This window comes from Pagrus major, chromosome 7 (assembly GCF_040436345.1).
Source record: "Pagrus major chromosome 7, Pma_NU_1.0".
In the NCBI taxonomy this organism is placed as follows: domain Eukaryota; kingdom Metazoa; phylum Chordata; class Actinopteri; order Spariformes; family Sparidae; genus Pagrus; species Pagrus major.
The window spans coordinates 29,456,589-29,575,095 of NC_133221.1; the positions used below are offsets into that span (position 1 = coordinate 29,456,589).

Sequence of the window (118,507 nt, forward strand, 5' to 3'; positions counted from 1 at the left end):
ACACTAAAATGTTGTCTTTAAACATGATACTAATTGAAATAAGAAAGGTCTCAATGAGGTCATGTTATGCCTTTTGGATTTTTGCCTTTCCTTTATAGTGTTCTGTAGCATTTCTGTGCACATAAAAGATCTGCAAAGTGATAAGGCCACACCAAAGGGAGTTACACCCTCCCACAGAGCACTGCTCCTGCACTGCCTGAAACGCCTGGTTTGGAGTCGATCACACTACCTTGCTCAGCATGACCTGCCCTACTCTGTCTCTAATTGGCTACATCCTGCCTTTTAAGTAATGCTCATGAGCATCTCTCACCAAAGATTGAACAGAGGCGAGATGTCTCTCTCTGTAGCCAAAACGGAGCGTTTAAGACACAGTGTAAAAAGGAATGCTGCAGCAATGTAGCATATGAGAAAAATAATGTGTTTTTTGAAAATTAATGTAAAACTATTCTTCAGGACCCAAAATAAAATAATGAACCTGAACAAATGATGAACACATTTTTTAAACAGCCTTTTCCAAAACCAAAAAAATTCGAAAGACAGAGAAAGTGTTTTCCACCAACTGACAGAGCTAACATTTGCATTATTTAGCCCTGCTAGCAAGCTACTGTGGATAAAATCTAATAGTTGTCTTTTTAGCTGTCTAAATTGATAATTGCTGGCTAGAAATGATGAAACTGCTTTTGTCCACCTCTGCCTGAATTCAATGTGTTTAGAAAATAACTAAGAATATTGAATGGTAAGTCCGTTATCATTGTAAATTGTATATGGGCTGAAAAGCTTGACAAGTAGCCCACAGCAACACTTCACTGAATTGTTTCACAATTTATTAGGTTAGATATTGATTCTGTAATTATTCATTTGTTTAACTTAGGTATTATCAGTGTAGATAAATCTATAGAAACATATCTATAAACTAGAATGCTTACAGATATGTTATTACATAAATTTAAACTCAGGCAATAGGTTTGGTGTTTTTGTACTGAACTGCAAATCCATTAGAAAAGTATGTGCCAATATTTGGTCATTCTCACAGTTCCTCCACACACACACTTAGTATGTGTCTTGATTTTTTCAAATCAACAGCACAAACCTTTGCTCTGTCTTTTAAGATACAAACACATATCCTACCTGAACCAGCTGCAGCAAATACTTCAATACATCATCATTGGACAGGTTCTCCAATCTCTGGACTGCTATTCTCCTCACCATCACATCAGCAAAGTCCATGCTTAACAGCTCTAGGGCCACTGTTATATCAAGTTCCCCAGGATCCCAGTTTCCCAGTAACCAGTGAACATCCTCAACCACTCTTCGGTTCATCCAATCAATATTGCGTAGGTAATGGGGGAGATTCGTGGCATATTGGATGCTCTCTTCCCGAAACCTTTTGAGGCGATCCCTGTTGGTGCTGGTGACTGGAGATGGGGATCTTAGAATCACACTGTCAGTCGATGGGCTCAAAGAATCTGTGCTGGGTAAGGTGGGAGGATATGAGGAAGGTGAGGAGGAGAGTTCAGCTGGTTTCGTCGGAGTGAGGCTGGAGGTGGAACCGTCGGAACATTGAATGGAGCTAAAGCTATTTGGTAGAACCACCGGGAAACTGTAGCGGTCCAGAAGGAAGCTGATAGCCATGGAGTCAGCTATGTCTGGGTTAGTAGCAGAGGACAACTTGTCCGCCTGGTAGGTTATAGCCTCTTCTTCCAGGTCGGGGTAGGACCACATGTTCAGGCTGTAGGGCCCCTGGCTGAGGATGGACCTGTAGGAAAATCATGTGATGACAATCATCCACAATTCGAAACGACTGGTAATGAATTAGTTATAGACTAATGCTGTTATGGAGTTGTGATATTTTTTAGAATGCTGATTGTAACTGTACGGGTGAAAATTACTTATACGTTTGCAGCATACACACACAAACTACAGTAACACAGGAATACAACACCTCAGAACAAAAACTGGATGTGACGTCACAAAAGGGAGAGCTGCTAATTTAGGGTCAAGTTTAACAATTTAAGATTGCAATGCTAGTTTTAACACTGAGGAGGTTGTAAATGTATACTCATATTAACAGTATATTACCAGTCATAGCATTTTGACCATGTAAGTTGTGTGCCTGGAAACACAGAAGCATTGCAGAACTGCGCAAATGCTTGGTGAGTGACCCGTATTAGTTAGCAATATGTGTCATTTCACTTCAAAATGTTGTAAAGTTTGCAAGCATATATGCTATCTCAGCTGCCTAAGCACTGCTCATGCTGCGTTTTTTGCTTAAAGGTCATATTTGTAAAAAAAAGTTGATATTTTAGTCTCATTCCCAACTTGTCAAATACAGATGCTTTGAGGTGCATCAACTTTTGATGCAAAGCATAAAATAAAGTGCCACTCCTTTTCCTGTTATGAAAACTATGGACTTGAAGTCCAGACAGTCCAGATTTTTCTACTGAATCAATAGATTCAGTAGAAAAATCAAACCTACAAGTTGCTCTTTAATAGGTTATGGCAGATTTCACCTTACATGTTTTCCGTTACTGACATTTTAACATTGAAAAAACTGATATATACATCACAAAGTCGTAACTGACATTAAAAAACGAACCTGTGATCTATGAGGAGAAGATTGACAAAGTAGAGCACCTTCCCCTTCCCTTTCTGCAGTTCTGGTGCTTTATTGACAGAAGACGACTGTGACTTTGAGTCTTTGGTTGAAGAGACCTTTGGATCTTTCGGTACTGGAGAGACATCACCACCACTAGCATTAATAGTGAAACCTAGCTTTGCTCCACGTGGTAGATCCCTGAGCAGAACGTCAAATTCCAGCCATTCATTCCAGAGTACTTCATCTGCGAAGGTCTTGGGAGAGGACGACACTGAAGACAGAACCTTGTTGCCATAAAGTATAGAGGCTTTCACATGAACAGACTGAGGGCATTTGTTCGGAAGTTTTGGGATGTCAAAGCCAAGCAGTTTGACTCTGAGTCTTCTGTTGCAGTCCCACAAGGATATCATGAAAATGTCGTCCAAATCCTTCCCATCAAGGCGGAGATCATCGTGAGAGCTGAACTGGCCACTGGAACCATCAACGAGCGGCCAGTCCACAAACTTGACAGTTTCATCCACAAGCTGCGACACAGGGACCACAGAGAGGTGGAGGTCTTGACTGGTTTTCAAGCACTGTCGAACCCAGAGGAAATTGCTGAGGGGGTGGTCTCCGGATAAGAACTCCTCCCTCCCGCAGACTTTCAAAACCAGATCATCCGAAGCGTCATAATCAACCCCTTGGTCTGTCATGACCTTTCTAAAAACTTTCAGAAGAACATTTGGCATCGTACTGAAATCAACATGTATGCTGAAGCTGATCTTGCTCATGTAATGGAGGGTGACAGGGAGTTTTCTGTTGAGCTGGTCCTGTAGGTCATTTGGAATGGGGGCGCATGTTATCCAAGGCTCTGTGGCATATAGCTTGTCATCCCGATTCCTTAGCTCTTGTCTTCTCGGAGATGCCAGTTTCCTGCGTGTAAATGTGAGCTCACCAAGTCTGTCAGACGCTTCATTCTCCAGGTTGTGTCCAATCAGGCAAGCCAGACACTGCTGTTGCTTCTTCTTCTCCTCTGAATCAACTGCCACCACTGGTTGTACCATTATGTGTGCTGAAAGACGCCCGGTGTCATCACATGACCATGGAATGTCTAATGTCCTGATAATCTGACAGTCATCATAGGCCTCATACCAGTCTTCCCCCCTGGCATATAACAGTGTGTATTTCTCTGGGTCCAGTATTGCAAGTGGATCAGGATGGCAACCCTGTTCCTGGGCCTGGAGGCATAGAAAAGGACAGTGGAAAAAGTGGCTGCACCTTGTTTTTACACAGTCAGAACATTAAACTGACTTACAGATGAGGTGAATAATATTGATCATCTCGTTACAATGCAATTTTCTTCTTGGAAACCTTGGGTTGTGGAATTCACGTTGACGCAACTTGACATGCACCCAAACACTGCTGCAAAACAAGTACACCTTCTTATAGCAACAGCACACCTATGTGACAGTGGCCCCCTTGGCAGAACAATATGCTGTGCCACATTGTAAAAACCACTCTGGAATGACCCGAGGAACGTGACAAAGAGCTTGAAGCGTCTACATTTCTGTGGACTTTGAAGTGCCAGGTTTAATGTTCTGCTGGTGGGGCCACTGGCATTGGCATCTGGACCTAATCTGCTGCTCTGGTGTCACCCCCCTTGACCTAACAGCTGATGAACTCCCCATTACTGACCACTTTCTCCTCTCATTTACAGTAAAACTCACTCTCTCCATTTTTAAAACACCACGCCTCATTTCTTTCCGGAATATAAAGAATATTAACCCCGCCTCTCTCACTTCAAATGTCCAGTCCTTCTGCCACCTTGACATCCATAATCTGTCCACCCCCGATGATCTGGTTTCTCATTACAACACTGGACTTCATAATATTTTAGATTCTCTTGCTCCGCTAAAAAACAGATCGGTCTCTTTCGCCGTCTCCGCCCCATGGTTCACCCCCGATCTTCGTCTCATGAAAAGCAAAGGTCGGCAACTTGAACGTCTCCATAGAAAAACTGGTCTCACTATACACAAAGAAATGTACAATAACCACATCTTACGCTATAAGGACTCCATTGCCAGCACCAAAACCCACTACTACTCCAGTCTAATCACTGCCAATGAAGGAAACTCCAAGTCACTGTTCTCCCTCCTCAACAATACCACCAAACCCCAGGACTCTCTCCCCCCTCACTTATACACAACCTCCTTTTGCAACGCCATTATGTCATTTTTCACTGATAAAATCAAGAACATCCACCTGAACCTTGGATCACTGCCTCACCCCAGCACCTCAGCTGACCTTCCCCCACCCTCACACTCATTTTCCTCCTTCCAGCTCCCCACTCTCTCAGAAATCTCAGAACTCATCCGGAAATCCAAAACATCCACCTGTCAATTGGATCCCCTCCCCACCCAACTTGTTAAAACCTGCCTCCCTTCTCTGGCCCCCCTCATTTCTGCTATCATCCACTCCTCCCTCACCACTGGAACTGTCCCTACACCCTTCAAAACAGCTGCCATTACCCCAATTGTGAAAAAACCTGGCACCGACCCCTCCAACTTCGACAAACTCCGTCCTATCTCCAATCTACCCTTCATCTCAAAAATCCTTGAAAAAACAGTTGCCTCCCAGCTCCATTCTCACCTATCCCACAATAATCTGTATGAACAGTTCCAGTCCGGCTTCCGCCCACTCCACAGCACGGAAACAGCACTCATCAAATCACCAACGACCTACTTATGGCATCTGACTCTGGACTCCTCACCATCCTCATCCTCCTCGACCTGAGTGCAGCTTTTGACACCATCTCTCACACCACCCTCCTCAGCAGGCTATCCTCCATTGGCATCACCCACACTCCCCTGGACTGGTTCACATCCTACTTTTCTGGCCGCACTCAATTCATCCAACTCAAGTCCCTCAAATCCACCCCCTCCTCTGTCACCTCAGGTGTCCCCCAGGGCTCTGTCCTGGGGCCCCTCCTCTTCATCATCTACCTCCTTCCCCTCGGCAACATCTTCCGCAAATTTAACATTCACTTCCACTGCTATGCCGATGACACCCAGCTCTACCTCACCACTAAACCTTCATCCTCTCTCCCGCCCACCTCCCTCACCGACTGCATCTCTGAAATAAAAACCTGGTTCACCCAAAACTTCCTTAAACTAAACAGCAACAAAACAGAGGTTCTCCTCATTGGCACTAAATCCACTCTATCCAAAACCGACAGCTTTTCACTCACTATTGACAGCTCCTCCGTTTCACCCTCCCCCCAGGTTAAGAGTCTGGGTGTCATCCTTGACAGTACACTATCCTTTCAATCCCATATCAATAACATTACCCGGTCTGCCTACTTCCACCTACAAAACATCAACCGCCTCCGCCCCTCCCTCACCCCCCACACTGCTGCCATCCTTGTCCACAGCCTTGTCACCTCCCGCCTGGACTACTGCAACTCTCTCCTCTTTGGCCTCCCTCACAAATCACTCCATAAACTGGTCCAGAATTCAGCTGCCCGCATCATAACAAGAACCCCCTCTATCCACCACATCACCCCTGTCCTTCAGCAGCTCCACTGGCTCCCGGTTCATTTCCGTATCCAATACAAAGTCCTCCTGGTAACATTCAAGGCCATTCACAATCTCGCCCCCCCATATCTGTCAGACCTCCTCCATGTTCCCACTCCCTCCCGCTCCCTCAGATCCTCCTCCTTCATACACCTGTCTGTCCCCTCCGCCCGTCTCACCACCATGGGGAGCAGAGCATTCAGCCGCTCTGCCCCCCGCCTCTGGAACTCACTTCCACCCCAACTCAGAAACATTGATTCACTCCCCCACTTCAAATCACAACTCAAAACACACCTGTTTAAAACTGCCTATTCCCTCTGATGCCACTTGCCCTGTCCCATCCCTTCAATCTATTGTAATTGTTCTTATTTTGTGTGTTTTTTATTTATTTTTTCATTTATTGATATTGATGTTTATTCTTGATGTATTCTTTTATCTCATTTGTGTACGGTGTCCTTGAGTGTCTAGAAAGGCGCCTTCCAAATAAAATGTATTATTATTATTATTAAGTGCCATTGTCGTAGGGGAGTTGGGAGGTTTAGGGCTTGTTCTGCAGTGGACCCAAGGTTTCCAGGCAGAACATTGTATTGTAATGACATGGTCAATATTATTCACTTCACCTGTAAATCATTTACATTTAAAACATTTAATTTTTTTTTTATTTTAATCCTTTCAATGTTCTGTTTGATCAGTGTATAATTAAACAAGGCTAAAACTCTTCAGCCACACAAGCAGATCTGTGAATTTGTTACAAAAACTGTAGTTGCTCTCAGCTAAACGCTATTATCTGTTGGCTAACATGCTGACCGCTGGATTTTTAGCAGGTATAATATATAAACCATCTCAGTTCACTGTGTTTGCATGCTAACATGATTATTATATTATTAAAAGTACAGTGGCTGATGGGAATGTTTTTAGTTTTGCAGGTTTTTAGAGAGAAACCAAAGTATTCACCATATTAAAATTTGACCAAATGACCGTAAATTACGGAACGGTATGGAAACCCATTCATTGGCTGTTGGGACATTTCACAAAAAAACACAAATGGGAACCTCTAAAGGAAAACCCAGGTAATCTAATATATAGTGGGTAGTTAATGATCTCAGACACAGCCTACGATTTTTCCTCTCTATTTCTAGCTCCCAACCACCACTAGCATCACCTGAACAATATGTGTCAATATGTGACTTCAAGTAACAGAGATATATCTACAAAATGACCTAGAATATACTCATTTGCGAAGCCCAGCCAAACCCATCAGAAAGAGTAAAAAGAAACCACATTTTTAACACATTTCTGAACGTTGGGGTTTTCCTACCTGCATGCAGATGCGAAGCCGCAGCTGGTGGACACTGCACTGCGCTGGGAGGATAACTGACACTAATTCACAATCCATATTAACATTGTAATCCTCATCACCAGACACCTGCGATGTCCCAGACCCAGGCTTAAACTCACAGATGAACTTCAGGTTGTTCTCAGAGCAGCTTTGAGTCGCCATCCCAGATAGATGCTGCTGACTCGCAGCCAGATTCAGGAACAATGCAGGATCCATCGATACTTTGGGAGAGCAAAACCTCAACTTAAATACATTTTTCTTTTAAACTGTACATATAAATCTAACTGGATGTCAGATATATCTCTGCTGTATGATTTACAGGGTTTTTAACATGGTATTTCAGATCACTAAGAAAACGTTAAACTAATCTTACCATAACAGGCGCTGCTTTCTTAAGATTCTCAGATGGACTCCGTGGGAGTCTGTACCTGTTGGACTGTGTGAGACTGTCTGTTTCCTTTTTGTGATTGCTTTGAGAACTGTGGTGTCAAAGAATGAGGAAGTGCCAAATACCAGCCCACAGATAAATACTAACAAAGCATTTACTGACACTGTAAAGGAGTTGACTTCCTTGTTTCTTTTTACACATAGATAACAAATTACAGTTTCCCTTTCTGACATATTTACAATTAATGGCTTACAGCAGGCCTGGATAAATAGTACTTACATTGTTGCATAAAGAAGCGTGTTTCCCTTGGTTTACCAGTTAACAAGTGGTGCACTCAAAAAAAGGTGTAATTTGTATGTGTGTAATAAAATGCTACATGTATTTCAATTTATAATCATACAAGACAAATAGGAGTAGTACGAATGTGTTGCAGGAAATCACCAAACCTGTTTGGGTTGTTTGGCTTGCGAAGCCACTGTAGAATGGAATGTGGGTGCACCTTAAAGTCATCTACCTGTAAATGAAAGGTTCAATTAGCAATATTTTAATGGGCAAGATAGCTAAAATGTATATGTGGGTATTTTATTGGGTACCATTATTTTTTTTACCTGCTATTTTTCTACACCCCAAGAGGTTTGCCAAGATGTATTAGGAGTTGTAGGGAAGTTGTTGAGGTGGATGGAGGCATACAAACTTACAGACCATTGAGACCAAGGAACGCATCTTGAGTCCTGAAAATAAATTAATCTTGAATCTCATTTTTGAATCTCATTTTCTGGTTGGGTTTATGCAACAAAAGCACTTTGGTGAACAATCATGGTTTTAGTTAAATGATAAGAAAACACATTGTGTCTTTTAAATAACTCATTGTTGAATTTTAACCAAGGCCACAACCTCTCCCTGACCTAAACCAAGTGCTGCTGGTGCCTAAATATAACCATAAAGAAGTGTAATCACATCTTAGGTGCCATGCAGACATACTGCATTGCAAGAGTGGATACTACAGTTAAGTATAATGTTAGTGGAGGCTTTGCACTGTATAATATCTCAGAGAAGTAGAATCTAAAAGAGGATATACTGTAGTTCTCTTTTGATATTTCTGTTGTAAAAACACACACTATCAGTGAGCACTTCTCCTTTGCTAAAATAATTCATCCCCCTGACAGGTGTGGCGTATCATGATGCTGATTAAACAGCACGATTAGTGAACAGTTATGTGTTGGACTGGTCGCAATAAAAGGCCACCCTAAACTGTGCAGTTTAATCACACAACACGAAGCCACAGATGACACAAGTTTTGAAGGAGTGTGCAGTTGGCGTGCTGCCTGTGAATTGGACGCTCATTTCACTGCCATAAGCTCCAATGAGCTTTCTGCGTCGTGGAGGTGGGCGTGGTTGGCATGCAGCTGCAGGAAGGAGAGGTGTGGGGAGGGTAAGGAGAGCAGCGCCAGGTGAGCTGATTGTCACAGCTTTAGCTTGTAAGTTAAATTGCACTCCCTTTTTAATGCAGCCATGTGCTGGACCTCCGATGACTGCTGCACACCAAGCACGGGCACGTTGACGTGTGGGATTTTGTTTGTGAATTATTATTTGTGGACTGGATTTAATGAAGACCAGAAGTCACACAGGCAGCCAGAGTCACACAGTAGTGAGTCTTATGTTCTTGTTAAAAAGAATCGGCAGCAGTCAATAAAGAACATTTCCTGAGAGAGAATTGTTGTGCCTGTGTATTCTGCAGAGTAAACCCAGAGTGGCAGCAAGTCTTGCTACATGAGAATTTAGATTTTAGAAAGCATGTTCTATTTCCTGCCAATATCCAGCAACAACACTGAAGAAGAGTGGACCAACATTCCTCAGGACACAATCTAAAACCTGATCAACTCTATGCAAAGGATTTGTGTCACACTCCAAGAGGCAAATGGTGGTCACACCAGATACTGATGACCCCACACCCCTCAAAAAACAAATCTCGGAAATGACTTTGGAGACGGCTTATAACGAACTGAATATTCACTTCACGTCCAACAGCTCTGGTGGACATTTCTGCAAACATGTCATCTGCACACCCCCTAAAAATGTATGACATCTGATATTGTGTTGTGTGACAAAACTGCACATTTTAGAGTGTCCTTTCATTGTGACCAGTCCAACGTACGTGCATTAATTATGCTATTTAATCAGCATCCTGATAGGCCATGTATTATTTTGGCATAGAAGTGCTCACTAACAGAGCATATGGGCGGAAGGATTTTGTGTTGAACGAGGAGCGGCTATTTTTTTAAAAAGTGGAGCGGAGCATTATCTCTCCCTCCAATTTCGCACCGGTCACTCATGCCCCACCCAGAATGCATCTTTGCACCTGTGCGCACACCCACACTATTTTCTACTACCGTAATGTTGCCCCTAGCACGCAATTGAAAATGACTTTCACCCGAAAACAAAAGTACGGTAAATCTTAAAAGTGGCTTTTTCGTCGTAATTATTACTTTTACACGAAGGTTTGACTCGGGTTCCTTCACAAAAAAAGCCTAGGTTGCATTTTGGCGAGAGTTTCACTTTAAGGTTGGGCATTTAGGTGTAATGGTTAAGGTAAGGATGAGGACATAATGGTTTTTGTTTCTGAATGTACGTGGGTATATATGGATGTTCTTGTACAATGTAGTGTCAACGAGTTGGGGGGTAGGTATTTAAAATAAATAATGGAAAAGTCACAAGAACAGTAGCAGATGTTTGTGAAGATGGTTCCTAGATGTTAGCAGATGTCAAAGGTAATGGCAGAAGGGTGGGTGTATATATAGATGGTTAAAACAAGATTCAGAAAGGAATACAGTTTGAGACAATTCAGAAATAACATTTATTATTTATTATTTTCTCATCTGACAGATGTAAATCAGTGTTTTCAGATTGCATTAATGCAAAATGTATATATGTTTTAAACTCAACAACATCTTCATTTCTTCACTTGCTAACAATGGGAAAATTCACTGTAACAATTCCATAATAACAAAAACACAACATAAAACATGTGAATAAGTATAGATGCTCTGACCTTTAGAGATGCTAGTAAATACATTTTGTTACCTTTGGTCAGGGCGAGCTAACTTTTTCCCCATCTCCGGTCTTAAGCTAGTTGGCCACTTGCTCTAACTTTATATTCATCAGACAGGTATGAGAGTGTTTCAATCTTCTCATTCAACTCTTGGCAAAAACATGAAGATTTCCCTAAATGTCCAACTATTCTTTTAACATTACATCATTATCACTACATTCCACCATTAGGCTAGAATATACACAATATAAAATACAAAACAACAACAGCAGCATTTATTTGTGTAGTACTGTCACGCTTACAACATCACAAATATATATAAAATATAATATAATGCACAGTAAGCACTTCAAGTTTGCTGTTTTACATAATAAATAGAATGCATAAGAATGTGTAAATATACTTATACTTATGCATAAGCCTGAACAGATGCAACATCAACAGTGCGTGCAGTTCGTGTCACTCAGCCGACCAGGAACTGGTTGATTGGCTCCAATATAAAAAATGATAAGAGGAGGAGGATTGCAACAGAATAGCAGACATAAGTCAGCCATGGCTTGATCAGTACAATTGTTAAGAATTTCAATCACAGTTATCACTTTGGTTGTGGATGGATTAATATTTCCCTGTAAAACTCAACATTAAAACAATATGCAACTATGACAAAACTGTTCGCTAAACAGTTTTTATTAAAACTGTCAAAGTTCACTGGCTTATTTTTAAAGAAACAGGCTCAGCTGACAGCACAAATAAAGTGATACTGCATTGACACTGGACGTGTGCTCAAGTAATCATGTTATCAAAGGGACAGCATCTTATAACCATAATAAAAGACTTTATTGTACACATTTGGGCTGAATCACATTTCCAATTTACCCTACCCGTTGTTTCCGAGTGCCCCCTTGCCCCTCAGAACAGAGCTGCAAGGGGTAGTGGTTGAAATCCCCCGCTCTATATTAAATGGTGTTACCCTTCCAACCCTTGTCTTCACTTGTCCCTGATGGTATTATTGTAATCAGACGCGGCAGGACATAACCAGTCTTAACAACTTCCCTGCTGAACTGTAGGTTAAATTTCAGACATCATATGCCATCAAAGGGGGTAATGCTGCATTAAAATACCTCAAAATGTGGGACAATGTGGGATTTTCTCCGCAAATTCTGTGAAAGAAGGTGATTAAGAATATATTAAATTAGATTTTGATTGAATGTTTTCAGTGGTCATCCCTGAACTTCCATACATCTCATTGACTCTGTTGCTGAATACTGTGGCCCAAAGCACCAAAGACGTTGCAGGGCTGACTTAAAGCTTGCTTGCAGTCTATATTCAATGCTAATTGCCTATTTAATACTTCAATAATCAGGTTAAAATCGTCAGATACAATACACAATACACAAACACTAATATGATGAGTAGTTAAAAATTGGTCCACAACAGCATACAAGCTGCCTAGTTGTTCGCTTTTCAGAGCATTAAAGGGTCACTATGTAGTTTTAGAGAAGAAATTCAAACTCAGAATTTTAATATTTATAAATGTAATGAGGTAATAATACAAAATCATAAATATTTATTTTTCTACGACTGAATAAACAAGCTGTTCTCGGAGGACAATAAGGTCCCCACAACACTGTTTGAAGCTAGAAAGGTGGCAGGGTCAGTCAGTGAAGATATTTCTCTTCTGATTAAAATGTTTTCCCCAAAACTACATAGTGCACCTATAATTAAAAATAATTTAGCAGTAGGCTAAGCGATACATATACATATATATATATATATATATATATATATATATATATATATATATATATATATATATATATATATATAAAAAGTCATTATAAACACATAATAACTGAAACTGGCTTCCTCCATTAAATCTCCCTGATTTTAGCTGCTTTTGCGTCGGTGTATCAAAATAGGAGGAATGACTATAAAAAGTCCCACTTCTATGGTTTGCAGATTTATAAGGTAGAAGTTTTTGTTTTTATTCATAAAATCATAGATTGTTCCAGCCTACATCCCTTTTTATTATGCAGTGTTACCTCTGGGTATGTGTGCTATATAAATTAACCTCCCTGCATTGCATGTCAAACATCTCATCGGGCACTGAGAGTTCACGCTGTCACACATCCGTGCGCCTCCTCTCCATCCACCGCCGGAACGGGCCGAGCAGCGCCCGCCTCATCTCCGCGTTCCTCAGCCCGTACACCAGCGGGTTGATGCACGGTGGCACTAAAACCATCACCGCCAAGGATATGTGGAACACGGTTGTCGTTGTCGCTGTGTGGACGCCCTCATACTCCCACAGCACGTCCGAGGCGACTTTGATGAGCAGCGGGAGCAGCTGCAGGAGCAGCATGCCGCAGTAGAACAGCACAGTCTTGCGCGCTGTGGTGTTGACAGCGTCGAACGGGATCATCGCGTTGCTCGCGTCCTGGTACATCCTGAAGTAGCAGAAAACGTAGACCAGCAGGCACAGCAGTAGAGTAGCGAAGCCAAAGACTTTGCGAAAGACGGCAGGGGCACGGGGGAAACCCATGTGCTGCTCCACCACGTCTGGCTCGCACAGAAGTCCGCTGATGAACGGTTCATTCTTTTGCTCTTCTCCTGTGTGCAGCAACACCGTGGCGACGGTGCCGACGGAGATGGAGCTGACCCAAATGGCGGTCAGGGCCAGCCGCAGGCGCACCCGAGTGAGGATGACCGGGTAATGGATGGCGTGGCACACGTAGAAATAGCGCTCCATCGCCATGCACGTGATGGAGTAGAGGCTGGAGAAGATGCTGGAGGCTCCCACGAAGTACTGGACGCGACACCAGAGGCTAAACTCCATCGTCCGGCGTTGAACTAGTGCGTGGATGACCGACGGGGCGAAGGTGACAGTCTGCACGAGGTCGCTCATAATCAGATTCGTGAAGAAAGTAACGCGCGGCTCCCAAGAGAGGTCGTCCAAACGCCCCAGTCGGAACAATGTAAAGCCGTTAACCAGCAGTGAGAAAAGAGTGAGCAACACAAAAATGCATATCACCGCTGGAACTGCCTGTCCATAGGGCAGGATGGAGAGGAAGAGGCAGCCGGCAGCGTCCAGCCGCTCGGTTACGCGCGGGTCAGTTCGGTTCTCCTCGTTGAGCCAGTCGCACTGCTCGGTGAGGTTGTGCTCCTCCGTGATCGTCATCAAGTTTGTTATTGACATTCTGTTGTGAATACAATGTGATGTTCTAATCATTTACTTTCTTGTGAGCCTGAGAGGACGCCTCTTCCAGCAGTTCCAGCTATAACATGACTTGTCAGCCCCCCTCACACACAGTATATATAGGCATGCACACTTAATTACTCCTTAACGACCTCTGTAGTCACCGGAATCAGGTCCTGACCCCCCATCGAGGTATTTAATTGAGTTCATATATGGAAGTTATTTGTTACAGCCCCAGTGCTGTGGGTGTGTTTTCTTGTGTCCCATTCAGGTGATACCCTCATCCTCCCCCCTCCTCCTCGTCAGTGTATGGAGCGCCACACCTGAGGCTACTTGCCACTTAGGCAAACCAGTATACAGTCATGGAAAAAATTATTAGACCACCCTTGTTTTCTTCAATTTCTTGTTCATTTTAATGCCTGGTTCAACTAAAGGTACATTTGTTTGGACAAATATAATGATAACAACAAAAATAGCTCGTAAGAGTTTAATTTAAGAGCTGATATCTAGCCATTTTCCATGGTTTTCTTGATAGTAACCAAAATCACTTAAGTTCTTACATCAATAGCTATGGCACTGTACTGCCAAAAACACTGCTTTTAAGCATTCCATGTTTTCTTTTCTGTTTGCTTTAAACACATGATACACACAGGAGTTAGTACTTGATTGCGTAACCATTGTTTTTGATGACTGAAGCCATGCGTCTTGGCATGCTCTCCACCAGCTTCTGACATTGTTCTGCTGTCACAGCAGCCCATTCCTGTTGCACAAATTCAAACAAATTTGCTTTGTTTTTGGGCTTGTGGTTCTCCATTTTGAGTTTGATGATTTTCCATAGGTTTTCAACTGGATTCAGATCTGGTGATTGAGCAGGCCAAGGCATGGTGCGAATGTTGTGGTTCTCCATCCAGGCTTTAACTGACCTTGCTGTGTGGCAAGGGGCATTGTCTTGTTGGAAAATCCAGTCATTCGAGGCAGGAAAGAGTTTTCCAGCTGATGGAAGAAGACTGTTTTCAAGAGTAGCCCTGTACATGACCTGGTTCATTCGCCCTTCACACAATTGCATTTGCCCTGTTCCACTCATACTGAAACAACCCCAGATCATCACTGATCCACCCCCATGTTTTACTGTAGGGGCAAGACAGTCTGGTTTGTAGGCTTCTCCAGGCCTCCTCCTAACCAGTAAGTTAGCTGGAGTGGGCATCAACTCAAAATTGGATTCATCACTGAAGAGAACCTTAGCCCAATCATCAACAGTCCAATCCTTGTGATCCCTAGCAAAGAGTAACCGGGCCTTCCTGTGCCTTTTCGTTGATGAAGGGCTTCTTCCGTGCTCTGTGTGACTTCAGACCAGCTTCAACAAGTCGGTTTCGAACTGTCCTTGCCGAACAAGTCACATTTCTCGACAGTGCCCACTCATTTTTAAGGTCCCTGGAGGTCTGACGACGATTCCTGACACAGGAACGGACGAGTGCACGGTCATCTCGTGGGGTAGAGAGACGTTTCCTGCCGCGGCCAGGTAGCAATTTGGTAGTGCCGTGTTCGGCTTGTTTTTTCTTGTTGTAATGAACAGCTGTCTTGGAGATCTTTAGTTTTTTTGCTACCTGTCTCTCACTCATGCCAATTTCCAGCAGTGCCAAGATGGCTGCCTTTGTGGCTTCACATAATTCTTTTGTTTTAGGCATTATGTGAGAGCTGACAACTTCTGAGTTGTGCTATGGCTTGAATGTCAGCAGGAAACCACTCTAAGCCTTTGCATGTGCAGTGCTGCTTATGACATGAAATGGCCTCTTATATACCCTGGGAATACAATTAAGCTTAAGAATGTCAAATAGGACATAAAGTTTTATGTGATCAGCTGCATTTTTTGTCGTGTTCATTGTATTATACCTTTAGTGGTACCAGGTATTAAAATGAACAAGAAATTGAAGAAAACAAGGGTGGTCTAATAATTTTTTCCATGACTGTAGGTTGCCGCGGATGCCAGTGGGCTGGGGCGACCGTGACATGCAGAGAGCCTGAGCGCATGAGCTACGACCGACAGTTTTTTCTTAAAGACAGTAGCATCTTGGTTAATTAGTGTTTTTTGCTGGCTTAAATAAGGCAGTTTTTGAGTTACCGTTACCCAGTGTTTCTTTCCCCTTCTTTACACCCGGTTTATTATTTAACTGTTACTCCCTTCATCCCCTAGCCATACGGGGACGTAACATATTTCATCACTGAAGTCATCTGGAGCGCTCCATTACCGTGAGCATGTTCTTGTTTGGCCACCTTAAAAAACATAATGAAAAATGGAATTGTTTAGACTTTATTCTCAACACAAAAAGATAGACTTGTGTCTAGAAATCTGGTAACTTCCATCATTAAATCATCATGAATCAGAACTTTGGGAAAAAATAAAAAACAAAACTTATTTTTCCTCAATGAAACCCAACAAATGTTTTTTCCCCCTTGAAAGTCACAATTCCTCAGTACCTGGTGTGACATCTGATTGGTTTAATCAGATATTGATCATTCAAATTATTTGAATTCTCTGTCATGGTGGACATCAGGTGTCATTCATTCATTTGTGTGTATTGACACACTGCCTGCTGATACACTGAAGTGACTTTATAATTAATGTTAATAATCATCATAATCATCATCATCTTATGAGTGGCACCTGTGCTTGAAGTCCAGCATAAGAAAAATGTCCTCCTTGTGACAATGCATTGCACAAAAAAAATGAAGGAAGCTGGAGAAAAATAAAACAAATTGTTGATGATGGTAGAACAGTTCCCAGGAACATCTCACATCTTGGCAAGTAGAACAGCACTCAGTAAGCGCAGCAGCCCCATTTCATAATCACTCATAGATACAGCCACCTAAATATACCTGATTTTCTTCATTAACATCCATGCATTATTCCCTGAGTAATTAATTAAATTGTCAGGAAACACCCTATCTCGCAACTTTAAAGAGTGAGAAAAAATTGATCTGCACCAAAAGTTAAGGAGGTCTATTCTGGACTGAGACCCATCCTCAATGAAGTGTCTTTGAAATCTGTTCAGTAGTTTTTGTGTAATCCCGCTGACAAACCAACAAACACAGGTGAAAACATAACCTCCTTGGTGGAGGTAATTAAACTTGTCAGAGCTTTCAGTGTCTATTTGTTATGTTAAGTTTAATGGTAGGTCCCATTCAAATGTCACAGTTTGACATGCATCAGCTGGCTGGAACCATAAATCCAAACATGACTATAAACTAGATTTTTCACCTTCCTACAGAGAACAATGTAGTTTTCATCCTAATTCATGAGAAGCAAATCATCTTTAGAGTAAGTGACCAAAAGGGGCAGACTGACTCCTGGTGGTAACCACTGGTAACTGCAGTGCAGAGGTCAGCCCCTTATACATCTGAGGCCGGATTCATGCTGCATGGTGCAATTACTATATTTTAAACTGGAGACATTGTGATGCAGTTATGTTGTATTGTTGTTAAAGATCCAGGTAGTACAGGTGCAGGTCTTCATGCTGAATGAATGACTTAATGGATGGATGAATCAATCAATTATGCATGGAGTTCATTTGTGCCAGATCCATAAAGCTGATTTTACAAACCTTTTAGAATAGATTTTGTTGAGACGTGTACAATGTAAGGGTAGAGGTGCGTTACATTTGGTCGCCTGTAGCTACAACATCCAGGGAAACATCAGATAATACACCAGAGAGTGAGGGAGCGAATGCGACAAAATGTAATGTGAATAAAACTTTAATACATTAGCTCATCTGTAAAATGAGTCACGTCAGATAGATTTTCATCATGATTGTTTAACAATGAAGACAGCATCTCCCGGGATCCCACTGTATTTCACGACCCAATAAAAAAGTTTTTTTACGCCAAAACGTGATCTTATCCTAACACTCACCAAGTGATTTTTTAACCAGACCATAACAACAGCACTGTCACAATATAAAATAGAAAATTTAACTTAAAGAAACATACAGTTATAAAGAAATCTTAAGTTTCAACTTCAGTGGTTTGCAGAAATGTACATTGACAGCATTTGTTCTGGTAATTGGGCTGCATAAACACAGGAGAGAAATCAGTTTAGATCCGACATAGAAAATGGACAATGACAATTTTTTATCACCTGCCTCTCAAGGCTTCTTTTTGAGAAGAAAACTTGAGAAAAAATACAAATTACAATGTCAGTCTTGCCTTCTTTTTCTGGCTTTTGAGATAAACATAAGATTTTTCTTTCTAAAAACTTAATTTTTTATGTTTTGATGGTCAGAATATTTCAGGGTTGTGCCGAGCCACTTCGTGATAAAATGTACACTTTCAAATCATCATAGTACAATGCAAAAAAAAATGGCACTTTCCCAAGTCACTCCTCCAGAATATGTTTTTTTTTTAGTGAAGCTTTAGATGTTGGTGCAGATCTACTACTTCGGTCATTTAGCTGGATCATTAGGAGAGCAGGAGTTTCACTGGGAGAATAGATCAAATCTGCAGTGAACTGAATTCTCAGAGCAATGAACCATACTGCTGCTGTCATTGGTATTTTCCCATTGATTGTTGAGAGTTATTTTCCTTTAATAAAAATTCTGTATCCTGAGTGTCTTTTTTTCCCCTGTGTGCATAGTTCTAACATGACTGCCAATGTTAGATGTGTCTAACTTTGTAGGTACTGAGGTGTCATGGACTAATTTTTGCTAAGAGTCAAAAACCACTTCCACATTAGAAGTGCAGAGTTGGAATAAATGGGATCTATTTTAATTCATCGAAAAAACATTTTAGAATGTGCAGACATAGGCAGACAGAGAGACATATTAAAAGGTGCAATATGTTAGAGACTTCCGAAACTGCATAGTGCACGTTTAAATGTGGACGAGGCTAGAGTTAACAGCCATGCTAACAGCTCTGCAAGGCTGTACAGGCACAGAGATGCTTTGAGCTAAATGCCAATCATGCTAACATGCTCACGATGTTAAATTGCTGATGTTTAGCAAATATGTTTACCATTCTAGCTATCTTACTTAGCATGCTAAAATTTGCTGATCAACAAATGAGGTCAATGATCGACTTTGTGGTTGTGTCATCTGACCTCCGGCCGTATGTCTTGGACACTCGGGTGAAGAGAGGGGCTGAGCTGTCAACTGATCACCACCTGGTGGTGAGTTGGATCCGCTGGCAGGGGAGGAAGCTGGACAGACTTGGCAGACCCAAATGTATTGTGAGGATCTGCTGGGAACGTCTGGTGGAACCCTCTGTCGGGGAGGTCTTCAACTCCCATCTCCGGGAGAGCTTTGACCAGATCCTGAGGGAGGCTGGGGACATTGAGTCCGAATGGACCTTGTTCTCCGCTTCCATTGTTGACGCGGCTGTTCGAAGCTGTGGCCGTAAGGTCTCCGGTGCCTGTCGTCACGGCAATCCCCGAACCCGGTGGTGGACACCGAAAGTAAGGGATGCTGTCAAGCTGAAGAAGGAGTCCTATCAAGCCTGGTTGGTTGCCCGGGGGACTCCTGAGGCAGCTGATGGGTACCAGCAGGCCAAGCATGCTGCAGCGCTGGCGGTCGCGGAAGCAAAGGCTCGGGTCTGGGAAAAGTTCGGGGAGGCCATGGAGGAGGACAGTCAGCCTCGAGGAAATTCTGGCAAACCATCCGGCGCCTCAGGAAGGGGAAGCAGCCCTCAACCAACACTGTTTACGGTGGAGGTGGGGAGCTGTTGACCTCGACTGGGGATATAGTCGGGCGGTGGAAGGGATACTTCGAGGATCTCCTCAATCCCACTGACACACCTTCCATAGAGGAAGCAGAGGCTGGGGACTCGGAGGTTGATCCATTCATCACCCAAGCCGAAGTCACTGAGGTAGTCTGGAAGCTCCTCAGTGGCAAAGCACCGGGGGTGGATGAGATCTGCCCTGAGTACCTCAAGTCTTTGGATGTTGTGGGGCTGTCTTGGCTGACACGTCTCTGCAACATCACGTGGCAGTCGGGGACAGTTCCTCTGGACTGGCAGACCGGGGTGGTGGTCTCTCTATTCAAAAAGGGGGACCAGAGTGTGTGTTCCAACTATCGGGGGATCACACTCCTCAGCCTCCCTGGTAAAGTCTATTCCAGGGTACTGGAGAGGAAATTTCGGCTGATAGTAGAACCTCGGATTCAGGAGGAACAATGCGGTTTTTGTCCTGGCCGTGGAACACTGGACCAGCTCTATACCCTCCGCAGGGTGCTTGAGGGTTCATGGGAGTTTTCCCAACCAGTCCACATGTGTTTTGTGGACTTGGAGAAGGCATTCGACCGTGTCCCTCGTGGCATTCTGTAGGAGGTGCTTCGGGAGTACGGGGTCGGGGCCCTCTGCTAAGGGCTGTACGGTCCCTGTACGACCAGAGCAGGAGCCTGGTTCACATTGCCGGCAGTAAGTCAGACCTGTTCCCGGTGCATGTTGGACTCCGGCAGGGCTGCCCTTTGTCACCGGTTCTGTTCATTATTTTTATGGACAGAATTTCTAGGCGCAGTCACGGAGGAGATCTGGTTCGGGAGCCACTGAATTTCATCCCTGCTTTTCACAGACGATGTTGTCTTGTTGGCTCCTTCAAGCCAGGACCTCTAGCATGTCCTGGGGCAGTTTGCAGCCGAGTGTGAAGCAGCTGGGATGAGAATCAGCACCTCCAAGTCTGAGGCCATGGTTCTCAACCAGAAAAAGGTGGCTTGCTCCCTCCGGAATGGGGGGGAGTTCCTGCCTCAAGCGGAGGAGTTCAAGTATCTTGGGGTCTTGTTCACGAGTGAGGGAAGGATGGAGCGCGAGATTGACAGGCGGATCGGTGCAGCGGCCGCAGTAATGCGGTCGTTGTATCTGTCTGTCGTGGTGAAGAGAGAGTTGAGCCGAAAGGCGAAGCTCTCGATTTACCGGTCAATCTACGTTCCTACCCTCACCTATGGTCATGAACTTTGGGTCGTGACCGAAAGAATAAGATCCCGGATACAAGCGGCCGAAATTAGTTTCCTTCGCAGGGTGGCGGGGCGCTCCCTTAGAGATAGGGTGAGGAGCTCTTTCACACGGGAGGAGCTCGGAGTAGAGCCGCTGCTCCTCCACATCGAGAGGAGCCAGCTGAGGTGGCTCGGGCGTCTGTATCGGATGCCCCCTGGACGCCTCCCTCGGGAGGTGTTCCAGGCATGCCCCACCGGGAGGAGGAGACCCCGAGGAAGACCCAGGACACGCTGGAGTGACTATGTCACCCGGCTGGCCTGGGAACGCCTTGGGATCCTCCCAGAGGAGCTGGAGGAAGTGTCCGGGAAGAGGGAAGTCTGGGTGTCCCTGCTCAGACAGCTGCCCCCGCGACCCAGCCCCAGATAAGTGGAAGAAAATGGATGGATGGATGGATAAACTAGGTGTAATCTGAGTTTTTTTTTTTCAGACTTTTAAACTGATACCTGACTGTTATCAATAGTCAAAAGTGCAAATTACACATGAAATATAGTCGTAATTAAATGAAATACACTTGAGCAGAAGCTCCTGACAATACTACAAATAATACAATACTCTCAAAAATTACCAGAGAGGGTTTAATCGACATCTCTCTGACATGGGTTTTTTTTTTCACAACACTGTTTGGGGGAAACGGACATTAAAGAGCGACCTGGGTGAAGGGATAGTGAGGGAAGGGACAGAAGAAGGGCAGAGAGAGCTACAAGAGAAGCAAAGGAGGAGTCAGGATGGAGGGTTAGAGGGCTGTAGTGGGAGGAGTGATGGCATACCTCCAGCCTTATATAGGGTGTGTTTGTCTGGAAGGTTCAGCTGCTCCCCCTGGGAATGTCCAGGAATAGAAGGAGGTAGAAAAGAGGAAGGTGGAAAGAGAGGGAGCAAAGGAATGACAGAGACAAAAAGAAAAATTAAAAGAGGACAAACTGTTTCCTCTTGGTCTTTTTATTCTTCCTTTGCAAACCAAAATCATCTCACTTTTCCACACGCTCAACCAGCTGGAGGAGGAGCACTTCTGGAAAATCTTGAGCGGGGCTGAGCATCAGCTGGTGCTGTCAGTCAGACACCAAATGGGCACCCAATGAAGGTGGTGACATAAGTTGGACGGCATGGAAGCTGAACTGTGGCCCACAAGAGAAGGCCGGGATGATGACTGAGACGGGTGAGAGGAGGTTAAGATGGAAAGAGGAGATGGCGCGGATCAAAACACAGTGAATAAGTAAAGGGTGATGAGATGGGACGAGGATCAGGGATAAGAGTGTTTGGAGTGTGATCGATACAATGAGACGATGGAGGAAAGAGGATGGGAGAAGGAGGTGGACAGCAGGGAAGGAAAATGAGGGCTGATAGAAAGAGAAGGAAAATGGATATATATCTGCAATGAAAACTTAATGTTAACAGCAAGTGAACAATTTGCTTTAATTTGTATCATCACATTGAATGATCAGAATTTAACTTTATCTTCCAGTGTGTTTGGGTTTGTCTGTCAGAGCAGATGGGCAAACTGAAATGGTAAGAGAAAGATAGTCCTGCTCAAACAACTGTGCAACAGTAAATTAATTTAATACATTAAAACAATTGCGATAGCCATCATATCTCCATGTAGAGGTCTCGACCATGATTCATACTGGGCCTTAATTCATTTTAATTCTACACACTCACTGACGTCTTCAGTGAGGGCTTATTAAAGCTTTATTGTACTGTAAATCATTTTGGCCTGTTTAAACTTCATAGAATAAGTTCAATGGCTGCCTTAAATATTTGAGTTAACTTGGGTTGAATAGTTAAAGTCTTCTTTTAAGTTTTCTTTTTTGTGAAACACAATTTAAAGTTAACTGAACTTGAGAACACATGTTTGATAAACTTAAGATTTAACTTGAATCAACAACTTTTCAGTCACACCGACAAATTTGATTTCCCTATGCAATTCCCCAGCTTAATGAGTCAGTTTTTAATTTTCTCAAAGGTCAACAGTAGCTGCTCCTATTGAGCTACTTTGATCTGACATTAGTATAAGAGCAACACATGACACTCCTCCTAGTAACCTCAATAAAGTGTGAAAGTGTGAGGGACTGAAGATTGAGCTCAATACTAACCTTTATCATGATTAGCACATTTTTCCTTAACGTGAAAAAAACACAACCATGACTTATCTTTAAATGTCTGAAAGACACACAACAAGTTTCCATCACATGTTTTCTCAAACTATGAAAAAGAGGAGTCTCAGTAGAGTTTTTAACTCTCAAACAATGCATGCTGGGAAAGTCTGCTAATATGTTGATATATTCTCTACATTTACATTATTTGCAACCTGGAACACGGCAGCATAACATTATCCAAGTATTTCAAACCTCTAAAGTTTGATAAATCTGTTACATTGGCTTCACATATCTGAAGGAGGCGCTGATAGACACTGGGCCAAAGGTAATGTATACGTCAGTAAACCTGTGCCAAAACTGCATGCTATAGTATGACCTTTTAGTGTATTATTTATACACTAATGTAGAAATACTCCATCATGACTGAATTATTAGCTCATTGATATCTTTATCAGGTAAAATCATGAATTTGTTACATTAAGGTAATATTTAGATCATGATCATAAGAAAACTTAATTTGATACTTGATTCTTGACTAAATCAGCTAATTTGACGACAACACATACATGCTTAAAAGCAATGAACCATCGAAGCTCATCTCAGGCTGGTCCCATACTGTCACTTTATAATCTGATAAAGCTTGATATCATTTTCATTCTCCTAGCTGCTGGAAAAGCCTGTCTAAGCACTTCAAGATGTACTCAGTCTGTCATGTCTTTTAAAAGTGGCTTTCCTTCCTCCCATTGCCTTTTAATAATGAGCCTTTCCTCTTATCAATTGAATGTCTTGTGTAATTCAAGAGTCCTGATAGAAGTTATTAAGGACCACAGCTGCTGTTGTTTCTATGCCAATGAGACAGTACTCCGAGCATAAATAGATTTCCAGTGAAAGAACCGTCAGACTGCAAAGCCAAACTGCTTAAAATTCCAGAGTGCACACCAAGATGAGCAGAGACTTCTGGATTGAATTATCTGTCAGCTGACGTGGTGGTCTGAAGGAGAAAGGAATCCCTGGGGTTGTGCATTTGATGCGAGATTACCTCTATCAGACTATTAAAACTATATTATTGTTCACAATGGTAGCTGTAGTAGTTGTTTTGTTGCCATACTAGTAGCATATTCAAGGGATGGAAATGTCCATCAGTCCTCTGCTTTGGTTCAAACTGAAATATCTCAACAACTACTTAACGGATTGCCATGAACTTTGGTGCAGGCATTCTGTTTCCCTCTGGAGGAATTATATTAACTTTGGTGATCCTCTAACTTTTAATCTCGCATCATCAGGACAAAATTTAAAATGGGTTTACGATCAAATTCAAATTCATGCCAAACAAATCACATTTCAGTCTCAGCTGTACTCTGCATTGAGTGTTAATCAGCAAATGAGCATGGTAAAAAAGAAAAACAAAAAACAAACAAAAAAACACGTAATGTTAGAGTCAGCCGACCGCAATGAAGTTCGTTTATAGCCTAACATTAGCTTTTAACTTCTGGCGACTGCATTTAGGCTTCAAAGATCATTAAAGTAGTGCTCATCTGTGAAGATTATCTTGCTGAAAAAAACATGTAAGCATCTTAAACTTGTGTTTGCCACAGAGCTTATTTTCTGCAAAAAAAATTCGATTAAAAAATACCATAGGCTTATAGGTCTGTAGGTAGGTTACAGCAGCATAGGTCACTCTCTATTGCAACAATAAGTGGTGACAGTTTTGCTATGGTAGCCTCTCGCAAAATTATATAACCTGCCACAAGAGTCAAAATCATGATGTCACACCAGGGCTTGCCTCTGTCCCACTCGTTCTGTAACTCAATGTCAATGTGTTTACATTTCATATTTGAAGAGAAATCACCTCCACTACATGTGCTATTAGAAAATGAAACCTTCAGGAGTTTTATACTCATGGCTCCCTTATACATTTACAAGTAGGGTGGCGTTGGTACTGATGTCAGCATAACTTGGTCATTTCCATATCCATGGTATTCATCAACGCTGTCTTTTAAAGGAATTGTTTTCTATATTTTAAGCTATAGTCTCAAAACTGTTGAAGAACTTTTACAGCCTCCGCTGTTACAGACATGACTAAGCTAACATTTAAACCATGAAGGTCTTGGGCTTATGGGAAACAGGCTTTGTTAAAAAAAATTATAAAATAAGAATATCGCTTGAACAACAAAAATAGATTATCTAGATATGTTTCAGTCCCATGACATACTGTTGAGAAAGATTATGCCCCAAGACTGGATCATTAGTTGTTTGCATTATTACAAATGTTAATGTGATTTTGCATGAGGTTTTCTTACTGCTGGAACAGAACCCTGAAGTTTAGCTTCATTTTGGTTCCCTCTTTAGCCTCGCAAATGATTGACATACTAATTATAAGTAGCCTGTTTGTGACTGTATGAGATGGTTTTGTTTGTTTACTTGTTGATGGAGTGACAAACCAATAGCTCAGATGGTTCAACGTGGGGTACAGCTGTGGGAGATCACAGGTCCATTTGCACGCCTCTTAAGTTACAGATGTCATAAGTGCAAGGGCAAGTTAGCGGCAGTGAGGACAGGGGGCAAGGCGGATAGATGGGTTAATGGACACTGCGGAAGGGGCAGAGAGTCCATGCACGCAGGGAGGTGTTAAAATGTGTGTTTGTTCGGCCATATGTGTGTGTGTGCATGCACTCTGGTACCCAACAGTATGTGAAATCAAGTGTCCATCTGAACTGAGATGCTCAGTTGATCCTCTGCCAAAATAACCTCCAGCTGCCCAATGCCTGCACTGTTTTCCTTTTCTTTTTTTTTTTTTTTTTGAGTAAATGTCACTGAGCTTGTCTGTTATCTAAATATGGGGGATTGGAGCGTGTGCCACACAAGGGGATGTCCATCAGGAGATTGTAAGAGGGGGACAAACTGAAGTTGAACTTGATTGGCTGTCTCTTGTCTGAGGAGGGGGCCTCTTACCCAATCCTGATCATTTTCATTAAAAGTGTAGTGCGATGAGAGGGTACTTATGGAGGGGAGTGAGGCAACAGTGCTACCTGAACTGTGTGGCAGGGAGTCTTTCTTTCCCAGACGTCTGTCGTTCTTACTGGTGTCTGTTGTTCAGCACAGCCGGCCGCCATGGTAAGAACCCAAAAACTGAGAACGAGGTAAAAGAGAAACGACATGGAGAAGGAATTTTAGTTTTAATGAGTCTCTGAGGATTTTTACTTTTGTTTTCTGATGAGGATTAAAGCCAGATGGCTGAAGATGGAGATTATTATCTGAAGCGAAAACAACTCTTTCAGCTCACCCACAGTCATCCAGCAAGTCCTTGTCTGAGGCACAGCTGGGTTATCAGCCGGATTTCTTTACGAGTGGTGTTTTGTCTCTTGGAAATTGTATAATTTCGGGGAAATCAATGCTTATTATTAATGCTTGCTACAGAGAGAAAAGTCTATTACCTGACAGGAAACCGGCTGTTGGAAACTTCTATTTCCATTTCTATTTACTCCTGGCTATGTTTTTTTACAGACCGAAGTGATCTGACTCTGCTTTTGTGTTCCATCACTTTGGAACTGAACGATTGATATTTAGATTGGAGGCAGCGATACTAAAGATAGAAAGCAAACAGCTGAGTAAAGTGAGAAGACTTGCGCCTTTTCTGAATGTCCTAACTTAGGACATTCACCTTGAGAAAATCCATCTCTAATACTCTCCCAAATATCTCACCTTAAAAATAGCTTTAAAGGGGCACTATGTAGTTTTGGAGAAGAAATTCAAACTCTGAATCTTAATATTTACAGTATCACTAGGGGAATAATATACTCAAAAATGTATTTTTCCATAAGTGAATAAACAAGCTGTTCTCAGAGGAAAATAAGGTCCCAGAACACTGTTGGAAGCTAGAAAGGTGTCAGGGTCCGTCACATGTAAACAAAGTAAAACAGCATGAAACTGTGTTGTCCTTTAATCTCAGTTTGTTTATTCAGTTTATTCAGTCATGAATGATGAAAATGAAGAGTTTGTTTATTTAGTTTGTTTAGGCAGGAAAAAATCAGTCAATGAAGATCTTTATGATTAAAATTTCCTCCTCAAAACTACAAAATGCATCTTTCAAGTGAACTATTCTAAACTCTATTGAGTTGATCATGTGTGACCCTCTATATGTTAAGATACTGATAAGGTTCTGTCAAGCAAAAAGGGAAAATTTGTAAAAACTAAAAAAAACTAAAAAAACTAAAAAAAAACCCTTTCATTGTAATTTAATGCTTGGTACAAGCACTGTTGGTTGTTCTTGCTGTTAGAAATGAGGACTAAACTTGAAATATTCCAATTGGATGTCATCAGGCTTTCAATCTGGATATAAGAACAAACTGGAAAGAATTGTAGGAAGGCTCAGCAGATCTAAGCCAGTTTCATTGTGTAATCTCCCACAGTTTGCTGCTAAATGTGGGTATAACATGTGTCACATTGTGGCGTCCCCCTTTAGGAGCCACCATGAACAAGTGCAGACAGCTGGCAGAGGATTAAACATGAGTTCTACCTGACAGAAGGTTATTTCCAGTCCTTGGCTGTCACTTTGTCAATGATCTGGCTTTGGGTTTCTGTTTTGGCTGAATGGAGAAACAGGGCTTAAGTGTGGGCACAGACTGACAGGACCATACCACTAAAGGATCATATGAGCATTTGTCAATGTTTTGTCCCACTAAACATACTAAACATACAAAAATAGATATATTTACTACAAATCAGGATGAAAATCACCTTGTAAAAAAACAGATTACTCTTTGAAATAAGTAATTCATTACAACAATACCATGATACAAAAATGACACCAAATCTGCAATGCCACTTAAAGGAACAGGTCACCCAAAAAGAACAATTCAGTCCTGATCTACTCACCTCCATGCTGATTGAAAGTCGAACAGTCGAAAGTTGACGAAAACAAACAAACAAAAAAACACAAAATAGCTCCATAACTCCGCCATAACTCAAGTCAACTCCGAATAGCTGCTAATCCAGTGTATTTAGCTAAGCAGCTTCAGTGAAGATTTCCACTTTCAAATCAATTTTGGGGTCTTCCAGAGACTTGGCTTACACCGGTCACATGGCTGTATGTTTTCTTCCGTTTTAAAACAAGTCCCCATGTACTTGAGTTGTTTAGGAATATGCCGCAACTATGATTTGCTGTGAAGCTCCAGAAATGTTTTGTTGACTATCAAACTTGACTTTCCATCAGCATGGGGGTGAGTAGATAACGACAGATTTTTCTTTTTGCGTTAACTGTTCCTTTAAAAGCAGATACAATGTTTAGCTATGATAGATTACCTAAATCAAACAAGATTCAACTTTTTACTTTTTATCGTCTGTTTATTGGCATTTCCATTAAAGAACAGTACAGACTGAAAATATATTACACAAAATATCATAACGATAGTGTGGATTGCACAAACGCAAAACAACACAAACAAAATAGATACAGGAATGATATACAGTGAATCGAAATCAATGGCTGCACAACAAGCAGAACAACTAAAAAGTCTCAAAAAAGTGGTCACCAGTAATCTACAGTACATGAATTATCGTAAACAGGCTCTGCATTAGTCACTCCGCACATCCTGTCCTGGTAAAGATTGAATGACTTACATGTTCAGTGACAGTATTATGCAGCTGCAGTTGAGTACACCTGACAGAAATGATAACTTTTCTCCCTTTTCTCCCCCCTCCTTCCACTGCTGTCCTTCCAACCGACTTTCATTCGCCTCTCTTAAGCCTACCGACGCACAAAGCGATGCACGCTCCTTCCTGACTGAGGAGATGATTTCAGGTCAGTCCTTCATACATGAATCAGTTACTGGATAAGGGTCCGCCATTGATTTTCATCTGACTTTAATTTTTCTTGTTGAATTTGGCCTCCCATAGTGTGAGATCCAGAACCTATTTCCCCTCTTGATTTTGTTTGCCATGTTTTTCAACTTTTCCAAGTCTGAGCTATTTCTGTTTTCTCGTCCAGAGTTCAAGGCTGCCTTCGACATGTTTGACACCGACGGTGGCGGTGACATCAGCACCAAGGAGTTGGGTACTGTGATGAGGATGCTGGGCCAGAACCCATCAAGAGAGGAGTTGGATGCCATCATTGAGGAGGTGGATGAGGATGGTGAGATCATTGAGTGGTCAACAGACAACCGATCTTGCATCTTAAGGCTCCTTAATGTCACCTCATCTTTTGTTCCTGCCCTCTCCCTTCTCACTTATCCCCCTTCCCCTCTACTTAGGCAGCGGTACCATCGACTTCGAGGAGTTCTTGGTCATGATGGTGCAACAGTTAAAGGAGGACCAGGCTGGAAAGAGTGAAGAAGAGCTTTCAGAATGCTTCCGTATTTTTGACAAGTATGGCACCTAACAGAAAGACATACAAACACCATGTAACTGCACAGGACTTTCATGTTGTGCTATGGCTCAATTGAAAAGTATATAAATTACAATATTTTTGTTGCATGTAAAAAGTTGTTGAAATCAAAAGTAATACGGCTCCTTAAACCTGCAACAGACCAGATTGATACATACTGGTAGGAGACAGTAACATTCCTCATATTAGCCTATTTTTGCCTTTCTCTGGCTTGCCTTAGCCCAAATCTGAAGAGATTTTTTTGATGATGATTTTTTTTGATGATTTTGTTGATCATGCTTTAATTTTTTTTTTTTTTAACCGTATATAGCTAGCCACCATAAATTGATAAATTGCTAATTGCTAAAATTGCTAAAGAAATACAACTTCATAATCAAAAGTAACGTTTCAGGATGAAACATAAAGGGAACCAAATGCAACACACAAGCAGGCAGGTAACAGGACAAAAAATGAACTTAATAAAGCTGAACACCAATGTCCATAAAATACAAAGTCCAAAATACAAAGTGCAAGCACAAAAAGCTGGCGACAAAAACAGAAGGAGCAGGCAGGGCAAAACCAAGAATAAAGAACTATAAAAAAAATACAAAAGACCCAAATAAGAGTACAAACCAAAGAAGCCCTGAAACACAGGCAGGAGCAGGAAGGACACAGGAGACACAGGACTGAGACGAATGATGAAACAGACAAACTGGTAGAGAGAGATCGGACGACAAGGACTTAAATACACAGGGGGTTATAACCTGATGGGACACAGGTGAACACAGAAAACGGGAGGGAAAACAGACAAAAGGAGGAACTGAGAAGCAAAACACAATATAAGGACAGAACTTTGAAATAATGTGTGTGTGTGTGTGTGTGTGTGTGTGTGTGTGTGTGTGTGTGAGAGAGAGAGAGAGAGAGAGAGAGAGAGAGAGAGAGAGTTTCTCCCAGAGAAAGGGAGAGACAGCCTGATTGATTGTTGAATTGGGAGAATGTAAATGGTTAGAAAATGTACTTCGATTAACTGACCTGCTGATCATGCCATTTTAACTTTCACCTAGTTTCTGTCCAACTTCTGCAGAAGTTAAGCAGAAACTAAATTGGTTGGAAGCTTCTTGGAAATGTATTAAAGATGGTCCCAGTTATTTATTAAATGCTTAGTGTAAAATAGCTGAATATTATTATTAAATCATTTTGGGGTAATTTTTGATAATTTGTTAGGTGGTTATTGTAGTAACGGGGGGATAATTCAAGACAGGCCTGTAAAATGGTTTAACTGGTGTTTATTTAATTACGGCATGTTGTTGCACCGTTTTCTTCTGCAATCGTTTAATGGAACCCAACTGGAGAACAGGTGCCATCTACTGCTTATCTTTCTAAGTCTTCAGTATTGCATGAGAGTAGTGGATGGAAACAAGCAGTCATTTGTATTTTCCTTTTCCGATGTTGAGGCAACATATTTTTTTCCCACAGTGTGAATCATATATTGCATTTTATCCACAGGAATGGAGATGGCTTTGTTGACCGTGAGGAGTTTGGAGTTATCCTTCATATGACGGGAGAAAACGTCACAGAGGAAGATATTGATGAGATGTTCGGGGAATCAGACTCAAACAAAGATGGCAAAATTGATTTTGATGGTAAGATGAAGCTACATGTAGAGGGAAGATTTTCTTCAGTCCTCTGGACTACGCAGTGTCTTCCATAATGTCTGTTGTATTATCAGGAGCAGAGAACCACAGACTGGACCTCCAGATCCACTAACAACATTTTTGAGTGGTTAAGCTTGATATATTGAGCAGCATGATACAGTAAAATGTATGTCTGGTTTGATCTTTAGAGGCACTGTCTGTAATGGACTCTCATGTGTAAAGGAATAGTTTGACATTTTGGGTAATTTATTTATTTCATTTGCGAGTTAGATAAGAAGGGCAATACAGCTCTCAAAACTGCCCATCCAAATTGAAGCTGGAGCCAGCTGCCGGTTAAGTTAGCTGACCATAAAGACTGGAAACAGAAGGAAATGGCTAGCCTGGCTGTTCCTGTCCACAGGGAGAAAATGACAATCAGCACATAACCCTCTTGTAAAACAGCTAATTTTTACACTTCGACTCAAACAAACAAAATATAACATGTTTGTGAGCTTGAGAGGTGTCTTTAGGTAGAGTTTGTGAACTGACAGAGCCAGGCTAACTGTTTCCCCCTGTTTCCAGTCTTCATGCTAAGCTAAGCTAAGCAGCTGCTGGCTCCGGCCTCATAATCAATGGTCAGATATAGTTATCAAGCAGTTATCAAGCTATCTTTTTTTTTGTAACACTTTCCAAGAAGCCCATGTCTATAATGCATTATAACACATTATGAACATACTTACAGTATAATGTGCCTAAAGCACTGTATAATCATTGTTATGAGCACTCATGAATACTGACAATGATTTATAACAATAATCATAACTTGTTTTGACAGCAATGTCTATAATGCATTAAAGACATACTTATAATATATTATAATGCTCCTATATCACTGTATCATCATAATAAGAAGCCCTCATGAATATTCATAGTGCTGCATAACAATAATCATAACTCATTATGACAGAGATATCTATAATGCATTAAAAACATACTTATATTGTGTTATGATGCACCTATAGCACTGTATTATCATAGTTATTCGCAATCATGAATACTGATAATCCTTTATAACAATAATCATAATACATTATGACGCTGAAGTCTATTATGCATTGTATATGTACTTATAATGCACTGTAATATGCTTATATCACTGTGTTATCATAGTTATAAGCACTCATGACTATTCATAATGCTTCACAACAATAATCATAATACATTATGACGCAGATATCTATAATGCATTACAGGCATACTTATAATGCGTCATAGTGTGTCTATAGTTATAAGCAATCATAAATATTGAGAATGCTTTATAACAATAATCACAAAACATTATAAAGCACAATTGCTGGTCACTCACTATGTGCAAGGATCATAGTATGTTAAAATTCTCTTGTAACACATTATAATCATTTTATAACACATTATAATCACTATTATAATGTGTGATAATAATGTGATTTAAGTCACTGTCTGTAAGTGGCCATTGGATGCTTAATGTTAAGCAATGAACTCCCTGTGTTACATGCGGCTGTAAAACATGGCAAGCTGGTTAGAAGTCACTATAAGTGGTCATTGTTTGCTTAAAGTAAAGTGAAAAACTATTCCTTTACAGAAGGCCTGGTAAATTAAATGTTTTTTGGGTGACTACGATTATTTCATGTAAATACAGCATGCATTAGGGTAAACCGTCAAACCTATTGGTTTACCGCCTATGTAGAGTGGCTTAAATCTTGGTAAATTTCACAGCTCTCTATGATGTTAACCTTCCATAAACCTTTCAAACTGATACCAGCTGCCTCACAAAATATGAACTTGAAAAGGACTACAGTTGATAAAGTCTGCACACACCTTATGTGTAGTCATTTATTGATAAGATTGATGGTTGGCTGACTGACTGTTGCCCTCTCTTGCTCTTTTCAGAGTTTCTGAAGATGATGGAAAACGTCCAGTAATGTGACTCTACATTCCTTGGTGGCCCTTCCTCAGATAGAATAGAAAATATACTGTTTGATGGAAATCTGCTCAGATCAAACTCTAAATGCTATGAAGCCCTGCACAATTATAAATATGACGTAGTTTCTGAGACATCAAAATGCATACAAGTGATATACCTTTACCCCCACCCTCACCCTCCTTCCCCTTCTCATATGAAACCCTTGGGCTTGGAGAGGATATCTATTAATATCTGTTCAAACCTTTTAAGACGAAGGCACTATCCCCCCTCCTTCTCTCAGCCACCCAGCTGTCCCCTTGGCAGCTGCTGTTTCTCCAGAAATGCTACACCACCAAGCTTTGACCCCCACCCTCCTCCTCCTCAAAACTAAATATCCTCTCCACCCTGTTCTGTGCTTTCTAAATAAATCCACTTCTACCTTGTTCATCTTTGCAAATTATTCCGCCTTGCATGCCTGACATGTTTTATCTCATCTGATTTTGTTAATCTGTCAGGGGGCTTTCTGGGACTTGTAGATCATCACTGTCTGTCCTGTGATCATAGCACTTGCACTTTCTATACCACCAACCACATCCTCCTTTTACGCGCACACACATTTGTTCGACTTCAACTGGTCTTATCTTCCTATTCCAGTCCCAACTTCAAACTAGCCTCCTTGCTGCCTTATTAAATAACGTTCAGAAATCTGGTTTAAATTGATCTCTTCAAGATTGTTCTCCACCTTAGTCTGTGATCTTCACATAGCGGTCTCCCAGCAAACAAATCAATGACCCCAGTCTGAATGTAAAGCGGAGCAGGTAGGCTTAAGGCAGTCTAAGAGCGTATGAGTTTATTCTCCCTTCGGAAAATGCAGCTCACCCTCTGGGTATATAGCCTGCAAGCCCCCCCAACAACATCCCTCCCCTTTCTCCACGGCTGCTCCACTCCTCAGCATCCTATCCTCCACCTCGGGGCCCTCCCTCCAGGAACCGCCCGCCATATAAGGAGCATCAGGTTGTGTTTATCAGCCGATGTGGCATCAGGATGTGTGGGCGCTCGCCTCGCGTCCCCGTCCTCCCTCAGCCTAAAATCTGCTGGCTATTCAGGGCACGGTGGAAGGGGTGGAGGCAGAGAGGAGGAGGGAGGGGGGAGGTTGGGTGAGATAGGGGCATTTTTCTCCTGGGCTTGAGTTTCACACTCAGATTGAAATTCCATCATCACAAAACCCATAACCTACTTTTAAATGTTTGACTCCCCCTCCTCGTCCACCGCTTGAATAGAAATCAACAGTGTCTACTGACTGACGAGCTGCAAGAGCTCTAGTTTTATTATTTCTTTAAAATTTTAATGAGAACTTGAGTGGAGTTACTGAAGGAGATCACCACTGAAAGCTACTTCGGGGCCATTTCTAAAGAAACTGAATGCATTCATTCTATTATTTTGTGTGAATGTGTGCTTTTCAGTATGAATTATTTCAGTGTGTCACAGTTCTTTCTCACACCCTACCTGTGATGGTCTCAGTTTTAACTAACCAGGTGACCGACAGTGTAATATCCTCTGCACCTTTCGCTTTTATCTCCATTCAAGATTTTTCCCAACTTGACCCGGACAACAAAAGCGCTAAAACCTCCAACTTTACCTCTACTCAACTTTAAGAAACAAGAGCGTTCCTGTCCAAAGTGTGATTGGCTCACAGTGGCCCCAGAACCCTAAAAGTTCAGGGTACTAAATCTGGAGGCCTGTGAGAGGCAGGGGGCGGGACCTGGCTGTCCCGTTTAAAGTGTGTCAGACCCTTCACTTGACGTCTAGTCTCTCTGTTGGGGTGCACACGGATTGACCACTCCTTTGGGCTTTTCTTTTATCCTTGGATATTTGGGGGGGAAAAGCTAATCCACAAACATGGTAAGACCAATCACTCGTGCAAATGACCAGTTGAACTCGGTCAATCAGCCATTAGTTAATAAGCAGTGATAATGAGAGCTGTGGATTGGAGATATAGTTATTAATTAATAAAGGCATGTGAAAGTCTAAAGAACCATGGGTTGAGTTGTTGAGAAGCATGTTTCCTTCTATTGATAATGTTTATCTGCTGCCTTTTCTTAAAATTGCTTCGACCTTTTCTTTAGAAACTTAATTTTAGACTAAACATTTCAAATATTTTCAGTTTATTTAAACAGAATTCTTAATGAATTGTTAATAGCCCCCATTTCATTTTTTTTTTATCTATTGCAAATATTACTAATGCTTGTCAAAGTGAAGGTGTGGAGCTGGCTGCGTGTCAGCTGGGAAGGTGCGGATTCTGCTTAGGCAACAAATTCCCGGGGATTGGATATCTGCAGGCCATATACAGCCGGCCTAATGTGTTGAGCCTGAAATAGCCCGACTAATTTTCAGCAAGCTCAGGAATCCACTTGAGGCGCAGCCACTAGGCCCATATCCAGGAAGACATGATTTATGGAAGCATGTTATCATCACAAAAACGACGTTAAAATACTAAATCTCTCGAATACTCCTCTAATTCGTGTAATTTTCCAAAACTGTATCGTCTGTGTTGTGCGTAAAATTGTGTTTTTACTCTAGATTACTGTACTTGGGAAATTTTTAAAAAATTCAGTGTTTTTAAGGATATTTTCTTTTGAAAATGATTCACAGCTGGTATGGTTGCTACTGTCGCGACAATTTGGCCTCAAGGCCAAAGGCTCAATCAACAGGTTTTTAACTAGAATGATGAATAAAGTGTAAATGAAGTGAATGATGAAGTGACAGAGTGGCCCCTGTTTTCTTCCAGACTGACGCGCAACAAGAGGCCCGCTCCTACCTGAGCGAGGAAATGCTGGCTGGTAAGTACAGGCTACAGTAACGCGTTACTTTCGTAATGTCGTTACTTTGCCCAGGAAGCAGTTAAGTAACAGGTTACATGTCAGGTGATAAGCGTATGAGATAAGTTGTTTTCAATTATCAAAAAGAAATGAGTCACCCGATTCCACCTGCTATGATATTTCTGTCAGAATGAGCTCTATAAGAAAAGGCAGAGCATTTTAGATCATCATTTTATACATCGTAACAGTACTGTAATGGATTACTGCACATAAATAATATGGTTAGGAAAAGCGAGATATAGGGAATTCAGAGAATTAAGTCATTTTTTGAGTAAGGAGCCACATTCTGTCATCTCTGATTTCTACAGAGTTTAAGGCCGCCTTCGACATGTTTGACACCGACGGTGGCGGTGATATCAGCACCAAGGAGTTGGGTACCGTGATGAGGATGCTGGGCCAGAACCCAACAAGAGAGGAGTTGGATGAGATCATCGAGGAGGTCGATGAGGACGGTGAGCGATGGATAATAGTGTATCTCTGATACCAACACAGTAGGCCCGCTGTGCGCATTGTGCACAATGAGCGTTTTTACGCACAAGCAATACATGACCCTGGCACATTATATGTACTTCACATCAGTTCAAATAAACTGAGCAACTGTATTTAAAATTATCTGGAACCCAAACACTGTGATTAGGCGCAGGTTAGGGAGTTTTACGCGCAGATGCGTACACAGAGTATTACACATTTTTCCTCTTGGTTTTACTTTATTGTATAGATCGTTACGTCATATAGGCCTAGATCGGGGCTAACTTAATTACAGTGTTTAATTTTACTGTGGGTCAGGCGTAAAGTTGTTCGCAAAAAATGAGCGCATTGTTATGTCTCTACATGGAGAGCAGGACATTGGGCCTTTGGTCGGGCTGACCATTGTTAATCAGTCATGTTGCTTCATTATCACTCTCAGGTAGCGGTACCATTGACTTCGAGGAGTTCTTGGTCATGATGGTGAGGCTGCTAAAGGAGGACCAGGCCGGCAAGAGCGAGGAAGAGTTGGCAGAGTGCTTCCGTGTGTTCGACAAGTACGTTCACACTGTTACTGCGTAGAATGTGGTTTACTTAGTTTGCTGTACTCACTCTCTGAAGGCAGTGTTTTACTGTCTCATGCAATTACTTGTTTGTGTTTACAATCCCATACATTTTGTCTTTTGCGCAGGAACGGCGACGGCTACATCGACAGAGAGGAGTTCGCCCTCATCATCCGCAGCACCGGCGAGCCCATCACAGAGGACGAGATTGATGAGCTGATGAAGGATGGAGACAAGAACGCCGACGGCATGCTGGACTTTGACGGTATGATGAGGCATGATGAAAATGATGATGAACATGTTGTAAAAATGTCACTTTTCCAGTTATTAATTAACTTAATAAAGAACCTGTGTGTCTGTGTTTTTTTAATTGAATAAGGGTAATTGATTAGTTTTCAATAGACAGGCTTTAGGCAGGCTTTAGTTGAACTTCTCATGTGAACTTGACAAACACTCCTTGTTGGATTCAGTTTGTTTCTGCTGCTGATGTCCCATCTCTCTTTTCTTCCCAGAATTCCTCAAGATGATGGAGAATGTGCAGTAAAACCAGAAAGACTCATGGACATTCCTCCTCCCCCCTGTGAACCCCCATCCATCTGAGCACCATCGAACCACTCAAACCACCCCCCACACTCCCTCTCCTCCTTCCTGTCCACCTGGTTCACTGCCTCTCTTCTCCATCCTTATAGACATCCTCAACAGACAGCTAGGGCACCTGGCAGGGGTTGCTGGCTGGGCTACACTCTTCCCCAGCCTCGCTTGTGAATGCAGACAGCCCATGAATGCATTGAAGAAATTAACTGCACAAACCCTTTGCATTTCATTAACAGGCGCGTGTCATCAGCGACCCCCCCTCATGCTGGTGAAGCTAATCTGATCTAGAATCTAGTCTAGATAGAACAGCAGCCTGCTGCTTAGACCAATTAAGTCAACCAATTCACTGTACAAAGTAATTTGCTTGAACAGAATAAATTAACTAACTCATGCTCACTTGTAGTTGGTCTGTCGTATTTACGGTCTGTGTAAAAAATTTTGTTTTGAGGGAATATCAATAAAATCTGTTTGTTTCTTCTTTTTGTCCATTTTGTTTGAACCACAGTCAGTTTTGTCTCTCTCAAGAGATTTTTTTAACCCGACATGTCAGATGGCCAATCAAGTGAGCTTGCAAAATCAGCTACTGACTTTGAAAGGGCAATTCTACACATGTGTTTACAGGTCTTACTGTATAAGTGAAAAGTAGCATGAAGCCTTTTGTGGCTCCAGAGGAAGCTGCATTTAATCTGCTAAATTACCTCCAGTGATGTCACTCAGTGGTTGAGTTGCATTGTGGGTAATGTAGACACCAGATTTTTGAAAAGGAAGAAGAATTCAAGGAATAAAAAAGCCGATATCTCTGGTTCTGCTGTATTGATTCTGATCAATTGATTTTAAACTGTCTGTAATGAGTCCAACAGTGTTATAGGAGTGCAATGCTAGACCACTGGACTGCTTTTCAAAACCTGCCACCTACATTACCGATAATGCAATTTAGCCACTGAATCACATCACCAGAGGCTATTTATCAGATTACACGCAGCTTGGCTCTGAAGCCACAAAACACTATAATGTGTGTAAAATTGGTACCTTTAAGGTATTGCTGCAGTCACAGTTGAAGTGCAAGGTGGTGCCAATTTTAGAGATTGACAGTGTGTAGCACAAAAACCATACGTACACTATTTCCCACAAAATATAAGGTGAAAGACGTCACCTTAAACAGTTTGTTTAGGTTACTTCCCAAATGTACCGATTGTGTTATTATTTGGAGTCTACAAAGCGTGTATAACAACAGCTCTTCCGGTGCTGTTGGAAAACCTCCCTGACAATCAGTTGTTTCACTGTGCACAAGAAATCATGCGCCAAAGTATGCTTTAAAGCTGGGGTTGGTAAGATGGAAACACCGTCAAGGCTAGATTTTGAAAGTGTCCAGCCAGTAAACCCCGCCCCCTGCATTCAGGCCTCTCTCCAAAGCCACACCCCCCCAAACCATGAACACGCACTGTCCGATGACTGCCGAATACCACCGACGGATTCCGAATCCTCACGAGCGGTGGGGAGGAGAGTGTATCGGTGCATCGTTTTCATCACAACATCTAACTACAAATAGCTACCTCATGTCCCATTCACATGTAAGTAAACAGCCAATATTATCATATTGAACGTAAACAAACAACACAGCCATTGCTAGCACTGATAGCTGTCAAGGTAGCTTTGTTAGCACTCAGAAATTGTTTTGAAAGTCTACTTAGATGTTGTAACTCATTGCTGGTTAGCTAGCAACAGCTGGCTATGGTAACATTAGAAATGGCAAAGCTAAAACAACAAGATTAGTGATGGGCCTGCTACATGTTTATTCTGTTACCCTCAGTGATTCACAGACGAATGTGAATATTGTATTGGACGATGTTTTGCATGTTAGTGCTTCAACGATGAGAGCATCGTTGACTCTGAAGACGAAGACACGTCATCCCCTCAGAGGACGACAGGAGGGCAACCAGCAGTGTCCGAAGAAGTAGAGGCAGAGGCCATGGACGTGGGAGGGCGACAGGTCAAGGAGCAGGCGTTCATATGTCAAGTAGAAGATCTTCAAGCTCAAAGGATTGTATGAGCAGGTCAGCATCTAACGTAGAACATTACTGGTGCTTTTTTTCTGACAAACACTGCCTACAACTAAACTACTTGTGTTTGTACAGTATATTGACCAGGCATGTGACTTGGACACACAAGTGCCCTAATCAGAATCACATTTTTTGCCAAGTTGTTTTCCACAACTTGAATTTGTGTTTTGGTGCAGAACAATAAACACAGTAAGCAGAAAAATGTAAAGAAAGATAAAGGGCTGGTACTTCAATTCAAAAGCATGAATAGATAAAATGAAAAAAAAGTATCTGTACAGTTTTGTCCGCGAATGTCTGAAGTATTGACCATTGAAAGTGTATATGTTCACAGTATGCTGAGGACAGTCGAGCTCTGTTCCATAAAAATATCTAATCATGTTGCTCATCTGTTGCTTTACAGGCCAGAATTCAAGGACTGCATTTGGAGCAATCACATCAAGTGCTGAACTCTGCCTGACACCTATTTATTTGTCGTTCTGTATTTACTCCTTGTTTTGCATTATCGCTAACTTGTTTGAATAAAGTCTTGAAAATTATTTCTTGATTTTCTTGAGTCACATTTGACACATTTTTTTAAGGTCCAATTCGGCTTGTCAAATACTTACACTTTGGGATTGTAGGCCGTGTTGGCCGCCATCCCAAAGCGTCAGTATTTGATGAGTTGGGAGTGAAACTCAAAAATTAACTTTAAATTACAGTAGTTTTACATATGTCCGTGATATTCTGAAGGGTTTATAAAATTAATTTTCATGACCCATACCTACAGAGATCCAAAACTGTTAAGCAAGATCCTGAGAGAGAAGCATCAGGTTTCTTGCTCCAAAACTCTCTCTCAATGAGAGGTGGTGATCGAGGTTGTCTCTTAGTATAGTCTCTTCTGGCACTCAAATTTACATAAATGACAATATGTAAGTTGCTTTATTCAAACAGTCCCAGACAGCATGACATTAGGTACAACTCTTTGTCATCGCTCATCACTGTCATACCACCATATAAAATAACGTAAATCACATAAACAGTCAGGTCTGAACCAAATCAGGAACACAGGTCAGCAAATGAACAAGGAAAAAAAGAAATGAACGACCAAGTTTGATGAAGGTCCAGAAAGTGTCTCATGGCCAGGTTAGGAGCCATAATTCGCTTCGTCGAAAGCTTTCCTGGCTCTCTTCAGCTCCTCGTTCATGGTCAGCAGGTCTTTGACTCTGGCGAACTTCCTGGGATCCTTACGAATCAGGAACACGATGTCCTCCACCTGGACGCGACCCTGCCGTCCGATAGACATCGCTTTGTGGGTCATTTCCGTGATAAACTCGATCACCAGGTCCTCCAGAATATCCACAGACTCTGTATACGGGTTCTGGTCGTCTCCAAATCCGTACATCATGCACCGGAGCTCCTTAGAGAAAAGCCTCTTTCTCTTCCCGTGACCGACGTCCACTCCGCTGGACCCGTCGTCCACCTCCTCATCGAAGCCAGGCTCGTCCTCCTCATCCGCCATTCTGCTGAAAACACACGAAAACATCGTTTAATTTGCGAGCATTACAAACACCTTAACGCCGAGCAGTAACTTATGTTTTTTTTCAATGTTGAGTTAAATACGACACAGAATTTAGTGTAAAAACAAACATTGTAGCTCTTCGAAGTATCACAACAACAGTCTGCGCTCGTCTCCGGTCTGTGTTGACTTCCGCCTCTGTTTCCTCGACTGCGGAAGTGGAAAAAGGGCTTGCTATAGAAAATAGTGCCCCTTGCGGTTATTTCCCTTCAACTATGTTGCCCCCCGAGTAATGTGACGTTAGCTTATACCACAAAGTTTACACGTTACTCAGTCATATGGCCAACACAACGGACGGTAGGTTTCCTTAATAGCTCATTTTCTCAGTCGTTTTGTCAGCTGCTGGAAGAGCCCGAGCTCCATTTTAAAATATGTCTATTTAAATACCCGTGTCAGCTAACGTTACACTGTAAAGTAGCTAACGTTAGCCAAGTTCGCGCGTGTAAACTCGATTAACTCACATTTTCATTTAATGTGTTTTTTGGGAAAATCTTCATGGGGGCGGCAGTACCGAGCACTGACAACCAAGACAGAAAAGTCAAAACATATTAAGTCACACGACTTCTTGGTGGGATGTGTTGACGCCGAATTAAATATTGGTTAACACTGATTCGATCAATGTCTTAGGTTACAATGCATGTGACTTGTAGATGAGGAATAAACAAGGCCATTGCTAATGTATGGATTGACCAATGGAGTTCAGTATGAGGGTGTCGCCATACGAAAATGATACTGAACGCACCGTCTACTCTGGTCACCAGTTGCAGAAGCGAGTGATGATGTTGGAGGTTAACGGAGCGCCGCGTTACTTTCTGAGTCAATGAATAACTGCTAACTGCTTATTTAATTGTGTACAAAGTCAGTACAATTATTTCAGAAATACAATACCTATTTAGCTACATTGCAAGCGAATGTGCACTACGGTAATGGGTTATAGCGGTAGTTAACCCAGAAAACAATTGGACCTGTCAAAGTTAGCCAAGCAACCATCTGGTAAGTGCCACCGTTACCTTAGCTAACGTTACTAGAGAGCTCATCACCTGATATTAACCGAGTTTGTCTAATTAGTAATAGTAAACTACCTGACTCAGTTTAGTAATTTGTTAGGTCACTGTTGTTTACATTAGGTAGCTTTCTTATCAGTGGTGTAACCGCTAACGTTAGCTGACGTGGTATAACAGCTAGCTGATGGTGGTTGTCAAACTTGAGCTAACGCTAAGGTTGCCAGCAAGGTAACATAGCAGCAGGCGTATTTACAACTCTGATAACTTATTATATGCGTGTTCATTTGTAAAAATAAAAAAAAAAATAAATAAATAACTGCACAGATAAAACCAAAGCCTAACCTTGTGTCTCTCTGTCCACTCTGGGTCTCAGGAAGGGGTGCAGATGCAGTTTGGAGATGAGCTCTCCACAGTAGCTGTGTTCTCTGGACCTGTGGTCCTGGCAGCCCTATATGGCGTGCCCTGTCCAGTTCATTTGCAGGGGGATTCGCACTGTTGGACTAGTTCTCCTTTACTATGTCTTCTCTATAGGCATCACCTTCTATAACAAATGGCTTATGAAGGTAAGTGAAGGAGTTTGTAAAGCACTACTGGTTATGCAGCAACAACACTGTACTTCTGCACTGCACTTCCATGGTTTTATTTGAGATGATTAAATAATCAAAGCTGAATTTCTTGTTGGAAAATCCATGTAGTGCTGTATGTATGTAAATACAGATGCATAGTTGTAATTTATTGTAGTTTAATGCTTGCATTTTTTAAAGTGAACTTTTATTTTACTTACTCTTTTTTCTTCTCTTCTTCTCTCTTTCTATCTTATTAAATCTCTATAGTTTGATATTTCTATTCTAGTAGGACCAACTACAACGTACCAAATCCTCCTCGGGGGTCAACAAAGTGCTTTTGATTCTAATTCTGATTCTCTCTTGGAGGAGGTCTTATGTAGGACATCTCCCAGTGTAGGGTTGCAGCAGTATACCAGTTTTCGGCCTCGTTCCTGCACTTCACAATGATTCTCGATCTTATTGAGATATGGGGAGTTTGGAGGCTAGATTAGCACCTTGAGCTCTTTGTCCTGTTCCACGAGCCTTTCCTAAACAGTTTTTGCAGTGTGGTAAGAGGCGTTGTCTTGCTGAGTGGGTGGCACTGCCCTCAGTGTCTCATGGCCAGGTTTGCTAAGAGGGGGTATATTTGGTCTGAAGCAGTGTTTAGATTGGTGGTTCATGTCGAAGTAACATCCACAGCAATGCCTATTCAAAGTTTCCCTTGAGAACATTTGATTGTAAGGAGATGGTCAATGTTATTCTCCTCACCTATCAGTGGTTTTAATGTTGTGACTGATCAGTTTATATTTCAAGTTCATATCAAGTTTCATGTCAGTCAGGACATTATATTTTCTGAAATTATTCTAAAGCATTTGTTTAACAAAAAAAACCCTCCTGTTTTGATGTCTTTAAGGGTCATTGTAACTGATAATAGTAATATTTGTGTAATATTGTATACTGTGATACCATTAAATCATGATAATTTCTGAGATGCTTATCATACCATGAAAATCTCTTTCTGTTGCAACCCTATCTTGATTACCCTGCCTGTTTCTCTCCCAGGGCTTCCACTTTCCCCTCTTCATGACTTTAATCCACCTCACCGCCAACTTCTGCCTTTCGGCTCTGACGCGACGGGCCATGCAGTGTTGGACAGGCAAACCCCGCGTCGTTCTGAGCTGGACAGATTACCTCCATAAAGTGGCTCCAACAGGTGAGATTTTAGTGGTCTTGTGTCTTTAAAGTTGGCAGCACGGTATTCAGAGTATTCAGAGAAGAGATAATAAGAAAAAGAGACTGATAGTCAGTTCTTATCATGTTCACTGACTTGGACTAAACACATGCTCACTGACTAAAGTCCATGTTGATACCAACAGTAAATCACACCTTTTCTTCATTTCTTATGGGATCAGCTACTTTCTGTAACATCAATATACCCCATGCAATTCTCCAGTTTGAAGCCTAAAATTACTATTCACTATTATTCAGTTAACTATGAAGGATTCAAAAGAATTTTCACCTTTGGTATAGCCCACCCCCTTATTCACAATCAAATTTCATGATTGCATATTGATGCATGAACTTGATTTATTGTAAATTGTTTGTCTTCTAAAAGTCTTAAATTCTGTCCCTCTCTTTCCCAGCCTTTGCAACAGCACTGGATATTGGACTTTCCAACTGGAGCTTCCTTTTCATCACCATTAGCTTGTAAGTTTGTGGCTCAGGCTCTTGTAATAGAAGATACTTATTTTATATGAACTGACAAACTTCAGGTTATCGGTACTATATTTAAACAGTTAATTCCATCTATCGTGTCTCTTTTTTTTGTCATTTAAGGTACACAATGACCAAGTCATCAGCAGTGCTCTTTATCCTCTTTTTTTCCCTGGTCTTTAAACTGGAGGAGCCGGTGAGTGACCAAACTGAACCGATTTGTACAGTAGCAGGAAAGAAACAATCCTATCATTGCTGAACAATAAAATGGTAACAATCTGATTAATGTTGCCTTGCTTTACTGACAGTTTTGGAGAATGAGAAAGTCCAGTTATCATACAGTCTCTATGTGCATGTAAGAAGAAATGCTTTTGCTCTGTTGTCTGGATTTTACAGTCATGTAAATAAATGAACAGAAAGTTCAGTATCTTTGAAGAAATGCATGATGGCTGTAACGGATGCATTTTTAATCCGATAGTTTTTTTTTTCATATGCAGTAGTGAGAGTGTATTTTTCATCTTCAATTCTTTTCTCCTGCTGTTTCTTGCTGTCTCTTCTGTCCCTTTTCGTGCAGAATCCATTCCTGATCCTGGTGGTCCTGCTGATCTCTTGTGGTCTGTTTATGTTTACATTCGAGTCAACCCAGTTTAACCTGGAGGGCTTCATCATGGTGCTGCTGGCATCCTTCATAGGGGGGATCCGCTGGACCCTCACCCAGGTCCTCATGCAGAAATCAGAGCTGGGTCAGTATTAAGTCACTCATGTGGAGCAGTCTTGTTGTAATTGCTTTGCTTGTGAGCATTTTAGCCACATAATCACCTAAAAAATGCACACACAAAAAAGAACAGCATTTTAGCTTTTCAGTAAAAACCTTTATCCAATCATCTTGAATGAATTGACAGATAAGTAGAAGTAGAAGTCTCAGCTAAGAGAAGAGTCAGACAAGAATGACAATTTAACTGCTGAAACAACTATTTGGTACATCTAAATTTGTTTTTATGTATTAGCATAACTAGGAGAAATTAATTTTATATAGTTGAAACCACACAAGCTTCTTACCACATTTTCTTCCTCTGCAAACTTTCCTCCAGGCCTTCAGAATCCTATAGACGCCATGTACCACCTCCAACCGCTCATGTTCCTTGGCCTCTTTCCCCTCTTCCTATATAACGAAGGTGAGTATAGCTGTGGTTTGTCATCCTCACTCATCTTTTGTCACTGCAGTAAACTGTGTGCAGAGTGTCACTACTGTTTTCACTTTTTCTCAGTCTTTTCCAATGTATCCTTCCATACAAATGCACTCAACTTAACCTTTGTTGGTTGAAGCAGAGCTAGCAGTGTCATTTACCAAGTGTTGTCCCTTTCTTTGGGAAAACCCCTTACATAAGATCTACAATTAATCTGAGTCGAAAATCCTGGAATATCAATTGACATGTCCCATAACTGACCCATGGAAACATCATTGTAGATTCTCCTCTGTATCCTTCTTGTTTACAGGACTGAGCCTCAGCTTCTCAGATAAGATATTCCGGGTGACAGAGCTCTCACCTCTCCTGTATTCACTCCTCACACTGAGTATCGGCGGCTCACTGGCCTTTGGTTTGGGCTTCTCAGAGTTCCTGCTAGTCTCCCGGACCTCCAGCCTCACTTTATCCATATCAGGGATCTTTAAGGTACCTTGTAGTTCTGTAGTATGACTTTAATTTTGAATCAGTCAGTCTAACGGCTGAGTTTAATATGTTTGTTTGCTACTATATGCTAAACTATACTAGAACTTTATCTCTGAAATAAATTTGTCAGCAGCTCTGCTATTACTAAGGATCTGCACACATTAAAACTGTCTGCATTTTTACTTTATCTAACAACTTCTGTTGTCTGCAGTGTAAAGAACATCACATCTTTGTAAAGCCTCACTGGGCTGCAGAAATCTGGTCTTGTTCAGACCTTTCTAACACACCCTTTCTTGCGTTCCTTTTATTGTCTTGTTTTCCTGCAGGAGGTTTGTACTCTGCTTTTGGCAGCATCTCTGATGGGAGACAAAATGAGCGCACTGAATTGGCTCGGATTCGCTGTGTGTGTCTGTGGCATTTCATTACATGTGGGACTCAAGACATATTATTCCAAAAGTAAGTGTTTGTTGTATTGTTAGACTGTTAAAATATGTATTGGCAGTAACATAAGGACAAAGACATTTAGGGCATAACCTTTACATTTTTATTCAAGTATAACAAGGCTTTTGTACTTTGTGTTAAGGACAAGGAAATCCAAGTGAATTTTCTTCTGACTGTTGTTGAAGACTTTTCCTATTAACTGTAGGGCTGGGCTGATATGCTTTTGTGCTGATTCGATTCTCTAACGATGTTTGGGTCCCGATTCGATTTAAATTGCGATTCTGATTAAACAAGTATTGCGATTTTATATTTCAATTATTGTTATTTTCTTTCCTACCAAGAACAGGTTGAACCAATCACTTGATAATACATCATAAGTCATATTTACAAAAAACAATACACACATCACATCAGTTTGTGAGATTTATTTTGACAACTGTGCACCTGCCCTCCCAAAAAACATTGTCATCCGCCAACATCTTACAATAAACTAAACTGCTACATTTAGCTGGTCTTTAGAAAATAAATTAAATAAAAAAAACAAGTCAAAAAGTAACTGAAATAGTTACTGAAATTTGCCTTGTCTGGTCCAGCTGGCAGTTTGTGGAGAGTTGAATCTATTGTCTGCTGCACTGCCAAGGGCCGCTGTTTAGCTTTCCCCAGATCGTTTTTTTTTCTCAGGGTGGTGGCGAGCAATGTGCGCCGTCATGTTCGTGGTGTTACCGCAGTAAGCGACTTGACTGAGACAAAGTTTACATATGGCTTTAGTCATGTCGAGCTCTCCTGTTCCCTGCTTTTTATAAAAGCCAAATAGACTCCATGTGTTGGATTTGAAGTGGGGCGGTGGGGGAAAGAGTTCAGGTGGCTCTGTGGAGGTCCCGGCTCGCTGCGCTCCGCCATTTTGTTGTGTGCATTTGCTCGTATTCAGGTTGTATTTCCGGAAGCGGAATGCATATGATGAAAATAAAGAGACAGACCAGTGTAAAGAAACGAACACAACAGGCCGGTTTGACTTGATGTCAATTTCAAATATTCAGAACCTATATGTATCGATAAATTAATATTTTTGACTGTTATTTACTGTACAAGTGAAGCTGAAACTTCAGGTAACAATAAACAAAATGTGTGAGTGGTGGGGGATATACAGAAGTGGTGAAAATGTTGACAATGTCAATTTTGTGATATTTTCCCTCAGATAAGGGCCCGTCTTTAAGGCAGCTCAACAGTAAGAGTCCGGAGCTCGAGTTGCCATTACTGCGGCAGAACGGAGACAACAGAGAGGACTCGGCAGCTGATGAATACAATGATGAAGATGAGGAACAAGAAATCACTCTCCACTGACATCACAAGATTCAGCCAAATGAAATCTAGACTGTCCTCATACTACTCATACCTTTACAACCCCAACTTCCATCAGGTGGTTTGAAGAGTGATGTCAAAGCTTTACAGTGCATGTTTAGGACACACTGCCACAAAAAGAGGGAACAGCCTCTTCAATGCTTTTCCTCCACTGATCATCTCTTCAGGCCAGGCCAGAGCCTCACTATCAGCTGTACATTAACTGTGGACTTGACACAAGTTATGATCTTTTGCCTTAGGGGAGCTTCAAAAATGTAGCTAATACATCCAAGTGTCAACAAAGTATGATGTATGGAGAGAGAGAGAGAGGGTGTTAACAGCTTTAAAGGGATACACTTTGAATTGTAGTGGGTCATTTTTCTTTGCTTGTAAAAGTGTCTGTTTTAGGAAAAATCTACTAGAATTTGAAGTGTCCTGCTATCCCGGTACTACAGAGTGGCAACAGCGTTAACCTAACTTCAGAAGTATGTAGCCTGATTCCCAAGAAAGGGACATCATTAACTTTATTTTGTGTAAAAACAAGATGATAGTAGATGTAAAATATACTTCCTCAGATTCCTATTTTTGCAGATGGCTTTACTGTTCTCCTTTGTGGGCTGAGTTAACAAAGCTAACAATACAATTTAAAACAAACTGCAACTTACAAAATAATGGTAATACATCTGCTGGTTATTCTTGATTAATTAAATAATTGTTTGGTGTAAAAATGCCTGACAAAAGCCCTTTGCAGTTTCCTAAAGCCTAAGGTGTTCATTTTGGTGTGTTTTGTCCAACAAACTGTCCAGAACCCAAAGATATTCAGGTGCTGCCACATAAGACAAAGAAAAAAGCAAATCTGAAAGCTTCTCAGATTGGGGGAATGTGTGGTATTTTTTAAATTGATTTTAAAAAAAATTAGTTGCTGACTAATTTACTGCCAGTCGACTGATAAATGAATTGACTTTCAGTCCTGTCTGCTTCTTCAGATTTTAAAGTTGAGGCCTCAAATGTGACATTGAAAAATAACTTCCAAATCAAACCCTGCGAGTCAGAGCCCTGAATAGAAATCACTGAGACAGCACTATTGACCTCTGAATGTGAATGTGAATTTATCCATGAAGTTATGTCTTGTTATTGGGACATGTCACAGTATGGTAGAACATTTTTTAATTCAAATTTTCTTCAAAGTCTGGCTGAAAGTAAAGCATTAATTTAAACCAAGTAATGAGCTGCAGGGTTAACTGAATCTTAAACTAATGGTCTCCCACAATTCCAGTCATTATTTGAAGACATGTAAAATGACCTACCTTAATGTGCCTTGTTAACATCACAGTAGTCAGGAAGACGCTTTAAAGAGCTAATTTTAAAAATCATAATTGATGATTTAATCAGTTATGTAGCTGAAGTACTTGAGTTGAAAGCCATTTAAAAAGTAAACCTTTTCGAATGTTTTTTGCCATGATTTACTGTAAAATGCAGCAGTGTTGCAATATGTTGAGAATAAAGTGAAAAAATTGTGATAACTAACATGTGAAGCACACTTTGAAATGTTATACGTGTCTACTTTTTCGAATTAAAGCAACATTATGTAGAAATTGGCATTTTGTTCGATTTGACACCCCCCACGGTTTCTTGTACATTTTCACTTCATTATATTTGAATTTGAGTAAAACTTGGTTGTCAAGATGGAGCATACTACAAAAACTGAATTCAACTATAGTTAATGATGATGTTTGATTTGGTAGATATGAGATACTTACAAAGTCAAACTAACAGGAAACTAATCATTCTAATTTTATTTAAATACTATGTAAAATGTTTGTATAATGTAAATAAAATTAAATTGGTTAAACAGGGCAAAGCTCAAAAGTGCTTTCTGCTGGTGCTCCTTACCGAGCCAGCCACTAAGGAGGAACTGACTTGTGTTCCTCAGTCTGAGGAAACATGATCTTCTGTTTATATGATAAACCAATGAGTGAGCAAGATGCTTATTTGTTTCTATCTACCTCAAAGTGTTTAGTTTATGGACATCTATTGAAAGAGAGATGATTATCTGAATACAGTCATTTGATCCTCCCATCCAAGGCTCCCTCACATCACTTCAGTAAGGCCCCTTGTTTTCTAATAATTCTCTAGAAACAAAATGATTTCTAACATTTCTAAAGAGAGGGATGAGCTTAAAGGGTTTTAGGACAGGCATTTAAGATGACAGTGATACCCAGTGAAAAGAGACTAATATTCTCTAGGAGCAGTGAGACCTCATACCACAAACTGACACACACATTTCTCTGGTGAAAGCCCAGGTTTTTCCAGCATTCTCAGTGCACTTTTGCAATATGCATAAATCCCCAAACGTGACAACCTCTCTGATATGCAGGGAAGAAGCATAGCAGTCCTAGTAACTTGAGCTTCACAGCAGTACTTGTGAATATTTAAAGGGGCTCAGTGAAACGTCTGTGTTGTGCTGGAACATGGTTGTTACTTTTTGTAAGCTGAATGTCTCTTCTTTTTATGTCACGTCATATTCTGTTCACAAATGGCCAATTAAACAGTGATTAATACATGTAATATATGTAAATTGCTAAAAATCTTTACATAATGCCCAGTTAAATAGCATCAACGTCTGTTGGTTCCTTCAGCAGGGGTCTGGCTGATGCTGAATTACTTCTAAAACCTTTCTATCTTGGAGAATACCGTATTTTTCACAGGAAAGCTGCAGGCGTACAAGCACTTAACCGGGTGCTTGTTCATATTGCCCTTTAAAAGCTTCTCACAGAGATGATTGATGGCATTGTCGGAAGGAGCGCAAGCCAGGATGTTGCAAGATTTGCTGGCTTTGCGGTACCAGCTACAATGTGTTGAATGGCCTTGCGCTGCTCTGGGTTGCTCTTGAACTCTACCAGTCTGATGACAAGAGAGTCAGAGGTGCACAGGGATGACATCAGAGCTGTGTCACATATCAGGGAGTCAGTTGCACCGGCAAACTGAATTTTAATGACAGACTCAGCACCAATACAGAAGTATGACCTTGACTGTATCACATGTTTTGAATGTTTTCCCTGGATTCTTGACCTTGAGTTAGTCTGACCTGGGTAGATGTGGTTGTGGGAAGAATGTTTCCTGGTGAACAACAGCACCTCCTCCAGGTTGTGCGGGTTCACAGACGCCACTGCTTTATGCTGGATACAAAGGGTATACAGGGGTATACAGGTATGGGGCACCGATTGTAAAGTTGCGCATGCTAAAATAAACAGCAACTTTTCGCCACATTTAGCAACAAACCATGTTTAAAAAACGTGAATTTTTTAATGTTACTTTTGACCAGATTTACAGCAATATTTGTTAACTTTGTGATATTTACTTCTCTTGTAAAAATATAATGTCAATGTTAAATCTAAATGTTAAATCTAAATGCTAAATGTTGAATCTAAATGTCAACTCTGACCACGTTTAGATTTTGGAGTGACCACATTTACTTTTTCTGCAGCCATGATACCCATTTGGAGAGAGCTAAAATGAGTAAAAACCTGTAGCGCTGCACACTGCTGTGCCCTGTGAGGACACACTCATGAAATCTCTCACCAGATATGACCAAATTAAACTGTTGTGATTACTTTTGCCGGTTTGATAACGCTGAGAGTGGGCCGTCAGAGCAATGTGAAGTCAGACAGAATTATTTTTGCTACAACATAACCGTTAAATAACGGGGTATATTGGTTACTGCCAAGTGTAGCTAGAGATTCGAAAACATTTACACTAGGGAATATTTGTAGATAGATGGCATGTTAACTTTGATAACTAACCGTGAAACAGCCTTAGGTAACCTTAAGTCCAACAACACTAATACACTCTTTAGCAATATATACAGTAACTCAACTTACTTTTCATTGGACAGATGACAGCGTGGGAAGTTTGGCAAAGTCAATTTATTATGAATTTAGTGTTACTGTTAATTACAGATTCCCATGTGAAGTGTATCCTAGCAACAGCAAGTGATGCAGCTTTGTAGAATGTCAACAGGTGTTGTGTCACAGTAGGTTTCCCCTGCAAAATATGCTAGTTTATCCTCTTAGCTTTGCACTCTGAGGTACGCTAAGAATTAAGCTAGTTCATGGTTAGGAGTCGTGACGTCGAGACGACTGGTTGGGGTTAGGGTAAGGTTGAGAATAGTTTGGTGTGGAGAACCACACATCGATGAGGTGACAGTTCAAATTTACGTTGTGGCCTAATTATTAGTGGGTAGTGGACGAGTGGCAGTGACCAATCTTCGCTAAAATCATTTATTTAGGCTCTTCTGGCTAGATTGCAACAATGTCACTTTCACATAAGGGACGCATCTTAAATGTGCCAGAGAGCTGCCGCAGAAAGCTTCATTAAAACCCCAAAAAGTCCAGCTCTGAGGTGGGTGTGGGAGTGGGAGCGTTTTTGAATGTACAGAAACAGAACTACAGATAAGGCCAAGTTTGTAGTCCTGTTGTAATTCTTAAATCAACCAGCTTGTTAAAGGTAAATAACGTAAGAAATGTAGCTTTGTATATATTAATAGAGCAAGACATTTTGACTAAGCAGGAAAAGCACAGATGGGGCAAATAATGTTAATGATGGGTCGAGTCTATTCAGTGTCCAAGTATGTCAAAGGGTGAGCACTGCGTTCCTGATCTGGAAGATTACATTAGATTACATTGATTACGTTTACCCATCAGCCATGATGTTAACACGAGCTATCATTGTAGTAATCAAGTTTATTTAGAGTCAACTTGATTAAGTGAAGTATTGCAGGGAGCACATTTCTCTTGAAGCCTGTTCTAATCCACTCTACTACTCAAGTACTCCTACATGTTTGGATGGAAAAGGTACTTTGAATATAGCTAAAAACCCCTCATATTAATTATTATATTGTTGTCGAACAGTGTACATTTATGAATGTAAGTTGATGCCTCTGACTTACACGAGGTTTCTCTGCTGTTGTCATACAGCCATGCTTCTGCTGACTGCAATGAAAGTTACAACTTTTTAATAACCAACCCTGCACCTGCCCAGCCCAGATTCATGGAGTTTAGCCTCAGAGTATGGTCTGGTTCCAACACAGCTGTTTGGAAATTAAGTAGACAGTATTTATGGGGAAAAGGAGCCAACACTTCATTTTGCACTATAAACTGATATAAAATTTTCAAATTTAACCCCTAACCCACAGGTTATTTTTGTAAAACCTTTAAAGAACCTTTATGGTTGACAATTACACACGCACAAAAAAAAAAACTTCACAGGACCCTCAGGGAACGTTCCCTAAAGGTTCTCTGACGGTTACACCAAAAAATCTTGAGAACCCTCTAGGAACGTTGCCTAGAGGTTCTCTAAAGGTTGTAAAAAATAACCTTCTGAGAACCTTTAGGGGACATTCGCTAAAGGTTCTCTGAGGGTTACACAAAATACCCTCAGAAAACTTTTAGGGAACGTTCCCTGAGGGTTACCTGTTTGCTGGGGTAAATAAGCAAGTTATTGCTTCTCCTCCACTGATGGAGAGCAAAATGGTCACTCATGCCTACAGACCTACAAACACATATTGCATCTGTTACATCTACTGTAGCAGAGGTTGTATTCTAGTCAGGTGATATAAACCCCTTTGGGGCAGGTATGATGGTGTGTTCAGTCAGTGTGTGCTGCACTTGTCCTGGCCCAGTTTGCTCTGTGGAGGACTTTATAACCTTCCTCGCAGTGCCACGCCCAGGCCGGAGCAGCAGGAGGGCCTTCTTCTCGGGTTTCAGGCGGAGGAGCTCAGACACAACCTGATGAGAGGAGCTGCTCTCACAGTTTAGCGGAACTGGCGCGTGTTGACATCCCACCTCTGGAATGCTGTGAGGAGTCTGTGAAGGAATAACGTGGACCCACCGAACAGCCAGGTAAGACCTCACCTGGACAGACAAAGTTGCTGTATCACTGTGGACAACAGGTTTATTACCGGTCCTCACTGTGTGCTCTCAGGTAAATGACGACAAAACACAAGCTAACAGTAGATGTTGCGGGTCTAGTTGTCGTCCATTGTTCGAAACTGTTGTAAACCCGAGGAAGTTCAACTGCTGCTTGTTTGCGAAATGTATACACATAAAAAATAATTGGCAGTATATAACAATAATTATTGATTGAAATCTTTCCACAATACCATTAAAATAGCCCGCCTTTTACACGTTGTAGTTAACCATTGTCAACAGTGTGATGTACGCAGTTATTAAAGGAGCACTATGTAGTCCTGGGGAAGACATGTTCATCAGAAGACAAAGATCTTCATTGACTGAGATTTTTAAACAAACTAAATAAACAAACTCTCTTTGTTTTCATGACTGAATAAACTGAATAAACAAACTGACCTTGAAGGACAACACAATTTATAGTTTTACTTTGTTTATATGTGGCGGACCCTGCCACCTTTCTAGCTTCAAACAGTGTTCTGGGACCTTATTTTCCTCTGAGAACAGCTTGTTTATTCACTTATGGAAAAGATCATTCTAAGTTCGTACAACTGTGTTGCTCATCTGCATTTATCTGCTTATTAATGTTAATCACTTTGTAGTGGGTGTCTGCAAGACATCACTTTCGTACTTCTCAAAAGTGTCTGTACTATATGTGGCCATGTCTTATGTAAAAAACAAAAACAAAGAGATGCTGATGTCAACTGTATTCACCACACTCACGCCACTCAAAAACTGTTCAATTTTGCACATTTTGGTCACCTGGGTACTTAAAAGGTCAAATAAGTTCAAACTAGTTTATGGTATTGTCTTTTATTCCCAGGTGAGGTCACTCCAAGGGCAGTTAAGCCATATGACATTGACTTGATCACTTTAATTTCACTTTAGTGTTGCCATCTACAGATGCACAGCATGAGAAATCACACCAACATCACTTTAAAAAAATGTTTTGAATATGTTTGGGATACTGTGATTCTGTTGACAGGTTCACAAATGTTAGTAAATAAAAGTAGAGCCCGACCTATAGGCCTACTCGATTTTTGGGGCCAATGCCAATACTGATATGAGGCAGTAAATAGTTCTGATAATCATATATCGGCCGATATACACAATTTTTTTGCAATGATCTCTCATATGTGGTTATCAAACACTTGAGACAGATATGCAAGGAAGGCAGGATATTTCACAGTTCAACAATAAACTTTATTGTTCAAGAGGACATCAGTGCGCTGAAACAATCAACTTAATTGGGAATTTAATGATTCTAAATTACCCCAAGCATCTTTTTTGTGCATTATTATATTCCTAATATTGAAAGCAGATAATATCGACCAACAGATATATCCGTCAAGCTGTAAATGAAAGTGCAATGTATAGTATGTATTGACGATAAACAGACTTTTCCCAAACAGACTCTCATTTCTCACAATAGCGACAACCTCGTGGTCTATTAAGTTAACTGTATAGTAAATGTCAATTGTGTAAACTCGTATGAGTTTATTCAAAACATTCAGATGACTCAAAACGTTGTAAAACTGGCAGAGGCAGCTAATTCCAAAGTGAAGTGTGTTTTCTTTAAATTTTTTTCTTTCGCTTATGTAACATCTCAACATTTCCATTGGTATTTCATAACAATACACATCTTTTCCTCTCTGTCTGTCTGTCTGTCAGGCAGAGTGGTATGCACAACATACGGCTCAAGTTTAAACTCCGACTTGGCAACACTTAGGCAAGCAGGTACATGTGAAACGTGAGAAACAAAAAAAGAGCAATATAGTCACGTCACATACTGCACATTGTGGCTGTATATCAGTTGGTCTGAAAAGCCTTCAGGCAGTCAGGTTCTCTTCAACTCTCTTCAGGGTGGCCTGTCCATTTATTAGGTAAATCTAAAATACAAGTCGAAAGCTCAGACAGGAACTCATGAATGTACAAATTTAAAGCAAAACATCAAGCATTTGACTGATAGTACAAATTAAATGTTGTCTTTTGAAAAATCAAACCTTTTCAAACTAAATTATTCTATATTGTGCCATGACATGAAAGAGTTTTAACAGGCACACAGTGTTTTTCATGTTGTCATTATAGCTGTTCAGTGTTGTATTTCTCATCACCTGTCCTTGATTGTCCCTTTAATATTTCATTATTATTATTTTCACTTACAATGGCCTTTAAAAGAACTGCATATAAACTTGAAATATATATAATATATAATATAATGTAATATATATGTTTTATATGTAGCAGAAGTCAACACCTTAAATAAGAAAAAGGAACACAGGATGATAACGGTCAATTTTGATACCACGTCAAAACTGGTATACCGCTGCATCCCTAGTTCTGTTCGCCCACCGTCACTGGTCTGAACTCCTGTATGATAGCTGAACTAGCAGACAGTTAACTGTAGCTTTGTTCTGTCTGCATTTTCTTGAACAATGTTCTCATTCACCAAGAACAAATGTCAGATTTTTTGCCCTTGTTTTCTAAAGAGCTTCTGCCTACACAGTTTATAATCATTTTACAGTGATTTTCCTGTGTATTTCAAATTAATGGAGTACATTTTGCTTTATTTTGTTTGAGTCAGGCCTTTGAAATGTAAAAATCAACTGTTGTCATTTAACCTTTCTATTCATGACAGTCTTGCAGATAATCTTTGAGAGAATATGCATCAAACATTTTATTTAGCAGTATGTGCACACTGTGTACTGTTCACTGTTGGCCCTCTCAGACAGAGGCGTGTTAGTTTTATGGCCTCTTAAAGTGCTGTGTGTTTGTTAATATTACAGCCCTGTGTATGTCATTAGCTGTGTGAAGTTTGAGGGTCTGTAATGGGGACATGCACAGGAGCACCTGTGGTCTGTGTCAGCCATAAAAGAGTTCCCATGGGAAAAGGTGAAGGGTTACATTTCATGGTGCCAGTTAATTTTTATTTTTACCAAAATTAAATTTTACGAAAAGATTTTAAGTGCAGCCTGTCACGATGGCTTGGAACCTGATTCTTTTCAAAAATGCAAAATTTTCATTATTTTCGTCGTCAATTAATCTGTTGATTATTTACTTGATCATTTCTTTTATACGGTATACGTATTTGTCAGCATATAATGATTAATGCTTCAACTTGACATACTCAAATTCTTTATTTGGTCTGACCAACAGTCCAAAATCCAAAGATATTCAGTCTGCTCTCATGGAATAAAAATAAGCTGCAAATATATAATCTACTGTGACTCAGTTAACAAAACAAATTGTTGCCATTTCATTTCTGTCTATTGACAGGAGGTATGAGGTTTTCACACACAAGCCAGTCACATCTTATGGTATCCTTGCTGTATTACTTTGGGTTACCCACTTGGTTTTGGCATTTTTTGTTGGCTTTTTATTTACTTAGCTATTTGATATTTAGTTTATGAAATATTAATGAATACAAAAATGAATAATGATATGAATATTCATAGCATTGTTTTCTATTTTTCTAGGCTAAACTCATGTCTCCTCACCTCCATTCTTCACCATCATCTTTCTGGCTAATGCTCCGTTTCCTGCTCAGTGTCCTCTTGCTGTTGTCCTCAGGGGTCCATGGCCAAGGTAGACTGTCTTTCATGACTATTATAACTATTTGATTACTACTAACAGGAGAGTATGTAACCTGCACAGCAAGAGATGATGATGTGTTGCATTGTGGTTAGCCGTTGGTGGTAAGTATCTCTTAGGGTCTATGTTTGGCTAATGTTATAATTAATAAAATGACACATAAGCAACTACTTTGTTATTTTTGCCTTTTATGGTGTAAATGTGGTGGTAAATATACCACTATATTATTCCTTGAAAAAGACGTGGGACAGACTTTTAGCAATGTTAGAAAGGAGACATTTATTTTTTATTACTGTAACCAGTGTACACAATGTTAAGAAATCTCACAAATGAAATGTGAGATATTATGAAAATAAATCGTAATGTAGCATTGTAATAGCTTTATTCTTCTTGTAAAAGGCAAACTGCTAGCGATGCTAGCTTTTTAGCTACCTGTATCATATAGGAAAATGTTTAATTGTAACTGGTAAGGTTAGCAACCGAAATGTCCTGACATATAACACAATTGGATGATTTTATGTATTTTAATACCAGTATCCACACTTTTTGTGTATATTTTTAGCCTCAATATTTTTATTCAAAATTTTTTTATCATGTTAATTATCCACAATATAGTTCCCTAAGAAAGTCAACAATTAAACTATAAAAGTAGAGTCAATGGCATTAAGCCTACACTTTTCTCTGCTAACAATCCATGCCAATTTATGCATTTTATAAATGCAAAAATTACAGTTGTGTGACTCAACAGCTGTCAATGATGATGATGCAAAATTATGAATAAGAGTCCAAAATCAAGGTTATTTGGCCACTTTTGAGTAAACCGTTGTGTGTCCATTATACAGGGGCGAGGACAAGCACATTTCAAGCTTATACAATACAATTGGCTTCATGCAGGAAACACTGGTACGGACATATTACTTTTCCAATTTTCTTGTACACATATTTAGAATTATCTGTCATACCAGTAATACTCAGAGTTTAAACATGATACCAAAATAATGTGATATATAATATATACCCAAAAGAAACCCAGTGCAAAATAAATATTCTGTTTATGGACCATCATCATTGTGGTATGCAAATTCACTGCAAGTTTTTTAAGATTTTATGATTTTTATTGACACATTTCAGAACAGCAACATTTACACTTCAGTAGCTGCAAGACAACGGAAATCTCAGTGACTGTCACATCCTTTTGACCGCCTCTCATATTTATCATGGGGCACTTTGCTTTATAAAGATGATTTTAGCCTCTGACGTTGTGTCAGATCATCCCTCTTTATGTCTGTGACTGTTGCAGTCAAGCTCTGATGACATGTTTTTGACAGCTGTAGTATTGTATTTTTAAAGTGTTCTGGATCCTCTAACACTACTTAACTTTGACTGCTAAACTTGCTATTTTGGCCTGCTGATTTTTGATGGCAGGACTGTTTTTACTTTTTAATGACATTTTGTGAATGAAAGTTATGTGGCAGTTTTCGGTTGATTATGCTCATGATCAGATCTCACAAACGTTTGTGCAGGTTAAGATTATGAAAATGATCTTGGAAGAATTCCAGTGGACAAAGCCTGTAACCATATATGTCAGAATTCATTTGGATATGAACAAACTACTGAAACACTCACTCATACTGATCCACAGGCTACACCACTTGACAATTGAATAGCATTTGAATATCAATAATAATACATATTTAATTACTAAGCTGTTTTTTTAATATATATATTTTACTGCTGCAAAAGGCATGCTTTTGTATAATTTTGCAATCTATATATTGTCTTTCATGGTTACTTTATCCTACATTTCATAGAAGAAACAATCTGCAAGACTCAAAGGGCTTATTATTTCAGCACTGAACAAAAGATGATGGCCATGACCAGCTGCTCTTATCCAATAAATCAGGAAGTACAACACAACTACTCCTCTTGTCTGAATGTCTGCCTGCTTGTGTGGAAAAGTTGTTTTTGTTAGTGGGTCTGTTGGACCTTGACCTCAGTCTCTCTAATCCCCATCAGTCACTATCTGATCCTCTGTCAGGCACCCAAGAAGATGAGGACCCTCCAGAGGCCCCTGGCCCAAATATACAGACACACACATATACATACATACATACATACATACATGTTGTCAGGATCTGTTGAGCGCTGAGGGTCATACGTCCACAAAAGCATGAAGACAAAGTTCTGTGATTCATGCTGTTCATGTCTTCTTTGCTTCCGTTTTCTCCCACCCCCCTCATCTTCCTCTCCATCTTTTACCCTGCTACATACTACATACAAAACCCTGACACACTGTAACTCTGTGACGTTCCTCTGACATGACCTTTAACCCTCCAGTCCCTGACCAGCGTCCTGTTCCTGTTTCTATACCAGACAAGAGGACAGGGCATGCTTTGATGGATGAAGAGGCAGCTGTAGAGAGGGATGGATGGAGGGCGGGAGGATAGAGACATGAAAGACACTGCTTGTGGGGAAATCCCTGCTGGAAATTATGTAGATGAAGTAGAAACAAGACATGGATTTTATTTTTGGAGAAGGAAGTGAGTGAAACTGAATGAAGACAGTTTCACAGCTTGTTTCTTTGATCTTTGAAAAGTCTGCAACTGTCATTCTCTCTTCTCTCTCTCAACTCAAATCCTTCACTAGCCCTCATGCACACATATACATTTTAAAACTTGTCATTTTTGTCTCTGTGAATATCAAGGTCGTCTTAAGCTGACGGTCCTGTCTGAGGACAGACTGCAGATGAAATGGAAGGAGGCTGATGGACCCGTTCAGGGCTACAAGGTCCGAGTGAGACCCATCTCAGGTGAGACCTCCCAGCCTCTGTTCAAGTGTTGATAACAATCACTTAAGTATTTACAATAAGTAGATATCACAAGATATATGATACTTTGGAGTTGTGCAAGAAATTGTTCTATACATTTGAGGAAGCAAGCAATGTTTGTTCAGAAGGGGTGTAACAGTGCTCAGTTCCATCTGAGATTGTTAGCATTGAGCAGTAAACAGTGAACATACACTCTCCAGGGCTCCAGGGTGCGACTGTTTTCATCATCACACACCCAAAAATCTGTCAAGTGCGATTTAAGATTTTCATTGGTCGCACTGGTGCGCCTAATTAAGATCAGATTAAAGAAATGTAGTCTATAAAAATATTTTTGACAAACACCAACTAGGTGTGTAGACAGTTACCTTTGACCAATTGTATTCCTGTTTACCATCATTTACACAATTTGTTAAGAAGTTAGATTATAATGTTTTATTGGGTGCACCTAAATTTTGGGGTGGTACACCTAAATGAAAATGTAAGGCGCACCAGTGTAACCGATGTAAAAAAAATTTGTCTGAAGCCCTGCTCTCTCGTAGGTCACATTTTTATGTAAGGCTGATAATAAACAAACGTAGATATGATGTAAATGCCAAGTGAATTGGTAATGTCAGCGTTCTCATTTAGAGGCAAAGCAGCAGGGAGAAGTTGTTGTACTGTTTTGTTTTTTAGCGTGTTCAACGTCTTTCCACTCGCAATCAATGGACATACAACGCCGACACACCGTCCTGCTCTGAGACTAGTCCTATTGCTCCAGTGTGTCATTTGAAATGGCCGTAGTGTACAGAGTGCAAAAGGGAAGTTAGCATCGCCCTGGTTCCCTCGACAAAACCTTATGGGATTTTTCAATTGGATTTTGGATTGTTGCAGAGCAACCACATGATTATGATACTTGCATGTTTTTTTTCAGCAAGATAATCTTCACAGTTGAACCCCACTATAATGATTTTTGAAGCATTAACGCAACCTCCAGAAGTGAAAAGCTGACATGGCTTTGGACAAACTACAATGCAGTCGCGTGACTTCACCGTCAACACCAATAAACCTTCTACTACACTATTGCCACTTTAGTATAAATTGATCAGTCTACAAGTTTGAAAGTTCGAGTAAGAATAGTTTGAAACTAAAGTCGGCCTGTAAAACCGGACTAGTGAGTAGATGAGTCTTCATTTTCGGTATGATGACGTTTGATGTCCATGCGGTCATTTAGCCACTTGTTAGCAACCGCTGTTTTTTACATATGGAAACACTTCATAATTCAAGGTGGAATATTTACAGACGTATTTTATGTTGTAGAACAAAACATTAAAAATATCTTGGCCTTGTGGTAGCCACAGACCTTATTGTGCGTTTTACTGCAAGTCGGAAGTCTGAATTTCTGAGTGAGTATTTCCGACTTTCAATCCAAAAGTGTTCTGGTGTATTTGCTCGGAAAAACATGGACACTCGCTACAAACGGATGTTGTCACAAGCAACCACAGCAGCTGATTTAACAGTTCAGGGCACTTAAAAAAAGACAGGATGAGTAGGCTCATAACCCAGACTGTCAAAGTCTTCTATTTGCACACAGATCAACTGAATGAAAGTGAAAACGATAACTATGAATTGTATTTACTGCACGTTTCACAAGCAAACACTATATGAGGTAAAAATTGATGAAGAGGTAAAAAGTAATTGTTTACTATGTCCGTCGCCATACTGCTGTGATGTCATCTTTGTATATGTCACCGAACTCGAGCTATGCAGATCTTGCCCAAGTCACCGACTTGGAATTCCGATGGCTGTTCCGTTGTACTTTTCCGTGTCGGTGGTCGTTTTTTTTTCAGAGTTCCAAGTACAATGGAACGCACCATTATTTCAGGTATGTAACTGAAAACCAATTCAAAAAACCCGATGACATCGAGGCAAAGGAACCGGAAGTGCAAAAATGCTAACTTATTTCAGGATTTTAGGACTCTTTCTGCAGCACTCCATAGTCAATCATGTTCACTTCTTCGTCTTGATTTGTTGTATATTCGTCTGCTTTTGATTTTGAATAGCGGCTGGAAAACAGCTTTTTGGTGCAATACTCCCACATACTGGACTGAAGTGTCGATCAGAATGGTTATACTCTCATCCACTGATGTACTCTATGCTCTTACCATAGCGTGACAGTCAGACGTATTCTTTCGTAAGAGTGCATGCAGGGACAAATACACGTACTGATACACCCCTGTTGTTGAGTATTTTGATTTGCCTTGCTTCACTAGCCCCACATTTGTGGTTTTTGGAGTTTTCATTTGTGATTTTCACTCCCATGTTGATTTGTCATGCCACTCTTAGGTGTTCTAAAGTGATAATGCATTATACTTGTACAATCTTTGTGTAAGATACAGTGTATGTGCCGAATTATCTGTACTCCCTTGTCCACGTACCTTTGTGTATGGCCTTTGGCCTTTCTTCCAAGTAAGGAAAATCTAAATGCTACAGCGTGCAATAGTGTTTCAGACAACAGTATAGTAACAGTTTGGGGAAGGCCTTTTCTTCTTTCAACATGACAATGACATCCTGCACAAAACAAAGTAATTAAGAAGTATTTTTTTCAGTTTTGTCTAAAGGAACTCACAAAGCCCTGACATCAACCTCATCCAACACCACTGGAATGAATGAGAAAGTCACATGTGAGCCATGCCTAATCACCCAACATCAATGCACAACCTCATTAATGCTCCTGTGGTTGAATAGGAATGGAATGGGCAAGTTAGTGCTGGCAAAAAATAATATTTTGCAGACTTTTTTTCTATTCTGTATGTACTGGGTCTGCACAGGTATGCCAGGAAACCACTTGGAGGCTTGTGCTGAGTGCTCCTTAGCCTCGGGATACTATACCTGGCTGTCTGTGGAGTTTGGTGCACTCGTTGCTAAAGTTTGGTTTGTTTTGAGTGCCTTTTAGTGTCTACTGTGTGTGTTGGCTGTTTATTTTCTGGAAAAACAATTCAATACAAATATCACAGTATGAAAGATAAAGCACTTAATCAGTGGTTTACATCCACTATATTCATGAAGTCAGATCCAGTAGGCATGCCCAACACTCTTGTCGCCTAAAAAATGTGCAACTCAACTCAAAGAATCAAAAGTCAGATATATTATGGTAATAATAATAATAATAATAATAAACTTTATTTATAAAGCACTTTTTAAAAACACAGTTTACAAAGTGCTTTGACAAAACAAAGCAAACTGTACAAATGAAATAAATGGCATTTATAGTTAAACAGTTTGAAACAAATAACTGAAGAACAGAAGTAATGAAAACAATTAATAAAATAAGCAAAATAAAGAAATGGAAATAAATCAAATAGGTAAAATAAACAAAACAAATAAATTAATATAATAAACTCAAACGGTAGGAGCAAAAGCAAAAGGACGACATTGTATACCATGAAGACATAACATTCAAACTTCTCAGCACTAGAGAAAATCCCTGCCAGGTTCCCAAATCAAATAATATAATGACCTCTTCAAGTAAAAGCAATGAATTGGTGGGTTATGAGTAGACTCTCAGGCCTGTATAAACCTGGGTGCAGTTAGTGGTCATTTTTCTTTGATTGTCTGATTCAGATCAAAAACTCATATGGTAAAAAGATTGTGGCGGCTGTGTCATGAATGCTCTGAACCTCAATTTTACCGCAAATTACAGTTCAATCAGAGACCTTTTCTCTGGACAAGGCAGCAGTGCAGTGGCACAGCTTGAAATAACCTTACTTTTATGCGTTCAACTGCTTCATGCTATTCTTTCTGTAGCCCTCTTACTGTGTAATGGTTCTGAATAATCATTGTTGAACTTGAGTAACACTCAGTAGAGAGCAAGGCCCAAAAGTCCCCCTTAATTCAGTCAGGCCTAATCTAATGTCGAACTAGCCCTGTATCGCTCTAAATTCTAAAGCACCCTTAACTGCTTAACCATCATTTGAGCTCATTAGATCAAATTGTACTCATTCAGAGATACCAGCCACCTAAATACCCCTTTTTGTAAATTCAAGATCCATGTATTTTTCCCTGGGATATTAAAGAAAATGTTGAGAAAATTAATGAGGTCTATTCTGCGTCCAAGTTTTGTGGAAATCTGTTCAGTAGTTTTTGTGTAGTCCAGTTGACAAACTAAACAAACAGCTAAAAACAATATCTCCTTGGTGGAGGTAATTAAATGCATATTGTACCCCTTTTCCACTGATCAAAAATCCCACTTAAACCCGTTAAGATCAGACTTTTGTGTGCAAAATGGCTCAAATTATGACAGTGAAATGAGTCATTTCACAGGGGTTGTGACGCTCAAAATAATTTATCCACTGTTTAACAGGCCTTTCTTTCACAATGGGTCTGTTGTTGTTTTCTCCTCTGTTACAACTATTTATGGCGCATTCATGACATGAAACATGACGTCAGTGACTTACAACGTGAAGCTTCACATAAAAATCACAAACGGGCTGCCTTGCCTGTGGGAAGTGGGTCAATAGTCGATTTTTAGCGGGTGTATCCACGTTTAAAAAACCTGTGTAGACCCGCTAATTTTGGTGGAAAAGCAGTTTGGATACAAGTTTCAACTCAATGGTTTTTATAAGGTTTAAGAATCAAGATTAATTTGTCATAATGCAACACAAGATTGTATAAGGAAATTTTTGTCGTGATTCCCTTAACTACACACACACACATGCGCACGCACACACATGCGCACACACACACACACACACACACACACACACGCACACAAAACTATTAGACTACTAGATCATGGTGGAGACAGGATTACTTTCCAAAGGAAGTAGATAGTATGCATTTACTTTATTTATGCCTAGAAATGTGTCACTCTTTTTGAGTCTATTAGAAAAAGATTCCCTCTTTAAGAGATTTGATAATCATGAGCACTGATTGATCAGGTAAATTCTTTGGCTGTGTATGAAATCTCTCCCTATCTTCTCAATTCTGCACATTTCCCATCCTTTATTTTATTATTTTATTTGAGACACAGCCTTGGATTCTTCAGTTTTGGAATCATGACTGCCATCATAAGCAGGAGTGTCTCTGCCGTTGGCTCAGATAGCAACAAAGAAAAGAAAACATAGGAAAGAAGAAAAGATAGCATTGCAACATCAGATAAAATGCTGCGTGACTTGCTGTATACCCCTTCAAAAGGCACGATAACCTTTCATGTTCTGGAAAAACCTGTATGCTGTTGTGTTAAAACTAGTTAAAAGACAGACCAAAAAATACAGTATTTGTTGCAAAAGAGACAAGTTGAAGTGCAGCCTTTTTCCTCCATTAATAGAAGTCTGTCATCAAATGGATATTCTTGAGTGCAAGCCTGGATTGCTCCTCCTCTAGCTTGAAACAGCACAAAAAATGTGGTGTGAAGGTGCTTTTCATCTCAGCACTGCCACAAACGTGTCAGCTCTCTTGCTTCACAGGTGAAGGTTTGGATAAGAATGTGGCTCCCTCTCCTCCCCTCCTCCTTCATATCTGTGATTCTTCCGGCCCCTTTAATTTCTTCCATAACATTGTTTTTTCCCTGTCACCGTCTTATCTACCATTCCACACTATGCAGCTAAGCCCAGGCACGTCTAAAAGAGACATAGGGGGGCTTAGAGAGAGGATTCAGTCCAACATAAGACTTGAAGTTTAGGGTACCACTCTGGAAAATACATTAAAAAGAATAGCAGGTTTCAACATACATCTGTCATGTGAAGGACAAAATAGGAAGCGGTGTATCATTTGTATAGGGGGAAAAAAAGTTGAGGACCAGATAGAGTGGTTAGTGGGATTACAGCAAATGCTGAAAACTAAGAAAACTAACTTTCATTTTTGTTATAAATTGGGTTTATGTACATGGACATAAGGATGCACTCCATGTTTCACTGTTTAGACTTCTCAGGTTTTTGTCCAGTCTAATACGACTATTACTGGGAATAATCAGCATAATCTAGTAGGGCACTTACAGATATAATATGTAAGATTTCTGCATAAAAATGTCTTAAAATGACTAGACCTTTGTTATTTATATTGTTGAGTTATGTACTTACATTGTCCCAAATGTTCTCAACAATGTTCAAACCTTGAAAAATCCACAAGTTTACTCAAGGTTACTGTGCTCTTCATTTTGTTGCCTGTTGCTAAAACTTTTGGGAAAGAGTCAGAGAGTGAGGACGGACGTCACAAAGGAGATGAAAATGTACTGTAAATAACACTTAAAAATCATTTTCAATCATCAGACATTGTAAGTGTGCTGTGCTGTGTTGTCTTGTCCGTCCTGCTTTATGAGCTCATAAAAGGAAGGAAGGAAAAGTTCCTACCAGTGTTTGTTGTAATGGTAACAAGGTTAACTCAAGTAAAATACAGACTTTCTCCAGTGTATTCCTGATGCTTTTGTGTTAAAAAAAGGTCTGAGGTGATGTCAGGATCCATGACATTCCCTTTAGACTTCATCCTGTATTGTACCCAGGCAGTCATTGCTCAACCAAAGTTCTCGTCTTTTCCAGAGGTGCCACAGCCAGAGCTGATGCTGACCACTACACGGGGCCGGGCGACGGTGGCTGGACTGGACGCCAGTCAGGAATACGCCCTCCAAGTCCTTGTGCTCAATGGGACTACAGAGAAACTTCTGGCAAAACGACGATTCACCAGTAAGGAACACAGTGAAGGGAATGGGAGAAATTAGAAAGGTTAGATGAGAAGAAAGAGGAAATTGGAGGTGGAAGGGGGTCATCGAGTACAAAGAGAACAAATTACCTTCAAGAGCTTATTCAAGGCTCATTTCCTAAAATGAAATGTATCATTAAAGCATAAAGCACACCAGGTGAGCAGAAAGGAACAAAAATCCTGTCCTTTCTGTATGTATATACCCTTGATAGCAGACTCAGCTATCTCAGACAGTGATGGTAAATCTAAGTGGCAGTGCTCAATGTACTGTGAGGCAAGAAAAAGTAAGACGCTGTTTTGTGCAGTGAGCCGAAATGAAAGGCAGACAGCAGAAACATGAAGCACTGGAAAGAAATAGACATAGGGTATGGAATGAGAAAGAGGTTTGAGCTAGGTTGTTCATGTGTATGAGCGAGAGGGACTGCATATTAATATAGACCATCTGGTATCATTATTTAAATTTATCTACGATCCATTGATTTGAATTCTGATTAAGTGGAATTCACAACACAAGCTACAGTCCTTAGTCCACAGTTCTCTGTGGGATTACACAGAACAGGGGACATAAAACTCCACAGGCATGATGTGATGTACAACACTGACGAGAGATTAAAAAAAATAAATTCCATCTGTTGACTCTTTGTTGGAGTTTGCAGTGTTTCCTCCAAGCACCCAGCCCATCTTACCAAGTAGATGTACAAGCACAGACACACAGAATGAGTGGGTATAAATTCTACTCAAGCCAGATTACAGGCTGAATGTGGGTTGCGTTTGAACTTCCTGTGTATACTTACATGAGCTAAGTGTGTTCCTGGGTTGTAAATCTGCCCACCAACACTTGTTTCTCTGTGGCTCACAAAGGCAACCTCACCAGCAGAATGACACAGTCTGTTAAGTCTTTCTACCCACACTGTGTGACTGTATTTAAGGACAAGCAGCTTGAAGAGAGGAGAGTATTTCTGTCTTGGGTAACTCCACCAATTTTAAACTTAAGTCTTGGGGAGTACTTTTGCATTAGTGAAAAAAGTATAAAAGTCTTTTGTGGCTGTAGAGGAAGCTGCATGTAATCTGAAAAATCGCCTCCAGTCTTTTCACCACAGTTCTTTCACTTGGACATAAAAACTGCATGTATAGAATCAAAAGTCAAATCTGATAAAAACCGATGAAAAAGTTTGGTGACAAAATAAGGTTTAAAACTCTTTAAAACCCACAAGTTATACCTCTACTACACATGCTCACTGTTTCCCAACACTGGTTTAAGTGTACTTTTTAAGAACACTTAAACAAATGCAAGTTTAATGTCTAATGTTTGAATGAGCTCACATTTTTTCATAATCCTGTTTATTTATTTATATGCCTATAAGAATTCTATCAGCTTGAAACTGTCGAAAAAACTATGCGCTTTGTGTCAGTGCAAACTGGCTACTGGTTGATATGTTTCCTGGTTAGGCTAGATAAAGCAGACAATTTACTGACTGATTCAAAATGCTTTTCTTTGTGATTCGAGTTTTGAAAAGCAGTCTACTGGTCTAGCAATACGCTCCTATAACACTGTTGAAGTCATTGTGGACAGTTTTAAAACAAATACTCAAAACTGATCCAGCAGAACCAAAGATATCACCTTTCTTATTCAAAGCATTCTTCTTCCTTCTCAAAACCTGGCACCTTCATTACCCACAATGCAATTTAGACACTGAGTGACATCACTGGAGGCAGTTTATCAGATTTCATGCAGCTTCCTCTGGAGCCACAAAATGCTTTATACTACTTTATGTTTTTTCATACATATAGAGAAGTACTCCCCCAAGTAAAAACACAGTTACCCTTTAAAAGCCAGTAAAAACCAGTAATTTCTGAGGAGAAAAAGGTAGTATGGAGACATTTTAATGAAGCAACACCTGTGTTGGGGGATTAGGCTCTGTGTGGGAAGTGGTGATTTTTTTTGCACTCCTATTGTCCCTCAGGTTATTTCAGACATCTCTGTCTCTGGCTCCAACACTGTTACTTCCCCTGACAGTGACGGTGAATCCCATCACACCTCTCCTTCCTGTCGATCCCCTTTTACTTTTAACATTTTGCTGTCACACTCTGATTGATACTCTCTTGGGGCTCCTTTTGGGTTAGATTATATGTGGATTTAGCCTGTGCTGCGAACAGCACTAGTGATTATAGGTTACTGTGTCGGGTTGGGCATGTCCAGGCAGATCTGAAAAAACTTGTCAACTTGGAGATTACCAACACCGGCTGTCAAGTTGGAATGATGGCAGTCTGGGAATTCCTTCCTGATGCGTCTTCGCCTTTCCCATCTGCGTTAACCCCTTCTGGGCCCGGTGCTTATTTGCAGCCAGTGATAGAAGGTTGCTATGTTGCGGCAATTACTCACTTAGAAATTTCACCCTCAATTTGCTTTTGTTGACCTTGTCTGTTAATTCCAGGCAATGATTTACCAACAGCTAGAGATGTGATATAACATACAGCAAACATGCTCTATCTTCACCCCAAGCATGTTCAGTTTTGTCTCTCTGATCTCAAACAGACCTTGTGCTGTATCCAGTCTGCAAATACATGTTCTCCAAATAATCCGCAGTCCAGTCATGATGTTGCATCATCAGCATTCAGACAGCCCTGCAGCACTTTTGCACAAAAGTTAGGGGAATACCACTTTTTGATACAGCAAAACATTATATTGCTTCCCCCTGCGATACAATGTTTGATACATTGGCACAAAATATTGATATTTTTATTAAAACTTCTTTTGTTGTAATCTTCTGTAAACCTTAATTACACAGATTGTTATGAATTTAGTGAGCCATAGTTTTATGCTTCCTTTAAACATTTTAACTCAGCCTTTTCCCAGTTAACGGCTATTTAACATTTGAATGATGGCACCCACGGACATGGACAAGTTACAGTCACCATGTGTGACACTAAGCTAAGACTAGCTATTGTTTCCTCTCAGTTCATGTCAACTTTTGTGAAACTGACTCCACAATGCAGTGAATAAATACATACTGTGATCCCTGCAGTTTAATCCCAGCCTTTTTATGGTTATTGGTGTTTTTCAGTTAGACAGGTATTCTGATGTATCATGAAATGTTTGTCTTGCAATGTATCGTTTATCTCAGAATCATCATACTGTCATTATCATGGGTATATCATGGTACTGTGAGTTACTCTGTAAAACACTATTAGTTTATGTTTACACATAGACCATTGTCTGATTATCAGTAGTAGATAGACTGCTCACATCTTTTACTTTAGTAAGAGTAGCAATACCACACAGTACAAATACTCTGTTATAATAACCTAACCTAGTTCCTGCTTAAGGAATTTGTTATCTGAATTTGCAAAGTAAGTAGTAACTGCAGTTATTGGATTTATATACACATTTAATGAAATTGACACATTTTACATACTATATGACATTCAGACACAAAGGCTTCATGCAGACTTTCTTTAAACTTCCAGAGAGTCTGCTTGGGGTGCATACTTCACCAGACTTTACTGATTTAATTACTCACAATGAATTTGATACCCACTTGATTTTGCAGAAGTTTTTATGAAAGTGTAAAACAATTACTTGATTAAAACATTACTTGAATTGGTAGGCTTGAAATAATGTTCACTGATATTCATGATACAGAAATATTAGAAGTATAACTAATCATACTACTTGTTATTGTTGTAGTCTTCAGGCCTGTCCATCAGGGTGGGTGAGGGTGGACATTTGGATTCAGCCAAACTGATTTTTATTAGCCATGGATGGGTACTGTATGTCGGTCAGTACTCGTGTCATTAATATGACTTTAATTTGCACTTCCCTTAGCTGCCATTTTTGTCTTGCAGTGGAAGGACTTCGGGAGGAAGAAATGATCCGCAGCGATAGCCGAGAGCAGAGGAAGAAGCTGTTGCCTGGCGGGTCAGGGTCAGGAGACCTTGACGATGTAACAGAGGCTCTCTTGGGCTTACCAACGATTTTGTATCCGGACCCCACCACCACCACTGCAGCTGCTGCTGCTGCTACTACTACAGGTAGTGCATGATAGTAGATGATAACACTACATCCATGAAATAAATGGGATAGTTGTACGCTGGCTGATGAGCTGGACAATCATGTGGAGATTTGTCCATTAAGTTCTTCTAAGATGTAGCAAGTCTGGGATTGAAAGTAAAACTATTACACTGTAATTATCCATTCTGCTCCAAGCGACAGACTTTATTACATTATCTGTGTTGTTGTTTTGTTGTATAATAATATGGATAGTGATAATTTTATTTTTATAGCAAGGAGCACAATCAGCAAGTATTTTCCAGTACAGTGTGAGAGCATAAAAAGACACCCAAGCATATAGAAAAAATGATTATATATTATGCTAACAAATTAGTCTAGTGGTCAGACAAAATCATTTTTGTCTTAGTCAGAGGCCTGATTGCGGAGCTTTATTGATCCCCTGTGGGAGAAATCCATTGCTCTGGTCTCTGAAATATTTGGTTAGTAAGATGATTGAACTACTTTTTGTGTGTTATTCAAAGTTTAGTCCACCGTCCAAAAAAAAGACCTAAGTAGCTACTGAACAATCTATATAGAGAAGTACTCAGGGCCAGAGAAGAGTTCAACTGCATCAAGTTTTGTTGCATTCAATTTCTCACATCAGTTAAGCAGCTATGTTGTGTGTTGAGTTGATCCTTGAATGAAGGGCTATCCACACCAAGAACGCTTACTAAAATAATTTTAAAAATGACAACGGTGGTGAACGATGTCCTTAGGATCACTTTCAGAGTAATTTGATGAACAATAGAAACACTGACAGTCAATCAAAATTCATCTGAATTTACAGGACGTCACATTCACAACTTACTAAATGCTTGATTAACTTAATGTCAGGCTGCAAATTATACATTAAAAAAAGTAATTTTGCCTGAGTTTTAATACAAAGTGGTTTTTCGTGCTGATGGGGAGTCTGAAGTTTTGTCCTTACTGATGCTCTTTCGGATGATTGATGTTGACTCATACAAAAGTATGAATAAAATTTGTCTTCAAAAGACAACAACTCTTGTAACAGAGTGCTGGATTCTCCCAACTCCTCCCATCTTTGAAGAATTTCGTTAAACCATATCCTTCAGTTTTGTTTTTGTTTCTTGTTTCTCTGTATGACATGCAGCCATCAATGTCCATTTTCCTAAGCTGCCAACACAGCTGGAGCTCTGCACCACTGTTTACAGAACATTGTCATTCATCTGTGTGGATGCTGGATAGTTATCAATATAGTTATCGTTGTAGCTATCATTATAGCTATTGTTGGTGTGGATGGCCCTTAATACTATACTATAACATGTTATTTCTACAGTTGAAGAGGTGCATGAGTCTATCAAAACAAAGCCTTCTCTGTTTGATTGATAGGATGAGAACCACTCCAGAGCGGGTCCAGATATTTTACCCACATTTTCAGTCTGTTTGGGATAGTACATAAATCCTCCAACAGAACTCTCTGGGGGAAGATTTGATGTTTTTGCCCTGATCTTCCACGGCCTGTCATTATAACACTATCATGAGGAGGCAAGGCCCAAAAATGTTAGCAACACACATGTATAGTACAAGCGCGCCAGTGAACAGTGGGTATGGTAGACTGTATTTACACATGCCAACACCAAAGCGTTTTGTGACAAATGCACACTCAGTAATGACAGCCTAGCAACAGTAGGTGGAAAACAGAAAACAAATGCTGGAACAAGATGGAGGAAGGAAAATGAAGGAGGGCCTGGGGGTTTGGTAGTAATGGTTGTTACTGGAGTCAAAAGATGAAGCCATGAATCATCAAACAATAATGTTTATGTGTTAACAGGGAAATTATGTTTTCTCTCACTTTTCCCTTTGATCCTTTTCAGTCAGATAGATCTAATGTCAACACTATATTTCCTGTCACGTACAGCCTCAACTGATCCCCTAAACTTTCTTTGCTTATCTTACTTTAACCCCACCCTTGTGCTTGCCATTACCTCTCTCCTCCAGAGGCCCCAACAACAGAAACCCCCTCTCAGCTCCCTGATGAGGCCCCAGAGAAAGCCACCAAAGAGAAGAGGAAGAGGAAGAAAGAAAAAGAGCGAGATCGTTCTAAAGCTGAGAATAAGGAGGAGCAGGGTACAGCACAGGGCAAAGCAGCCGAGGAGAAACCCCGCAAGACTCCCTTCATTACCCAACCGGTGACAGGTAACCTGTGCATTGTTGGAAAAACAGGTAACCTGTGCATTGTTGGAAAAACATGACAGTAACGCTGATCTAAAATTCTAATGAACCAAAACATGACAGCACTTAAAGAACGTATGGCCACCATCATCTTTGGCTCTTCTTCTGAGTTAAGGAACAAGAGGCTTGAGAGCAGTAAGTGTTGGTTTGATCTGTGATGACAGTGTTTACACAGGGGAGGGTCAGGTAAAGGAAAGGATAATGACAGGCCATCCTGTTGGGCTGCAGGGCACATGTGTCCTCTCCGTCTTAATCCAAGGGAACACACACACTTCTCATGCATGTTCATGTATGCACCATGTCGACACATGTACACGTAGTCTCTACATACCTAAATGCATCGAGCCATCTGTTTCGTGGTGGGAAGCCATGCATTTACACACTCATGTACAGATGGGTGACAAATGAAAGGAAAGTACTGAAGTAGTGACTTATTAAGGTGTCGGTCCTGAATAGCTTCAGGGCTCTTTTACTCAACAAGTCTCTGAACTCTGAACACTATTTGCTTCATTCTTCTGTTTATTAAGGTATGTCTCCAAGGAAACCATTTGAGTGTGACAGTGATGCAGCGGCAGACATCATGCTGTTGGTGGACGGCTCCTGGAGCATCGGACGCACCAACTTCAGACGGGTCAGAGATTTCCTGGAGGGCCTGATGACACCCTTCCACATCGGGCCAGATCACATTCAGATAGGTGAGGGTCAGAGAGTGTTGGTGTTGGTGCAGCTCTTCACTTCTGTGGGCTGTATTCATGTAGACACAGTGCCACACAGTGGGTCTCCTGTCTCCTCTGTCCCATTCATGTCATTATTCATACTGCAAGTTACAGAGGTACAGAGTGTTTCAGGGGTATAAAGTAAGTCAAGATATGTGATGTTTGTTTTTCTGTTTCTTTTTATGCAACACTGATTATTATGATATTTATAATGCTTGGCTATGGCTCAACTATTGATCTTATTTCTGCTCATTTGTCCTCTTTTGATGAGTTACTGGTGTCTGCACACAGACACACAAATATTAAGATATAAAGTACAATTTTTGCATTTTTACTCCACTACATTTATTTATGTTGTGTCACGATTCTCCAAATCCTCGATTCGATTAGATTCTCAATCTTTTTTGTGTGTTTTTTTTCTTCTAGCACAGACGGCTATGACTAGTCTAGTCTAGGATCATTGGTTTTATGCCATGATAACTCATTTAATTTGTTAATTCTTATTTCAAAAGATGGTCTACATGGTGACGTGAGTGATATAATCTCCATTATTTGTTTGCAGTGTACCACAATAAGGCCTTATTGTCAAATTTGAATAATTTATTAACAATTTAAATGTAACATTAACTTTTCACCAGTCAGTTGGAAACTAACTGTAAACAGAAGAAGAGAAGTCATAGAGGGTACCTGCCATCTAGTGACTCTTTGTTGTAACTGCAGTGTTTACTCTTTACAGCAGATGTGAGGAGTGCACACTTAATGTAGTGTGTTGTGATGGTCATGTAGCTCTGTGTTGCTCTGGAGGTCCGGCAATCTGTCGTTAAAGCCACTAAATCTGCACTGCTCAGACCTCCAATAACTTTTTCCTTCACATTATCATACATGGAGGGCAACATCTTTATGGTAAGATGCGACCAGCTTGGCATTTGGTAACGTGGGTCCAGTATGCTAATTAAATGCTTAAATCCAGGGTTTTCCACCACTGAATAAGGTTTTATGTCTGATGCTACAAATACCCCTATAGGGCGAATTGAATGTTGTTGCAGTTTAACTCTAAGTGAGGACGAAAGAGTTGGCTGGGTTAACAGAAGTCTACTTCTTTATGATGCCTGCGGAGATGTCCTGCCATATTTTTCGTGTTGCCTGTGGACGCGGATAGCATAGCTTACAAGTCACTTTACAGATTACATTCTACTTGAAATGACTCTGAGTATGACTTTCTTTTTTCAACACTACAAATATTTTGAATTGTGCTTTCTTCATTTAATCCTGCTATTCCTACTTTTTATACTCCTTTTGATGTTGCTTCTTTCATAGCTTTCACAACATTTCAGCAACCAGCAATCACACCACATTTTCTAAAAATAGCATTTTTTTATTGAGACTACATTGTTTTAGTTGTTTGTATGAGTTATTAAAGAGCATTGTCTAGCTTTAAAGACATAATCTGCATTGTTTGCTTGTAAATAAATTAATTTTGCTCCTTTGAGAAGGTGATATAATTCAGTCAATTTAGAGTCAATATATACGTTTCGGTTTAAGTAATACATATTTTTACTCATACCTATTGCTATTTATCCATCAACATTGTTTTGATGTGAGTCGCTGAGTTTTGCAGTTATATATCGTAGAGATGTCTACCTGCCCTGGAATATAATGGAGCTCCACAGACCTTGTTGTGAGCACTTTCATGCAACAACTGTTTTGTTTTTACCAAAATGACAGTGTAGGATGTAAACATTAATAGCGTCCTCCCCGGCTGAGCAACAGGTAACATTATCAATGTAAGTTAGCTTAATTAGCTAGCCTCTAGTCCATAAATGGATGCACATTTTCTCCTGCTCAGGGATACAGAAAGAAAATAGTTCCTTCATGAAACTGCTCAAGACAAGGTCTGTGGACTATATTGAGAAACCAAGTCATGATTTCTGGAACGCTGACTGCCATCTAATTTGATTGTATTCAAGAGAAGGCAGACATCTCTATGGCCGATATCTCTAAAACTCTGCAGCTCACACCAAAACAATCTAGATTGATAAATAGCGCTACAGGTAGGTGGAAAAATGCATATTTTTGATTTTTGGGAGAACTGTCCCTTTGAAACTAGCCTCTTAGATTATAATAGATTTACATTTCCTGGCCTGTACCTCAAAAATAAATAAAGTCTTGTGTAATGATATGTTTTTGTCCAAGGTCTGACCCAGTACAGTGGAGACCCCCGCACAGAATGGCAGCTCAAGAACTTCACCACTAAAGACCAGCTGCTTGAGGCAGTAAGGAATTTCAGATATAAGGGAGGGAACACATTTACAGGTAAACACACAGTCGATACTGTTAGTGTTCATGTGTTTCAATGAGAGCCCTTACACCGTCTTTTTTTATTGTACAGTATATCACATACAATAAAACACTGTAGAGTGCATGTCTGTTTGTCCGTGTGTAACAATGCGTCCATCTCTCAGGCCAGGCTCTGCTCCACGTGATGGAGGAGAACATGAGGGCTGAGGCAGGCGCGAGGTCAGACACACCTTTTTTCGTGGTCTTGTTGACCGACGGGAAATCTCAGGATGACGCCATTGCTGCAGCAAACCGGTTGAAGAATGCCGGCGTGGAGATCATCGCTGTAGGTGAGACTGCAAAGAAGAGCGTTTGAGGGGATGTAGAGACTGAATAACTTTAACTTATTAACTTTCAGTGCATCATGGGACCATGCAAATCTGGACTTGTTTTGTTTATTAAGCGTCAGGGACTCAGCCGTGTAACCAATTATAGTGGGATGTGGTTTATAATTGTTACAGTTAAAGTTTATTTCATGTTGTCATTGTTTGGTGCTCAGAGACATTTTGTTCTAATTTCTAAATTTGTAATAAATGAGTTGAGCCATTTTAAAACTTTGTGTCATTCAGGTGTAAAGAATGCTGATGAAGCTGAGTTAAGACAAGTGGCGTCGGAGCCGGTGGACCTGAATGTCTACAATGTCAATGACTTTCCTCTGCTCAGCAAACTGGTGGCACGACTGGTCCACATCCTGTGTGGGAGGATAGAGGAACGTGGCATCTCAAAACGTAAGCTGTCTTTCTAAATACACAGTATGCCTGTCTGTCTATAGCTCTGTCTTCACTTGCCTACTCATCAGACACATGCACATGGTTCTTCAAGCTATGAATATTTATTGAAGTCCAATGTGCTTATTTCCTGTTCCTGTGTCTCCAGGAATGGAGCCTCGACCTACAGCAGACCCAGCCCTCTCCTACCCGAGTCCCACTGATCTCCGGTTTTCTGAACTGGGCTCCAGAGAAGTGAAGCTTCACTGGAACAATCCTGCTAAACCAGTCCAACAGTACAGAGTGGTCTACCACAGCGCTGAGGGTCAGAGTCCACAGGAGGTCAGAGTCTGTCTTTATGATTTTTGCAGTGTTACGTTTGAGACACAAGCACAGTTATCTAAACAAAATAAGACCTTTACCATGAAGAACAGCAGATTCCAGCAGCCCTCACATTGTGTTTTCCTTGATTACAATTTACAACAGTGTGAAAACTTTGCTCTTTAAGCATAGACAGTGCTCTCAGAAAGGACAAAAGGAGCAAAACATGTAGAACATGTCCTCTTCAATAAAGCAACCCCTTTGTCTCAGTATGCCAAAGTCTAAGGGACCTATTTCTGAGAAACACCAGTGCCACCACTAGTCGAGCCTTATTCTGTCTTTCGGTCGGAACCCTCATTGATATGCAGACTGTGTTTTCTGAGACAGATAATTTTTAATGAACAAAAGATTAAATATGGCAAAATATTCAGTTTGATAACTCTCTAATAGCTGTGGTTCTCAACATAATTATCATCATCATCATTAATCAGGGATTGTGCTTTATGCAGAAACTTTGTGTCTTTGATGTATCAATTTCTGGTTTATTTAAAAAATTGTGTGGGATGGAAAAATAGTTCAAATGTAAATTGTGTTCTCTGTATGCCTTTGGTTCAGACAAAGGACTAAGTGATGGTTTGTCTCTAGGTGGTACTGGCCGGCTCCGAGTCCACTGTGCTGCTGGAAGGCCTCTCCTCTCAGACTCTGTACCACGTGTCCATCTTCCCCGTGTATGAAGACAATGTTGGCCTGGCACTCAGAGGAACTGTCACTACATGTAAGACTGACATCACTGCTAAATATTGTATTTCTAAGTTCACCCACCCAAGTTCATTATCTACTCACCCCCATGTGAATGGAAGGTTAGATGAGGTTATGTAGACATTCTCTAAAACAACTGAAGTAGATGGGACAACATGCCCCATATAGCTCTTCTGACGTAAGCCAAGTCTCCAGAAGCCCAGAGATCCCAAATTGACTTTAAAAGATGTAATTTACACTCTTTCAAAGCCAAAATCATCACTGTAGCTGCCTTTGCTAAAAGCATTAATGTGCTAACTGTCTGAAATGGGTGCATGAGGTATAACATGTCCTCGACTCTAGTCACTAGTTTTCAGTCTCGTTTGTTAAAAAACCCGATGTTTTTATACTACAAACCACTTCTGATGTTTCTCAACTTTCCTCATCCTTTCTTTTCTCTTCCATCTTGCTCTGTCTCTTCCTGTCCCCTCAATCAGTACCCCTGGCCATGCCTGCCAACCTGGAGGTGACTCCGTCCTCTTACAGCACGCTGCGAGTGAGTTGGGGTACAGCAACCGGTGCAACACAGTACATGATCCTGTACTCAGCACTCAACCACGGAGAACCTGATGATGCTAAGGAGGTGAGACCTGGGTCTGTCTTTCTCTCTTCTCGTTTTGTGTGTGATACCTTCTTACCCCTTTAATTCTGTTGTATGTCAGCGCTCAGCTCCAGTTACTCACTGTGATTTAATTTTACTGTGAGGATTTGTAACAGGCTTAATACAACATAGTAACTGTTCCACCATCCACTTAACAGGGCAGAGACGATCAGGACGAAGTGTTGTACTTCACCTTGAGACGTATTAACAAACTTCCAACTCCACATTTGTTTCTTTTATTGCTGCAGGAGAAATTCAGTGCAGACCAGACAGTGGTGGAGCTGGCAGAGTTACTGCCGGCTACAGACTACTCTGTCACTCTGTATGCCCTGTATGATGAGGACCCCAGTGACCCTGTCACTGCTGTTGCCACCACATGTAAGACATTCCCCTTATATTCTCGTCCCTTACTTTTTGATTTTCCCTTCTTCTTCTTCTGTAACATTAGTCCACCTTTTCTCTTTCTGTCTCATTTAGTTTTTTCTGCCATTGTTGCTTCTTTTCATTTCTTACAGATCTTCTTTCCGTACTATTCCCTCTTCCTTCTGTTATCAAAATCTCTTGCACAGTAACTTTTCAGTGGCACTGATGAAATATTGATGGTCATTTATCTTCTATCCACAGTCCCTCTCCCACCGCCGATGAGTGTTCAGTTCCCAGTTGTTACCCACAGTATGCTGAGGGTGAGCTGGGTGCCAGGAGCCATCGACGTCCCCCGCCACAGAATCACCTACAGTACCAACCACGGCAGTGACGTCAAGCAGGTAACTGGGAAATTATAAAAGTGTCGTTTTAGTAGTGTCTGATATCATAATGCAGGGAAACACAGGCTGTAACATTCATAACAGTTAACTTGATAACCCTTTTTTATGGCTTCCTTCTTAAAGCATTCTCAAGAACTGCTTTTGATTCAAAGATCAAAATATGAACAAAATAACTGAAAAGACATACTGGCAGATAGTGTCTGATTTTCAATTTATTTTTATTTTTTAGCCAAATGGAGTATGTTTTTTTAAAGCTGCATGAGCCTTTTATTTTACTAATAAACTGAATAATAGCTTGATTAGAATATGAATGCCAAATGTAAACACCTCTTTATTTGTATAGGGCCAATTCAATTCAAGCCATATCATAACACTTTCCAAATTGAGCAGATCTAGACCATAATCTTTAAGTAATTTATTGACAGAGATGCAACATTTCCCCCATGAGCAGGCACTTGGTGACAGTGGCGAGAAAAAAACTGCCTTGAATGCCGACCCTGATTATTACCTTAACATTATCTGAACCCAACAGACGTCTTTATTCTAAAGTCCAGAGGTCCATATTAGAAGTCTTATCCACACAACTTCTCCAACTATTTCTTTTTCCTATAGCTTGTAAAAAATACATTTGAGTGGATTTTCTCATGAAATTTTCTTTACTACCGTACTCTACAGTCATATTACAATCCAGTGAAAGTGCTGCTTTTGTAGAAATCAATAATACTGCCAAGTAGTGAATACTGTTGCAAATGATTTTATTTTTATGACCCATATCAGTTTAGCCATGGTCCGTGTCAGTCATTCATTTTATGTATTTATTTATTTTCTGTGTCGGTCACATACATATTAAAACTCTTTCCAGGTGGAGGTAACAGGAATGAACTCAGTGCTGGTGCAGAACCTCTCCTCTCTGTCTAGATATCTGATTTCAATCCAGTCTCACTACCCACAAGGCCTGTCAGCAGCACTCACCAGTAACGTCACCACACGTAAGAAGCACACGCACTATGTATTTTTTGTGCTAAAAGGCATCATCTGAATTTTACTTTAATGTGTTAAGGGAGCAGAGAAGAAACACTGAATTTGATTAAAAATATCAGAAATATATGTTATTCTTCCCTTCTTCTCTCCTAGTGAAGGTGCCCTCCCCGTCAGACCTCAGGGTGACTAATTTCTCAGGCAGTGACATCACTGTGCGCTGGGAGGCTGCAGCTGATGATGTTGTGTCCTACCTCATCAAGTGGATCTCTCTGAGTGGAGGAGACCTGAGACAGGTGGGGTGGATAAATGGGTGGATGGAGTGCATAATGTGTTATAATAATGAATATATGATGTGAAAATGTGTGTTTATTTTAGCTGAGGGTGAGTGGTGAGAGTGAAGGGGCCATCCTGGAGGGGGTGGAGGACGATAAGGAATACCAGATCTCTCTGTCTGCTTTGTATGGAGATGGAGCTCAGAGTGAAGCTGTGGCCATACGCTACAGCACCTGTGAGTCACACACACCCACACACTCATTTGCACATTAATTCACTGGAGGGTAGTTTCTATCACACAATACAACGGTTTGTATATCCATGGTCCTGAGTCTGAGTTTCCTTTATTAAATGACAAAGACAGACTACCTGGTGGTATGGAGAGATATTTCCTCTCAGGCAGGTGCGAAACATACAAGCTAGTGAGCCGTTGTCTGTGGTCTTTGCTGTGTGTTCAAGTGCACCTTTTTGGCTAAGACAAGGGTAACATGAGGCGATATAACAGTCGGCCTATCCTCCCCAGCTTCCCCACAGGGTTGTGTATGCCCTCACTGCTCTTTATTCTCTACAACAGCGACTGTAGGAGTCAGTGCAGGGATAGAAACATTGTTAAATTTACAGATGACGCAGTTATTGTCAGTCTGCTTCATGAAAGCAAGTCATCACATGGTCCTGTGGTCAATGATGTTATACAGTAGTGTGGTGTTCACTTTACTTTATATAATAATATATATATTAATGCTAATGAATCTCTTAAATAATACTCAATGACAATTAAGAAGGCCTGCATTTCACAATACTACTAGATCAGATGCAAGTAATACTCGCTCCTATGTGTGACGCTCGCCATGTTGGAAATGTTCAAAGACACGATCAAAAGACATAGTTATTATACTTTACTACCTACCTTTCAGATCTCTGTTAAAGGGCAAGAAGTAGAAACTGTGGAGATCTTTAATTACTTAGGTACTTTTATTGACAAGAAGTAGAAATTTGATGCGAACACAGAGGTAATAATAACTTTTTTACAATGTTTTAAATGTTGCAATAAACACGTTAATTCTTGTACACTATGAAATTCCTCTTGGTTTTCTACACACTTTATCTTATCCCTATTCTTATTGTTGCAGTTTTTCATTGCTTGATCATTGAACCTTTTAATGTATTCTCTATTGTTCTTCACTTGCTTATTTGGTTTAACTGTGTTTATGAATATTCCTTGTAGTGAGTCTAATTATCTGCATCTTGAATTTTGTCCTTGCAGTGTCAGGTGGAGGCCCATCCAGTGTGTCTGTCTCTGAGGAGACTGCAATCAGCTTTTTGGTCAGCTGGGTACCTCCTAACGCTCATGTCCTTCAGTATCGTGTGTCTTACACTGCACTGACTGGAGATGAAAGCCAGGACAGCACTGTGAGTGGGCTGTAATCGTCACCTCTTTGTTCTTCATCCTACTAGACAGTAAATCATAGTGCTGCTCGGAGGTCACTCCAAATTTTAAAAACTGCAAATTAGCTCTTTTACTGTGTTGACTTTGAAAGGTGGGTTTGTTGTCTACAGGTGTTGGTCCCAGGTGGTGAAAAGCGGGTGGTGCTAGAGTCGTTACAGCCAGATACACGTTACAGCATCTTGGTGACCGCCGAGTACCGCAACAGAGAGGGAGGCAGCGGTTCAGCTCAAGGCAAAACCAGTGAGTCACACACACTTAAAGAATACACATAACTGTTTTTTTAAAACTAATCTGTGGAAAAACATGAATCGATTCAATTTGAGTTTGTGGCCAAACACACAGGCACTTTTATGTAGAAGAAAGGTACAGCCTCTTTTGTCTTCCTTGTTCTGTTGGCTCTTCTGTTCTCTGCCTACTCTCTATGTAATTGATTTCTGGCTATTCTGTTCATCAGCCGTCAGTTTTACCTTTCTGTATGTCTGTCTCCTTTTCTAGCCAGTCTGCGGGTCAGCAGTGTGAGTGTGGTCAGGTCAGACCACTCCAGTATCTGTGTGTCCTGGAGACCCGTGTCTGCAGTCAACGGATATCGTATTGTCATCCAGTCTGTCAAAGGTAATCTATTTCAACATCTATAATAATTAACTCTGGATAACCACTGTTGATGTAATCATGGTGTGTGTTTGTGTATGTGTAATGTGTGTGTGTGTGTGTGTGTGTGTGTGTGTGTGTGTGTGTGTGTGTGTGTGTGTGTGTGTGCATTGTGTGTAGACAAGCAAACAAAGGAAGAAGCTGTCAGTGAGTCCAGCAGCAGTCACTGTTTCACTGATCTGGAGCCAGAGACTCTGTATCGCATCAGCGTGCACTCCCTTCTTGGCTCAGCAGAGGGTGCTGCCGTCTCCATTCTCCATCCAACAGGTCTGACCTGATCACAGTTACACCAACAGTATGTGAGATGTTGAAGTTAGTTTGTTTACCTGCCTGTTCCTTATATATTCCCTTGTTGAATAAATATTTTACACATAAATTGTGGGAAATAAATAATCCCTTGGCTGCTTGCCTCTAATGTAACCTGTCACTCAGTAATTGTGAAAGTACTTGCATGTATAGATTGATACAATATATGATCCTTAAACAAAACTCTGTAAAAGTCTTAACGTTGTTGTTGTTTTAAATGTGTCATGATAGGTTTTACTTGTTCCTTTTCAGCAACAGCTCCAGCCAGAATTCCCATCCATCCCCGGATTTACCCTATCCACAATGAAGGTGACTCATGCTGCAATTATATTCTTCTGTGGGAGTACGTCTGATTAGCTCATGAAGAATATTTGTAATCTCTTGGAGACGTCGTTTCAGTTCAAACTGAGCAGACTTGTTGTATTCTTGAGTTCTCAGATGACTTCAATAGGTCCCCAGCAAAAACTGAGGAGCACATCTGTTTTTATTTTTCTTTCATAAACGCAGTAAGCGAGTGTGTAATAATGGTTTCAGTGAGGTGTTGAAGATTAATTTCTTAGTAATCAAAAGGACCGGTGTAGTATGTCATTCTTCATTTGTCAGTTGAAAAAGAAATTTGCTTGTGACCATCGATTTAGATGACACAAATTTGAATCAGACCATCAAAATACCTTCTTATTATAACAATATGTTCCCTCTAAAAGCTTATTTAGACAATAGTATACATTCTTGTGCAACTACTTTTTTTGTATAATCATTTTCCCACTCCTTATTGCTTCCTCCACAGCTTCATGTTGTGATAAATTTTTTTCTTGCATTTTATCTAATAGAAATATACTCAACATGTATTCTTTTCAAATGGTCCTTGGTCAAGTTGCAGATTTGTCAAAATATACCGAGCTCATTGTGAGACTTTGTCTGGATTGAAATGGCTGGAAAAAAAAAGTGATGGTTTCTCTTCCCTGCTTTTATGATTCAACAATGTCCTGCTGTGTTGCAGTCTGCCCTGAAGTGACCATCAGACACAGCATTGTTAAAGGTGAGACGAGCTGTCCTCGCACATAACAGCAAACTCTTTCATAAAAGGCTCATTTTGAATGAAGGGAAACATCAGATTTAGAAGCCTCATTTTTGTTGGTATGTGTTTCTCGTGTCAGGATTTGACATGATGGAAGCGTTTGGTCTGACTCCGAGAGCCCACTCGTCTGTGGAGGGCGTGGCAGCTGAGCCTTTTGTCTTCAACACCCTCCCCACCTACACTCTGTACAGAGACACCCAGCTGACACAGAGCACCAAGTGAGATCATCCTTTACTGCTTTAATTCATCCTCCACTTCCTTTCTTGCAGCAGCTATATGGCAGATAGCTGGAAATTAAGTTTGCAGTGTGATGAACCTTCCTTTCCCTGCAGACTTTACTACCATCTATGTGCTGTTTGTTCCGCTGTATCCTGCTGTGATTAGGAGATTTGTCATGCTATATGCATACTACAAATTTGAATAAACAATCCATTGTGGTTACATGAAAGCTTCCAAATGGAGCCTGAACAATGAAATCCCTATCTGGTGAAGAGTAAATACTCTATACCAACAATTAATTTCGAGGAATAAGGTTGCTTTCAACAACATGGCTCCTCACTCCCCTTATTCGCAGGAGAGTGCTGTGTATAAGAGATGTGCAGATAATGAAACTGTATTTATCAAATGGAGCATTGTTGCTCGCTCCAGCATCATTTTGAGGAAATGGCTGTTACTCATGACAAAGGACATCTAATTTGTCCTGTGTGTAGAGATGATTAAGAAACAGTTTATCAGAATAGCTCCTGGTAACGCTTGAAAACTACACTACAGATTGTACAAGAGGTGATTGAAAGGTTCATGACCTTAGAGTAGAAAGATTGGTCTTCAGAAAACCTTGCACATTTAGTTTTCAAGATATTAGTCCAGTGGTAGTTGAACACACGGATCACTCTTTCGTGAAAGAAAGAAAGTGGTTCACAGCAGTAATAACATCATCATTACTGTCAAACAGGCAACCACTAAGCTCCGTCTTCATCTGGGTGAAGAGGTAGTAGTCTGAGTCTGTCAAATCACGTGAATAGTGCAGATGTTGGACGAGTTTGAATCTGCATTCCTGGATGGCAGCCATCATCCCTGTGGACTTGTGGGCTGGAGTGTTGTATACAGACAGTGCTGACTTGCAATTTTCAATTACCTGAAACAGAAATACCACAAAAGTTAATAACTTTCTGCAAAATCACTCAAAGAGTTGAACTGCACATGCATGGAATAAGAGGTGTATAACTCATCTCCTTCTACCTTAGGCTGTGAACTTATCAGTCACCCCTCATAGATCTATTGTGGCGTCAGGGTGTCACAGAAAGTGACTGGAATAACACCAGCAGGATATTTATTTATTTATATGTTTGTTTGATTGATTAACAGGGACAGTGCACAGCTTCTTAGCTATACCAGAGTAAGCTATAAGCTAATTTACATCTGCAGTCCCTGACACAAAAAAGTAGGAAGAAAGGTCTGTAGCTAATGAAAAGGTAGACAAAGTTGTAAAGATTGTTTTTATGATTAATTCATTATTCAGATAACACACACATCGGATCATTTGTATATAAAATATTAAATGAATAGCCATAGAGCCGTTGTTGGTACTCCTGTTCTGTTTGTATGGGTGGTATATATTATTATTATAACGCATCATCATTAATATTAAAGTTAAGCTTCTCTTTACTTCAATGTCTAATCCTGATCAGTTGCCCCATAAAAAAACACCACGAGTGCAGTTATGTGACGTGATCTTACAGTGCAAAATCTTCCAACACACATCTCCCAGTTGTGTTCACTTTACCTTCATCCAAAACTCTAATGGTTTCCTCATCCGATCCTCTTTACCCACATTAAGTACATCCATCTTTGCCTCTGTCCTTCTAGGTTCATCCACCCTGCAGGCTTCTCTCCAGAGCACACCATCAGCATCGCGTTCCGCATGTTGCAGGATACACCCAGGGAGCCCTTTGCCCTCTGGCAGCTAACAGACAACGACTTCCAGCCCAAGATGGGAGTGGTGCTGGACCGTGAGTAACATTTCTGCACGTCGCCGTCTCCCAAACTGTAAGCAGCTTCATGACCTCTTTAGTCTCGTAATCAGCCATAAGATCTTAGTTCCTCATCAGGGCCTCTAAACCAACTTTGCTGAGGAGTTAAGATTAGCAGAATGAGCATCAACCTTGAAGTCATAGATATTCAATGGGGTGGAAGTATAAAGCAGAAGAAAATGGAGAGTACCTCAGAATTGTGCTTAAGTACAGTATTTGAGTCAGTGCACTTAGTTAGATTCCATTACTGGTAATTCAGATGAGAATTTTTTTCTATGGACAAACAATTAGTTGAGAAAATAATCAGCACATTAATCAATAATGAAAATAATCATTAGTTGCTGCTTGTTCTATTTAATTGTTAAAGTTATTAATAAATATTTAGGATCTTCAAGCAAGTTAGATCACGTCACTGTGATAAAGGTCATGACAGATGACACATGAAGTTAGTCACTTTGCTTTGTTAACAGCCAAAATCATAGATAGTTAGATACAAATGAATTAAAGGATAAGATTGGTGTTATTCTATATTAGACTGTGGACTTGGAGCTGAGGACTCACAAGATGCCATCAGCAATAGTGTGGAAACCCCACTAGACACTAGGAACACCTGACAGAAGACACTGGCATATTTAGGGCGCCATGGTTTTTGACAGTGTGAGTTGATCACTATATATCTTCCTCTATTTTTTTGTGCTTTCCACAGCTACGACAAAACATCTGGTGTACTTCAGTCTGGACTACAGGGGAGAAGTGCAGGAGCTGACCTTTGACCAGCCGCAGGTCCACAGACTGTTCTATGGCAGTTTTCACAAGGTGAGATAAAATATACTGAGTAAGTTTTAAAGGACAAGAAGAGTTTCACTGTCATTGTGCAGAAAATGAACGTGTTATGAAAAATACGTTATGTTTTCAAATGAGGCTGTATATCCTTGTTTCCATTTACCTACCTCGTCACTCATTCACGTTGGTGCATTTTAATAAAACAGAAACAAAGATACAATGCAGTAACAGGAAAGAGCATGATTAGAAGATGAATGAGGTGGTTTGAAATCACCCACGCACAGTATAAAGTCAGCTCTGTAGCTGCTGTCACAAGATGATGAGGAAAATATACATATTAAAGACCAGCAGCAAAGTAAGAGACTTACTGGTTCACTGGTTCCATTTGATCAGTCCTCTTGTTCTGTGATTGGCAGGTTCACCTGTCTGTCAGCCAGGTGAGCGTGTCCCTGTCTGTGGACTGCCAGCATGTGGGCGAGAGGCCCGCCCGCCCGCTAGGCAACCTACCAACTGATGGCTTTGAGATGCTGGGAAAACTGGTGAAGACCAGAGGACCCAATAGTGGATCTGCACCGGTACATTTTATTCTACTTATTTGCCCCGAGGGGCCAAGTGACAATTTATTTTTTGTTCTGGTGATTCATTTTCTAAGTTTAATCTAAATTGTTTTCTCTCCTGTGTCCTCTTCTTATGACATCAGAACTGGTGGAAAAAATGTTTTGCAAGGATAATCCAGGGGAGTTTTAATTTCTCCATGCACACTATTTCTTCTTGAAAAGATTTTTTTTTTCTTACTTGGCTTCACCCATAAAATATTTTCTTTTATCCTGAATTTTTTGTACTCACAGATGAAAAACAAAATTGAGGAGCTAACTAGTTCTCAAGTCGTGAACACGGGGGAGAAAATCAGACTTAGAAAGTGGATCACCAAAATAAGAAAATTCCTCACTTGCCCCTCAGGGCTTCCGTATGGCCCAGTCTGTCTTGTCAATAAAATACGCACCGTCAACATATTTAAAGAACTGGTAGACTCTTTTCCCTGTATCTTGTGTTATTTATTGTTTCCAGTTCGGGCTGCAGTCCTTTGAGATCATCTGTAACACCACGTGGCCTTTAGAGGACACCTGCTGTGACCTGCCTGGAGTGGTGAGTTGATACTGTGTTGGATGTACAGTCAAATAGATTAGTTTAAAGATTTCCTTGAAAAACACTGTCTGAAATTTAGCAGTCAACATATTAAAGTAATGATCCCTTCATAAACTGTTCAATAAGTTTTGTGAAAATGACCCATACCTTAAATTTTAGCCATTTCTGTCGTCACTTGCTTTACAGTAGTTATGCAATAGTGAGAGATACTATATGAGAGCACGCTAAATGTAATATTAGCTTCAAGCGATATGACCTAATGTCTTTATTGTTTATGTCCGTGTGTGTGCATCAGAGAGATGAGGAGAGCTGTCCTGCCCCGGCGTACACCTGCACCTGCTCCTCCAACATCCCCGGAGCTTCTGGTTCCCCTGGCCCGACTGTATGACACTCCACAGATTGGCCTTAAATACTAGCTGACTCACTTTTTGTGTGATCTATGTTTAATAACATGTTGACATTCTTTTTTTTCCCCCAGGGAAAGCCAGGTCCCCGTGGTGAGAAAGGCGAGAAGGGAGATCAAGGCCAAAAGGTGAGATGAAAATATTTATTCAGGCTTAGTTAGATTGAAGTTCTGTTACCTGCAATTATCTCTAAAGCAGTTCCTGACCCGACTCAAGCTGTTGAGAGCTGAGTAGACCCATGATTACAGGCTGACTGTGAAGTTAGTGTGCATAATGGAGAGGTAATAAATAAATAGTCAAAATAAATAAAAACACATTGATATGTGCAGATTGCAGAGGCAGAATCAGCCTTCCTGTCTTTCAGTGGATCATGTTCACTTGTGTTTTCACATGTATCTTTTCCATTCCTGTCTCAGTTTTAGAAAAAATCCAAATTGAGTTTTTTCAAACAGTATTTGCTGTCGCAGATACAACTGCATTGTTTGTGTGCTATTTGGTATCTGTCACACAAGTCTTAAAAACATTAGAAGTTGAATATAGTGTTCAAGGCAGGCATGGATTAAAAATGCAGAGGCCCCTGGGCACAAAATCTTTGAGACTTGAGCTCCAGCACGCAGCCGCGAAATGGGCTACGTCCACTTAGAGTTCTTGTTTTTCCCACTGACAGGCTCCGATTGTTATTAACTAATTTTGGTTAGTTAAGTGTCTGACAACATTATGGAAAGGATCCTTACAGAGGTAGACCTTTCCTTTAACCAGAAACAACCGCTATCAAATAAAGTAACTCTGCATTCCTTCATTCGTATATCAATACTCAATTAATTGATTTAATTAAAAACAAAAAGCAAAGACAAGATGATGCCACAGTTGGTGGAGTTTTGGAGGCCTCTGGAGGCAAGGGCAGTCCTCTAATCTCTTAAATCCTATTTAAAATTGTCAGGGCATGTAGACATTACAGTGCATGTTTTATTAAGAGGCATGCCTTGAAGTACCAAATTGATGTCCTGAAGTTAGTTTCTCTCTGTTTCAGGGGGAAGTTGGCCCTCCAGGAAAGACTGGACAAGAAGGAGGTCTTGGCCCCCTGGGCAGCGCAGGGCCCCGAGGCATGACCATGCAGGGCAAAGTGGTGGGTAACCCTCCTAGCTTTCTGTGTACAGTGGTAGTAAGCATGGTAAATATCTTGATAAATATTTCTTGTAGGACTTGATTTCTCTTTTTATATTTGTCCATTCAGGGTCCACCCGGTGCAAGAGGGGAAAAGGGAGAACCTGGGAGGCCAGGAGTCCAGGTCAGTTTAAACTCGGCCAGTGGAGCAACGAAAATACAGAAATAGAGTAGAAAACACTTCTAATCTTCTTCCTCATAATGTCTTTAAACCCATTCATCTGCCTCTTATGTCCTTCTCTCCGACCTCCTTCTCGACTCTACCTGAAGGGTTCACTGGGACCTCCAGGTCCGAAAGGGGAGGAGGGGATTCCAGGGCCTAAGGTGAGCTGTTTGGTCCCAGCCCAGAACAGTAAATGTCAGCAGTTCATCACACAGTTTAGCTGAAGCAGTGACCCTCCCTTCCTCTTTGTTTGTCCTCATCTCTCTGTAATCTTCTTCACAGGGCATCAGGGGGCCCGAAGGCAGCATCGGTCCACCTGGCATCGCTGGAACCAGAGTAAGACTGAATTTCATTTGAGCATTTTTGACTTTGGTGCCACCAGTAGGTCAGAATTTGACTCAATAACATGGAGTTCAAAAAACTTGTATATTTATGCCATGAAATCAGATGTGGAAAGCTATTGTCTCAGAGGATGAATCCTGAAACCTTTTGTTTTTGTGCCACCATCAGGGCACAATTTACACTGACACACACAATATATTAGAATCTAACTGGCTGGTACATATTCAGAATGTTCTGAGAATGATCCAGTACATTTAGAACACATTTTGAGTTTTTCTCTAGCACCACCTTCAGGACAAAATGTCAAATTGTTTTCTAGATTAAGATATAGATTGCCATGAAGTAAACACTTTTTGTTACTGGAGATCTACACAACAGTAAACTTTGCATTTGGCACCACTGCTGGTAAGGCTCTAAGAATGGTCGCCATGTTGTTCATATTTGTATTGTCTGGTAAAAGGATCTGCGAGTGGAGCTTTTTATGCTTTCACGCTGGTGACAGCAATATAGTAGGAATGCCTGGAGGGAATTTCTGGCACAAACATCCACTTGGACTCAAGGATGAACTCATTAGAATGTGGTGGTCAAGGGTCAAAGGTCACTGTGTCCATAACTCAAGAAGATATTCCAGTTGTTAGACTGGCACTAGGGGATAGTGACTGAGTATAACAATGCTTCTTCCTGTTTTGGTTGCGCAATGGCAGATCCTTTTCCTTTGAGCCGTAATTCGACTTTCATTTTTCGAGGGAAAATTGAGCCCGCTGGCAGGCCAAATAGCAGAGTGAAAGCAAGATTTACAGGAAACCAATCTATACACAGATGGTGTCATTTTCTACAGCCAATACACTGTGCAGTCAGTATTTACTTCAAGTTCAAGCAAAGAAGTTGTCTATTGCCAGTTAAATACCTGTATTTTAATTATAAGTCCTCACTGAATATATCATGAGTGTGGACAGACATGGATATAACTCACACTTGACTGGTTCACAGAGGCTTGCAACTTTGAGGTGGTAATTCTAATTTATGTAGTACATCTGATGTAACCCAATTATAGAAAGTAAGACAGTCAAAGAATTTCACATTAATATTATGTCTGTATTATGATCCCAAGTGTTTTTAGCAAAATATTATACCACTTGGTAAAGATTCCCCTGTCTGAACTGCAGTGTTTCCATGTACCTGTTCTGTATGCATAGCCCGACCCCTCCACCACCACAACGTTATGTCAGCCAAACAAAAAAATACCAAGTTATGAAATGTACTTTAGTAAACAGAATGAACACTTCATTTTTAAAATGTCAAGCAGTTGTGTTCTTATTATTAGAGCCAATTAGGTGAGACTGCGTCAGTTCACAATATAATTCAAAACTTGACATGCTGTATATCACAGTGTTAAACCTCAGAGCAGTCAGAACCTAAAGAGAGCTGTCAGAACAGTATAATTTATGAATGAACACAGGTTTATCTCAGAGTTAAAACTCAGTTGTGCCTGTTCTCCTGATGTGGTCACTTCACAGTATGATTTCCCAATAGCTGCTCACAGTTGCCTTGAATAAACATCTATGACTGTGTGTTTAACATCTATCAATCTATCGATTGTCTGCTCTTCTACCTATCAATCTGTTTGTATTTTACAGGGTTTCCAGGGAATGCCAGGACATCCAGGGCCTTTGGGGGAAAGGGGCCCCTCAGGACCTGTGGGACCTACGGTAAGACCAGAGGGACAAATCATGCCACTTAGTTATATCTGTCTATGTTATGTGGTGAACATAATGTTCACAGTGAATGATCAGAAATATATGAGCTGTATTTCCAGACACACTAAGTCGCTCTCCTAGTTCTAGAGACTCTGATATTAAACATTTACGCATACACGCACACACACACACACACACACACACACACACACACACACACACACAGAGTCATTGGCAACTTCTTCAGTTATATGGTCATTTATTAGCAATATTTACACATAACGAGAACGAAGAGAAGGTCAAATGTGATGGACAGTCAAATGTGGGATAATGACAAATATGACCATGTCTGATCAGAAATGAAGATAATGATGAAATTCAAACGAAAGAGATACACGCCAAAGTTAGATTATGCAATCTATTGGAAACACTACATGATGTTGAGGAAGCACTGGCAAGGTCTGATTTTACACCTGTATTAACAGATGTTCAGGAACATTCTCTGCAGATTTTGGAGAAAATCATCATCTTGGGGCTTCACGTTGGTGAATCTGCGGTGCACACTGCAGTGAAGTGCACCCTGCCCAAAATGCCAAATGCAGATTTCATTCATGTCTTGCACTTGGATACGGGATGGGATTAGATTCACTACTTCACACACACAGTACAGTATTATAGGTGGGCGTGATAGTGTCTGTGACAACTATGTCCAGTAACATTCACTACTTTCATCTCCTTTTAACAGAGCTCTCCCCATCATGACACGCTGACAGTTTGTGAATGGTCCTCAGAGGAAATGATTTTTGTCTGCATATTACAGAGCTTCACACAGCAGATGAAGAGAGCAAAATCTTTTAGAATAAAAGTGAACTGAGCCGTCGACCAGCTCTGAGCAGGCAGGAGACACACTTATTCTTAGCACTGAGATTGTAGTGTGCTGCTGGATCGGCATTACCACAACCTCTAGCACACCTCTGTTCAACTGGGTTGCACAGCATGTCGCCTTAAAACCAAACTGGCACAGAAATTACCTCAGTATGCTCCAGGATAACACCAGTTCATTAGTGCAACACTTTGTTCCATAGCGTGTGCCAACACCACAATAGACCCACTGGAGCCTCTGTTTTGTGGTTTTATGGCAGAGGCCTGGAACCAAGTAGTGCTTTTGAAGCTGGACTCTTAAAGTTCACCCAAAAATGAAAATCCTGTTATTATCTACTCACCCCCATGCTGGTGGGAAGTCAGGTGAAGTTTCTTAGTCCACAAAACATTTCTGGGGCTTCACAACCAAACAGCATTGCAGCATTCTCCTAAAAAACTAGTAGTAGCTGGGGACTAAAATGTAATAATAACAACCATAAAATGGCTCCATATAGATTGTCCGGTGTATTCCAAGTCTGCAGAAGTCCTGAGATCCCAAATTAATTTCAAAAGATGTTATTTACACCCTCAACATATGGTTGACGGTCAGCGCTTTCAGATTAGTAGCTACAGCGATGATTTGAAAAATTGTGTAAATAACAGCATTTCGGAGTGAACTTATCCTTTAATGGAAAAGGGATCATCTAAAAAGACGTATGTGTGACAATGTCCTTTACTTTCACACACACACCCAACATCCCTTCATCACTTTCAATGTATGAGGAGAGTGGGAGAGGTGAAGAGGTGAGAGATGTGATTTAGGCAGTAACACTGGTTATGTGTCCTTATGCTCATGTGTCCTTTGCTTTACAGGGTCTGCCAGGCAATAAAGGGGAGCGAGGAGAGAAGGTGGGTTATACTTCTGCTACAATCTTCTTACTTTAATATTGTAATCAATTTAAAATAAGTCTTCTCATTGCATTTTGTCACTGCTTTTTACTGCATGTGCCATTTCAAAACTTTGGTTGGTGAATCTGCTGATGTTTACAGGGGGAGCCTCAGTCAATGGCCATGATCTACCAGCTGGTCACACAGGCCTGTGAGCAACTAGTCCATAGTAAGCGCTCAGATACCATCACAATGATGATATCTGCATATTCAACACACTCATTGTAACTGTAAAAAGGTCCAGAACACATGCTCTTAGACATATTTCACCCAGAGTTGTGTGTGTTTTTCAGAGGAGGTGTTGAAGCTCGACATGTTCATTAATGAGGTAAGTCGTAAACCAGCTCCTATTGAGGAGCCAGTGGGGCCCCCTGGGGAACCTGGTATATCAGGGCCCAGGGGCGCTCCAGGCACCAGGGGCACTGAAGGGCGTCGAGGCCGGATGGGCGAACCTGGCAGGCCGGGATATCCAGGAGAACAAGGTGAAACTCCATCTTGGTTTGTTGAAATGAAAACAATCAAATGTTCATGTTTGTCAAGACTGTTGCACACAAGTCTGATGAGTGATGAATTTGTCACCGTTTTCTGGCAGGAAGGAGAGGCATGCCAGGGGAGAAAGGTGCTGCAGGGACAAATGTCCAGGGGCCTGCAGGGCTCAAAGGATTTGCAGGTATCTCTACACTGAAAAAAAATAAGTAAAAAAAAAACAAAACAAAACAATGAATACAAGGTGTTTCTTGCTTGTAACAAGTTTTAAAAACTCTTTAAAAAAGTGAAAATAGTATCTTACTGAAATGTTACTTTTGAGGCGATTGTGTTTTATATGAAGTTTAATGAGATATTTTTACCAGAAATTAGACACATATCATTGGTAAAATTATTTTTTTTCGCTAGTTTACGAGTCAATTGTGTCATTCTGATGTGTGGCTGTGATGTTTTAATGTATGTGCTTTGTGTATTACGTGTGTCTGCAGGTCCATCAGGTGAATCCAAGCTGGGGACCCCGGGCTCTAAAGGAGATGACGGTAAGTCAGGACCCCCAGGGATCCCTGGACCTCCTGGACAGCCGGGCGAGGTTGGACCCCCGGGTGTGTGCGACAGCAGTGGAGGCTGCCAAAGAGCTCCCCAGCAAACAGGTTAGTGCTGCCCGTGCTGTCCATTTTTCTTACTTGTGTTTACCAACTTAGTCATTATTTACAAATTACTGATTATTTATCAGCAATCTAGTTTTGGTAATATTTTGTAAAAGCACCAGTATTTATCCTTACAATGTTGTTGCAATATCGATACTGAGGTATTCGGTCAAAAGTATGGTGATATTTGATTTTGCCCAGCCATAGCATTTATGAAGAGTTTTTGAGGAGATCTCAAAATATCAATATATATATTGTGTATCATAAGCCTTAAAATAGCCCAAAAATGTTGTGATTGTGAAAATGCAACAAAAGTTGCAGGTCATTACACCAAAACAGTGATCCACAAGATGAGATGAACTGTAAACTCAGGTGATAATTCTGTGTGTTCGTCACTTCAAGTGACCACTTCACTTACTTTTTTTTTTTACTTACCTTTGCAGAGAAACCACTCTCTTTTTTAAATTTAAAGGGTCACTATGTAGTTTTGGGGAAGACATTTTAATCATAAGAGAAAGATATTCATTGACTGATTTTTTTTTTTTTAAATAAACTAAACTTTCTTTTCATGACTGAATAAACTGAATAAACAAACTGACCTTAAAGGACGACAAAATTTCAAACTGTTTTACTTTATTGATATGTGGCAGACCCTGCCACCTCTCTAGCTTCAAACAGTGTTCTGGGACCTTATTTTTCTCTGAGAACAGCTTGTTTATTCAGTTGTGGAAAAAATAGATATTCCTGAGTGAGGATTATTACCTTATTAATACTGTAAATATTAAAATTAAAAAGAGTTTGAATTTCATCTCCAAAACTACACAGTGCCCCTTTAACAATTCCATGGTTTATTTTGTGTCATTGATTTATTCACAACAATTTACCAACGTTGACAAATACAGTGATATTATATGTTGACACTTCTTGTGTGCTCTCTTTACCCAGAAGACCCTTATTATGGTTACCAGCCTTGAGTGGATATTAACAAGGAGGACGGTGACTGAAGTCTGGTTTGAAAAGACTATGGTTCCTTTGGAGCTGAGTAACAGACTGAGAATGGAACTAAAATAGCACCGCAGAGGAGGTTTTGTGTGTTGAACTTGCCACTGACTGATGTGAAGCTCTACAGGCTTCATTGTTTGTGAGAAAAGGAAACAATAGAGGAAGGATCTCTCTCTGTCCTTTTCTTACAGTGTTCTTTGACATTAAATAAGAGAAAGAGAGAAATGAACTAAGAATAAGTCTGAAGCTTTCTAATATAGAATAGTGTTACAATGGACAGATAGCATCATAAAGGAAAATAGTTTCCATTGGGATCAGTCATGTTTCCTGTCTTATAGTGTACACCATATTCGCACTGAAACCTTTTGTTTTTCTTTGTTTATGTATTCATGCACTGTATCAATGCTAAGTAGTTTAGCCATCTGTGGTACATTTCTACTTATTTCACTTGTCATTCTAACCTGAACTGCCTCAAGGATAATGAAAATGGATAATCCATGGTGAAAAAGCTTCTTTTAGTTCCATGGTATACGTGATACTGTGAGAATTTCTTGTCATGTGTATGATCATTTGTATATTGTTTATTATATTTACTGTATACAGTTATTCTTGTATGATAATATTTTATACTGTACCCATTTGTATTGAAAATTCAGGTTTACATTTTATTATTTCCTGGGGTTTGGGTGATAAACATTACGTGTGTGTGTGTGTGTGTGTGTGTGTGTGTGTGTGTGTGTGTGTGTGAGTGAGTGAGTGAGAGAGAGAGAGAGGAAGAGTGTCAGAGAGGCTTTTTCTTGTTGTTTTCTTTTGTATGTATGTTTTTTATCTTGTTAATAAATTTCCATTAATATGTGTCTAATCAAGTGTGATGCTCTTTTTTCTGTGAGCTTGTATCCTGCTGTTCTTGAGCAAGGCACTGCTGGCATGCCAATTCTGGGGCTACTGTTCTGACTTCAAACTTCTTGCGGAAAGAGAAAAATACATTTTCAAGCAGGAATCAACATTGATAATAATATCACTCAATAATAGCAGGCTTTGTCGACTCGGAACTGTGGTGAATATTGAATTGTTTCCAGTGGTGTCTATTTTGAAGAGCACAGTGGAAGTTCCAACCTGTAGGCTAGCGGCTTAGTAAAGTTAGCCTCAGTGGTGCACTCAACTTCCGGTTTTGTCAGAAATGTTCATTTATTTTTCAGAATAAAGCGTCACCGTCATTCAGCATATAACAGAAACCGCAGTTACTGACACAATTTAAAAACAAATTACCTAGTTGTAATTAACATGCGAGGACAAGTTTTCTATAATCAGGGTTGTAATGTTAGACTACGCTATTTATTCTATAAAATTATGTATTAACGTTAAATGTAGCTAATGCTACTCAGTGTTATTAAATGTACCCAAGTTATACTTGAGTAAAAGTAAAGATGCAGTGTTAAAGTTTTGCTTTAACAAATTTAAACTTGCCCATAAGAATTGTACATGAGTAAAAGTCTTAAAGTATCTGATACTTAATGCACTTATGTATGATAAGTAATCCTCAGGTAATAACGTTACTGAAGTTTCATAACCCACAAGTAAGCAAATAATACATATTTACATGTAGGCATAAATTGTAAACTAGTACGATCCAGTGTTCAGCATTTTTGGCATGATTATTGAAGACAGTGGGTTTTTTCCCCCCTAATTGTCAATAAAATAACTTGATGCAGCATGCAATCTGCAAAGTAACTATTAGCTAAAGTTATCAAATAAATGTAGGGAGTATAAAGCACACTATTCGCTTCAAAAATGGAAATACTCAAGTAAAGTACAATAAATATATTTAGTTATATTCCATCACTGCCAAAGCTAATACATTAAAGCAACAAACTGCAACAAATGCTGTATGATTCAATGCTTCCATATTTTTCTACGATGTTTGAAAATATGGCCATCTAAAAATGAAATAAGTGACTATTTGTCTATACAAATACTCAATTACTTCTCTTATTTTGAAAATATTGAACAGGATGTTGTGCGGCACATTGTTCAACTCCACGCAGTGTGATTACAGTAGATTCACGTCGCCATGGCAAGCCGCAAAACTTCGCACCAAAACCGGGACAGTGGGGACAAATACTCAGTACTGTTGCCTACCTACAACGAAAGGGAAAACCTACCTTTAATAGTGTGGCTTTTGGTGAAATATTTCGGTGAGAGGTGAGTTCCGGGGATCCAGTAAAGCTGCTCGGCTAGTGCTAGCTAACGTTACTGCTGTAGTAATGCTGGACAGTGATGAGCTGTCACTAAACCAGTGAGAAAGTGACAGCTCGGCTCAATGCTCTTAACGTTGGCTTTCAAGATTTACTGTGTCAGAGCTACAGTTGAAACGAATTATTTTATTTAAGTAGCTAGCTCTAGCTAGTTAATGTAGCTAAATGTATTGTCAACGTGTGTGTGTGCGTGCGTCATAGATACAAATTGAAGGAACCAAATAACAGCTCCTGTTGAATTTGTTGTATTTACAGTGGATTTAATTACGAGATAATTGTCATTGACGACGGAAGCCCAGATGGGACACTGGAGGTGGGAGAGCAGTTGCAGAAGATCTATGGAGAGGATAAAATAGTAAGTTAATCACCCTGGCCTTCACTTAGCAGACACCGCCAAATAATTAACATGTAGTGTCTTCATTGGTTGTTTAGGTGTGTTTTACAATGTTTACCTTTCTACCATGGCATGTAACAGCTGGCTCTAGTTAATGAATGATGTATAGGATCTTTATGTAGACTTTTAATCTGTTTTTGTTTCTGTTCAGCTTCTGCGACCAAGAGCGAAAAAATTAGGCCTTGGTAAGTTCAAAACCTTGTGAAAAAAAGAACATTCCTGTATTCGTATTGGTTAACTTTCTTACTACTGATGAGCTCTGGTTTCCTCAAAGGCACTGCCTACATCCACGGCATGAAGCATGCTACTGGGAACTTCATCTTCATAATGGATGCAGATCTTTCCCATCATGTGAGTGGAGCCTGTGTCTTTTCATGTAACATAGTAGGTTGGTTCACATGAAGAAATTGTTCTCAGGGTGTATCTAACAGTTACTTTTGTAATTGATTCGTCTGCCTTTACTTTTTATGATGAATCAGTTATTATCAATTGAATGAAAATAGTGAAAAATCTCAACACAGTATCCTCAAGCCCAGCATGAGCTTTTCAAAGTGCTTGTTTTTATAATTATTCTCCCATGTTATTGCAGTATTATGTTAAATAATGCCATCTCTGTGCACAATATTTCATTTTACACAGCATATCTCATCACTCTTTGTCATTTTTTTTATTTTAGCCCAAATTTATCCCGGAATTTATCGAGTAAGTGGTTTTAATTTTTCTATTTCCGATCGAATGATTTTGTTTTTTGTTGTTGTTGTGTTTTTGTTTTTGTTTTTGTTTTTGCATAATTGATTGTGACCAATCAATTATGCTCCTGATATTGGAGAATTATATTACTATATTACTAGTATTTATCAGTATCGGTGAAATTGTAGCTGATGAATGGAGCCAATAATACAGAGTCAACTTACTTCCAGTGACTTAAGACACACAACATTCACAGTAGGTACAGATACAGTAGGTGGTTGTTTGCATCTTTAAAGTTGGTTTGTGATCTACCAATGAACACAGAGAAGAAGACGGAAAGGGGAAGAATATGTAATATTTAATAAACCAACCATATTTGCTCACTAGGTCTTAGCCTTTTTTACCCTCAGGTATGCATAAATTACAGGTGAGGAACTTCTTTTTAAATGACAAAACTGCTAAATTATTGGTATTGGCCATGAGTAGCCGGTAATCCTTATCATGCATCCCTATTTTTTGACTGTATTTCAAATTGTTTTCACCAAATAAATGTTTAGTTACTGTGCTACAAATGACAGTTGGAAGGCAACTTGTGCACATATCTTTTAGTTAAGACTATTTTATTTGCCAGAAAGCAGAAGGAGGGTGATTACGACCTGGTGTCTGGTACTCGCTACCAAGGAAACGGAGGTGTATACGGCTGGGATCTGCGCAGGAAACTCATCAGGTCAACATCAGTCTTCAATTTCCACTCACCTGTCTTGCACTTACCCTGATTTCAACAGGGGAGAAGCTGATGTTTGATTTGATTTGCTTCCTTCTGTCTCCTTGTCTCATTCACAGTCGGGGGGCCAACTTTTTGACTCAAGTGTTACTGAGACCCGGTGCTTCAGACCTCACAGGCAGCTTCAGGTAAGTGCTGTCAGTGCTTGTGAAAGAAGCGCCACTGACCTTTGAATTGCGCATGCATGCTGTGTTTTCTCACACTCCTGCTGTTTTTCCTGGCCGATGTCAGGCTGTACAAGAAGAAGGTGTTGGAGAGTCTGGTTGAGCGGTGCGTGTCCAAAGGGTACGTCTTTCAGATGGAGATGATCGTCCGCGCCAGACAGCTCAACTACACAGTTGGAGAAGTGAGGGCCGAATTCATTCAGTCATGTATTTATGGGGGGTTTATTTGTAAATATTATTTACCCAACATATAGTTTTCAGATAAATCCTTTTTTACATAATGTGGACTCCACAATGATACTGGAGTTGTCCTCCAGATTGGAAGAAACTTAAGTGATGATGTTTCTCTGGAATCTAGAGAAACATCATCACTGAAGTTGTTTCTGATTCTGATTGATCTAGAGTCAATCAATCAGAATCAGAAATACTTGTGTACATTACAGTTGCTCCTTCTAGAATAGAAACTATCACACTGTAGCTATAAACAAGATTTAAAGAGAGAATGATAATATGGCAAGAGTAAGTAAGAATAAAATATATTTAATATATATATATATATATATATATATAATATGATACATTTTTTATATTAGAAATATAAAAAATAACTTGAAACAAAATAGAAAGAATTATAAAGTATTAGAAATCAAAGTAAAAGCATTAAAGGACTAGTGTGTAGGTTTTAGTGGCATCTAGTGGGTTGGTCCCAGATTGCAACCAACTGAACTCCCCTCAACACACCTGCTAAAAATGATAAAAGCCCTCTCTAGAGCCAAATGTAACATCATCAGATATCACTGTGTTGGTGTTTATTGGTCATTGGTCATGATTGGTCAGTTGTGGTTGATGGTCCTGGAGCAACATTAAGTTACTCCAGGACCATCAACCAAAACTGACCAATCATGTTTTTGTAATGTCGTAGATGTGCGACTTGGGAAAAAAGACTGGAAAAATGTGCCCATGGGTTCCTTTAAAACCACATGTTTAATGTTGTAAAAATGTCTTTTTTAACCCAAACTATCCTTTCCTAAACCCAACACAACTGCGACAGAAAACTGAAAAGAAACGGAAAATAAATGAACTAAGTGTAAAAAATAAGTGAACACTAATAGTTTAACAAAATGTGCCAATTGGGATATGAAACCAGGTCTCCTAGGTGAGAATCCTGTTCTCAACCCATGAAGCCTGTATGGCTTGCTTGAAAAGTGGACTTTGTTGCTTTCTAATAAGTTGCAATGATGGTCTAGGAACAGCACCAACATGGTGAAATCAGATAGACTCTTTGAAAACACGGTTTCACATTTGTAAAACTTTCATTCTATTTGTCAGGGACAAGCCTTTCCTTTAAACCATATTATTCTAGGACTAGTTGAAAAAAATATTGACAGACATTTCAAATGTGGACAAGATTAAGTACACTTTGTAAAACCCAGGTTCAGATTTGTAAAACCTATATTCTGTCTAGTATAGAATTCTATGTTTTTTCTATGACAAAAAGGGTAATTTCAAGTCTGTTTTGCATCAAGAAAAAAATTAGACCAATTCTAGCTCAAGTGCTACAAAAAAGATGAATCTGGTCCGTGAAGATGTGAACAGTAAAACACCAAAGTTACAAACAAACCAACCGATCAAGGCAGCGGTAGACCAGCAGCTCTCAGCAAGCCTCAGTTAAAAGGTCTGTCACAGCCATGAGGGAAAACACACACACACAAATAAACTCCCCGGTGTGTACAGGCCTGTAACCTCTGAATTGGAAGCTTCAGTGCTGTGAGCCTGCATCCATGAACTAAAAAACAATTCTCTCTTCCTCCAAACAACAGGTACCCATCTCCTTTGTGGATCGAGTGTACGGAGAGTCCAAACTGGGAGGGAACGAGATTGTGTCATTTGTGAAAGGACTGCTCACACTCTTCGCCACCACATGATCCGTGATGTAGTCAGTCTGGACGTCCCACAGTCATTTAGTACTCTTCCAGTCTTAAAGTTGCTGTCTTTGATACAGTAGTTTATCTGAATGTCAGTAGGGGGGGTCCACTTGCCTATGGGCAGACAGTGACATGATGGCAAATGACAAGGGAGACATGTCTCTCCGGTTAGCAGTAAATACAAAACAATATCCTGTCAGTAGCTGTCCTGAATACTGAAGGAACATAGTGCTTTACATTCCCATCATCCTTTTCAATGAATTTTGAGCAAAGCACATAGCGTCTCATCATTCCCATACAGACAGCTGACTGAACTCTGCATTAACACAGTTGTCAGATGGGTTCAAGTTCATGTTTGACTGCACACCTGTGATTGTTTGTATAAAATTAAACACTTCGTATCGTTGGATCTTTCTGATTTGGCTCTTTTTTTTTTTTTTTACAATGAGTCAAAACCTAAAGTAAAATGGGTCACAATGAGCGACCACCCCTCTCATCAATATTCATTGATGGAGGTCAAACCTGAATCAGTTACAAGGGACTGTTGATTTTCTGAGTTCAATCAGGTCAACTAACACAGAGCACTGAAAAGATTTTAACCTTCAAGAGCTTTTATTGAAAACTCTGTGAGAGGATGACCTCAGGCCCATCCTGGCTGACTATAATGATGTCTACCAATCGTGTTAACTTTTAGAATGAAAGCCAAAGGCTGTGGCTCTCCAGAGGCTTACCCAACAACAAAGGAAACAAGTTCATCTTTGACCTTCAGAACAAAAATACTTAACTGAAAGCCCAATTATGTATCAGCTTCTTTGGACCTTACAACAAAATTTTATGATCCTTCCCAGTACGCTGTGTGGTATACTCTGTAATGGCAGTAGTAGTCAATAGGTATCAGCTTAAACATCTCTCACACTTACACTAATGAAGTGGTTCTACAACTTTTTCATGTCAAGGAACCATAAACTGACACAAATTAGTGTCTACTACTGGCCCCCATCTGGTAGGATTTTTGCTTTTATATGTTTAATCACAGAAAATGTATAAAAACCAAAATAGTCACATATTCTGTCATTGTGTTATTCATGGATGGAGTTGTATAGAAAAACTGTTTGCTTGGGACCTCCTGGAAACCCCTCATGGACCCCTGGACTTCCACAACCACTGCACTAATGGATCTAGGTGACAGCAGGGTGAATATATGAATTCATTTTTTAAAAGTCAGACACTAAAGACATATAGCATTCCACTTTTCTCCTGCAACAGCACTGAAGTGAATTGCCCTGTGCTAGGCTGGATTACCAAGCAGCAACTGCCTCAGACCCCCCATGAAAGCTCCCAGCTCGTTTTGTTTTGCACTGGTGTGACTGTTTATTTGAAGGTTTGTTGCCCTTGAAAGCATCCTCTGACACCTAAAGGTGGGCCCTGCTTAATTACATGATCTTGAGGCCATGTATCAAGTTCAAGTTATGTGCTGCAGATGTACTGAACAGCAAACCTAGAGTCAGTCAGGTTGTATCCTAGGATTAGAAAAAAACTAATGTAAAAAAAAAACTAAAAAAAAAACTTAATGCACAGAAAGTGGCAGGAAAGGTGGGTGGGTGGCTCACTGATGAGTAATGATGATGATGGGAGGAGGGGGGAGGAGGGCAGGAATGAACCCCAGCTGATGGAGAACCTCTACCATTACTTTAACCATTTAAATGCAGTGTGACATTGGATTAAATGCCAGTACACGGTGCTGTTCTTGGGGCTGCCCTTCACCAGGCACCAGCAGGAAAGTAGTCCCGGTCAGTTGAATTGGGCAGTCACTAACACAGCACAGTACAGCGCCACCTACAGGCAGCCCAGCAGTGGATACCACTCCAACTGAGTGCTGAGGCTCTGTGTACATCCGACCCTCCGCAGGGAAGGAGGGGAGGGGGGACCGCCAGATGTAGCCAAACCGCGCATGCGCTTAAATCGTAGAGGCCCACTCCAGAAGGACGCCCGCTGTCGGCCAGATCCCGCAACTACTGCGCCGGGTTGTTTACCCCACTGCCTCGACTACAGGAACAGAAGGCGAGCTCCAGGTTTTGAGGGACCAGGTACGTATTAATTTTTTTAGGAGCGTTTGCTTAATTGGCTAAATTGATTGATATACCAATCAAGAGTTTTAATGAGCTGGACTCGCGAGGCTCTCACAATGAGATTATTTATGCTAATCAAGTAGATGTCACTTCCGCCCCTTTTATTTGCGCCATTTTGGATAGGGCAGTTTCTAGGCTGGATGTGTATTGTCTGTCAGAAAAGAGAATGGGCAAAGCGTTGTCGGCTGCCAGGCAATCATAGGCACACTTTGGTCATTTATTTGAAAGAGTGGACACGCCGGTAGATGTTCCCATAAATAGGACATGTGCCTGCCCGCACCACTACAGACAATGGAGGTTTTAATTGTCTAATGAGTCTCGGAGGCTTTCTGTTCCCGTTTGCCGACCAGAGGAAGAGGATAGTCGGCGAGGGAGAATCGGGTTTGGAGGATAGACCGACGGCCGGGTGGCTGGTTCTCCCCCTCGAAGCTAGTTGTCACCTGAACGGATATTAGCGAGATATCTGAAAGAAGTGGAAGTGTCTGTACATCTCCTCAGTCATCCTGAGGTGACACATTTCACTCAGACGGGAGCACTGGATGTGAAAGCAGGTAAACTTGTCTGTCATGATGTTGGGCTGTATAACCGTCAAATCGCCAGAGTTTGCTGTTAGCCGTGGCTACCTGCGGTGATGCGATGGGTGGTGGTGAACTACAGCTAAGGTAACTTGGCTGTCGATATAGTCAGCGTTATGTTTCTATAAGTCAGGGGGTTCAACGTAAACTCAAGTTGGACGACTTCTCCTTTAGGTTTGTTTATAACAGCCCCGCTAGAATAAAAGTGAATATCCTATGTGGGAAAATTAAGTACACAAATGGCAGCATTAGTTTCTGAACTGAGCCCGTGTTGTTGGTGCGAGTTGGCTAGCTTAGCATGCTAACTTAGCGCGGTGTGTCCCCAATTCTTTGTCAGCGGCAGCAGCTCCCTGCCAAAGCTATCGATCTGGATCCTGCCAGATGTTGATCAGAGATTAGATTCACTGACACTAACGCTCCCGCACCGCACCGCACCGCACGATCTGCTCTTTCTGTCCACCGCTAAAGCTGCCACGACAGATGTTGCGAGGTAACGTTTTCAATACAAGGAATGCTATGAATATTGAGAGTGCATTACGTTACTGGACAGAGTTTTGTCTCAGGGGCACAGGATGCATATTCACAAATACAGAACTCATTCAGCTGTTCCCTAAATAATGCAAGTTTTCTCTTGAATAACCAAACCCTCAAAGGTGATCAGAATATGATCCAAGTTCAACCAGGTGGCAAGGGGGGTGTGATGCACTCATACCTCGTGTTTGATCCAGGGGGAGGAGGGCTGTCACTTGGTTAGGGCAAGTGTCAGATCATGAGCATGATCATGGTCACTACTATCATCCAAACACACACAGACCCTCACCACCAGTCAGCCCTCAAGCTTTATTGCTCTGGGCTACAGACAGGTGTTGAGCCTATTGACACAACTAACCCCAGGGGGCTTTAAGCATCCCAAACTTTTCTGTGAATATGGACGTCATCAGTGGCTTCTCCCCTCAGGAAACATCTACACATTGAGACAGAAGGATGGATGGCAGTAGTCCACCAGAACATAGGTTATCATGTCCCAGTGGAGGACTGACGGAGTGAGTGAGGAAATCTGTGGGTGAAGGTTTGTAGGCCTCCTGTTTTTTCTTTTTCAGAGCACAGTAAAAAGGGGGAAACCTGTTTTCTGCCAGCAGCCCTCAGCAGAGCAGAGCGGAGTAGCCTCCTATCGCCTTTCCTCCCTCTCCTCTTCCTTCTCTCCCTCCCTTCCCTCCTGCTCAGCCTCTCCTTGGCTTTTTTCTCTCTCCTTTTCTTCCTCCCACCCCCCTCCCCTCTGTGCCTATCCGTCGCCCCCTCTTTCTCTCACCCTCTTCCATTTTCTCTCTCCCCCCTCAGCCTCTTCCCCTCCTTTCCTCACCCTCCCTCCCCTCCCTCGCCTCTGATCCTGTCTGTCCGACCTCCCTGCCTCCCCATCCCCTCCCCTCCCCCTTTCCACTTCCGTCGCTCACTCCCTGTCCTCTCTCCTTCCCTCTCATCTCTCCCCTCACACTCCTTCCACCCTCGCTCACTCGCTCCCCTCCCCTCCTCTCTCTCACCCTCCCTCCTCTTCCTCCCAGCTGCCCCCCCTCCACACACACACACTCACCCTCCCCCTTCACTGATCTCTCTCACTCCTTCTGTCCCTCCCCTTCCAACATCCCTCCCTCCCTTCTCTCCTCTCCTCTCCTCTCCTCTCCTCCCTCCCTCCCTCTCTCCCTCCCTCCCCTCCCCCTCCACTGCAGACATATTGTAGAGGCTGCTGCTGACTCAATAGGAGGCGCCATTCTGTGATGGTATTGCGAGGCAGGGAGAAAAAGGGGGCAGGCAGAGTATAGGGAGGCTTACATAATGGAGCTCCTCTCTAGCGCCATCTACAAGTAATGGGAGGAAGCAGGAAAGAGACAGACAGGGGAAGTGGGCAAGGATGTGTCTTTCACTCATTCTTGCGCTGGCACATTTCTCAATGGAAGAAAGTGAGACAGCCAGGCTTATGGACAGAAATGTCTTTGGTTCGCTCAGCTCTTCATTAGGCCAACAGTTGGTGGATCCACACACACAAACACAGTTCCCCCTCTCTGTTTTGTCTTTTCTAGAAGGGAAATAAGCTGAGGCATTGACAGGAATTGTTTGGGACTGTGCTGTTTGTCACTGAGCTGCCTTTATGTCATCAGGCATCCGTGACCTTTGACCTCACTACATGGAGCTCTGATTTGAATAGACAGTCCACCAGCCACTTTGGACAGTGAATTAAACAGCCTGTACTTCCTCTGGCCTTTACTAATGCTTAACTTATTGTGAGTGATAATGACACATAATGAATGGGATGACGGTGGCTTAATTATGTTTTGTACCAGTTGGTCCGTCTTTCACTAGCAACCTTACTTTTTACTCCTGACAGCTAAATGGGTTTTGGCCAGGTTTTAACTCCTGGAACTAAAGAAATAAGAGTTTAGAATAGAATAATGAGAATGATAATTTTGTCATTAGCTCTTTTTAGCTTTAGTTTATAGGGGATAAGCAACGTAAAAACTACGATAAGCTGCTGGCCATTTAGCACTAGCTTGAAACTATAGTGCCCTTAAGTTTTCTCATCAACAAGCAAAAGTTATGTTGACATTCAGTCTTTCCCACCAAAACGCATTGTGTGTATCCTTGAGATTCAAGTGTCCTTTGCCCCTGCCTTTGCTGCCGCTTCGCTGTGTATCCTGATAAATTACCACCACCTATCAATGAGTGGATTAGTATGAAATAGAGTGTGGTTCGGGGTGCTTTTGTCTGTTGGAACCCAACTGAGTCTGAGAGGGTAGTAACCAAGCCTGATCCAAACTCAAAGGGCATACTGGTTTCTAAATCTGAACCTGACTCAAGCTGAAGCCCTTAATGTGAGCTGAGGCTGTTTGTGTTAGGGGCCGATCACACCAGGACGCGTTGCTAGCTTTATGTCGACCGCTAAACCGTTGTTTTCCTATGGTACGATGTGCCTGGCATGCGCTCCCCTCTTGCTTTGCATCACGTATTTCTAGCAAATTTTCAGTACAAGTCGCAAAGTTACACCACCTTTTCCATCAATTACATATGAAGGTCTGTCGCACACACAGCCCCACTCCACGGACGCACTATTCTGTTTTGCCCAATACAAGCATTTTCAAAGCATTTTAGTCGTGTGATTGGGGCCTTGCCCTCTGTTACACAGTTGTTACCATGGTTACAGCTTGCTTGCTTACCCTGATTACAGACATGCACAGTGTGAATGATCTTGAAAAGGCATTGTTCTACGCAAACGGTACTCGAGTTAAATCCAGGCAGTAACTACTACTAATGTGACTGACCCTGGACATCATTTCTACATTTTTGTTCGAACCTGGTCTGCCCCGTCAGGTCCCAACAAGTCCTGACGGACCATGCCTGGATTGGTGGCCCATGCTCTTGTGTAAAATCATTAGCAGGAAAGTTTATGGCATTTCCAAAATGTATGTGCATCGTTATGCCTTGTCCAAAACTCCACATTGTTCCTTTTTTTTTTTTTTTACGTTTTGTTGTCATGGGGTATATCAAGTGTTCTGGTAACGTGTTTGTCTGGTTAAGCCTCACCAGACTGTTAAACTGCTGTGCTAGCAGGCCTTTTCCAAACGAGAAAGTTTGATATGTCACAGCAGAAAAAGTGCAGACACAAACTATATAAAATCTAATTCCATTTAGCAGCCTCGGTTTCAGGGTCCTGTCATTGTGTCTGTTGTCTTTCTGTCACACTGTCCGTGTGAGCCAGTCCGTCAGCCATCCAACACAGAGCTCTCTGGCAAGACAACTCAAGGTTATACAGCAAGACAGTTGAACCAGGCTAAACCTTTTCCTCAATACAGCATTATCTAGAAATGTGCCATGTTGACCAATTACAAACATACAAGCACACATTTCTGGTTAATTAATTTGTAATGGGGTAGACCGATTATCGGGCCGTTATTGAGCATTTTTCCAAGTATCGAGTATGCAACATCCTCTTACACAATGCCTCGCCCTTAATCTTCAAAGTAACTCGGAACTTAATCTATCAAATAAAGGCAGTGGAAGTATAAAGTAGCAGAAAATTGAAGAACTCTAGTAAGTACCCAGAGGTATGAATGATTACGACTCAGCCGTCAACGCTTCAAATGCAGAGCGATTCTCGATGCATCTCAGCGTATGGCATCTTCAATGATCTATATTACTGTACGTGGCTACCTTTTCATCATTTAAATTCCCCTTTTATTCAGAAAGTCCTTCCAACAATCAGACTACAGCAGTCGACAAAATAAAAGCTGCATCTTTTCAATATCTGCACCTCAGTACATAAACATTACAAAAACAAAACATCTATCCATCTGCAGTGCCTTACACGTTTGTTGTAATAATGTTGTTTTCACATGGCAGCTTTAAGGCAAGGCATCTATTGACTCTGCTGCACACACCTCTCTGAGAGTTAGACAGCAAAGTAGACAGCGCCTCCTCAGATCTTGGCTGATTAGCTGGGCTTGCTGTAACTGTTATTATTCATGGCTGCAGACGTTAGCTTCAGGTGAAAATGGCTAATGTGATTAGTAAGCGTTGTGAGGCAGAAGTCACACTCGCGTGGGTCTTGTCCAGTTCATACTTCCAAGCAAGGTCATAAGGTCCGACACGTGCCCTGAGATGATTAAAAAAAAATACTCGTTGAGTTTTTATTATCACTCGCAGATGATCTCTGCCTCCCTCTGACATACCTCCTACATAAGTAATGTTAGCCTAATGTCCGCCCAAAATTCAAAGCATGGGAGCGACGTCGCAACGTAACTATGTTGTCCAGCTGAGGCCGGACAATCAACAATCAACATAAGCAGCAGACTCTCGATTATGCTCTGTCTCTGCATCGATGCAGAATCTTCCATGTCCACATCGAGATGCATCTTATAATTGAGAAATTTCCACACCCCTAAAAGTACCTGAAAATTGTACTTAGGAACAGTACTTGAGTAAATTGAACTTGGGTTTATTCCATCACTGGTTGCTCGAAATTATGAGACAAAGAGTTTCATTTTTACTTCAAATCCCAAATATAAGTTTGCAGTCTCCTTGATTTCTAATAATTGGTATCAGCCCTGAAAAAGCCATATCGGTCAACCCCTGCTTTGTAACATGAGAGCTAAATGGCTATGGTTTACCTCACGATCATCACTATTAAAGGAAATAGTTGCTGCTGTGATAACTTTACAGAGTTGTAAAATACAAAGTGTTTTGGCACCTGTAAATCCATTAAACACTTGAACTTGACTTTATCAATGTCTAAGTGGCACATAAATCAGTAGGCCTGCACTAACGCAGCCCTCTGTGCTGCTGTTTTAATACAGGGCTGTTGTTTGCCTGTACCCCTGCTAAGAGGATGCTCTTCATCAATGTTGAGTTTGAACACTGGCTGTCATCTCTGAAAAGGGTTTGATCATGGCTTCCCTTTTATGTGTCATACTAGGCAAGTTGATTTAAGTGTAATGTCCTTTTTTTAAGTAAACTGTTCATTTCCTGACTTGGGTTCAGTTAACAAACACCTGTCCTAATTTTACCCTACACCTGTTGACAACATGCTGTGTGTGTCTTTTCTATTCAGGCGGGCAGAATGTTCCAGCTCCCTGTCAATAACCTAGGTAGTCTGCGAAAAGCGAGGAAAAATGTCAAGAAGGTCCTGGGAGACATCGGCTTGGAGTTTTGCAGAGATCACCTAGAGGTGAGCATGCCAAGACTTTTGTATTTTTTTTTTTTAATGATGTAGGCACATTCTACTGTATCTTCATGTTGATAGCTTGACCTTAAGATGAATACAGTGTATGCATTCCTTGAGTTTCCTTGAGAATGCCAAATATGACTTTGTCTTCAAACTCACATTCCCAGCATCATGTTCACCTCTTGCTGAGGTTTAAGAATGGTTCTTGTTTGGATACATGTAGCGCTGGTGCACATATGGGAAATCTGTTTTTGTTTAATAATAAGGTTGATTTAGTAGTTGAGAATCCATTTGGCTCACAGTGGGAAGTAAGTGTCCAGCAGTAGGGTGCCTGGCACTGCTGCATAAATGTAGTGAATGTATAATGATAGTGAACTGCAAACTAACACATAGAGTGTAATGTGATTACCCTCAACTCTATCTACATTTCAAAGAGTAGCGATTAGGTGGGATTAAATGGGGTTAAGGGGTCTTGAAGGAGACATCTGGATTTTGTAATAGTTCCTAATATTTGATCAGTTTTGGTAATATTGTCTTTGTCATTGACCATTTGTCATTTGTCATTAAGCATGAGAATTATGAGCCAGAATCTGTATGATTTGTTTTACACAATAACATTATGTAGAACCCATAAGTGAAAATATTGACTTATTTTCCAGCTCTAACATAATCAGCTAGATATGTGTTTTGGTCTCTGACGTGTTCAAATCTGAAAGGATACAGTAAACTACATTTGTGTTGAAATCACAGAAATAAACAAAAGAAACCTCGCTGTCAAAAAAATAAAAATCCCCTGGTGACCATTTTCTCATGCTGCTCATAGTTCTTGCACAGGTGAGAACCTGCTTTTATAGTGTCAGTCATCAAGACATGCTACCTTGCAGCTTATACTACTGGTTAAGTTGGCCTACTGCTAAATGCTGTTGAGTGCCATTCAATAAAAGTTATAAAATACATTCACGGTAGCGTGAGCAAACTAGTTAGAAATTGTCAAAGCAAGGGGCAGGAATCGAATAATGTCAATCAGCTAACGTTAGCGTCAGTTGTATGGGAATTACAACATAAGAGAAGTGTGTTCACTATATGCACTTCATGGTTCTGTCTTTAATGTCTCACTCCATTGAAAACCTATCAACATCACTGCATTATGTAAATGGGTGTCCCAGAGGACAGTAAAAAGCTGGGAAGGGTTTGACTGTGACATTTTTCTGAATAATGCAGAAAAATGAAAATAGTTTAGTGTAAAGCAGCTTTTGTTTGACTCACAGGACAGCAGAGGCAGATTTTGGACGCGTACACGTCAACAAATCTGTAGCCTGCAGTTACCCAGAAGCCCCTTCTTTTTGTCCGATTGTAAAGTGTGTAAAGTCCATAGAGGCAATCTTTGCCTCATGGATGTTTCCAATAATATTCTTTGGATTGGTTGTGCCTTTGTTTAATCATCAAGTATTAATCTTTCTTTGTTGTTTAGGACTATAAAGACTATACTCCTCCAGATGTGTATATAAAGCACACTACATGGGAAGATGTGTGCATGTGGGAACCATCACATACCAAAGTCCAGGTGTGTTACACACACAGACGCACACTCACATAAATATCCTGTTTTTTGCAATGTTGATATATGAGTGTATTGTTTTAATGATAATTTTAGCTCACAAAGCAGATAAATGGATAACGGTACAATAAAATAATTTGTATTTTTTCAGACAAAGACCTTGTAAAGGCTAAGCTTTTTCTCACCTCTGTCTCCAGGACTACAGATCAAAGCCTTTCTGCTGCTCCGGCTGCCTCTTTTCATCAAAGTACTTCTCTGCATACAAGAGCCATTTCCGCAATGTCCACAGTGAGGACTTTGAGAACAACATTCTTCTCAACTGCCCCTACTGCACTTACAATGGTAACAAAAAGACTCTGGAAACGCACATCAAACTTTTCCACATGCCTAACAACACTGTGCGGCAGGGCCCCGGTGGAATGGTGGCGGGAGCTGGTGGGATCATGATAAAGGACGGAGTGCTGAAGAGGACTGGGGACAGTGTTGAACAGGCGGTGTACTACTGCAAGAAGTGCACCTACAGGGACCCTTTGTACAATGTGGTGCGAAAGCACATCTACAGGGAACACTTCCAGCAAGTGGCCCAGCCCTACATTGTGAAACCAGGAGAGAAGACAAATGCTCAGAATGGTGGCACAGCAGGGGCCACAGGGAATACAGAGAGTAATAACACAAACACTGTTAACAGTAACCAGATTCACTGCAAGAAGTGTCTGTTTGTTCCAAGGACCTATGAGGCACTTGTTCAGCATGTTATTGAGGACCACGAGAGGATTGGCTACCAGGTGACTGCCATGATTGGGCACACCAGTGTGATAGTCCCCCGTCCCAAACCCATCATCATGATCCCCCCCAAAACTCAAGGAGACAAGACCATCATTGGGATGGGCCCTAAAGGTGCTGTAATGGCCACGACCAGGTCTCCTGGCTCGCAGCAGCTGGGTCGAGTTGTCATCGCATCAAAGACGGGCTTCAACTCAAGCCTTCTATCTGGGCTGAAACATGATGCAGTTCGATTAAAAGCCGGGAGCACCCAGCCATTCTCTATTGGCAGCCAGCAGGTGAGGGTTACTTTGCCGGGGAATGCCCAGGTATCTGTGCCCCAGCAGTCGCACGCAGCAAAGCAGCTTATTTCTGGTGGCAGCCTGAGGAGTCCAGTTGGGGTCAGTGCCTCTTCTTCTCTCAAATCCAACCCCCTGGGTTCACGTGTCCAGGCGGCAGCTACTACTGTAGCCTCTGTCACAGCCAAAAAAGGTGGCTCCTCGGTCCTCGGCACATCCTACACCCAGAAGTGGAAAATCTGCACTATCTGCAATGAGCTCTTCCCAGAGAACGTGTACAGTTCACATTTTGAGAAGGAGCACAAAGCAGAGAAGGTGCCTGCTGTAGCAAACTACATCATGAAGATCCACAACTTCACCAGCAAGTGTCTCTACTGCAACCGCTATCTCCCCAGTGACACATTGTTAAACCACATGTTGATCCATGGTCTGTCTTGCCCACACTGCCGTGCAACCTTCAATGATGTGGAGAAGATGGTGGCCCACATGCGGCTGTCGCACCCAGATGAGAGCGTTGGCCCACGTACAGATTCTCCCTTGACCTTTGACCTCACTCTGCAGCAGGGCAATCCCAAGAATGTTCAGTTGATTGTCACTACCTACAACATGAGAGATGCCCCAGAGGAGTCAGTGGCGTTTCATGCTCAGAACAATAACACCTCTGTCACATCAGCCTTGTCTGCCTCCCTATTATCAGGCAAGAGGTTAATGCCACAGCCTCCACCCAAAACACCTTCAGGGGCCACTGACAGTGCACCAGCCAAGAGTGCCCCACAGGCATCTGTGCCCTACAAGAGGGATGTGGGCAAGACACTGTGTCCTCTTTGTTTCTCTATTCTCAAGGGGCCGATCTCGGACTCGCTGGCTCACCACCTGAGAGAGAGGCATCAGGTGATTCAGACAGTCCACCCTGTAGAAAAGAAACTGACCTACAAGTGTATTCACTGCTTGGGGGTTTACACTAGTAACATGACGGCCTCCACCATTACTCTACACTTGGTGCACTGTCGAGGTGTTGGGAAATCCCAGAATGGGCAGGACAGTCGGGCAACTCATTCTTCTCGGGTAGGCCAGGCCCAGAGCAGCACTCTCAAACGAGCCAGCTTTGATAGCTCTGACACTAGTGCACCAAAACGAAGGAGGCCGGGACCCCCTGGGGAAAGGGCCCACCCACGGGATAACAATGGTCCATCTGCGTTTGAAGAAAATCCTGATGAACCTGTAGTGCTGGCCCTTGACCCCAAAGGACACGAAAATGAGTCATACGAATCCAGGAAGGCATTTCTAACGCAGTATTTCAATCGGGCGCCGTATCCCACACGACGGGAGGTGGAGAAGCTGGCATCCAGTCTGTGGCTATGGAAGTCCGACATCTCCAGTCACTTTGTCAACAAAAGGAGGAAATGTGTACAGGAATGTGAAACCCAGAATGCCAGTGTGTTACTGGGGTTCAGTATGCACGAGCTCAGCAAAGTGTGTCACGAGCTGGTGGAAGTCCAGGATGTCATGTACGAGGGCAGTCATGGCAAGAGGCGGACATCTAGGACGCATATGGGTGTGTCAGAGCAGGCTCTTCGAAGACACAGGGAGCTTGTAGCTGCTAATGGTGGTGTAGCCCTGCCACAAAAGGGAAAGCCAAGAGGGACTGTGGAAGGTACTAAAGTAACGCCATCTGCCCCCAAATCCAACAGTGCCAGCAGAGACCAAACCAAGACAATCAACAGCACCTTACCACAGAAAATGCCTCTCGATCTCTCAGAGCCCATTGCCATTGACTCTGACAGTGAGGAGGAAGAGCAGCAAAAGGATAACAATGAACGGGAGGAAAATGTACATCTCCGTGGTAACGAACAGCTTACTGGAGCTAAGGAGAGCGTTGAGCCGAGGACAGGGTCCAAGTTTGTTTCAGATCTAGATGATCTGTCAGATGACGAAGACGATGAGGACGACGAAGATGATGATGATGACGACGAGGATGAAGGGGAGCATGTAGAGAATGGCTTTGGGCCCTCAGAGGGCTCAGGAAGACAGGCTGCCAAAGGAAGAGACACTCTGCCCATCATTATTCCCAAGTTTGTACCATCATCTGCAAGAAGCGGGAGAGATGGGGCCCAGCTGGGCAAACAGCAGGTCTGACTGATAAAATCAAACCGACTCACCGAGTCAGAGAGACACTTGAGATTTGATCCATGCCAACAAATCTGCCTCGCCTGAACTGAAGGACACTGCCCAGTTACATTGGGTACCTGCGAAGGAGGGAGTGATGTGGAGTGAAAACTCAAAACAAGCCATCCAATGACATTTAAAGGCAGGACTCAACGAGCAGCTAGGATTGATGTAAAGATTTGTAAACAAAGTTTTAATGTTTCTTCCCTGAGTGGGAGGGAAGGTGCAAAGACAACAGTGAAGTTACACCAAACAAATAGAAAACGTTTTTTGCCTTCTATATACTTTATTACATTGAGATAAGGAGTTATTAATGTTGATTTAGCCACTGAACTGTGTGGCTTAAATATTGAGTTGTTGTGAGTGAAAGCTTTGAAGCTGACCAGATAATCCATCATTTTTCATGTAGTTATACTGAGATGGGTAGTGTAAATTTGTACAGTCTTTTAGACATGTTTGGACACATGTTGCCGTACATGTACCCTTAAATATTTGCTATTACCTGTGTGTAAGGTAGCCTCATATGTTCTACATTGGTATGCTTAACAATAGGTGTCGCTTTGGTGGCTGGTATTTTCTCGTATGTTTAAGTTTATTTTTTAACAAAAACCTAGTTTTTTTGCAAAATAATATATCTATATATAAATGAAATAACAGAATTGATTTGTTTTTGCTTTCAACTTAGATTTTATTTTTTTAATTTTATCCTTTTTTATGATTTCTGTTCTGAAAGAATAGTGGTTCCAACCTCTTCTAATTCGCTGACAGTATAAAGGAGCATTTCATCAACTTGACTCTACTGAACTTGCTTCTATTTTCAAAATTTGGACTTCTTTGCCCCATAAGACTGGACAGTAACCGCCATACTGACATCCACAAAAGTGAGCTTTTTTTTGTTTGTTTTTTTGTTGTTGTTTTTTTTGTTTTTTAAAAAAAGAGAGTTGTGTTCAATATGTGTTTTCTGAATTGTGCGTATTTGTTTTATGTTTTCATTTTTCACTTAAGCATTTATGAAGAATAAAGTGCTGTAATCGTGCTTCTCACAGAACTAATGGCTAAGCCATCTTATTTGTTCAAAATAAGGAAGGATGGTGCACAAAAATCATTCTTAGTACTTGATGATGCACAGTTAGAAACACTTTGAGTGTGTTTATTTACTTACCTAGATTGAGTATTGTAAATCTGCTTTTGTCTGCAATTCTCTCAATTTAAATGTTCTTTTTAAACTTGCTTCTTAAAACTTTAAATTGCTGTTTTATGCTAAAACAGTGTTTCACTCAAAACTCTAGGAATCGGACTTTAAAACTTTTTATACACAAATGGTTAAACATACGGTTATTGTTTTGGTTCTAGCCAACTGGTACGGCAGTGAATGGAATGCCCTCTTTTTTTGGTTTGAAAAGGGCTATAGATTACTTCTCAGGAGATGTCGAGGTATGGCATTGTATGGTTAATGGTGCAGTGCGTTGGTGGGAGTGTTTGAATAATGTAATACAGTGATTTTCAATCTCAAGGTCAGGACCCCCTGGCAGTCCTCTGAAAGGTCATCAGGAACTTAAAAAAATATAGAAAAACTCAAAGGTTCATTTAATTGTTGTATTACAACACAGGGTTGTACAATGAAATTCAAGTTGTAGTCTCTTTATGCTACACAAGAAAAACTATTTTTTTATGATGGAGTGTTGAGGATGAGTTAAGGAATCTCACAATGAAGCTGCTCTGGAGTCTGCTGGTACGGCAGCAGATACTTTTGTATCTGTTGTTGGATGGCAGCAGGGTGAACAGACTGCAAGTCGAGTATCCTTTGGGCTCTGTGCAGACAGTGCTCTGTACATGGGTAGTAGCGATGTTCTGGGCTGTTTTAATCACCCGCTGTAGAGCCTTCCTGTCCTGGGTTGTGTATGAACCATGCCAGTTTTGATTTTTCCAGTCAGGATGCTTTCTATTGCTCCTCTGGAAAAAGTGACAAAATCTTGGCACTGGACTTAAGCCCTCTTAAATTTCAATAAGAAGGAGAGCATTTTTCGATGCTTGAGTTCAATAAAAATGATAAGTTATTGAAATACTGGATTTTTTCGCAATTTAGATCTTTAAATGTCCTACAATGAAATCCAAGAAGTAAAAAAAAATCACTGCTTACAGCCCGTGACCACACTAAGGTCACAATGTGTGATGAGGGATCACAGGTAGATATGAATTAATTTTAGGAATCACAAGTCAAAAAGATTTTTGGAGGTACTTTTAATCTTGAAAACACCAGCCAAATGCTTCCAAACATCTTATTGAAAAACATTGCTTACCGATAAAACATAAAAAAAGTATTAGGTAGTGATTTAAGGAGAGAGAGATCAGCGTACATTTGTGGACATCAGGGAGACGGCGACTGCTTGTTCGAAACTAGAAGGGCAGAGGGACAAGACTGTTCAGAATTGCCGACTGGTGCACAATAACTTCCCCACCGAGATTTTCAGCTTCCCCATTGAGTAAACCAAGATTTTAGTACAAAAACACAAGAAAATGTAAAAACTGTGTTGACAAAGTATATGGATATGTTTTGTGTACAGGCTAGTTTCAGTACAATATGAGAAGGTGTCCTACTGACATCATTTCTGTCTTCACAATTTATCTTAACCATTTAGACATCAAATTGCAGCATGAAAATTGTGATCTTATATGTCAATATACAGTAGTCACAAATTATACCTGTTTTCTGTTTTTCTGCTATTTTTGAATTGAATGACTGTTGTTTAGTCGAACAGTGATGGTATTCTCATTTATTGTTCAAGAAAATAAAGCCCTCAATCTCCAGGTATCAAAATGAGAATCTCCCTCAAGTTAATTAAATCTTATTTGAGGGAGAGTTAAAATTAGCCAATTGAATATTTCATTTAGCAATCAGGTTTGGAGTACTTTGACATATCCATATCCATCAGGACATCCTAATGACATTTTACATTGCTTTGCAATTTGAGAATCCAGTGGGGAACATCAATGGGATTTTCTTCCAAGTTCTTATATTTCTAAAAGAAATATGTATATTTTCCTTCCTTCAATGCATAAAGCATGCACACCTTGATGAGAAACCAAAAATAGTTTCAGGAATATCAACCACTGCTTAGTAACCAAGATGAAGTTGCCCAGCAATCTAGCCTCACAAGATCAGAGTGTTATTATATCTGTGGTGTAACTGAAAAGATTCTA

At 40.8% G+C, this 118,507-nt stretch overlaps 9 protein-coding genes across 12 annotated transcripts in view; 6 read left to right on the forward strand and 3 right to left on the reverse strand.

Moving 5' to 3' along the window:
• Positions 1-8,337, reverse strand: part of LOC140999716 (phosphatidylinositol 4,5-bisphosphate 3-kinase catalytic subunit gamma isoform-like) — an 8,622-nt gene extending 285 nt beyond the window's left edge. Inside the window, exons 1-4 of the mRNA XM_073470236.1 lie at positions 8,321-8,337; positions 7,466-7,707; positions 2,597-3,813; positions 1,129-1,756 (exon numbers count right to left, since the gene is read on the reverse strand). Of these exons, the coding sequence (XP_073326337.1) occupies positions 1,129-1,756; positions 2,597-3,813; positions 7,466-7,702 (2,082 nt within the window). The 5' untranslated portion in view covers positions 7,703-7,707; positions 8,321-8,337. The remainder of the gene's footprint in view (positions 1-1,128; positions 1,757-2,596; positions 3,814-7,465; positions 7,708-8,320) is intronic.
• Positions 8,338-13,045: 4,708 nt separating this feature from the next.
• LOC140999717 (olfactory receptor 2A25-like) lies at positions 13,046-14,098 on the reverse strand. The gene has a single exon (XM_073470237.1). The coding sequence runs from the start codon at positions 14,096-14,098 to the stop codon at positions 13,046-13,048; it is 1,053 nt and encodes a 350-aa protein (XP_073326338.1).
• A 14,720-nt stretch (positions 14,099-28,818) lies between these two features.
• On the forward strand, positions 28,819-33,563 carry LOC140999718 (troponin C, skeletal muscle-like). Its single transcript, XM_073470238.1, has 5 exons — positions 28,819-28,981; positions 29,168-29,311; positions 29,430-29,544; positions 31,049-31,185; positions 33,106-33,563. Exons 1-5 carry the CDS (start codon positions 28,819-28,821, stop codon positions 33,135-33,137), a joined length of 591 nt encoding a protein of 196 aa, XP_073326339.1. The 3' UTR covers positions 33,138-33,563.
• A 423-nt stretch (positions 33,564-33,986) lies between these two features.
• On the forward strand, positions 33,987-38,097 carry LOC140999719 (troponin C, skeletal muscle-like). Its single transcript, XM_073470240.1, has 6 exons — positions 33,987-34,132; positions 35,885-35,958; positions 36,306-36,449; positions 36,905-37,019; positions 37,154-37,290; positions 37,538-38,097. The coding sequence occupies exons 1-6, from the start codon at positions 33,987-33,989 to the stop codon at positions 37,567-37,569; spliced, it is 648 nt and encodes a 215-aa protein (XP_073326341.1). The 3' UTR covers positions 37,570-38,097.
• A 2,481-nt stretch (positions 38,098-40,578) lies between these two features.
• LOC140999530 (transcription initiation factor TFIID subunit 13) lies at positions 40,579-42,597 on the reverse strand. 3 transcript variants are annotated; one of them, XM_073469973.1, is made up of 2 exons: positions 42,581-42,597; positions 40,579-41,181 (listed from the first exon to the last, which is right to left on the reverse strand). In XM_073469973.1, exon 2 carries the CDS (start codon positions 41,175-41,177, stop codon positions 40,803-40,805), a length of 375 nt encoding a protein of 124 aa, XP_073326074.1. In that variant the 5' UTR covers positions 41,178-41,181; positions 42,581-42,597; the 3' UTR covers positions 40,579-40,802. The 3 variants fall into 3 exon arrangements, with proteins under 3 accessions (XP_073326074.1, XP_073326072.1, XP_073326073.1); XM_073469971.1 differs by lacking the exon at positions 42,581-42,597 and adding an exon at positions 41,306-41,410; XM_073469972.1 differs by lacking the exon at positions 42,581-42,597 and adding an exon at positions 41,306-41,407 and having other exon boundaries at positions 40,579-41,178.
• Positions 41,433-49,540, forward strand: LOC140999529 (solute carrier family 35 member C2-like). 2 transcript variants are annotated; one of them, XM_073469968.1, is made up of 10 exons: positions 41,433-41,531; positions 42,612-42,801; positions 43,846-43,996; positions 44,427-44,490; positions 44,620-44,692; positions 45,071-45,239; positions 45,588-45,671; positions 45,994-46,169; positions 46,493-46,622; positions 47,803-49,540. In XM_073469968.1, exons 2-10 carry the CDS (start codon positions 42,691-42,693, stop codon positions 47,946-47,948), a joined length of 1,104 nt encoding a protein of 367 aa, XP_073326069.1. In that variant the 5' UTR covers positions 41,433-41,531; positions 42,612-42,690; the 3' UTR covers positions 47,949-49,540. The 2 variants fall into 2 exon arrangements, with proteins under 2 accessions (XP_073326069.1, XP_073326071.1); XM_073469970.1 differs by lacking the exon at positions 41,433-41,531 and adding an exon at positions 41,571-42,227.
• A 4,250-nt stretch (positions 49,541-53,790) lies between these two features.
• LOC140999528 (collagen alpha-1(XX) chain-like) lies at positions 53,791-95,904 on the forward strand. Its single transcript, XM_073469967.1, has 42 exons — positions 53,791-53,845; positions 57,388-57,496; positions 60,207-60,311; positions 66,842-66,985; positions 70,848-71,033; positions 73,012-73,209; positions 73,773-73,940; positions 76,155-76,274; positions 76,424-76,588; positions 76,868-77,026; positions 77,175-77,347; positions 77,972-78,101; positions 78,562-78,707; positions 78,974-79,103; positions 79,350-79,489; positions 80,352-80,478; positions 80,624-80,763; positions 80,846-80,978; positions 82,008-82,153; positions 82,301-82,430; positions 82,686-82,802; positions 82,959-83,105; positions 83,397-83,453; positions 84,145-84,183; positions 84,302-84,440; positions 86,089-86,231; positions 86,959-87,068; positions 87,452-87,610; positions 88,104-88,181; positions 88,477-88,563; positions 88,660-88,713; positions 89,616-89,711; positions 89,820-89,873; positions 90,020-90,073; positions 90,195-90,248; positions 91,892-91,963; positions 93,686-93,721; positions 93,863-93,929; positions 94,054-94,242; positions 94,353-94,430; positions 94,735-94,896; positions 95,839-95,904. The coding sequence occupies exons 2-42, from the start codon at positions 57,397-57,399 to the stop codon at positions 95,865-95,867; spliced, it is 4,761 nt and encodes a 1,586-aa protein (XP_073326068.1). The 5' UTR covers positions 53,791-53,845; positions 57,388-57,396; the 3' UTR covers positions 95,868-95,904.
• A 2,015-nt stretch (positions 95,905-97,919) lies between these two features.
• On the forward strand, positions 97,920-102,516 carry dpm1 (dolichyl-phosphate mannosyltransferase subunit 1, catalytic). The gene is made up of 9 exons (XM_073470150.1): positions 97,920-98,097; positions 98,406-98,505; positions 98,696-98,729; positions 98,819-98,895; positions 99,221-99,246; positions 99,866-99,961; positions 100,078-100,146; positions 100,250-100,364; positions 102,003-102,516. The coding sequence occupies exons 1-9, from the start codon at positions 97,967-97,969 to the stop codon at positions 102,105-102,107; spliced, it is 753 nt and encodes a 250-aa protein (XP_073326251.1). The 5' UTR covers positions 97,920-97,966; the 3' UTR covers positions 102,108-102,516.
• Positions 102,517-104,392: 1,876 nt separating this feature from the next.
• On the forward strand, positions 104,393-116,354 carry adnpb (activity-dependent neuroprotector homeobox b). The gene is made up of 4 exons (XM_073470995.1): positions 104,393-104,787; positions 110,408-110,524; positions 111,993-112,085; positions 112,277-116,354. Exons 2-4 carry the CDS (start codon positions 110,417-110,419, stop codon positions 115,274-115,276), a joined length of 3,201 nt encoding a protein of 1,066 aa, XP_073327096.1. The 5' UTR covers positions 104,393-104,787; positions 110,408-110,416; the 3' UTR covers positions 115,277-116,354.
• Positions 116,355-118,507: the final 2,153 nt, after the last annotated feature.

Excerpts from the sequence above, each read along its gene's own strand:
- LOC140999717 (XM_073470237.1), bottom strand. The coding sequence starts at position 14,098 with ATGACGATCACGGAGGAGCACAACCTCACCGAGCAGTGCGACTGGCTC.
- LOC140999718 (XM_073470238.1), top strand. The coding sequence starts at position 28,819 with ATGCAGCTGCAGTTGAGTACACCTGACAGAAATGATAACTTTTCTCCC. Across the intron at positions 28,982-29,167 it reads GACTGAGGAGATGATTTCAG|AGTTCAAGGCTGCCTTCGAC; the intron begins GTCAGTCCTTCA and ends TTTCTCGTCCAG. Across the intron at positions 29,312-29,429 it reads TGAGGAGGTGGATGAGGATG|GCAGCGGTACCATCGACTTC; the intron begins GTGAGATCATTG and ends CCCTCTACTTAG.
- LOC140999719 (XM_073470240.1), top strand. The coding sequence starts at position 33,987 with ATGCAGCTCACCCTCTGGGTATATAGCCTGCAAGCCCCCCCAACAACA. Across the intron at positions 36,450-36,904 it reads CGAGGAGGTCGATGAGGACG|GTAGCGGTACCATTGACTTC; the intron begins GTGAGCGATGGA and ends TATCACTCTCAG. Across the intron at positions 37,291-37,537 it reads CGGCATGCTGGACTTTGACG|AATTCCTCAAGATGATGGAG; the intron begins GTATGATGAGGC and ends TTTTCTTCCCAG.
- LOC140999530 (XM_073469973.1), bottom strand. The coding sequence starts at position 41,177 with ATGGCGGATGAGGAGGACGAGCCTGGCTTCGATGAGGAGGTGGACGAC.
- LOC140999529 (XM_073469968.1), top strand. The coding sequence starts at position 42,691 with ATGGCGTGCCCTGTCCAGTTCATTTGCAGGGGGATTCGCACTGTTGGA. Across the intron at positions 43,997-44,426 it reads CCATAAAGTGGCTCCAACAG|CCTTTGCAACAGCACTGGAT; the intron begins GTGAGATTTTAG and ends TCTCTTTCCCAG. Across the intron at positions 45,672-45,993 it reads CCTCTTCCTATATAACGAAG|GACTGAGCCTCAGCTTCTCA; the intron begins GTGAGTATAGCT and ends TCTTGTTTACAG.
- LOC140999528 (XM_073469967.1), top strand. The coding sequence starts at position 57,397 with ATGTCTCCTCACCTCCATTCTTCACCATCATCTTTCTGGCTAATGCTC. Across the intron at positions 89,712-89,819 it reads TGACCATGCAGGGCAAAGTG|GGTCCACCCGGTGCAAGAGG; the intron begins GTGGGTAACCCT and ends TTGTCCATTCAG. Across the intron at positions 94,243-94,352 it reads GGGATATCCAGGAGAACAAG|GAAGGAGAGGCATGCCAGGG; the intron begins GTGAAACTCCAT and ends GTTTTCTGGCAG.
- dpm1 (XM_073470150.1), top strand. The coding sequence starts at position 97,967 with ATGGCAAGCCGCAAAACTTCGCACCAAAACCGGGACAGTGGGGACAAA. Across the intron at positions 98,730-98,818 it reads AGCGAAAAAATTAGGCCTTG|GCACTGCCTACATCCACGGC; the intron begins GTAAGTTCAAAA and ends GTTTCCTCAAAG. Across the intron at positions 100,365-102,002 it reads TCAACTACACAGTTGGAGAA|GTACCCATCTCCTTTGTGGA; the intron begins GTGAGGGCCGAA and ends TCCAAACAACAG.
- adnpb (XM_073470995.1), top strand. The coding sequence starts at position 110,417 with ATGTTCCAGCTCCCTGTCAATAACCTAGGTAGTCTGCGAAAAGCGAGG. Across the intron at positions 110,525-111,992 it reads TTTGCAGAGATCACCTAGAG|GACTATAAAGACTATACTCC; the intron begins GTGAGCATGCCA and ends TTTGTTGTTTAG. Across the intron at positions 112,086-112,276 it reads CATCACATACCAAAGTCCAG|GACTACAGATCAAAGCCTTT; the intron begins GTGTGTTACACA and ends CTCTGTCTCCAG.